Consider the following 141,463-nt stretch of genomic DNA (forward strand, 5'->3'; position numbering starts at 1 on the left):
TCCTACTTCTTTTTATTTCTTATTACGGTTCTCGCCTATATCTATATGCTGCTTTCAGTTTATACGATTCACATGATGTAACAACGTCGTCACAGTTCTCCTCATTTTATACCATCGATGAAGATCGTACGCCATAAAAGCTAAAATGGGACGTAGTTAATGTTATTAAAAAAAAAGTCTTTCATAAAAGAATAATAATTTTAATTATATTTTATAACAACAAATTTAATTAAAAACAACACGATAGTTACCATTAATCTAATATCAAGGTAATCAAGATAAGTATAATCAGCCAACATTTGTTAATTTAATAATACTATATATAGTACAAATATATTATATCAAAAGATAAAAGAAACAAATTGTACGATGGAATAGAAATGCTAATCAAAATAATGAAAAACAATGCAAGCTGCAATGCAATAAACGTGAGTATAATTCACTGTAATATGGTTACTTATAAGATTTTTTTTTCTAATCTAGCAGCATTATCATTCAGTGAAATAACGATATGCTCTGAAGCTATTAGCCTGAAAAAAGCTCGTTTGAATTAAGGTCTAGATAGGCGTAGTTAATTCAACTAATGGTCGAACTTTATCGTTTATACGCCCTGTCCTCTATATGCAAAACGCTCCCTAAAGGTTACTTGGGGTCATGAGGGCAGTTAGCTATTTCCTATCAGGTTTATTATACGCTCTTTTTCATGCCATTCTATATAATCGACTATTGCTAAAAATAAAAATTAGTATACAAATGAGAATGACTCGTACAAAATTATAAAAACAAAAAATAAAACATTAATTATTTGATGAGATAAAATTTGCTTTAGAAAGAATCGAACGTTCTTTTTCTTTATATATAAATTAAACTTCAGTATCGTTTTACGCCATGTTCAGAAAGTGTACTTGCAGTTGTACTGAAAAAGACTTGCATCGCATTTTACACAAAAGGTGTTCGTATAATAAGTGGCACGAAACTACTTTCTACGAAAGTAACGGATGATATACCGATATTCGTTTCGTCTCGAGATACCAATAATGCAAATTCGTGGTCATATACTTTATCTAAAAAGGTTTCCTACTACCCTAATCGCGTTTTACAATCCGGGAAAGTGTACTTCTAAATTTTGTAAATTGAACAAATAAAATAAATTATTATCTATTTGAATAAAGTCAAATATTCGATCAACCAATCCATTAACATTCGCGAAATAAAATCATATTGCATAATTTAAAGATGGCGCAGGTTTAAAATCATATAGAGTTCGCTTGTGTAGGACCATTGATTTTTGTCCGTGGAGAAGCGCATTGCGGACGTTTTGGCTATTTGCCTCGCGATCAATCGTAAAACGGCGCGACCGAAAAGTTTTTAATTAAAATTCGTCATTTGGCTCTATTGTTTCGATCAAATTTATATTAAACGTAATTGTAATGAAAGTAGAATTGATGGCGTTAATTTTATTTTTGCCTGAAATAGAATCTCAAACGTTTTATTAATAAAATATATACCACGCACGAATATTAACGTAACGTCATAGTAAATAATATTAACAGGAGACTAAATATGTTTAATATTAACAATAAATATTATTTAACAAGTATTCACGAGCTTAAAGCGAAACTAATGGGAGAACTGAACATAACTGGTACAGCAAAGAAAGGAGGATTAATTATTCAATCTCCAGACGGAATTAATTAAGCTATGCGCGTTTATACTAGTTGAACTTCATTAGGAAGTTTATAGGACAGATCGTACGTAAAGGCCAACATAAAAAGAGAGTAACAAAAGCTCGAAAAATGTTTCTCTTTTATTTTTGAAAGATCGTAACTTTTCTCCCTTGATATTTTTACAAGTATGAACGATGTTCTTCATAATCTGAGAACATAAAAACAGAGAGAATTTTCAAGCTGAAAAAATATCAAGAAAAATATAACTTTCGATTCACGTACGTTCGTAAATCTTTTCCTAGTCACGATTGAAGTGATCGTGAGTTTTATATTATGCGGAATAAAGGAATATCAGGCCACTTGGTAAAAATAATAAAAAAGAAAATATTGAACGTGTACGCAAAAATTAGTATGCGCTTATAATGCAGGAATGCACGAGTGCATGCGAACTAGCTCAGCGAACGTTAATTATTATAGAACATAAAGAAAAGCAACGCTCTTATAAATACAACATGTATTATATCCAGATATATAATATATTTATTATACATATCATATGTATAATGTAAACCATATTCCCATTATTTATAAGGTTTATTAAAATTATTGTATTGCTTTAAACTCACTGTTATTCATGCGATAAAAATAGCTACTAGTCGATCTATGCCTGCCCCGAGAGGAACTTCTTTATTAGCTCGTTGAATTCGTTGTACTCTTTCACTCTTTCTCTCTCTCTCTCTCTCTCTCTCTCTCTCTCTCTCTCTCTATCTCTTTTTCTTTTTAAGTGCAACCTCGTAAATGACATCGTCCAATGTTTTTTTACTGCAATAGAGAAATGTTGAGAGTATGTTAATAAAATTTAAATAAAGAACATTATATGCCCTATACTACATCATAGAATCTAGAAGCTACCAAACATAAATTTGATAACAGGATATGCAGGAAAGTCTATTATCTAAGAAATAAAATGCAAATTTATAAAAAGAACTATTTGTATATTCTTGGGCGGAACGAGTCAATTAAAAAAACTTGCATAAAAAGTAAAATAAATATTAATGTCCATACGGGATGTTACTTCTACGAAACGATAGGGACAAAAAAATCGATAACTTTATCTAGAATAAAATCGTAGATACGTTTACGTCAATAGATCGAGAATCTCGTTATGACGTATCGAGCAGTCAACAGTGTAGTGCATGATTGATATGCAGATTAGATGTTATATACTTGTTATGCTAGTGGCAAAGTAGTGAACGGATGTCAGATCTACGATCGTACGTGTTCGTTATCTAGTGCTCATATCATATCGTTTCCTTTTCCATTTAAACAACAAAAAGTTTATAGAATGCAAATCTAAAATAATATATGTAGAATGTAGGGCGACGATTGCACATAATAATTATGTTTGATATTATAATTAATTAAAGCTCGATAAAGCTCGTAAGTAAACGCCTTCATAAAAATCACCTTCATCAAATGACTCCATAGCCTTGGCATTACATAAGCGACACTTCCCGTACTTACGACAGCTTGTTACCGTAATAATAATCTTGTTAATCTTGTGATAGAAATAGAAAGTAATCTAGAACAATTAATTAAACGATTTAATCAATTATATGTCCTTTGACTTATCACGTTCATTACCTGTCACTTATAATAAAACTTCAAAATAATGAAATATTTGTGAAATTAAAAATAATATCGATCATCTGGCTATAGAAAAAAAATGCTGACAGACTTGTAAGAGAAATTCTTAATTATGGAGTATGGATCGATGGAAATTTGCTAAGACTGTTGTTCGTTCGAACATCTTAGAATAGAAAAGAGGGGAGCCATAGAAGAGGAGAAATTTAATACCGTGACACTTGATTTATGTTTTTTAAGAGGCACCACTCTAGGTACTTAGTCGGTTCGCCACGACCGGGCACGTCGATCGTATGACCTGGCACGGAGGACGTACGTGGGATAACCGGCATCAGAACCCAAGCAGAGAAAGGAGAATCGCGATACAGCGTGGGCAAAGGAAACGTTAAGCCTCTTTCGGCGAGCTACGACCAAAAACGATTTCGAGTTCTATACCATTCTTACTTGATGACGTTCAACGATCCGGTTATGATACTAGGTTCCTAAATAAGATAAATGTGTTTGACCTGCACACTCTTCGTAGGATAAAGATTTCAATTATATGTCTATGTAGAAGTAATATAGAATACGTACAAATATCGTAGAATTTGTCCTTATTAAAAAAATGACAAAATGAAAGATGTTTTTAATCTTCTATTAGGAACTTCGTTGTCAAGGCATTAAATTCCTCGTGATATCTTAAGTGTAAATTATGAGCTCCTTTTTCAAATATTATTACTCTGTAAAAAAAATTTTAAATATCTATTTTAAACTAATATAATTTATATAATTAAAGTAGAAAAAATATGCAAAATATATATACTTGGAATTTGGTATACGATCTTTTAAATAATCTGGATGTTCTGGCTTTACAATAATATCTTTAGCCCCATGTATAATTAAAGTAGGGCACTTTATTTTAGGCAAATCGTTTTTACATATATCACCCTTGTTTTTTTCGTATATTCTTTTCATGGTATCTACCCAACTGGACCAAGTATTTCTAAAATACTCTTCTCCATAAATTTCAATCAATGGTTGTTTCATTTTATCCGACCACGTATCGATGTTTCTAATACCTTTAAATAGAATAAAATATTTATAAGTCTTCGTTATTCATAAGATAATAATTTTAATGATATGTAAATATAAAGGCTTAGAATAAATAATTACTTTCGTAAATTTTTAGTTCTTCAGGAATAATGTAAGAATTCGCACCAAATACGACCATCTTACGAACGTTATCAGGATTCTTAGCAGCAAGTATGAGAGAAGTGATACCACCATCACTCCAACCAATTAAAGAAAATTTTTTATATCCTAAATTTTTCATTAAATTAAAAGCATAATCGGCATCACGTTGAAAAAAGTCATCAGAAAATATTCTGTTAGGTGGTCTCGATTTTCCATACCCAGGTGGATCCCACGCTACTATGGTTAATTTATTTTTATCGAGATTTTCCAGTTGTGGTTTAAAATCTGTCCAGGCAGTTCCTAAAAAATAAAACGAACTGTTAGTAATAATCAATGATCAAATGTTCAAAAAGTTTTTTTTACAAGTTACAAGTAAATATTACATAAATATAATAATATATTACTTAATAAAAAGAAATAAATATACGAATTATAATAATACAAAAAAAAATTATTATCATTATTGTATTATAATATAATATATTAATGTAATTATATTAATATTAATAATAAATATATCATACATAGGTATATTCGTTATTAGCGTTTCCTTTTTTACCGATAAACGTTAATGCTATAACCTATTGTGACAAACCTGTATATGTATTAAAAATGAAAAGATATAAGGAGTACGATAGCTTTTTCACATAGTTATTTCAATCAACTTACTTCAAAATTTATAAAATTTAATACATGCATGGGTATAAATATGTAATTTTTTAATTACCTAAGGCACCAGGTAATAAAAGAACCGTATGGTTACCAACACCAACTTTAACATAGTTGATATCGAAGCCATTAACCATGACTTTTCTGTCCTAGAAAAAGATAATATACACGTGAAAATAAAATATTATTTCATTAGTAAAATTAAATATCTTTTACCTCAAAATCTGGATTTGTTTTCATTGAAAATGCTCGTCCCATTGTTGTACGTGCTATTTGTATATCATGCTTATAAAAATTTAATGATTTTTTCTTGGTTAATGCACTTGTAACAGCAAGAAGTCTCGCACGTAACGTCGCCATATTCACGTCAATACTGAGATTTTAATATAATGTACGTGTGTACTCAAATATTATCAGAAATTATCTAAGATTAGATTTGATATATCTATTATAATAGTTTTCATATTAAAATTAAATTCACAAGATACATTGAAAAAAATAATCAATAATGATTTTCTTTATGATTTTAATATATTGTTTTTTGGCGGTTTTCGAAATGTTTATCTTACAGTTATTGTATTTTAAAGGAATGTTTTATTATCACAGTCTGTTACCTGACTTTAATTCCATAAATCACCGGGTACCTAGTACTTACTACGTGTCTTAAAACGGCTGACACCTAATTTTTACTGTAAAACGCGTTCTAAGCATCGCGAAATATATATTACTTCGTAACTGAAAAATCATTCAACATCGTTCCAAATAGTAATTCAAATAAATAAACTTTGGCATCAAATAAGTTTCTTTAGGTAATACAATCATTTTAAAATATTTATTTTAGAATTATACAATGATTATAAATGAAATGGAGATATATATTTATACCAAATGCACTTGTCAAATATGAGAAGTATATGATGTTGATATTCAAGATAATATTACTAAGTGTAAAATAAATAAATACTTTTCACAAAAAATCCGATTTAATTGCAAATGTCTAAAATGTTCTTACCTAATCTTAAAATCAGAGATTCTATGAAATTAAATTCGTAGTAAGAACTAAAATAATTTGTTTAAGAACAAATGCAATAAAGCGAAGCATGTAATGTTGTTCCCATATTACACTTTAGACTAATGAAAAATGAATCTAAAGATTTCATGTCAATGTAAATAAGTCTTAGAAGCATACAAGGTTCAACTTTTTACTTAGTTATAATCAAAACACTGATAGTAATAATAGTAATGAAGATTCAGAATGATTATAATTATGGACTTATCATGAATCTTGATTAAGTTTGTGATTTCTGTGATATTCTTCCGTTAAGTGCTTTTTATACTTTGTCTGATCGCTCCACAATTCGGCTGCCATTGGATTAAGTGGACTATCGTTGTTAGGTTCTGTTGTATAAAAAAATAATTATAAATATATAAAAAAGTAAAAGGATATTAAAGATTCAACTTCATATTATTTAAACATGATTAAAATTACTTACCACTAAGTAGAGATTGTATAGATAATAAAATAGTACGAACATCATATAGAGCACTCCACTTATCTTTTAATATATCCAAACAAATATTTCCAACCGAATCCACATTTGGATGAAAACAAGGGGTGGCAAATCGTACTATTGGTGCACTGTATGGATAACTATGTGGAAATTCCAAGGTCAATTTGTATACAAAGCCAGAATAAACCTGAAGCACATAAATTGAAATGTTTTATGGATATGCAAAAGTACATAACATAGATCAAAAATATGACAAATATAAATTATTTAATTAACAAATACTATTCTCCAAATAAACTCACTGTATCTTTAGGTCCCGTAATAGTTCCAATCCATTTGAATAAGTTTTCACTTTCTGGGAAAGCAGAGACTCCTTTATCTGTACTCGTCATCAAAACCATAAGTTCCTTTTGTAGTCTAAGACATATATTTTCTTAATAAGCATAAAATGTTTTAATGTTAATAGTAAAAATGTATGGATGAACTATCTAATCAAATAAACGCTTATAATTTCGTTAAGTGAATAAACAATCTTCGTAATAACTATGTACTCGAATAAATATATTAAGCCACATTTTTTGTACACACTAAATACGCACTTAAGTACAATGATAAGATATTATTTTGATTAAAATCAAAGGTTATGTCGTTCAATAACATATTCGTATAATCGAATAAATTTTTTCAACCAATGCACTATTTTAGAGTTACCAGTAAGAAAAAAGTCCAATTTAAGTTAAGTGACAAATATAAAACTATAATATTGATAGGAAAAGTAAAAGAAAATATTAGACGTATTAGTGGAAGACGTACCGTTTACTAACTGCATGATTATCTTTAGGTTTGCTCTGTTTCTCTTCTGTAGCTTTGCTTGGTGTGTTTTGAGAAGAATAAAATGGGTTAATGTTTTGGGCCATTTTAAATGCAAGTGCACGCAATAGTACTATCAATAAAGTTTCTTCTTTTAGCAAGATTATAATGACAAGGTTTTACTTCAAGGGACAACAGTCACTGAGAAAATTTGAATGCCTCACGTGCTATTATCAGGCTTGAAAACATCGAACAACGAACAGCTGTTGTTCTCCTCCCCCGTGTAAACGCGTCACTTCTTATGTCGCAAATATCGACAAATTAATCTTAATTAATACTTTTTAATTGCACAAAATAATGGATTAACTTAAAAGAATTAGAACTCGATTTGTCTGATGTAGTCAATATTGAACAGCTGTAAAAAACAATAAATATCAAGTGACATTTTCAATATTTTTTTACTGTTTTTTATTTCATTGTGGCGCCACGATTTAAAAAAGTTTTCGAATTTTTGTATTAAATTGACAATTTTGCATAACTTTGATTTTTTTAATAATAATTTATTCCAAATATTTTTATGTTTTAAACAATATTTCATTAAGATAATAAAAGTTTCATCGTAGGTATGTATTTGAAATGACGCGTACATGAATCCCAATACTGAGTTGCGGATAACTTAATAATGGCGGAAACGATGGAGTGTCAGTTTGAACAGTCAAAGATCAATACAATAATTTGATGGTGTTATTACTATGTCTTGAAAGATGATATGTTTTGATAAATGTTTCAAGTATATTAAATATATGTATATAGATTCACTATAGTGAGAAACTTGTAATTATTGCATGTTAAGTTAAAAACTTTTAATGTGAAATTTACAAACAAATTTTGTATTTTTGAATGGGAGAATTTGTGAAAAAGTAATTACTAAAGTTTTTACCGAGAGATATAAGAATCATGACAACTACACAAGGAACACCAGAATCAGATACTGGAAGTTTTGAATGTTTTCAAAATTATACAGCACCAGAGGTGTTCATACAAGGTCTGGCAGGAATTGTTGATCAACAAGATGTAGAATCTATGATACGAGCTCAAAAACAAATGTGAATATTAAATTTACATACAATTTGTAGTATGTATTTTATAACTATTTTCCATATAATAAGGATTGGATTTCTTCATATTTTAGGTTACAGAGATTTGAGAAAACCAATGAAATGTTAACCAATTGCAATCAGTTATCGATAAATAGGCTTAAATTGGCAGGAGCTGAATTTAAAAAGCATACTGCTTTATTGATTGAAATGAAGAAAGACTTGGATTTTATTTTCAAGAGAATACGTATAGTGAAAACTAAATTAAGTCAGCAATATCCACAGGCATTTAACGGTAAGTTAAATATGAAAAATATGATAGCGTATTTGAATATCAGCATTTAACTAATATCACAGAGGCTGTAAGAAGCAGTTTAGCGGAAGAGGTCATTGTTGAAGATATTGATTGTCCAGTAAAGCCATTGGAACCGGAAATAGTTCCCCTGCCAAGTGCTACAGTCAATGATACAGAGAGAGATCCAGATTCAGATGGTAACCATAATTGTACTTGAAATAATAATACAGTTATACAGTGAATTAACATTATCTCCGAATAATTGTTCGATTCTTCAATATATACATGTTTGGTAATGAATTTTTATTAAACGTTTCTGACTCATAGTGTTATAGATGTTTTCAACAAAGTATTCACTGTGTAGTTTACATGCTTTTAGTAATGCTTCCTATAATATATACAAAAACTGTAATGCCAAAGTATTGACTTTAACATTTTCCTTATTGTATCGTCATCTATAAAAAATAGTAAAAAATATAGTTAATTATTTATTGCTTACAGTATCTACAGTATATTTTGTATATCGCTATTAGGAAGCTTCTTGTCATCGTGCTATATACAAATGACAATTTGCATTTAAGAGTTCATTTACTCTTCATATTGAATTTTGCATAAAGTAATGCTATATATAATTATAAGTTTTAAGTTTTTTATATTATCAAACTAATTGCAGAAATGTTGTATATGCTCAATACTGTTCTCATACGATATTACATATTTATCATAAAAAAATCATAGTTTTCTATTCTAATAAAAATGACGTTTAAAGATAATGCCAATGACAAAAAACACAGAGTTATCTATCTAGCAGTGTTATTATAAACTTATAAATATTAAGAATCTCTTGCCTATTTACAATTAATATGTTATCTCTTATTGAAAATAGTTCAAAACTTTAGATAATTACATATGTTTAATAAGAGTATATTTAGACAAATATTCTTATAAAATACTAAACTAAAGTATTCTGCCATTCAATTCAATTAACACGTATCTTCTCGTTAAGAAGTTTTTAATCAAAAGTATATTAGTGCACACTTGTAAAGAGAAATTAGGAATTGTTGTTACTGGTGCTATACAGATTTTAAAACTGCGATTAGTTGAGATTTTATTCCATTGTAAAGAAAAAAAGAAGAAACAAAGAAAACAAACGTATTCATGAGCAAAGTTCGTCTGATGTAAAGTTCACTAAATTGATGACGGATAATATTTTTTAATATTAATGAACAAAGTGATGGTACCTTGTATCGACGATGAGTGATGAGTGTCATTGAATGTACATGTTACAGTCGAAGTAAATACTTATGTTACAAATACGAACAACGTGTAAAAAAGAATAGACAGTAAAAAAAGAAAAGAAATAAAAAGACGTACTTCTACTGTAACATACTTATGTTCCAAATGTTGTATAATGCGGTAAAATTTAGGAGATAGCGTGGTAAAAGAAAAATTAAATATACGAGGAGCCTTTATCGTCAACTTCGTTAAAAAATACTATTCATTTCATTTTTCCCGTTTTTTCGAGAATGAACAACCTCCGAGCCTGTTGGCTCCCCCCTCTTTCCTTTACGAAACCAAACTCTGAAAAGTAAGAATAAACAAAGCTAAGTTGATATCAATTATTCTTCGTGTACAGTTCCAGTCGAGGAGTTTCAGTTCGCGAAGCTGCGTAAAAGGCGAATTAAGAGCAACGACAGTTCATCAACAGAAAGCAACAACGATCAGAGTATCGCCGACACGTCATCCTGCACTTCCGACACCGGTTGAATTTTCCCGCGAGTTTGCCGACGAGCTGTTTGAAAGGAAGCGGGAAAACTACGTGAAGAGAAAGAAAGAAAGAGAGGGATAGAGAGAGAAAGAGAGAGAGAGAGACAGAGAGAAAGAGAGAGAGACAGACAGGCAGAGAAAGAGAAGGAAGAAAAAAGAAAGAAACAAAAAATGCATAGAAGGGAAAAACATTTGAAAAGAAAGAGAGCGAATGAGATAATTGTTTATATCGCACCATTCACGGCGACACTCGTTGCTATCCTTAGCTCGACAATAAACAAAACAAAAGAAAATAACTAATTACAAATATGCCTCTTTACTCATCGCACGATTGCAAGTTCTGTAATACGCGTATTAATATCAATGTCCAAATAAAAAGATTCAAATTCAATAAAAAGTTTTTTGTATGTATATAAAAAATTTGCGGTGTTGATCATTTTGTGAGAACAAAAAAAAAATAATTCATTTGGAGTAATTATTATATGTGAATAATATCTCGTAGTATTGCTAAAATATTTATTGAAATTGATCTTTGTGTGTTCTCTTTTCCATTGGGCTTGTATTATTGTTATAGCTAACGGTGCATCGTTGCTGCTAGATGTCTTGAGAGTTTGACGTTAAATATGTTTGCGATAAAATCGCGGTTCTCCTTCAATAAATGTTATTTTTTTCCACTTCTTGGTCAACGTTACGAATGAAAAGGACGGGAAAGAAATTTGAAGGCTTTTATATGAAAACGCACTTATCGTATATAATTTATAAATTATAGGTCTTTGTTTCCAGAATAAAATAAACGAAACCTAGTAATAAATTGATCTAAGTATTCATAATGAATTTAAATATTAAATAATGAGTAATATTGAATTTATAAAATAAACGACCCATTTAATGTTTTCATTTTGCTCGTTGTTAGTTGAGATTACACCGATAGATGGAGCCCGAGTGGTAATTGATTCGCAGTAAATTTAATTAATAATATATCCATATATATATACATATATATGTTTTTAATAATAATATATGGTGAGTTTATATCTATATACAGAGACCACGATATTCAATCATATGCGATGATGATCAAAATGTGTATAAAAAATAAAACCAAAGTATAAGTAATAAAAAAAAGTATAATTGCCAGTGACCACCTATATAAACCTTATCAATACATTTGAAAAACATACATTAATAATTCCGTCAAATTTTGCATGATGAGATATAATGCGATTTAAAAAAAAAAAGAAAAAAGAACAAAAAAATATATCTATATAAAAGAACAACGAGCCTATCGTGAATGTTAGATTATCTTTATTATTACATCCGTTTAAAAGGCATAACTTATTTATAAAAATATGGGATCAAGTAGTGTGGGAACGGGATAGGATATAATAATAGGATCGAACAAATTCTTAGTTCGCTTATAAAATAGTTAATACGAATAAATCTCAGTACTTTTTACAAGTTACAAGAAATAACAAGATCTATCGTAATTATAAGAACTTATTTATAAATGGATCTTAGACTATATCAGTATATCCTTAAATCTGTTCTTTTTTTTTTGTTCTTTAACACAGAAGTATGAGATTCGAAAGAAGAAAAAGAGAGCAGTTGGAAATGAATTATGAACACATAATAACTGCTTTCGATCGTACAACAATAAATTTATATATGTATATATTGTCCATGTATCGTTGAAAAACTTTCACGATTATTATTATTACTAATGAACAACGAAGATTTGTGATTTAATTTTTACACAGTATCTTCCTTTCTTTCTCTTTTTTCTCAAGTAACATTATATCCTCGTTATACGCGAAACAAGATAATTGTTTACTTTTTTGATAACAAACGCATTAAAGTTCGATTAATATAATTTTCTATCTCATATAAATCTTACAAAAATACATACACGTTTCTCTTCTTCATATTTTTATTGTCATGTATTTGGCAGTACCCGCATAAATTTCGGCAATATAAGGGCAAATCGCATAAAGATACTCTCTTATAAGATCAAGGTAAAAGCCATATATAAATATAGAATTTCTCATTTCTTTCGATGCATAAATTTACGATATAGGCACAAGTATTATGTAGATCCCTTAGATTTCATTTATAGGAAGAGAACTTTCTTTTATGCTAATGCATAATTCAGAACAGCACTAAAGATAGCTAGAATTAATTCTTAACACAACAAGAAATACATAGTTCGTTATTACGATGTTGAAAAGAGAATGATGTGGTTATGACATACGAATCATTTTATAATAAAAAACGGCTAACTTACATTTTATAAAAAAAAAAAACATGTAAAATAATGTACAAAATCGAGAGAAAAGGTAATTATATAAAAAAGTACTCGATAGGGGGTGCAAAGTGAGTTGCAGAAGGATATGGGGAAAAAGAAGAGGAGGAGATACTATTTACAAATTATTTGCTTTTTATAAAGTAGAGGTTGAGTTAGTAGTTCTACGTGAATCCCGATTCCAATATGTCCATGTTTACTTATCGAACGTGTCACTGGCGACATATTGCAAGCGCGCGAAGAACTATATTTTTTCGATTATTACTACTAGTAATAATTAATAATTATATAATAATAGTAATGAGATGGTGATAATAATCATGACGATAATAATAATAATAATAATAATAATAATAATAATATAATAATATTAATAATAATAAAAATAATAATAATAATCTCTTTTCTCTCACAACAATCTATAGTATTTAATTTGCGTACCGTTTAACTGCGCCGCAAATTCTTATTATTTAAACTCTCTTTCGGCTACTTCGGGTAGAAGAGAGGTCAGAGAAACGTATCAACACCCATCGATGCACTCTAAATGTAAAAATGATCCATATTTGTTGAAAGAAGTAAACATTAATAATTATACTACTTTTGTTAAGATGATGGATCGCACCTCTCGATAGGAATGACATCGAGGAAGTAAGAAAAAAACTATAAAAAGAATGCCATACGTATGGAATGTTTATGTATGGAACTGTACGTTCATAAGCGATCGTACAAGAAAAAAATACAAAATAAAAAAAGAATAAGAAAAAAAGAAAGAACTTTCTGACGCTCTCCTCAACCAGACACTCATACTTTATATATATCTTACAATTCGCACAAAATCAGTAAAAAACGTATTCATTAAAAGCCATTAGGAAACATTGTGCTTCTCGAAACACATAATTTAATACATTCTTCTAGATATACTTATCTAACACACTATATAGCACTCGAAGGCACAATTTATTGTTATGTAATGGCCTCTTCGTAGGCTCGTGTATGCTTTCATGCTAATGAAACAACTATTACTCTCGATCTCGACGAGCTTAATCACAGTATATACTTTTTCTTTCTTTCTTCGTATCTTCTTCTTTTTCTCACAGTAAAAAGCTACGATTTACTCGCGCGAGAAGGAGAGCGTTTGCTCGTTTCATATATAAATTGCCTCCGAGCCCTTGTTACTTTGATGAGCTCCACCCCCAGCACCGTAAGCGTTCGGCGACGCCATGCACTCGGACCAATCGCTGTTCGAGTGAGGTGAGCTCGAGGACCAATGTCCGGGGCTGTCCGGTGAAGGCGTCGGAAAACTTTCCGGTGCTTGCATTAGATGTTGCGGCGTTACGTCCGGCCCAGAATGATGAGATGGTGGCGTCAAGTACTGATAGTACTGTTGTGTCTGTTGCTGTTGCGTACTTTGTTGTTGTTGTTGTTGTTGCTGCTGCTGCTGTTGCTGTTGCTGTTGTTGTTGTTGTTGTTGTTGTTGCTGCTGCTGCTGTTGTTGTTGCTGCTGCTGTTGCTGCTGTTGTTGTTGTTGTTGCTGCTGCTGTTGCTGCTGTTGTTGTTGTTGTTGTTGCTGCTGTTGCTGCTGTTGCTGCTGTTGTTGCTGTTGCTGCTGCTGCTGTTGTTGACTGGAATAAGGTAAATTCTCAAAATCGAACCCCACTGGTGGCATGCCTCCGTGTTTTTGATGCGTCGCCTGTCTCATGGCGGCGATGTGCGTTGGTGATGTGGGAAGTGATGGCCGGCTCTTTGCTGGCGAGGGCGAGCCCATGTAGCTCGCTTGAGGAGAGAGCGTCATGTTTGACTGTACTGAATGTGGCGGTGACTGATTGCTGTACGGTGGCGATAACGTGTTCACCATACCCTGCGTTTGTCTCTGATGCGAGGCTAATAGTTGGTCGTGAAAATTTGGCAGCCCATAGTTACTCGTGAATGTGTCAAGGCCAAGCTGTTGCAAGCCTTGCATGGACTGTCCCTTTATACAATCCTCGTACGCTGGCGGTTGTTTCGCTGTCGCCGTATGACCCACTAAAGGCAAGGCGTTACTGTAAAGGCTCGCACTGTCGTACGGGCTTGGTAGGTTTCCCTCAGCTCCCTCTGCTCCCTGAGGGATTTCCTGGTTTGGGGGCTGAGCGCCACGCTTCGCTGGTGGCTTCTTTACCGATGGTTTTCGCCTCATGACCACCACTGCACCTTCGGATTCTGGACTGTTTGGGTTCCCCGTACCACCAGTTTTTGGCCGTTTCTTCGATTTCGCTTGTTTTGGTGCGGAACCGATAACAGTTGGATGTGTGATAAGTTGAGGATGATTTGGTGATCCTATAAGTACAAATATCGAATGTTACAATGATTGTTTCTTTTTAAATGTACAAATTACAATAGAGAAATATATGTAAATTAAATGCTTACCTATTAGAGGACCATTCGGCATGACAGTCACCATTTGAGGTGATCTAGGTACATGTTCGTCTAGTAATCTGACGATATCATGATGTAACCTTTCGCTAGCTACATCTCTTGGTAATCGATCCATGTGATCTGTTATTTCTCTGTTGGCGAATGTGTCGAGTAAAGCTTTGCAAGCTTCAAAGCTACCTTCTCTTGCAGCGAGGAATAGTGGAGTCTCGTCTTTGTCGTCCTGTGCGTCTCTGTTCGCACCATGGACAAGTAATATGTTAACAGCATCTACGTTGTTAACAGCTGCGGCCCAGTGAAGAGCAGTTTTACCGCTATTATCAGCAGCATTTATATCAGCATCAGCATTGATAAGATCCTCTACCATTCCTTCGGTTGCTAAACGTGCAGCCAGTATCAAAGGAGTTGTACCGTCATGCATGCGAGCGTTAAGATTCGTTGCCCTGTTTCTAAGAAGAATTTGGAATACTCCCATCGCATCCGCGGCGACGGCTGAATGGAGAGGTGTTCTACCGGTATTGTCTTGTGAGTTAGCATCAGCTCCAGCATCCAATAGACGCTTAGCTGCATCTGATCTGGCGTATCTAGCAGCGAGATGGAGCGAAGTTTCACCACTTTTATCGGTGGTAGCATTTAAATCAGCTCCTTGTGCTACGAGATCAGCGATCACAGCTGCAGTACCGTCACTTTCATCTTCCTCTTCTCCGGTGTCAAGACCACCACCACGTACAGCGGCAACCATTAACGGAGTCATTCCACATGGTCCTCTAGCATCTACATCTTGACCGAGCTCGAGACTCGGTGGAGTTAAAACTCCTGCATCTGGTCTAGTTCTTATTTCAGCTGCATCCAAATGTTGTTGAGTCCACATTCTTGGTTCTGTTTCTTCATAATCTGTAATAGCCGTGTGATCACTCGCATAGCCAGGTTCGATAGCTCTCATTCTTTTCGACGGTGGAAGATCCGATTCGTCGTCCGACCATTGTTGCGTTCGACCATTTCCTACGTCAAGATCCATGCAATTAATCGATGGTTGTTTATTGAGATTTCGCATTTCTTGACCATCGGGACCTCTTCGACGTGATCTACGTCTCTGTCCACTTCCACTATTTGTTCGTAGAAAACCCTCTGGAAACCATGTTACTCCAACCGCTCGTCTTCTTTGTGTTGTCACCAAAACTCCCACAAGCATTCCTCCGACTACCACAACAAGAGTACCGATGAAGACAAAATTAAAATTTGTTGTTGGTTCAGGTTTTTCGGGATTTTGAGGACCAACAACACCTCGAACTTGTTCGATAGGGAAATTCCTCGAAAGAGTATGTTTCGAGGCTGTAGCAGCTAAATATTCTGCTGCTTCGTTGGCTGATGGAAAGCATACGGCACCTTGTGTTACTGTACATTTTCTATTGTCGATTTCTAGATACGCTATCACACCATTTGGACTATTAGTATAGACCGTCGCTGGTTTGCCAAAGAAGTTTGTTTCTAAACTTGGTTCTCGTTCTCTTTTCCAAGGATATATCATGTCATTACCAAGCTCGTCTAGTTTTACACGTAATGTAGTTCTTAATTCGTGACCAATATCTCGTAGAAATGCTACTACATTCGAACGGAAAGTTTGCATGTCCATCCTGACTACAACGGAAATAACACCTTCAGCTAAGGAAGGTGGTTTTGTTTCACAATCCAAGCCGTCCCAATTACATTCCTCGTTGTTACATCCATAATCGCAATGGCCGTTGGCGTAATGTTTCCGACAATACGCGTCGTATATCGGACTAAACATTAACAAAAAACATAATTAATATCACTTTTTCATATAAATCATAAGCTTGTTGAAATTTGTTATACTTACTTGCAAGGATCTAGTTTTCTCTCACAGTCTCTTCCATCGAAGAGACACTGAGCGTTGTTGCATACTTCATCGCAAACATCATTCATGAAGACATCCCAACAGTTTATTGGTGCGGTACAGTTCCTCCAAGGATTAATACCGAGAGAACAATCGTTTCCATCAAAATTACATGCGTATTTATTGCATTCTTCGTCACAGTGATGATTACCAGACTTTTCTTCACAACGATTTTCGATACACTTTTGCTTTTCGCGTTTCAGATCGAGATCGTAAGCATTCATATTCTTTGGAATATTTGAATTCGTTCTACCGAATACACCACCTCTGTAATTTGGGTCGTAAACTTCACAATTTTTGCCAGTCCATTTTGGTGGACAATAACAGGTATAATCTCCAAGAAGATTTTCACAAATGGCGTCTGATTGTTGGCAAGGATTACTAGCACATTCATCTCTAGCATCTATTTCACAGTGAGTACCTGTAGTTCCTGGCGGACAATGACATCTATAACCTATTTCAGTTTCAGTTATTCGGCAGGTACCACCGTTCAAACAAGGTTCTGTATCACAGTAAGAGCCAGCAAATTCACAATTTTTTCCATGATAATCGTTAGGACAGATACAGGTATGACCGGCTTGTTTAGCAGCACATACTCCACCATTTTGACAAGGTGAACTATCGCAGAAATTAACTTTTACTTCGCAATGGCGACCCATATAACCTGGTTTGCAGTTACAATGATAGTTATTTACAAGTTGAACACAATCTTGAGTACCAGGTAAAGTACAGGGATTCGATAAACATTCGTTGATATCACCCTCGCATCTTGGCCCTACGAAACCTGGGGGACATTTACATTCGAATCCACCAACTTTATCTGTACATGTTCCATTATTGTGACATGCGCCAATTACGCAATCATCCACGTTGATTTCGCATAAAAATCCAAGTGTACCTGGTGGACAGGAGCAACTGAAGTTATTGATTAGATCGTGACATGTACCACCATTTTGACAAGGATTTGGCCTACAATCGTCAACATTGAGTTCACAATTTTGTCCTTGGAAACCTTTCGTGCATTGGCATTGATATGAGCCAACTAAATCTTTGCAGGTTGCTCCATTTTGGCAAGGGGCAGAGTCACATTCATCGATTTCTTCTTGACAATAAGAACCAGTGTAGCCTTCGATGCAATGACAGCGATGACTGTTTCCAATATCTTCGCAAGTACCATTATTACAAAGATTCTTTTCAAGTACGCCTTTTCTAATAGCAGCATCTTTACACGAGACCATTTCTACATCACAAACTTTGCCCGTCCAACCTGGCGAGCAATTACACTGATATTTGTTATTGTGTTGAACGCATGTTGCTCCGTTTTCACAGGGACTATCAGCACACCAGTCTACATATTCGCCGCATCTTGTGCCGGTATAGCCATAAGGACAATGACAGGTATAATATTGTACATGATCGTGACAAGTGGCTCCGTTTAGACAAGGCGAACTATCACATTCGTTTATACGATATTGACAATTTGAGCCAGTATAGCCAGGTTTGCAAACGCAAGTATAGTTGTTTATTCCGTCGATACACTTGCCACCATTCATGCAACTGCTATCAGTGCAATCTTCGTCGTTTGTTTGACAATTTATACCAGAGAAGCCAAGTTGACATTGACATGTATACGAATTAACATATTCCTTGCAAACTGCACCATTTTGACAAGGCTGCGATTGACATTCGTTGACATCCACTTCACAGTGTTTGCCGTTGAAACCATCAACACATAAACAAGTATAGTCACCGATTCCATCTAAGCAAGTTCCACCATTTTGACACGGATCTGCAAATTTATAATTCATAGTATTTTAGAACATCAAATAAAGAATGACAACAAAACAAATAGTGTAATTAATTAAGACATTGTAACTAGTTTAATATAATATTAAATTAGGCGATATCGATTTGTTATCTGATCAAAATTACAAAAATTGTAGCTGCGTTAGTGTTGGTGATCTTTTTGGCAAATAAATGCAAAAACCAGCAATATTTAATCTGTTATTGCGACATTGTTCTGTTGCTTTCTGATTTAAAAGACGGTTCTAAACTTATTATAGTGAATCGACACTTACATGATGCACAATCATCGGTGTTGATTATGCAATCCCGGCCTTCGTAGCCTTTAGCACAGACGCAATGATAAGATCCATTAGTGTTCCTACAAGTGGCACCATTTCGACACGGGGACGTCATGATGCACTCGTCGACATCTTCGTCACACAATCTGCCAGTGTAACCTACGGTGCAAGTACAGGCAAAGTCGAGAAAGTTTGACGAAGGTGAGCATTTTGCATCGTGTAAACACCTGTAAAAATAAAATTTTAATAATTAAATAAGTTCCAAATATATTAATTAAAACCAAGAAGTGGTTAAATTAATTTTTATTTGTTATTTATTTAACGTACTTGTTAGGTGAACAAGGATCGAGTTTGTCCTCGCAATTTCTACCGGTATGAGGTAGCTCGCAAACACATTTGTAATCGTTTACAAGATCGATGCAAGATCCACCATTTTGGCATGGATTATTAGCGCAATCGTCGACGTTAGTTTCACAATTTGTGCCAGCGTAACCGGGTAAACACTTGCAACTATAACCATTGAGATGATCGTTACAAGTGCCACCATGTTGGCAAGGATTGGAGCCACATTCATCGATGTCAGCTTCACATCTTTTGCCACCATAACCAGGTAAACAATGACAAATAAATTGATTAACTCCGTCTTCGCAGGTACCACCGTTTACGCAGGGGTTGCTAGCACATTCGTCGACATCACTGAGACATCTTGCATCGTAATAACCGCGAGGACATTCGCATCTAAAACTATTTATTAAATCGATGCATCGGCCACCGTTTGCACAAGGATTGCTTGCGCATTCATTTATATCTGTTTCGCAGTGTTGTCCGGTAAAACCAGGCTCGCATTCGCACGAGTATCTAAAATGATAATGGTTACAAATTAACATGGTGTATTTGATAATTATTGATAAATTCATTAGGTACTTTATTAAATACCATGTTTATATTATCTGTATAAAGTTGAATTAGAAATTTAACAGGTTCTAATACACTCGTGTGATTTAATTTAATAATAATTCACACTCCCAAATTTGAATTGATCGTTCCAAAAGACAATTATTTACCTGTTGATACCATCAATACATCTAGCTCCGTTTCTACATGGATTACTGTAGCATTCGTTGACGTTGACCTCGCAGTTGGTACCAGAGGTTCCAGGTCTGCATATACATTGATAACCATTGATCCTATCCTCGCAACGTCCACCAAATTGGCAAGGATTGCTCTCGCATTCGTCGATTTGTGTTTGACATAGTCTGCCAGTGAAACCTGGGAAACAACTGCAACTGAAGCTGTTCTCGCCATCGATGCAGTTGCCACTGTGACAAGGATTCGATTGACAATCGTTTATGTTTGTCTCGCAGGATGCACCAGTGAATCCTGGTGGACATTCGCACGTATACTTTGCTATCGAATCCTGACATGTTCCACCGTTCTTGCATGGCGATGAGGCGCAATCATCGATGTTGATTTGACAGTGGGAACCAGCAAAACCATCGGCGCAGGTACATTTGAATGAGTTTATGAGATCGGTGCATATTCCGTTGTTCAGGCAAGGCTTTGCAGCACATTCGTCGATATCTATCTCGCATTGGGTTCCCGTAAAGCCTGTAACACATTTCAAAAGGTAATATTTTAATACTTATTTTCAACATTATCTTCACTTTTTATTCTAGTTATGCTCTTAATATTCTTTTTATAAAATTTAAACAAATATGAAAATGATAAATGATACATGTTTGACTAAACTGAATTTACAACAAATTTCGTATTAATTCATAAATGTTGATACCTAAAATAAAAAGAAATAAAAAATGAATGGTGAAGAACAAAGAGACGACTAAGCCTATTTATTCTTATTATCTTTTCGAAAAAATTCCATAAACAGTATAATAAAAAATATTCAAAAAAAGAAGATAGAGTTTGTTTCGGGATACATATGATCACGAGTTTCTAAAAGTAGCTAATGAGTTGAAAAACAGGTTAGTTGATTATAGATTAAAGTAAAAATAATGAGGGAATAACGGCGAAGTGCTAGGAGATTAGAGAGCCAATTTCCTATCGTTCGAATGCATTGGAAGCATCATGGCGAGAAAGAGAAAGAAAGAAAGAGATAGAAAAAGAGGAGAAACGACTAGACACCTAACAGCCAATCTATGTGTCCGCGCGATCGTGCGTACTCCCACGTTCGAGCAGGCGTGTTCGGGTAATTGTAATCTATTGCCTCGGTACAGTGTTCTCAAAAGAACCTACGCGCGTTGATAAAGTACATGAACTCCGAGGAGAGCACGATGCTGGTCCGTCACTTCTGCCTCTCACCTGGCTACCCTCCTTTCCTCTTCACCACCTCTTTCTTCTTGATCATTCCTTTCTTTTATTTTTCTCGTACTGTTGTACCCCGCCTACCCAGCCACGCGTATACGTGCTTTGGACTCGAAAGAGAAGATAATACAAGAACGCTCCTTTAAATTGGTAAACCAATATCTCGTTAAATCCTTCACCGCTATGTGAATTTCGTATGTACACCTTTTATCCTAGGTACCACAATTTATTATTGCCATTTTATTCATTCTCTCTTTATCTTATTTGTAATTAGAAACGAAAAATTGTTAATAACGAATATTAATTTAAGGATCTTTTATTCGGTTAAAGCGATTTGTTTTTTTACTGGAAAATTGATATTTTATTTTTTATATGTTTATTGCCATGTGATCTGTGTGCGTTTTATTCTAGAAATCACAGTGAAATTGTTATTATTGAGATATTATATATAGTAAACGTTAATTTGTTTTTCTTTATACTGCTATCTAATTATTAGTTTTATATAACATTTTGTATTCGGTGGAATTAAGTAATTCATATTTCATCGGCTACTAGCATGGACGTCAACGTATCAAAACGATTTCGATTTAATTGCCAGGAATTCTTGTAATTGTAAGATTTACGTTCTGTTCAAATTATTTTCTTTCTCTTCTTCGTATTTTATTTTTTCTCATTATTTCTCTATTTATCTTGAATAATCGACAGTAGTAGATCTTTCAAAGCAGTAGTACAAGTATCGGACTACCGTGCGTTGAGCTTCCTATCAAAGTTTCTCGATCGCGGATTTGATACATCCTTTCGATACTATCATGCTAAGCGGATGATCGTTACCTATACAATGTTTGACTTATGTAGTGTTGAAACGATAAATTTAAAAAGGACTAAGATAAATATAAAGTTAACAAACAGTTCTAGAAAAAAAAACATCTCGCAAAGATTTTTATTTCACCGTGTATGGATACAGGCGAATTAAAACTAGATCATCTGAAAATAATGTTCTCTTTCCTCTGTACTCCTAATATACTATATACACATATCATACAGTTTTTTTCGGTTAAAATCATACCGAAGAGATAATTACTACAATTTTCGATATAGATTGTTATCGCAAAATGAGCGAACATTTCTTTATCTCTTTGTTTTTCTTTTCATTAGTTCTTTATTCTCCAGTATATAATAAGTTTCAGGTATCATTTTAAGCTATCATTCGTAGTGATCTATTGCACGTATCCTGTTCATTGAAGTGTGAATGGCAGTGAATAGCAATAGAAAAATTTGACGGAGGTAGCACCTGCAATAGGAGAAGATACCGACTGTTATAAAAGAGAAATACAAAAGTCGAAGAAGCCGTTCGCGGATGAATCTAACGGTAAAACGTACGAGTTATCTCGTATGTATCGTTCCGGCATCCGGACGAACGACGCCTCGAAGCAAAAGACATACTTACATTTCTCTATCTTTATCTTTCAGATTCAAGTGTATATAGGATGAGTTTGCTTATTGTACATCGATCAATTTGATCGATATTTGTGATAATCGATTGAACACGTGTTTAACTTAGCAATTTCTTTATATAATTTTTCTATATTTTCAAGATATTTTCAAACAAATCTTATATATATAATATGACAACTCATTATATATGTGTATTATATAACTATTCTGAAATATATTTAAATATATATTATTTCGTAACTGTAAGAGAGAGAATAAAATTTAAAATAAACAAGTATTAAGTGATTAATGATTGATGCAATTGCCTATACTCATTTCCGAGATGCCCGAGTATCAGCTCGTATAAAATCAAATGGAGATCCTGCCACTTTGATGAGTTTACTTTGATTGATAAACTATATACGTTCTCTTAAATATAATTAAACATAACTGTAAGCGTAAACGTTATAATATAAAAAAAAAAAGTATTAAATGATTAATGATCGGTCAAATGTGTATATACTCTTTTTCTGCATATGAAATCTAATTAAGATGCTGTCTTTTAAAGTTAATTTGATCGGTAAGCCAAAATTCATCTAGTCATTTTAGTATGAATCCAAGAAATTTAAATTATTATTTAATTACATTAATTAACACACATGCACGCGCATGTGTATACAGATAAATTTTTTCTTTCTTTGAAAATGTCGTAGAGACGCGTGCGATACTCTCTCCGTGGTGGATGCATACACACAAGCATATATATACACACACACACACTACGAGCGCGAGAGATATCACACGCCTTGTATCATAGCTCTACGATGGTGCTTGGAATCAAGAGATTCCACGCTTAACGATGATACATCGCACTTCTTCGAGGACGATCCAACGATTTGTGGTAATGATCGGAAGCGATGAGCCTTGCCTGTGGAATATCGCGTGCGTAATGTTCATTAAAATGTGGCGCTTCTTGCTGCGATGTCGATGAACTGGCTGAACGAAGAAAAATAGAGAGAGAGAGAGAGAGAGAGAGAGAGAGAGAGAGAGAGAGAGAGAAGGATAGAAACAAAATCTTTTTCATTATCTTTTCATAAAAAGATAGAAAGAATAACAAATATATGAAAACATTAAGATAAAATGTGATAAGTTTAGTATAACAATTAATAGAGAAAGATATGTATTTTTAATTAAACTTTTATTAAAGAATTTATCGAATATATTTTTAATAGTTGTCTGAATTGAAAAGATGAATAAATGAATAGATAGATAACAATTTGGTTGACATGAAATTTTAATAAAAAAAGAAAGAGAAAAGGATCTACAAAGTATATAATTAAAATATAATTAATATATGATGAGGTAAATTTTTTTTTGTTTAAAAATCGATTTAAACTAACACATAAATTAATAATATTATTAGGTAATATTAATTTTGTCTTAAAAGAGCCAAGAGAAAACTATGAAATTCTAACTTAAAGAGAAAGAGAAAGAGAAAGAGGAAAAGAGAGAAATGATGTATCAAGATATCTTTCAAAGAAACTGTTGTAACTTTCATTGCAAAAAAGAAGAGATTTTTAAGGAGACCGGTAAAGTTGTGTACGGAGTCGTAGTTTGAAGCTGGTGACCTGGGTGTGGCACACGATCCGTGGAGATCTCGCATATGTGTGCTGAGAGGACCTATTCGAGAACGGCCGTGGCATGCATTGACTACGTCCGGGACTGTGAAACGGCATAATGCTCCGATATCTAACTTCTAAGACTCTTAGTTGGTTCCCTCAAAAGCGACTGTGGAGGAGGATTACGTAAATTCTTACGATTCTTGTCTGCATGATACTCAGAGTTTCTCTTACATCGTTCCTAAGAACATGTCTCTGTCTTTCTACCTGTATATGTGTGTAATTAATTAAACTCCATTCATGTGATAGTGGGTTACATTAATGCAATTTACCAATATAAAGATTTATTTTCACGTATTATTGTAATTATTTAATATAATATATTATTTCGATTTAATGTAAAGTATTATTTGTTATATATATTATATGTATACTGCGATACTTGTTCTCGTTAGAAGTGTATATACTTTTAAATAATAAAAATATGAAATTGAAAGAAATATATTAAGATTTTAGATTAGGAATGTAAAAATGTATATAATATTATATAATTATTAATTAAAAAAAAAAAAAAAAGAATAGAGAGAAATATTTAAAATAAAATGTTTAAGTAACCTTTAAGCAAAATTACATAAAATAAATATTGAAGATAAACGAAAGGTATCTTGTACGAAGAGAAATCATTAATAACGATCGTGGTTTATCCGTTTGTTAGAGTTTGAATGTAGCTAAGGGAGCTTTTCAAATACTTTAACGTTGCCTTCCCTCTTCTGTTTCTTCTTGGCAGTACCTTGACCCTAGATTAGATCCTCGATATCCTGGGGGAATCGAGGATTGAGGATATATCCTGACATATCCGCGTACACACGCGAGCTTTCGCGGACGACGGTTTCACGGCTGATTTACCGCCTCGACTTCTTGGTAATTGTTCGGGGCGTGGCGGCCCATACGTTACCATACATATATATACACATACACACACACACATACACACACACACACACACACACACACACACACAGCAATGTTACTCCAGTCTCCCACGCGCGAAACGAACCCGGGATTTACCGTCAATTCGACGACGACATTGACGGCTCTCGTTTCTTCGTGCTCTTTCACATCGACAAAACTTCTAATCAAATCGTTCAATTATATCGAGTAACAATTCTTCCTATGGAAATACTTTCAAAAATAGAAATATATTTTTTTGTTTCATTATTTATATAGAGAAATATGTGTTTAATTTTCTCATCATCGATTAGTATTATTTATTTATATACGTATATGTATAAATTGTATCACGTGGGATAATGTTTTTAGTTTCATTAAGAGAAAGTATGTTTCAGGTGTTTTTATTTATTATTATGTTTATTGGGCCTTTTTATTCTCCCTTTTACGAGTTCGAATTACTTTTCTACTAATACCTTCTCAAACCAATTCGATACTAACCAAAGAGTTCGCGTCTTTTTATCGTCTCTCTGGAGTCAATTGTACACGGATTTTTTGTTTTTCCAAACAGGTCATCCATCCATTTTACTAACCGTACCCACGTTACTTGACTTTAGTGATCTGATGGGATTTGTAATCCAACGTGGCTCTAGGCTGTTGTGACTTATTATTATGTTTATTATACTTATTTGTTACATTGTACTTAATTCTTTAGATTTTGATTATATCTTCAATTTTCATAAATTAATTTTAAAAATAGATAAATTCATAGCGACCGACTAGCATCAATGAACAACTGACAAGATTGGAGTATTAAATAAAAAGAAACTCGAGCAGAATTAATGGAACGAGTATTTCTCTCTTTAATCAACATACTTTCCCCTTTATGAGTTCTCGACAATAAAGTGAAACCAATTCCCTGGACTTTCTTCGAAAGAGTTTAGTAATTGTATCCGTTATTTTTTAAAGAATTGAATGCTGGATATCTTTGTGCACTTTCCTTCGAGATGAGAAAAAAAAATAAATCAAAGAAAAAAGATATATTAAACGAAGTGGAACAAGCAAACGCCGGATGCAAATCAGGTACAATGCATTCTGAGAGATTCGGGAGATCGAGAACCGTTTCGTTTCTTTCTTCGAGAAAAGAGAAGAGAAGAAAAGAGAAGAGAAGAGGATGAGAGAAAGAAAGAAAGAAAAAGCATGCTGTCTTTTCGCTTGGCGATGAAAGAGAGCGAGAATGTGGGTGTGGTCGAAGATGTCGAGCGTGCGCCCGGTTGCTGCTGTTGCACAGCACAACATCCAATACACAGCATCCACAACTCACGACGGCACTTTTCTTCTCTGCTCTCCTGCGCTTCGTAACCTCTATACGAGAAGCCAGGGCCGTGCTTTACCATACTTACGGATCTTTTACTTGCCCCGTTCCTAGACTAACGGTCTTTTCTATCGTATATATATATATATATATATAGATACGTATTTTCTACTCTATACAACAATTCCTATGTTTCCTTTTACATTAGAAATCTCATTTATCGACTCTGCCCTCTTCGAAGTAGCTACGCGTAACGATGGACCATTTAGATACGAATTTAACTTAACATCGATATAACTGTGCAACTTTCTTCGAGAATAAATATCGAAAACTGACAAGAAAGTAGACGTTATTTTATTTTTAGATTTTCTTTTATATTGTGAATGTTTTTGCTCTCGACTATATGGTAAGATTTTAATTGATTAAACTTTGTGATGGCAAAAGAAAAAGAACAAAAAATACAAAGGAAGATTGAGAAAAAAAAGAAAGGTATAAAATAAATCTCGATGATGATACGAAGATTAGTTTTATTCCAGGGAGATAATCGGCTAGATGATAAAAGTAAAAAGATCAAAGGGTCGGGGAGATAGAAACGATGACGAATGGAAAATAGGAAACGTATCGGCAGCTTAATCCAATTAGATTGAAATCTTATGTTAGTATCGACACGACGACTGCCCAATGCTGACACGCTCAAGATTGTGTTCAAACTGCATCTCTGGCGTTTTGATATAATTGGTCGATCCCTTCTCGAAACGATATCGATCGATATATCAAACGCGATTAATTGCTTTTAGAAAGAACGATCATATACGTATACACATACTTTACATTGAATATGTTTATTGATAAATTCTTCTTCATCATGATAATTATATATAAACTAACTTTATTGATGCTGTGTAATTTAAATATTTGCCCTGTTTAATCTACCCAAATGAAGATACTTAAAATAAGAACAGTAATATTATACGAACTATATTCACTACGACGAAAACGATTTTAATTACCTCGATCATAAGACGGATTAAAAGAAAAGCAAATAGATAGAAGGAAGGAAGGAAGGAAGAAAGAGAAAAAGGGATGGGAAAGGTTCCTCCTTCGCCGAAGATTGTAATTTATATCACGCTGCGTCGACAGGGCGATAATTATTATTCAAAACTCATACGTGGACTTCGCTGGAAGAGAAGATCCATCAACTACTCTCATAACAACAAAAAAATAATAAAGATATGAAACAATTTGTATCTTACCCAAACGACAATAACGTTACATTATTTACAAAATATTAATGTCTAATTCGTAATTTAAAAAAATGAATATTATCTATTTAAGTATATATACTTTAGATTTAAAGAAAAGATCAATTTAAAAACATAATTGAATTTTAATTTGCAATAATTAAACGTTAAGATAAGATCTATTTGATAGATTCGAAATTTTGATAAAAAAAAGAAAAAAAAGAAAAGAACACTTTTATTTGGATATATTTAATAAAAATAATTAAAGTAGATAAATAAAAGAAGAAATCGATTGATACGTTCGATAGAAGAGAATAATCAAAGGATAGTTTACAGTTTGGTATGTAGGGTAACGATGTTATTTTATTTTATCAAGTAAGAAAAGTGGCAGCAGCTGAGAAGAACTTAGGATAGCGGTACGATTCGGTCGAAGAAGTATCCGCAGCCTTCTTTAGATCTTACGGAAAAGAGAAAGAGAGAAAGAGAGGGCGAAGGTCGCTCATCGGACATGAACACGCCCGAGTACGACCTACCTTACCTGGATTTGCTGCCATGCAACAAACACGTATCTTTCTGCCCTTTTCTATCCCGCTGCTTGCTACTCGAGGCCTCGCCTATCTCCTTTCAACCGATCTTATGTTCGAGCATCGACTTCGTTGGAGATTCCGTTCGTTGATTTGATTTAACTTAACTTAACTTAACTCAACTTAACTTAACGTTGACGGTCACAATTAATTAAACTAACTGTCTTGAAATAGAGATACATATAAAGATAAATGTTCTATATTTATACCGATAACGGATAATTCAATTTTATCGTCGATCTTTTCGATTCTTTTACGATCACGACAACACAAACAGGGAATTCATTTATATATATATATATATATATATATATATATATGTATGTCTGCGTGTGCGCACCTATGTCCTGATAGAAAGTATTTCCTTTTACAGTTTTCGTATTACTTACGAGATCGGTACTCTTCTCTCAATCTTCTATTTTCTGTCATTAAATTCATCGAACGGGACTGCGTTGAAACGCGGACAGCCTTTACTGTAAGTGGATATATCAGGAAGCAATCGGATAGCCGTTAGATCATTCCGTGACTGATTGAAGGAACGATTATCTATACTTCCTATGATGCCCAGTTTTACGTATCTGGATACGCCCACGATGCTATTTATTTCCGAACTTTTAAGAGTTTATTCTGTTAATTATTATCATCGGACCGTAAAATAGAAATTTTCTATCTGATCGTTTTGCGGTACGTTGAAACTTGAATGAAGTTTTGACTTGGTAGAAAATTACGCAGGTATCTTTTAATTACTGTAATTCAATTATTAGTTACCTAAACTTTCATTTTTTCGTTATTTCGTAATAGGTCTCTAATAAAATACTATAGAAAAATAATAGGTAGGTATGTCAGGTAATATAACGTTAGAGTTTCACTGAACGAGCACAGTTATTTTGATTGATTCTTTTAAAGGGAAGACAACATTTAGAAAGAGCGATCTCGTTCTTTTATAGCAATACGACAATATCGATGCGGTTATCTAACGAATACGAAACGACATCGCGTTAGAGTGAATCGAAATGGTCGTTTAAAAGGAAAAATTGCGTAGAAATCGAATGACCTGACTCGACCTCCGGACTTCACCAAAACCAATCAAGTGCACGGTTTGGAATGCCGCTTTGCTCGAGGTCTTCGACTTCCATTTGTGGAATGAACTCGAAGACCATCTCTCTTTTTCTTTATTTCATTCTCCCTTCTTCTATATAGGGTGTATATATATATGTATATTTCTTTTTGTATTTTCTTTGGCTCTCGCGAAACTACTACATAGTGCCAGTTCTCCTCTTCACTTGGTATGCAGGCCTGTTCACACTCTATTTTCTTCCCCACATAGGCCAATTTAGCTTTAATTGAGATTTTACCTAATCGCGTCCTTGATGAGTTCATCTAGGACTTCTCTTTTCCATTCAATTTCCATTCATTCCAAGATTGAATTATAACTATTAGTAAATGGCTACTAATGATTTATTCGTTATTTTGAAATTAGGATGATGCAAATAAAAATAAGGAACTTTTAATTTCATTCGATTCTGCGATGCAATTTATGAAGTGATTCGTGTTGAAAGGAGAACGATGTTCCTTACAAAGAAGACAAAAAAACAAAATAAACTAAAGGAAAGATAGAAAAAGAAAGAGAGCTCGTGATTTATGATCATACTGGCTAATTACCATGAGGCTTGATTCGGATACACAAGGAGATATAACGGATATTGATTCAATTATCGAGATTAATAGCGGCGAGTTTGCGAGGACGACGAAGATGATAATTTATTACAAAAGTATGTGAGAAAGAAAGAAAGAAAGAAAGGGTGAACAAAATGAGAAATATTTACAAATATGTTCGCACTAAAAATAATATTTTTCGTACAAACGCGTGTAAATTTATTGAACAAGTTAACCGATCACGATCGATCTCCTTTGGTAGGAGTAAACTTCTGGTCGGTAGAAAATCACTTTGATCTTTCGCGAGTCGACTGTGAGGGGACATGGCTGATAAGTTGTCACGTGACCCGTCACTGGCGGGTCCACTGTCCTCGTTACAAATTCGTCTCGCGACAGTTTCTTCGGATGGCTTGTCTTTGTTCGTTTCGCGTGTCGAGATCATCGTTGGATCGAGGAAGATAACTTCATGGTAAGACACACTTAGCCGATATCTCTTGCTTTTGGCTTCATCCGTCTCCTTGAAGCTTTGAGCGTAGGCTGAATCAGTCGTAGAGGGTATTAAGAGGAGTGAAAAGACGAAGACGATCGCGATAGTACGATCCTTTCCTGCTCTACTCTCTCTTTTTCATTCCTTCATCTCCTGTCCCTCCTCCTTTTTTTTTTTCTTCATCCTTAACTTCTTCAGGGTACTTGGACCGACAAGAAAAAAGGAGCGGATCTCCTTTGCGAGAAACGCTCAATAATTTTAACGAGCCATCGAGTGAGTCGGTGCGTGCCTGCCACCCTTTTACACTCACTCCTCCTATCCTCCCCCTGACTACCCTCCTCCTTCTTCTTCTTATTCTTCTTCTTCTCTGACTCTTTCTCCATGTCCTCGGCTTACCGCCGTTACACGACATTCGACAACGACTTCGTAATTTTAATTGGTATCCCAATATTCGCATACCTCGATGTGTCGCTTGATAGACAGTTTTTATCTTTTTATTATATGGCTCTCTCTCTCTCTCTCTCTTCCTGTTTGTCGCACTCCACTTTCGATTCACGTCATCTTGATAATACTCTTATATGCTTGTCTTTCTCTCGTAGCGATATCGATCGTATTTCGTGTACGTTTGGGGGTTACTTTTTGAAGATTCGTAAGACAGAAGTAAAGACTTTGATTTAATAATTATCATTTCGTTGCAATGTTTTTCTTTTTGGTCTATAAAAAGAATGTTGAAATCGTACCATGTAAATATAATAACCTTAATTATATTCTTTAAGCACCGTATTTTTAACAGGTATACACATTTTGAGATTTTCATTAACCCTATAAATTTTAGTTAAAACGTAATATTTATTTTGTATAGAATAATATATAACAGAGAGAATTATATGAATAATCTTTAATATTTCACTTTAATACAAAATTGAATGAATACAATTTTGCAAACGAAACGTATAGAAGATTGCGATACTAATTAGAAATATAAAACAAACAAATTTCAAAACCTTGTTTTACCGTCTTCTTATAAATCTTAAATGTTTCCAAATCGAATCTCAAAGGTGTTCTCTCTCTCTCTCTCTCGAGATAAGAGTAAGAAAATCGACATACGTTACGAATGGATAGAATTTAAGAGAAACATTTTCTATATGCAGAAAAGATCTGCTCCCGGTATTCGAGAGCTAATTTTCTCGTAGTCGAAGAACAGGGGAGTAAATAAATTCAGGGAATAATTTAGCCCAAGCGAAGGCTCAGTTCGCGGCGGTAAGCGAGTATGGGCGTGCTGGGATCGAGGATCGAAGCGAGGATATCGAAGCCTGAACCCGTCGGTAGCCTCGGGACATCACGAGAAGAAAAGCACGTTCTCTCTATATTCTTTTTTTTTCTTTTTCTCTCTCTCTCTCTCTCTCTCTTGCTTTTGCTCTTTCTTTCTTTCTTTTTTTCTTTCTTTCTTTCTTTTTCTTCGAGGCTCTTTCTCTCCTGGTCCAGCCTTCTATTCTACCTCTTCCACTTTATTCGACCCCTTTAAATGCCTTCTCTTCCTCGTAGTTTCGCGCACGTTTCTCGCCGATTCGCGCAGAACCCGTCCCTCTCTCTCTCTCTCCCCCTCTCTTTCCCTCTTTCTCTTTTTCCTTCTCTTTCTATCTCACTGACTTTTTTCGCAGGTGTATCGTAAATTTATTCTCCTTAGTAGAGTCCCTCGTAGATGTAGCCGATGCGATTATATCGAAGGACTCGATGGATAATATATTGCAATATTATTTGATCATAACTGTGAGCAATATGGGAGGAGGCTAACACCTCTTTTGAATTCATCTTGCATCCTCATTCTATTGTAAGAGACAAATATTCTTTCAAATCTGAACAAATGGATAAACGTTTAAGAATTAAATATTACGTGTATGTTTTTTAGAATATTTCAGATTTTAATAATGTAAGATATTACTCTAATACATTAATTAAAAAAAGAAATAATAGTAGAATGTCGAATTCTCGTGTATGTTCGTATAAAAATTTAATGACAATCAAAGTTATCCGATATAAAATTCTTGAAATAACATATAAGAAAGCTTGTTAGCGGCATCGACAAAGGAACTTAAGTATTCGGATTTGGTTCTACCGATGAAGACGTTCCACTCGAGAGAGAAAGAGAGAAGAAAAAAAAAGATACAAATTTGTAAATAACATACGAAAGGAGACAAAACAACTGTTTATAATCTTTTCTCCGTCTTCATGGCCAAACTTCTTCTTCTCCTTCTTCTTCTTCTTCTTCTTCGTCTCCTAACTCGCAACAATGTTCAAGGATTTTGCTTCGTGTGCGCTTGCGATGCTATCGAGAACGTGTATCCTTTACACACCGTATACGACCGGTTACCGTGGTAGCTCATTAAAAGTCTTCGCTCGTGGACCGAAAGAGAAGAGGCTGGAGAAGGTGTAAGAGAAGATGAAAGAAAATGAGAGAAAGAGAGAAAGAGAGAGAGAGAGAGAAAGATATATACTACAGAGTTACCCTCCACTGCATCCGTTATTATTATCTATCGTGCTTTGCTCGTGTCAGAATGTCAGAACGAAATCACGACGTGTCGTCGACGTGTACGTTCACTCATTCTTCCTGTGTCATACGTTGTGAGTGTTCGATTAACCTCGACTATGTAGGCGACATAAAGAAAAAAAAATAAATAAGAAAGACAGACAATCGAAAGATACACTTTTAAAGTGTCAATACTAAATTTGTCATTTTTAATTATCATCTGTACCCGTATCATTTTGAATATATTTTTCGCTATTTTATATTCCTTTTGTTTTTTTTTTCTTTTCATATACAATAAAAATGATAATATTTGTACCATATTATGTGATACAGTAAATATACTGTGTCATTGTGTACTGTGTCTTATGATAATACTTCGTAGTAAAAATATTTGAGACGATTTTTTTTTGTACAAGGGATGAACAAAAATTCTGAATTTCTTTGATGATCTCTTTCGAAATGTATAAAGATAAGATTTGACATTTTAAGCTTTTGCACGAGCACGTAAAGTTGATATCGGTGAGGAAGAGGTGGAAAACGAAAAGTTGAGATCGGATGAAAGTTGTAGTTGCGGATAACAATGTGCCGAGTTTGCGAGAAACAATGGTGGTCTGCGTCTCTTTCTCGTCCGTTTCTATGAAGTTCTATCTATATCTGTACCAAGAAGAAGAGATGGGCATGGAATGTCTGCACGTAGCATACCCGATCCTGTCCCTATCGACCTGTGGTGTTGTTCTTTTCAAAGTTGCTCTCGTTAAGTCCTTTAAAGGCAACGGATATACGACGATGCTGTCTACCAAGAAAGGTAGAGTACGTCAGAATGTTTCCAAGAATCTTGGAATTTTCTAAATTTGAACGATCTACCTTGTATATTTATCGTTATCGAATAAAATTATTTGTTTCTCTTTTTTTTAGCGTTAGACAGCAGGTAATTTTCTTCTGTTTATCAATCCTTCATAAATCAATTTATTTACCTATATATAATAACATTAGCTATAGTATATTTTATATCAATATATATATAATTATATTATAGTAATAATTTATTTTTTCTAATGATAATATTAAAATAAAATTTGAAAAATCTAGATGAGTCAGTATGTTATTTTAAATGAACAAAATATTATCGATAATAAATAGACATAATAAATGATATTATATGAAAAACATAGCGTTTATCAATCAAATCAATCTCGAAATAAAAATAATTTCGATTGGTAAATTTATGGCAAGGCTCGAATTAGTATAAATATTCGATACTTGAGAGAGAGGTATTGATCGGGCGAGGTCAAAACGATCGATTCGCGGAAACTCTAAGAAGATGGAACAGAATGGATTCTCTCGAACGAGAGAAAGAAAGAAAAAGAGAGGGGAGAGGTCGTAGTACCGGGGGCACGAGATTATCGCCCACGAAATCTGCATAAGCAAAAGTCGTGAACCATTAGAGTGGTCGGTTTAAAGGCGATTTTATAGCGTCCATAAACCACTGTGCCCTCTCTATAGCTTTTGTATTACGCAAGAATCAAGATCGTTAATGTGTATGTGTGCGGACCGTCGATCGGCAGGTGTTTCATCTCACTCTAATCTTCTCTCATCGATAATACCAAATTAAGTGAGAGAGAGAAAAAGAGAATGAATTTTAATCTTTTATACTTTTATGTAATTTTTAAGTATCGAGTCACAACTGTGTGTGTGTTAAGTAATGTCGAAATTTTCAATAAAAGTTATTGAATATTGAGATGTTTTTTCTATTTACAATAGATATAAATTATGAAAAATTGTATACATTACTTATTAGCTAATTCAGTATAAATTATACTTAGCATGGTATACTTTTATTATAAATTTCACATAAAGTAACGTATTTAGACAGCAGAAAAATTGGATTATAAAGGTTTAAGGAGAAGACATAAAAAAAAAAAAGAATAAAAATAAAAAAATATAAAGCGAAGCGATCGAATACAGAAGCAACGCGTTCAAAAAGATCCTTACGGATTTATATTTCGAGTCACAACGGGGTACTAAAGAAATTTAATGGAAGAACTTTCCGTCCATCTTCCTTGCTGTCGTAATAATTTACATTCGTCGTTCAAACGTATTTCCCTTTTCCTCTAACAAGTACTATCTAACTTTGTGTCCCGTAGAGAAAGACAGAGAGACGGAACGAAACCATCAACATTTTTAAGATCTAAAACTTCCAACTTTACGATTTCTCGTGGACCGTAAATTCGAATCAATGGTAAGACCTGAATAAATAATAATCTTGATGCAAGATGTTCTTGTGAGAAGGGATAATCTTGATTTCTCGGAGGTTCAACCATCAAATAAAATCGATCGTAAAACGTATCGCTCGAAAAAAAAAATATGCACGATATTCAAGAACTATGTAAAATGTAATGATGATATATAAAATAAAAAGGTTTTCTTGCGCGTGGTCATTTAACGTTTTCGTAGTAGTAGAATTGCTACCGGAAATAACGATGATCTCCAAAGTGAATCGTTCGCCGCTAAGTAGGATAAAACCAAAGAGGACGTCGTAATTTAATTGAAAAAGGAAACGAGAGAGAGAGAAAAAGAAAAAGAAGAAGAAGAAGAAGAGACGAGAGATATAGCATAAGTGTGGTTCTTCTCGATCGAAGTTTTGCCGAAGAAGCAAGCCGCAGGACGAGTCCGAGAGCGAGTTCGGTCGCGAGAGCACTCATCGAGAAAATCGTTCTGCCGCAGATAAAGTCGTGAAAGAGGAAGAAATCCGATAAAAAGAAGGAGAGGGAGAGGCGAAGAAGCAAAAGTGGAAGATACAAAAAAAAACAAGAAAAAGAAGTAGTAGTGGTAGTAGTAAGAGGAAATAGGGTAGCACCGCACGCGAGGAGCCAAGGTGAGAACGATCGAAAAAAAGATCGAGAAAACAACATCGGATATTATTATTATTATTATTATTATTATTTGGATCTCTTCTTCTTTTTATATTTACAAGATTTCCATATTAAATGATCAAGACAGTATTATTATACGATTCGACAAATATAATTTATACTTTTGTATCGAAACTTTATCGATTAATGGCATTTGTATGATGTTACTTCGAATCAATTTAATCGAGAATACAAATTATATATTTAAATATTTTTTTATGTATTCAAAAATTGATTACATTTAAAGAAAAATTTATTTTCTATTATTACATCGTAATATATTATTTGATCATTAAAATAAATATTATATAGTCAAGCTAGTATTACATTTATTTTTATTCAACCTTCATTTTCCACGACGATAAAATAAATTCTGTTAATTCGTTTTGGGAAAGCTACCACCAATACGTATAGTAGACGCCGAAATTTATTCATTATTTAAATTTTAAATTCATGAAAATAAATACGTATATATATATATAAACATACACATATATATGAAAGAAACGTTTAAAAACGTGCTCGTGAAGCAGGAGAACCAAAAGTTTGCTTTTTCTGTAGCTGATCCACCTTTTTCTCTTTCTCTTTCTCTCTTTCTCTTTCTCTCTCTCTCTTTCTTACTCTTTCTTTCTCCATATTCTTACTCCTTTTACATACTCGACCACCGAGTACGTATCGCGTTTAAACGATTCGGGCGACATTCCTGGTCGCGCCAGAAACGTCTCCTCCGTTTCTCTTTAATAAGATGCTTCGAGGCGAAGTGCACTTAAGCCGAACAAGTCGAATATGCGAGAGTCGGGTGGTTTTCGCGTAGCCTTTTTCTCTCTTTCTTTCTTTCTTTCTGCAGTTCATGTTCGGATTCGAAGGGAGAAAATGAGAAGAATCGTGGAGGCGAACAGCTATTAGCATTTTAAATACGAACAACATTTCGGCCCACGAGTAAATTCTTCCTTCTTTCTTTATACTCCCACTCTTTGCTCTCTTTCCATTTCTTTTCGTTTTATTTTCTTCTCGTAATTTCATTAGAAATCTGTATAAAATTGTTTTTGTCTATTAGATTTACTATACGTTGTCAGAAGTCTATGATAACGAGCCAATAAAATAATTCTTCCTTGGAATAACTTTTCTCATAACAGCATTAAAGATCGAACGTTTGGAAAGAGAGAAATTCGTAGTAATATAAATTTTTTTTATCCTCCTCTGCACCTTTGAGTACTCGCTCGTTACGATAAACTGCACGGAACGCGGTGATTCGCCTTGCGGCTTTTCGAGAGAATTGAATCGTCAAAAGTGATTTGTTAGATAATCGATCGCAGTTGATGAGCCGGATCGTGAGAAATAGAATTTAGTTTAGAAGACAAGTTCAACGGGTCTAGTTTGTATTTTCTTGGGCAAATGAGTTACATGAATAAAAAAAGAAAGAAACCAAAGGAAAAACGATAATAAGATCTATCCAACAATTCGTTCTCATTGATTTTTAAAGATTCGTTATACACGATAAGATCAATTTTTATCTTTTATCTTCGTTTATAACGTTAGTTGCACTAACATTCAGGAATTAATTAAAAAAAAAGACATTCCTTATGTTGACGTTTGTTAAAAGAAAACATTCAACGATATAGTTCAGGAATCTGGTTCCTGTCGTTCTAGTTCTCTCTTTCAAGATTGAAATTTTTCATCGCCAGATGAAAGGATGATAGAAGGGAAGAGGAAGAAGGATAAAAGATAGATGAATGACAAAGACGGTCAACGTGAAACGATCGCCGTGCCGAGCTTATCTTCATCTGACCGGTAGCAGAAGAAGCTTCCTTCACTGATATGTACGTAAGTACACAAGTACGCGTATAAAACGTGTCTAAGCCGGCTTGTCTATTCGTCAAATGCTCTCCTTCACCGAACCACGACTCGTCATTCTTCTTATCGTTCGATCTCAGATTGTAGTTTCTATCTCTTCTTCTTTCTCTGTTTCTTCTTCAACTATCATCGTCATACGTGATCATACTATGAGTGTAACGGTATACGTCGATACTTAAAACGATGAGAGTAAATATTGATGATATTCGAAGTTTGATCGATCTTATTCTCGACAATCTTGACAAAACTAAAAACATATTCGTTAACATCGGCAACTGTGAAACTTCAAATGCATTGTCCAATAGATACACATTTTTTTCAGTTTTTCGATAATCAATAAAATTTTATTTCTTTTATATTCTTTTATATTTTTTATCATCCAATGATTTATATATATATATATATATATAAAATATTATTTTCGAATGGTGTACATTGCTATAATAAAAATAAAAATAAAATGAAAGAGGAAATAGAAGAAGGATAAGAATACTCGGAGGAGAAGGAACATGCTATCTAAGAGGCGTAGTATGTCCATCTCCGTCTCGATAAACATACATCACATCTTCCGTGGCTAGAAGATAACTCAAGAGAAGACGTCTAGCAAGTATGTACCGAGTATGCTTCTGAAAAAAGCGACCCACGCATGCAAACCAGATCTCTCGTAAGAACGTCTGGAAGTCTTAAAGGTTTCAAGAGTGACCGATGTCAGATCATTCAAGAATAAGACAAGAAATGTGTCTTGTTATGCGAGGAAGAAAATACACGCTTCTACTTATTCATCAAATTAAACGATCACGCATTAATCCTATTATATTTATTCATTAATTTCATTGCAAAAACAAATAACATGATTACTTTGATTCCTAACACGTAAAAAAAGGAAATTAAATAAGAACCGAAGTTTCATCGGGTTGGGAAACAGTTGAAATCTATTTGCAAGGATGTGATTTAATATAAAAAAGAATAATGGACGAATCTCGATCGGAATTTCGTCTTATTTATTGGCTAGAATCTCATTTGTGGCGCTCGATGATCCGAACCAATTTAGATGGCAACTTTCAAAGAGTCGGCCTCGTTTAGTCCTGTCTTCACATGAAACGAAGAGGAACGAGAGATAGACTTGGATAAGACTTGGAAAGTTAGAAAAAAAAAGAGAGAGAGAGAGAGAACGCTGATCGGTCGGATAAAGTCTACGAGTTGGAGGACCATGGCACAGGATCTAGCAGGAGTGTTGCTAAGGAAAAGATAGAATCTCTCACTGGACTTTGCGTTCTTATTTTGTTACATACGCGCGGACTCGCGTTTATACGGCTGTCCGTGGCCTTTTGACATCCTACGAATAACGAGAAACTTTGTTCTTTGCAAAACGATATCGGTATGCGATATCGATCGAATCCAGAGTTTATTTTTTTTAATTTTCTATATTGCTTTCTTTCAAGTTACGTTTAAGTACGATTATCAATAATTATTGGGTAGTATCGTAAATATAATTATTGTTGTAACTAATATAAGAAGTTTATTACAATATCATTTTATCATTTTACATAATTATTAAATTCTTTAACTATCACACACATTATGAATAAGTAATTATACAATATTTTGTAATTATAGTCTTTAAAAATTTACGATAGTTATTAAATTAATTAATAATTAAATGTCATTTCATTGCAATAAACTTTTTCACTTACAACGATACTTACATAGTTATGAATCGATTTAATATTTATCGACGCAATAATATATATTATAGATAAACAAATAATATTTCTAAAATAGCATTGTACAATAATACGATCATTCGATTAATTCTATGTTTTTCTTTCTGCTGTACTGCATGAATTCATAAGAAAAAAGTAGAGAAAAAATAAGACTAATCGACGATGAAAAAGAGAAGTCCGGCAACTAAAGAAGAACTGGTCGATTAAGTCGCATTATCGGCCGGATCGATTAAAAGATCGATTGACTCGACGTATCAAACGATTATCCCCTGGAGATCGTGCGTTTAACGTTCATAATATACTCTTGTAGAAGAAGAAAAGGAGTGCAAAGAGACGCAAAGAGAATAAGAGAAAAATAGAGAAAGAGAGATGCAATGAACGAAGAGAAAGAAATAGAGAAAGAGAGGAGAGAGAGAAAGAGAGAGAGAAATAGAGCTCAAATAAGAGCTGAGAGATAACAGAACGTGGCAGCCATTGTCCAACGTGGACAATGCAAGGCTGCTGGGATTGTGCTAGGAGCAATCTACATCTTCAATAATATATCATGCTCTTTTCTTTCTTTCTTTCTCTTTCTCGAAGTAGCAGAACCGCTTCTTTGGATCGCATAACTGCATCAACCATACATACATACGTATATTCGGCTTCTTATGTCGGTGATACAAGCATAAAGGTCTTCTTCGCAAGAGCGAACGTACGGAGATTTACTCGCTTACACATACATATACATACATAAATATATATATATATATACATATGAATGTTACGAAGAGATCTACTGTGCCAAGAAAGAGAGAGTATTGAGATATCTCTTATCCGGACTCGGAAGAGTACGACTCCTGAATGTGTCGTTTCATAAAAGCTGGACCCTAAAAAAGGACGAAGTTAACCACGATATACATATATACATTCATACATAGATACGAATAAGTATATACGTGCACACGTCTTAAACCGCAAGTCGACCAAGTTGCATTCTGCGATTACGCTTCTTTATTATTTCTTTATTTTCCTCTCTTTCCTTCTCTATCTCTTTCTAGGTGTTTTTACGAAGAGAACTGAGCTCGCAAAAGTACTCGCATACATGTGTTCTTGCTCGCGCGAGGACAGGCCTCTGACTGCTACTAGCGAACCGGAGAAACGTGAACTCGCGTTCCGTGTGAACACCTGGAAGTGTAACTCGCGAGATCGCGATGCGGATAACATTGTTTCGTCGTATATAAAGGAATCGTTTTATATATTTCTTTCTCTTATGTTTTTATATATGTCTATCTATATATGTTTCTTTCTTTTTTATATTTTTATATTTAATCACTAAGCGAGAGATGATGTCAACTTTTTCTATCATATCTTTATATCTATCGAAATTAATTCATGAAATTTGAAGTTTGATGTATCCTACGAAATGTGTCTCAATTCTAGATTATTCTTTCTTGAAAATTTCTTTCATAAAAAGAAAAAAAAACATTCGAGATGTGGATGAAGATTAATAAGAAAAATAATCGACTAATTGGCAATTTAATATCATAGAATCGTTTGTAGAATATTTTCTAATGAATACTTGCGTTAACGTTTTGAATAGTAATCAGTAATCATTCAATCGATAACGAGGATTGGCATGGAATGAATGAAGAAATTCAAAGACCACCAGTGTGGTCATTTTAAAATAAAATATTAATATTATCGTAGAGAATTTAATGGTTGAATTAAGATCTCTGATGAAGTAGAAAAGAAAATCAATATATAAGTAATAATATCTAATTGTAAATTTAATTCCTCTCCTTCACATACGCACGATTTGAGATTTTATTGTTTAAAAAAATATAATTATTTGTTTGTATCTCAAAAAGGAATGCCCGTTAAATTTTCATAATAGATAATTATAATTGAAAAACTATAAAGATTGTTCATCAAAACTTTAATTATCAAATCTTCGTGAACGTACCGAACAAATTCGTGTCAATAAAAAAGAATTCTTTTTCATTGAACTTGGTAATGGTATGTATGTTCAAAAGAGGAACGGTCCGATTCGTCGAGCAAGTATGTTTTTAGATCGTGCAAAAGAAAAAGAAGCGACAGACAGGGAGAAAGAGAGAAAGAGAGAGAGAGAGAGGAAATCCTTTCTCATTACGAAAATGCAAGTCGAGACGAAGAAGGAGAGCCATAAGGGATTACAAAGGGCTTCCATAGAGATTCTCTCTCTCTTCTCTTGCAGGTCCGTCGTGCAAAATCTTGAATGCCCAAAGATCCTCTTTCCTCGAAGCTCTTAGCGCTATTTAGCGGATCCTTTTACGGGACAGCACGTCCCAACAAGAAAGGCGAACGGTCCGATGAAGGAACGAAAGGAGAGGACGAAAAAGGGAGGAGAGGTCAGCGGTGAAAGGGACGACAACGAAGAAAACGAAGAAAACGAAGGAGAAGAAGTAGCCTAAGAAGAAGAGGAAGAAGAAGAAGAAGAAGATGATGAAGCCGAAGGTGGAGGTGGAGTACCAAAATGGCGATGGAACGAGTCGAGGGACAAGATAAGCCTTTGTACCCAGAGACGGGAGGCCACAAGAGAGCCCGGAGCACCACCGGATCCTGTCTCATCTCGGTCTCATATTTCGCGAGTCCTGCTATCATATTTTACTCGGCCCTTCCCCTTTTCCGCCACCCTGATGGCCCATGTGTGCACCACCAAGCTCTTCGCCTGCTGTCTTTCTTTCTTTCTCTTCTTCTTATTTTTCTTCTCCTTTTTCTTCTTCATTTTGTTCTTTTTTTTCCCCTTTTCTTTTTCTTTTCTTTTTTACTCTCTCGCTTTACAGATCGTCGAACGTCTCTGTTGGGATCCTTCTTTTATTCGAGAAAGAGAAAGAGGAATGGAAAGTTTGACAAAGGATGCGAAAGTTGAATTAAGCAAAGTTAAGAAAAATTTGATTTATTCTTTCAATGGATCTGTGAAATATATTTTTCTTCGTCGAAGTAATAATTAAATAATGTGTTACGAATGATGGAATAAATTTCTATTTGAAAATATTTGAAAATGAAAACGAACTTTAATCTTTGATAGCATTATGTTTATCTAACAATGCAGTTAATTTCTGTTTTTTTTCTTACGAATTAAAGTTATTTAATATTTTAAACTTACGAACTCTCTCGTCGTTCATCCGATTATCATGAGATTTCCGTTCGTTTGTATACAAAGATCTGTGCTTCAAAAGAGGATGGTCCCTCCTCGGTAACACGAAACGAGATTAAATTTTGATACGAACGGACGCGAATTAATCGGTCACGCTCGAATGACCGAATAAAGTGGTTCCGGTTAAATAATAACCCTTGTTTTGATATGCTAATGAACGCATATCGATCTTCATTTCTTTCGAAAAATCTTTATCGATGAAAAAAAAAAAACAAAAAATAAAAAAAGGAAACACGAAATAAAAATGTAACTACGATCGAATGAAATTAAAATTTCAGAATTGAAAGTATAAAAAAAAGAAAAACGGGATATAATAATTTGTAATTAATTTGCGAAAACTTTTTTTGAGAAAAAGAAAAAGAAAAGGGGAAATTTAAACGTTACGATGCTGATCGTCATCGATCGATAATATCGATTAATCGTTTAAAAGAGGAATTTTTTAAAAGAGGAAGTAAAGAAGAATCGATCGGTCGGACCCTTAAATTAAGGGTCGCCGAGAACGTGTTAAACAATTAAGCCTGACTTACACTTGGCTTGCGAGGTTAAAAGATCGAGTGAATCTACCTCAGACTGCATATTCTCTCGTAACACTGACTGCACTGTGTGGCGCTATAGCTCTCTCTCTCTCTCTCTCTCCCCCTCTTTTTTTTTCTTTGTATCATCAGATAATTCACGAGTCGGTGGGGCTGTCATCTCGGAAGAATTTACCGACGACAACGTACGAACGCGCGCGTGCGTCCGTAATAATTAATTTTTCTTTCCAAAAATAAAACAAATAAGAAAATATATTTTCCGTCATCTCATAAGGTAATATCTTTAAATTATTTCATACTATACATACCTATATGAAATTTGAATTCAAAGAAATCTATAATAATTAATATAAATATTTAACAATATAACTACTGTATAATTAAATAACTTAAGTAATGTTATAATAATGAACATCTTTTTCAACACTAAACGTACCATGACCAGTTTTAAAATTTTTTGGCAGAATTTCTTATTAGTTATAATGCTATTTAAATGAGTCAAGAATTCTTTTGCATAAACAGTATATATTTTATACTGTACATATGTCTTTTTGAGGACGAGCCATTTCATCCGCAGTGGTAAAAATAGTTATACATAAAGCTCGGTACGTTTAGTGTTAAAAAAAACTGATGAAAAATTCAATTTGACTTTAAAATAATTATTAACATTATCCCACACACACACACACACACACAACTACTTTGTATTACTGTCGTGTACGTAAAGGTTGAACACACCGTAGCATATAAAATGCTATGTTCGAAGATAGAAATATATTAAGACGTTTTGTCCACGCGAGGAAATATGTGGAAAGCGAAATTTACGACTATGCAAAAGAGAAGAGAGAGAGAGAGAGAAAGTAGAATCGTCGAACGTGTTTGTCGTATAGAAAAGAAACTTACCGGGCATACAGACGCAACGAAATGTTCCAGGATCGTCCAAGCAGGAACCGTCGTTTTGACAAGGGTGGGACTCGCACTCATTCACGTTCGTTTCGCATCTCGGTCCTGTGAATCCTTGCGTGCAGTTGCAAGCAAAGGATCCGGGCGTATTCACGCAAATACCGTCGTGCTCGCAAGGAGAACCTACAACAAGAAAAATCAACAAAATTTATGAAGACAAATTTATGTCAAATGTGTCCAAATTCTTTCGAAAGTATCCAACCATTTTTTGGAAATACATTTAAATTTATTCAACGTGCCTTTTTTCTCTCCAACAATTCCTTGAATTTTAAGATCATATAATATAGTATAATAATTATTAAATATATTTATATATTTCGAAAATAATAAGAATTTCCATTAATATTTATTTATTATCATAATTTGTGCTCTTTTTATTTAGATCTAATTATTTTTTGGTTTTTTTATATCAATGCTAGCATATCACTTTGAAAGCAATTTACAGTCGACACTGGTTCCATTGATTTATTTTATTATTTAAATATAACTTCACACCAAGTGATGACCTTATAGTGCACAGGAGTAATAAAACAATATTTGTCTAATAAAAAAAAAATCATATAATTATACGAAAAAGAAATATTCTTAAAATGTAATGAGTGAAAGAAATATTCAATCTATAAAAAACATCTTCCTTGGGATCCTTTATTCGATTGAATTGGAACGTGTCCAAAAAATTCCCGTGTGGAGGTTGCCGTACGATAAGGTTTGTTACGTTTGTATCCATAGCGGAAAGTCGAAGTAAAGTGAAAGTTGAGAATCGTCCAGCTAAGCGACGTCTCTCGGGAAAGTTTTTTTCCCACGAATAGCAAAGATCGAAGGTGCTCCTTTCGAAGGAAGGAAGGAATGAACGAATAAACGAATAAATAACGATAAAGAAAAAGAAGAAGGAGAATTGATAGGAAAGAAATAAGATAAGAAACGTAAGAGATTGAAGATCGTCCTCGAAAGGGAAGACCCGAGAGTTCTGATCGTATTCCGTCTCTTTCCTTTCTTCTTCAAGAAACGAGAGATTGCTAATTAAAACTGTCGCGGAGGTACGGACGCGAGTCGCATAATAATTAATAGCGAAGGAGCGGCTCGTGGTAAGGTCCGTGTAAGGTCTTAAGGTCCGTGTAAAGTTGCAGGTGCGCAGCTCCTGTAGAACGGCTCGCGATAGCACAGTTCTCTCCCCTTTAATTGGCCAACTCGATGAAATTTTTCGAACGGGTAGAGCTAGTTCGTTTTTTAACGAGAAATAAAAAGAAAGAAAGAAAGAAAGAGAGTTCCATTTCGCCAATGAAACCTCTTTTTCCGCTCACTTACATGCTCGTGCTAATTGCTATAGGATAATTACTACGCTCTACCACTATCTTGCTCTACCACCTGTCCAAGACTTCAAAGATTCTTTCCTTCTTAAAAAGCATAACGAGAGTTAGGCCTTCTCATAAGGTTTATCTTAGAGCACTAATACACATATGTACATTGATATGTATATACACTTATACGGATCAGAGGTTTCTCCATTGCGTTCCTTTAACCGCATTTCAAAGTAACGAGTAAAATGTAGTGCGTTATAAAATCTTTCCTCCCCGTCTCGTCGATGGCCTCGTATGGAAGAGAGCAACAAAACAACAACAGCTTGAACTCTACCGATACTTACCGATAGGAGTATAAAAAAAGAAAGAGACGAACGGTATGCTCTTGTTTAAGAGGATAAAGTGATTAATGTTGGAGAGTTTAAGTTAGGGGAAAAAGTGAGGATTTATTGGGAAAGATCGTGTAAGGTTGATAATGCTATAAATGTATTTTCTTGTTTTTATGCTTCGAAGGGCACGCCATATCGATTGCTTGAATTCGAAAGTGGTAGAAGATAAAGAAAGAAAGAAAGAAAGAATTAAATAAAGAGAGAACGGTCGAACGAATAAATAAATGAGATATTTTGTAAAAGGTCAGAAATGGAGAGAAGTGGATCGATTTCTTTCCAAAGAGGCACCGCCGCGAGCCTCCAGTAATTCGCCGATGGTTTTTCCGGACTAATGTAATTGCCGTGGCTGACGTGCGAGTGCATCTCTCGAGAGTTTGTTAAGAAAGGGAAGAATGAGAAGGAAAGAAAGGATGAAAGAAAGAGAGAGGTAGAAGTAGAAGAAAAGTCTTGCAACTTGGTCGAGTCTTGAAGACTCTCTACAAGAAACGCATTGCTTCGTCGTGTTTGCAATCGAGCTACCTGGACTTGAGAGATGAACGAATCGTCCTCGCTGGAAGGTCGACTTTAGCTGGAGTTGACCTGACCGTCTTTGGAAAAACTTTCAAACGTGCACGATAGGAAACTCGAAACGAAACTATACGTTTATATAAGATATGTATTTACAAAGGTATGTGTATATATTTATTTTATAAATCCGACTTCGTTTGAAAGAAACGTCTCCCCTAGAATATTTCTGTTTTTTATTATATATTGTATAAAGTATTAAAATAGATAAATAATTCGTTACTTCTTAAGAGAATAATTAAAAAATTATTCCAACGAGCGAAAATAATTGGTGAACATTTATGTAACGTCAAACAAATTATTAATTAATAATAACATACATTTGCGACTATTATAACATAAAAATGACTGAAATCATATTAATTTGTGTTAACTGGAAACACTTGTATAACAAAGACCTAATCGTAAATTAATTCGATATTAACTTTTATTCTTTCAGATTAAAAATAATCCAAGAGAGACATCCGAGGTTATTAACTAATGTGAAAGAAGGAAGGAATCAATTTAAGAGAATACAGGAGCAAAAGATTAGACGTTTTTCGTGAGTGCTTTCCATCAGAGACACAGGAATGTTTTTTTTTTTAAAAGGAAGCAGGTAAAACCTTAGGGTCCTATGGCTCTTATACGGAGTAACGTCGCCACCCAGTCAGGTATTCGTCGACACTGCCTTCTTCTCTTTGGTGTCGGCTTACCACTGTCGAGGCGGCAGTGTTGCCGAATTTCGCTTGCCAAATAACAATGGCTCTTTGTTTAGTCGGCGGGTAAAGTATGCTGGAGATCGAAAATCGACTTTGGTTGAGGTTACCATGAAAAAGGATTTCGTTACGTGTCCTTTACAGCTAAGCGACGTCGACCTGCTGTATAATATTATATTATATTATGTGGTCCCAAAATAATGTGTCTCGTTTTTTCTTCCTTGTTAGTAAGTTTTACCCCTACACAATATTTATTATTTTATATTATTTATTTCACTGAATTATGTAAAATGTATTCAGCTTTATCATATTATTCTTTATATCGTAAATAACTCAGTAAAATAACATGAAATACAAAATATTATGTATGTTAAATTAATTAAGAAACTTTTAAGTTAATTTAATAATTTAGATCTATTCTCGATATCGTGTAATTCTGTATCCATTACATGTATATGTTACGGTCAATCTAACTCTTTATCTTATCTTTATTATTTTCGAAGTGTATCTAATATCTTTCAAGATTTTACCGATTAATCCAACGAATGTTAACAAAATATCTTTTTCTTATCATCTGAATCAACATAATTACATTCAAGTACATCCAATGAACCAATACTTGATATCAAGTACTTTGGTACTCGAACCTAAGACTTTGATTAACAGCCGCTGATGATAGTATCATGGACCTTTTGATTTCAGTAATAATGACAATAATAAAAGAAAGAAGAAATGAGAAAATTAGATATCTCAAAAGACGGCATGCCCACTGGGCCAAATGTTTTTCAAAAAAATCCAAAGCGAGACCGAACATCTAATAGTTATGCCCGGTGGCCATTAATAAACTAATCCTTGAGGAATTCTTGCTTGATGATTGAGAGCAGCAAGGAGTCCACGGTCGCTTTATCGAAGCCCAGAATCTTCCAGTGCCAGAGGCAATGTTGGAAGACGAAGGATAGAGGGCAGAAGAAAGAAGAGGGCTATAATTTAATATTTGTATATATGTATGTTAAGTAAGAAAGTAAAATAAATAAAAAGACTAATTTTACGATTTAAAGAGCATATACATTAAATATGATACAATTTAAAAGTAACAATGTAAAATAAGATAACGTAATCAATGATTAATAATATTGTGAATGGATTCATGAAAGAGATAAATAAATCGGTAATAATAGCCTTACGTGATAATAACAAAAGCTTATCTGTCGAATGTTTGTTCGCTATCGTGTCAAATAATAAACTAAATGATTAAGATAAATGTAATAATAATTGTAAGATATCAAATAATTTCAAAAAACAAAAATTTCATTTATCTTATTTGCGTTTTTGGATAAATTTGTTCTTATTCAAATTTAAATAGAAGCGTCTCTGTGTATATAAAAATAAAAACAATAATTAATGATTCTTGATGTCGGACGACTACGAGAAAAACTAAGGACAAGAATAAATGAGAAGATGTGAAAGGGCGTCGGCCAAACTAATTGCCGATGGTATTAAACGTCATAGTTTTGCAAGGGGATGTTAATTCAACTGAAGATTAAATTCAAAGAGCCTGAAAAGAAAGAACGAAAGAAAGATATTCGATCAGCAGGTAAAGGCTTAATAAAAAAGTTTCAGACTTTTTATCCCATTTCTGATCATTATAAGAGAGAGGTTTCTAAAGTACAATTAATTGAAATTCTAAAGTTTGATTCTAAATTATACTAATGATGCTTATGTGTCACGACATCCTGACAAAGATTGCTTTTTCTTTATTCTCTTTTTTAACACTCCAATCTTTTTTTCTTTATTGTTCTTTCTTACTTACGGAACTACTTCCCATACTCTCACGTATATTTCGAAAACGTTCGATTTCTATCCATGTCCAGTCTAAACTCGAACGACAAAGGAAAAACTAAATATTTCGGAGCGTTTGTTTGTCTTATACCTGAGTGGGCCTGATTTCATCACGACCGTGCAATTCGAAACGTCCCCTTTATTCTCTTATTGCTCATACACATGCACGCAATAATTACTATAGACGCATACCATTCTGTAAAATTTTACAATACAGAAAATAAAAAACAATCGATCTTAAAGTTTTACAAAAATATATTGATAATTAACATATGCAATAAGTAATTTGTATAAATACAATAATAAAATAAGTTCATTGAACTTATGGTTAGTTCCTATCAATCTAAATTAAGTTCAGAGCCTTGAGGATAGCTCCAGAAGACGTACAATTAAAGAAAAAGAAAAAATGATATGCATTTCATATAATTCAACATGTTACGGGCATCGATAATCGGTTGATTTACGATTTGCCTTAAAACATTGAAATGATAAATCTTAGCATAAGAAAAGCGACGTTTCGAAAAGCCAAGAAGATGTATAATGATAGGAAGATGAAGAAAGAAAAAAATATGATAAGGGTGTAAAAGAAGAACGTGTCGTGTCGGTCAAGCCCGAGGGGTAGGTTTCTCAACCCTTTCAGCTTTTTATCAACGTCAAGGAAGCTGCATTAGTCGAGACGTTAGAAGCATAATCTTCGGATAATTTGTTCCATGATGCGTCCTTATCAAGGTGTATATAATGGTACTCCCCCGAAGCATAAGAAAATACCGTGGGCGACGAGAACGGTACGTCTTTGAAATAAGAGGAACGGAGAGAGAAAGAGAGAGAGAGAGAAAGAGAAAGAGAGAAGAGATCCAGGAGTGAAGAGAGGAAAAGGGCTGGCCTCTCTTTGAGCGATGCCCATCTAATTACAAACCTTTTGCTCGAAGCACGACACACGGTATAGGTAATGTTCTTTCATGGTGCGAGAAACAACTTTTCGTATGCGTGCACGAGAAAGAAAACAGGATAAAAAGAGAAAGAAAACAAAGAAAGAGTAAGTAAAAAAGATATGTCGAGCCTCTTCACCGATCTCTTGAATCTTTGCTTCTTTCATAACTGAATGTTAAAAAAAAAAAATGGACTCTCTCAATGGTTTCGATATACAGAAAAGCAAGCACGAAGGTTTTCTTTCAGATCACCAGATGTTGCGTTCGTTTCGTGATGCTGTTGTCAGCTACTGCTGAACATTCTCGAACGCAAACGCAATTTCTTCGATGACTGTCACCATCATTATATGCACACATATACACTCGCGTATATATGTGTATAGAAAAGATAAAATATTCGAAAAGAGAGAGAGAGAGAGAGAGAGAAAGAAAGATCTCGTTTAAATCCCTTACGTAAAGACCATATTGTATATAATCTAGCATCAAGTTGTGTGGCCCGATGGTGTACCGATTCTCCTTGGAACTATTAATTAACTTGCGACTACTGCCTGTCCGATGCTTAATTACGAAGCTATTACTTTCATACGTTACGCATATACACGTTAATAGAAAACTATGTATATAAACATTTAATTTTTATCTTTTTTTCCTCGATCAATTTTCGATCTTTTCTACTATTAAATTATCCTATAAATTGTGATATCTCAACTTTTAATGTCATAATATAGAAATATCAAGTAAAACAACATAAATGTAATGTGGAATTAGGATAATTATGTGGAACATAGTCATTATTATTTATAAAAATTTGTAATAAGATTTTCTTTTATCAAGATCAAACAATTTCCTAAATGTTATGAAGATAAAAAAAGAATCTAAGATGAACCGAACATGGCGATGAAAAGAGATCGGCACGAAGGGAAATTAATCGAACGTAATCGACCGATCCCCGTCCGCCAATCTGCCCCGTGCGGATTTTCAATTTGCTCGGTCCATGGGGGCCTCCTTCTCTTCTCTCTTTCTCTTTCTCTTTCTCTCTTTTTCTCTCTTTCCACACTCACAAACACGAACATTAATCCAACGCTTTGCTATACTGTTCTCGCTCCCTTACATTTTGATACACCTCACCCCCCTTCGACTTTGAAACGAACTTCCTCGATTCTGTAAAGTACTTTCAAGCTTATCAAATTTTCATAATTTTGTTTCTTTCTCTTTGGTTTATTTTTTTCTTATAAAACAATATTTTTTGTATCAAAAGAAAAAAAACAAATTATTTTATGCAAAACTATGTGATCGAATGAAAAAAAAAAGATAAAAATATCTACACATTGAGTTTAAAATTATAATATTTTATATTCTCACTTTGGTTTTAGAAATAAGTCTAAAAATATAATTGAAGGATTTAATGGATTAATTTTATGCACATCCTTTCTCTTTTCCTTTTTTTTGATCAAACAATACGAATAAATTTGTATAACCATATTTTTTTTCTATTTTCTTTTGATCGCGTATGTTAATAATAAGTTTTGAATACGATTATATTATTAGAATACGGATCTAATGAAAGTACGATTTCTTCATCAAAGGAAAAATGTGGAATCGAGATGAAGGACTCTCGTTGCTTCTTCGAGTTTCTTTGATTGTACGGATTAATCATCACTGTATTCCGCCCACGTGGTCAAAATGAAGTTAACGCGCGCAAATTGCAACGAACGTATATAGACGAACACGCGTATTAGTGTCGAGAGAAACAATGAACGAGGTCGACGACCTCGTGGTTGATGTTAAAAAGGTAGAAGTTGCATGGTGGTAATCGCATTGGCATTCGATTAAAAATATCTTGAACTTAACGAAACTATTTAGTGTTTTATTAAAGATATCGATTTTGATCGTTCATTTAGACATAACAATTTAATTTACAGATCGAATTGATGATTTTTGATAAATGTTACAAATATGGATTGTTTTTTTTCGGAATAGAAAGTTGATTTAAATGAGTGCTGTATCAAATTTTTCTTAATAATTTGTATAGGAAATTAATTGATTATTCAACAAATGAATAATTACGTTCGATCTGAATGTGTCATTCATCAAAAATAACTTCATTTGTACAAAACTTACTTAATACAAATTACTTCCAAAAAAATTGCAAAAGTTATTACTTAGGTTATCAATAGTATGCAAGGTGTTTGTTCAACACGTAATATTATTTCGTACAATAAATTTAAAGTGTAAAACGTTTGAATGTACGAAACGTTATATACAAAAATTTCAACGTAAAATATTGTTTTACAAAGAAAAATTGAAAAAGAAATATCTATTCGACGACTAGTCCATTTAATAAAGGTTGAAGTAACGAAACGAATCCTTACGTAATCACTTTTTAAAGAAGGAAAGTTCTTCTTCAAGAGAAGTAGACAGTTAATGAAGGCCCCCTAGAAATCGTTTACTAACGAGATCAATTGCATTCTGTCTTCGTGACGTTTCACGGCACGGAAGTAGGGACCGAATGAGATTTCTTAAATCGCGCCAATCATTAATATCTATCCTTTGTGAGTCACGTCGCGTCGTAGAGAGACATCCATCATTACCTTCAGACCGGAATAGAAACTGATTATCTCTGGTAAGCGGCACTGAACATTCATATATCAAACACAAATCTCAAAGCTGTCGAAAGTAAGAACGTTCCTCCGACAGAGTACAAAGTATGATTTGGAAAGGATATCCTTCGTTTATTCTTACGACGGCGTAATTATTATACGAATACGAAATTGTAATTCCAATCAATTGGGTTTTTTAATTAAAAGATAACAATAATGTGAATTCTTTACTCGTGAAAATTAATCTATCTTTTAACGCGTTAAACTTTTGTTTGATTCTTCATAGTAGATCATTTTACGCGTAATAAACTGATGACGATTAAATATTTTACAAATAAACAAGTTCGTATTTTGAGGGAATCGAATCATGAAACATGATTTTTCTTACCTTGTTTGCACTCATCGATATCTTCGGAACAGTCGACACCCTTATAACCAGTAGCACAGGAACAAGCGAAGGAGCCATTGATGGGACTAGTGTCGCAATTTGCTCCTTCGTGACAAGGATTCGACGTACAGGCATCGTCGAGATGACATAGAAGACCTGTCAATGAAAATCAAATATTTTATAAACATTTCATTTTTATTTCAAACCTTCTATACGTATATAAAGTAAAAAGTAAAGAAATATAAAAATGAACAAATATACATATATATATGAAACTATACCTATTACTATGGTATATAAAAGAATATTATAAAAACGACTAGACATTTAGAGAAGGGAAGGCAACTAATGTAAGACTTGGCACGTTTCTAGGGCAGTTGGCGTTCGAGCAGGACACCAAAGACGGTGGTAACTGCCAAAGATGGACATCATTAAGACCTGAAATGCGCTTTGCACGGAACGCAACCGGCGAATACGTACCTGGTTGTATATATACATATATATATATATGTATGCTATGGGACGGGAAAACACGAAGTATAGTAAGTAGCAGTAACAACCAACAACGAGGATCCTAGAAGAATCGCGATCAAATCCCAAAGAGCCACGATGGAACTTCGCGAAATCGTTGCATTCGTATTCAGTGAATTACTTCGGGAAAAATGTTTGCGAGCTTCTATTACGATAAAACTCGGCCTAATTACGACTCACGGAATCGATGGAATTCCAATCATTACCTTCTCTAGACTGTTGTTTATGATCACATTTTTTTCTTTCAAATAATATTCACACATACAATTAAGTTTAAATTTTCAATGATATTACCGAGTTTGATTGAACATTTGAAAACATTTAATCAGTGTTTTTTTTTTTTAAAACGCGCGCGCGCGCGTCCGAATGAAAATAGGATATTTTTCTAATCTTTTATAGTACCGTATGAAGCAATAGGATAAGGAAATAACAAAAAGAATATAATAAAACAGTTTCGATGATAGTTTCCGATCGAGACGAAGAAAAAAAGATATATCTTTATCTGGACATCGATGTCTCTAGAAAATCGATTTGAAAACCGTTTCGATTAACCTCGAGAAAAGTTGGCGAGTAATAAGGACGAGAACTCGTTTGCAGTCGTCAAGGTCGATAACGACTCCGTAAGGCCGATTCTAGCCTCCGGAATCTTTAGATTCTACAAGATCCCTTCTGGGTTTGTCTCTCTGTTTGTTGTTTCTTACTTTGTCTTAAGGGAGGTGGTGCATTATCATCATCATCATCATCATCATTATCATCATCATCATCATCAACAACAACCATGGTGTTCCATGTACGTGCAGCTGATGCACCTGCCGATTCTTTAGAGATGCGTAATGCTTGTTCGTTGCTGCTGACACCATTTGCAAGAGCCTTTTCTTCTTGTCTTTACCGTAAGCGGTGCAAAACTAATCGTTTACATTGTCAAAGAAAAAATCAGATAACTCGAACTAAGAAACCTACGTTGATCTTATCCTACAACATTTGTTTCACTCTAACTATTGCGTGTATAAATTAAACGTTTAACGTTTAGTTAAACGTTCAATAAATTGCAGATCTTCTTTAGATTACTGAATTAATTTAATACAATTGTGTACTATTTATATAAAATGATAATATTTTTTCTTTTTTTATCGTGCCAAGTCACTACAATTTTTATATCAAATATGTATCTCTAATCGTTTTACGTTATGATTGCAACATAAATATTATAAATGTTGCGTCTTTTTACTTTCCCTTTTACAGGTCCAAGTCACTTCCCTTCGAACACTTTCTCGTATATATCCAATATTACCAAAGAGGTCGCGTCATTTTATCACCTCTCTGAAGCCAACAGAACGCGGTATTTGTTTTTTCGAAAGAGTCACACATGTATTTTATTAACCGTGTTCACGTTACTTGACTTTAGTGATCTAACGGTAACTAGTAATTCAACGTGACTAGATCGTTGATTTACTATATAAATAAATGTTACATTTTGTTCTAATTAAATAAAAATACAAATAAATTGCCGAATAGTTTCAAATGTAAAAAATGTTTAAATATTAGTTACTATTGTTTATACCTAATTAAAGACGACAGTATAGATAACTGTTACTCATTTTCCACATTACCCTTTATGAAATTAAATTATAAATAAATATTTACCCGTCTTTCCATAGGTGCACTGACAATAGAAGCTTCCGACACGATCGATGCAAGTCGCACCATTGAAACAAGCAGCACCAGCACAATCATCGATATTGATGCTACAATCAGGTCCAGTCCAACCATTGACACATATGCAAGAATAACTGCCATGTGAATTCGTGCAAGTTGCTCCGTTGTGACACACGGAAGGCCGCGTCGAACATTCGTCGACGTCTAACTCGCATTGCGTGCCCGTAAATGTTGGTGGACAGAGACAGGAGTATTCGTTTACCCTATCTACACAGGTCGCGCCGTTCTGACAGAGATTTCCTGGACAATCGTCGATGTTCTCCTCGCAGTGTTTACCTCGAAAACCTACAAAAAAAATAAACAATATTAATATATTATTATCCGTTTTTTTTTGTATACAACTTATCAACCACATGTCGTATTCGGTTCCGACTACGTTTTGTATAGAAATGTAGATATATAGGTATATATACCTATATATATATATATATATAAATTTGTACTTGTTACATTATATATATTTCGCACATTTATTTATGAAATGATAGTAGTAATATAATATACTTATTAATAATAATTATTAATAGTTAAATAACGTATATACATATTTACACGTTTCTATTCCCTCTCTTCTATAACGGAATATAATCAATTGAATATACATATTCATCGTAATTCTCCAAGAATCCTACTACCTCGAAACCAAAGTACCAACTGTACCCTTCGAGTAATTTTATTTTACTTACATTCATAAGAACGTAAATATATAGGTATCTAAACAATCGTGTAGCGAATTGTCGCTCGTTTAGATAGGCACGCGTTTACGTTCTTCAAATGACTCTTTGATCACTCGACCGTTTTTGCAAGAATTTAACGTTTAATATTCTAGGGAGATGAGAAAATGTAATTCGTTCTTCTATACTTTGTCGGCACAACGACGCGATTAGTTGAAGAACTTTAAAAGAAAATAGTTGGATGGTAGGTAGATCTCTCAGTGGAAACCTGTTTGCAATTTTATATAGATCGTATGCCAATAATCAGGAGGATGAGGAGGCCATTACTAGTTTCATACATCTTCTATCTTCTAACGCCTAAAGCATATTTTCTTACGCAGGTTGATACGCCTCTAGAACTTTAGTTACACTCGAGTTGTTAGACGCGGAAACGAATCGCAAACTATCACTATTATTACTATACTTTCTATAGCATCACCAACACCAACTAAGCTGCTCCCTCTAATCCAAGATTGATACACGCTTTGATGAATGCAAAAACGAAATGGTTAACCGAAGAGACTGGTACCTACGATGCCTTTGCAGATAAAGCGATTGCCTTCGATAACCGTGAAATCGGTCGATCGATGTAGCAACGAGTTTCTTCCGCTTCCGAATGAGCTCGTAGGAAATAGGAACTTATTGTTAGACGAATTCTAATCCGTCTCCGTGGTGTGTAATAAAATCAATCGAATGATTGATTGTTTAATATATTAGTTTGTAATTCATTTACTTCAGTACAAATGTAATTTATTTTTTAGAAACGTTCGATTAAATAGAATTGTCGTTGTTCTGTTTGAATAAAATTGAATTTTATTATAATAGTTTTAGACCATTGAATATTATTATATTTGTCTTTTCGAATAATAATAAATATAATAAGATACTTGGTTGCACATTCTAAAAGCATCGTAGACAAAATTTAATATATATCAACCGATCATCTATCTTTCTCTTTCTTACTATTCTATTCTTTTTTTCTTTTTCTTATCTTCTGGACAAAGCTAAATCAAATATTTAATCGTGGGAGATAATGGATTAGAAACGGAGTCGCGTGACCTTCCTCCTCTTTATGTTACGAGTCGCATGCCTATTGTTACGCTTCCGTAGTTTTAACTCTTTAAAGCATGAAGGCGGTTCGATGAACTTGAAAAAGCGACGAAGTAAGGACTCGTCACTTCGAGTCTTTGATATTTTGCTTCTTTATACGACGTACGAACGTATTTCGTTCCGCTATGTTCATTTTTCTTTTTGATTTGTAGATTAAACAAAAAACTTGAATGAACATCGATTAACATTTTTATTTGATGCATTTATGTTAATATTAAAATCATCCGAAACATTTTATTTTTCCTTTAAAAACTACGATTATTCGAAAAATTATTGTAAAAGCTATTTTGATTATGCATTCTTTTGAATTTTTATGGTCTCAAGGAACCTAATTAAGCATAAAAGAAATGAAAGGTTTCTCAGCTTCATTCTTATCCGTATTATTAGACATACATTTTTTTGTTGTATATTTACGATGGAATTTAGTCTTTTAAAAAACGAGGGAACTATTTTTTCTTTTATTCTCAAGAAATGTTAGAAAGCAGATACGTTAGACGTCGAACGGCTTCGAATCAGAATTTTGAACCGGAATTTTAAGCAGGTTTCTTTTCTCAAATTTCAAGGGAATCGCGGATTTCTTCCACGCTATCGCACGCGACCGCAACGTCAGCTGTGTTAACTCTTTACGGAAGCATTCACTTGATTTTTATTTTTATACAAACAACGATTTAAAAATAAAAATCTGATAGAAATTATGCTAAGGTTTCATAAGCTCGAAAGGGAGTTTAATGTTTTTCTTTCCTCTTATAATCATAAAAACTGAAAATGATTTTCTAATCTCTGGCAAGAGATTAGAAAGGTAAAATACTTGACTTTTTGTTAATCTTCGAACAATTTAGGATACATCGGAAAGAAAAACTGAAATTACGTGTCGATGATATTAAGAAATTAAAAAGTATAAAATGAACCTCTCTGATGACGAGAGAGCGAGAGAGAAAGAGAGCTTGGTTCTTCATGCGAGACTAATCGATTCCTGTTAATATCGATACCATCAGCCGACACACAAAAGAGTTTCTCCTTTCTTCTTAAGAATCAAGTTCTCGCACATATTTACACGACGATTCGTGACGCACTCGTATTCGTCTTCTTTTATCGCTTCATCCTGGTCTACGCCTCACCCTCCTCCTTTTTTCTTTTTTCTTTTTTTTAAAAGTTCCCATCCACCTCCGCAAGCGAATTACCGTATCTCGCTTATAACGAGTTCATTTTTGAACTGACGCTGCTATCTTCGTATTATTTTCTTTTATTATCTTTTTTTCTCTCACCTTTTCTCTCTCTCTCTCTCTCTCTCTCTCTCTCTCTCTCTCTCTTTCGTTTTCTCTTTCTCTATCTCCCTCTTTCATAAAAGACATATCATCAAACTTCATCTCCCACCCTTCCATCTCTTTGAAGGAACATCGAAATTATCGAAAAAAATCATCAGCATATTTAACGAGATATTTCACACGAATCTCTACATCTTACCAAGATTCTACGGGAAATTGTCTTGGGAACAAACGATAGGCTAGAATTTGCGGATTCACATGCAAACTATGTTTCGTGAACAGTGTTAAAAAGGGATAAGTTTCGAATAGACGGAGTCGAGAAATACACGCCTTTGCGTGCTCGTGCATGATTGTGCATGTAGGAAGAAATAAATGTATTGCGAGGAGGACGTCCCTTCTTCACGGGGATATATAAGTATTACATATGTGCATGTATACATGTGTGTGTATTTGCCGAGGGATAAGCGTTGCCTTCTTCTAAATGACTCTACGTTTTATTTTCACAAGGGGTCGAACTTCTCTTCTTTCTGAAATAACCAACTCTGATGGCAACCCTCCGAAGCAACTTTTTGTATTTGTACTTATTCGTGAAAAGAAAATCAATTTTTTTTGTTATCGGAAATGTGGAAGAAAAAAGTATACGAAAGAAACATAAAAATAACTCTATTCGACACGAGAGAGAAGAAAAATGTTGACGTTGATCGTTGGAAAGTGTGTTGAAAAACGGCGGAAGAGTTAAGCCACTTACAAATCGACCTAAATGAACTACCATAATTGCAATTGTCCTCACCCTAGATAGCAACGATCGGAGGCTGCAACTACACTCAACCGCGTTTTCATCTCTCTTCGTTCTTTCTCTCTCTCTCTCTCTCTCTCTCTCTCTCTNTCTCTCTCTCTCTCTCTTTCTCTCTCTCTCTCTCTCTCTCTCTCTCTCTCTCTCTCTCTCTCTCTCTCTCTCTCTCGCGTACTTTCTGCGCATGTGTATGCGTATGCTTGTTGCGTGTGGACCCTATTTTAAAAGAAGGATACGTATCCGTTACTTCGTTACAAATCCAGGGCCGTGACGAGACATGACGTGCCTTGGTTTTTTACTCAAAGTAATAAGATCTGTTTTAAGTATTACGATTATTTTTTACAATCTTACGAAATTACGAATTTTTATAGTAAAACAGAAAGGGAGAAAAGTGAACGGATCCTTTCAAGAATATGATAACGTTTGTTCAATAACAAGCTAATAAACACTCGTACTTTATTATTCATTCGAAGATTGAGTTAAAGAGATACCCTTCTTTTCTCGTTTAAACTTTAAGCAAGTAATATTATCCTATAACTTTGTTAAATTTTATATAATGAAGTACATACATATAATGTATAATATATAGAGCGGTGTGATACCGGAGAACGAAGTTTCACGATTCCAAATAGCAGTAAGACAGGATTCTCCAAAGAGGAATTTGAAGAATCTCGCAAAGTCGTTGCAATTAGTCCGAGAAAACAACTCGATCCAAATGATCTTATTTATCTTTTAAAAGTTTTAAGAAAATCTCAGAAGACCGATTCTTTCTGTCTTTTTTATTTCGTTGTTCTTTATCTATCCCTCTCTCTCTTTCTCTCTTTTTACAATCAAAAAGAAAGAAACGAAAGGATAAGCCGTTTATCGGAACACCAAACCCCGAAGAAGACTAGTTACGAACCTGTCCAAATATTTCCTCGAGGGTCCTGTTCCTTCCCCCTTACTCTTCCTACCTCACTATATACTAAACCAGACTCTCTAGATCCCACTTGAAGAACAAGATTGAATCGACATCGATGCACGGAAAAGTAACACGAGTGAGATAGAAACCCTTTATTCTCTTCCGCAACACCATTGCGGCTTCCCTTTACCACGAGGATATCATTTTATTTGACTCTACATATACATGTGACTAGGAAGTAGTAGGTTCCTATCTCTTCCGATTATCCACCGGAAGAGTAGATATTTTATTTTTGAGATATCATATATATACATAGATTGTCACCGATGTATTAAATATTCCCATTTTTCTTTTCCTCGAAGAAAAAAATATAATAAGAATTTTTTTCTAAGAAATATATTATTTAAATAAAACAATATATATCTATTAACAATATGTATATCTTTTATTGTTAACCGAGCAAATTGTTATATGAAAAATTTGTTCAATTAACATGACCACATGTTACTATATAAAATAGAAGGAATACATGAATAGTATATATATATATATTTATAGTCATGTCATTGTGTGTGTAGAATGTTACCGTATGGTACACCCTGTTGTACCGTGTCTGTTCATAGAGTTCACGACAGTAGCGTAACTGTTCTATCTCTTCCTCTTTCTCTCTCTTCCTCTTTACCATAGTATTATACGTATCCTTTCCTAAAAAATCATTGCTCCGTAGGGAACTTCACCCTAGGATAGTCTTACTCTCTCTCTCTCAACCTTTCTCTCTTTCTCTCTTTTTCTGTTTGTCTGTCTGTCTCTCTCTCTCTCTCTGTTGGTTGGATTCGAAGTGGCTCTATCCGGACGTCTCCCTTTCTCTCGATCTCTCTCTTTCTCTCTCTTACTCGAGAGCAGAGGGGCCGCTCTTTTCCCGCTGGACCGAAGCTCCAAAGAGAGAGGAGAGAAAGAGAAAGAGAGAGAATGAGAGAGAGAGAAAGAGAGAGACGCAGTGCCTCTCAGTCGGTCAGAGGTGTGGCAACGTCGCGAGAGCGGGTGTGCGTCTCACAGAGCCACGTGGTTCTGTGGTGGGGACTGTGGGAAAATTCTCATGCCGCCGACTACGCTTCGTTTGCGGTGCTCAACCAGCGGCTCCGTCGCGTACCACCGCGCACAGACTTCCTGCTTTCACGCTCGAAGAACGTCTCACCGTGTCTTCGTTCAAAGAAAAACGCTATGATTAAAGCGTTGTGGCCGAATCGCTTACGGCGACCAACACGCGCATCCTCATTTCTTCGTTATTTAGACTAACTTCTTTTTTCTTTTCTTTTTTTTTATTCATTTAATATTCAAATATATATTTTTCTCATTGACTAATATAATTATCGATTTTTATGATTAATTAATTTTTGTAAATGTGTGATTATATAAACAAATAATAATAATAATTAGATGTGTTTTGGAAAATAAAATAAAAGAGAAGGTTGAGAGACACTGTATGCCGGACCCACCAAACGAAAAGGAAGGTTAACTACGGCCCGTGCCTCCCCACCAAAAACTGTAGAATGGTACCGGGTGGTCACGAGCACGCTACAGGGGTCTCCGCCCCCTCCCCCTACCATAGAAAAATTGTTTGTCCGCTGCCATAACTGTTCATATCGAAGAGAACGTTGTAATTATTCCTACCACGTGGTTACTTGTAACGCGGACGAATGCGTCCATGCACCTGCCGATGATAACGCTTCAAGGGTACATGTATGTATATCTGCAATCTAAGTACACGCGTATATTCGTACCGGACAATGCTCGTTAAATGAAGCTAGATAGAGAGATCTTTTGTATTTGAGATAAGAACGAAAGCTTCCTTTTCTGGACTTTTTCGTATGAAGTTTCAACGTATAATAAAAATATTTTTTAATGTTTATCAGATTACATATAATAATATACATATATACGTATCACGTTACACAATAAGTAGACAAAAATAAATCGTAAGTTATACATTAACTCATTCTGCTTATCCTTACTTAAAAAGTAATCGTATAAAACATTAGCAAACGAGTTAGCTTTAATTAACACGTAGCTCTTACCTGTGATGACAGTGTGTAGAGTAATAAGACAAGTATTACGCAATAAATGGTTGAGAAGCTTAATGAGTTAATCGTAATACAATTTCGACTTCATTAGTATCAAACTCAAGAGATAGTTTCACTTAACGAATATATCCCGATGAGAAGAGACATTCATCAGTGGTCAGTTTAAAAACAAGACAGTCAGACCATATACATCGTGTCTCCTCTCCTTCTAAGGAGTAATTATTGCAATTCGATTTAACCTCGTTACAAGACGTTTAATGAGCACGCACGCGTGCACACACACACACACACACACATACACATATTGAACGTGACGTTTTAAAGTCATTATATTCTCTCTGTGATCGGTTTTTCAAACTGATCGTGACGTTATCAAGCAGAAAGAGAATTTTCTATAGTTAGTTGTATGTACGAATGTACAAAAAAATATAATGAGAGAGAGAGAGAGAGAGAGTTAATGAAGTATATTTAGCATCATCTCACTTGTCACGTCATTCTCAGAATTAAAGAAAAGATTATTCTTCGTGAAGAATAAGAGGCTTTAATCCCGTCGAAGAAAAATAAAAGGATAGAAGTTTTGTGTGTTAATGGGGTTAAAGCGTCGGCTTAAAGCACCGACGCGACGGTTTCACTTTGGTGGGCGATGATATCGGTGCAGCATCGGGAGGAGCACGCGAACGTGGCATAATTCTTGGACCGAATGGAAAGGACAGCCGGATGGACGGTTGCCATACGCGATTGGGAGTGGTCGTGAGTGCTATGAAGAAGCAGAGAAACTTGAGAGAGTGTGCCTACTCCCTTCACTCACATATATTTTATACATATATATGCATATATATGTATATATAGTTCTATGTATATATTTATTTATTTATGTACGTATGCTTTCGTGTATCTGTGTATGTACATATAGATCGTCCTGCTAACTACCTTCGCTTATACATATTATATATACCACCTACATTTACACGTATGCACTTGCGTATGCATGCAATATGTATATTATTCACGTGCATCTGTGTATATATATGTAGATCGTCATTTGAGAGATCACACAAGAGACTCATGCGACTCGTTCTCTCTTCGGTCCTACACAACATAGAAGAGCAAAAAGAGACCGATAATGTGCTTCTCTCTTACTCTTTTTTTCCCTTTCTTTCACTCTCCATGTACATGAAGATTTATCTCGTCTCAGTCTTCTAAACGCCTCGTGTCTTCCTGTCTCTTTCTCTCTTGACGTCCATTTTCAGAAGCGCTTTAAAAGGTGCACGTAGTACTTGAAGAGGGAGCGAGCGATAAGCGTAATTTGAATGGGTAATGGCTTCACCGAGAGGTGGGTCCACTCTAATGATGGGTCCAACAAGAAAGAGAGAGAGAGAGAGAGAAAGTGAGAGAGATGATGCGAGCATGGAACTTTGGAACTTTAATGCATATACTCTTTTTTCTTTTTCTATTTTTGAAGACACTTTAAACTCTGATGAGACAAAATAAACCGTTCATACTTAATCATTCAAACTAAAAAATATTTTTGGAAAGAGAGAGAAAGAGAGAGAAAAAAAAAGCAAAGATTCATTGTATTGGAAGGAATTCGGACGATAGACGATCTCGCACGAAGCTTTAATTCATGCGGTATGGATTTCGTGCGTCCCTTCTTCTTCCTTCGAGCATGAATAATGCATACGGTTATTTCTTTCGGAGTACCCAATTTAAAGATATGCCTGGAAACGAACGCACTTCATGGCCACAAAGCATCGTATCTCTCTGTCTCTTACCTTTTTCCCTCTTGTTTTTCTTGTTTCATTTTATTCTTATTCTCAAGTCAATTCCGGAAGAGAGGATGTGAATCGAAGGACGCACCAGGACGATCCAAAAGAGAAACGATCGTAAGCACTTAAGAGCTTCAAAAAGAAGCACTCGAGGGAGTCATGGACTCGATGACCGAAAGCGAAACGAGTCTTCTACAAATAAGCAAGACGACGTTCCTCTTTCAACGTCGGTGCAACTCTTCAGATTTTCAATTGCCTCATTAACATTTTTCTCTCTTGTAAATTCTCAACCCTCCCAGTTCCTAGCTATCTATCTCTCTCTCTTTCATTTCCTCTCTTCCTTTTCCTCTTCCTCTCTCTCTGTTCGATAAACAACAATATTTATTTTAGTTTGAAAATAAGTCCCTCTTGTGGTTATCTCGACAAAACGATTTATTTTGTTCTTTCATCCTTTTTTTTGTTCTCGTTGAAAAGAAGAAAAAAAACAACATTGAAAAGAAGATTTATGATCAACAAGTTGTTGTTGATTTCTACGATAGAACAAAATATTATATTAACAATAATTATGTTAAATAAATTGTATGTTAAAAAAGCATTAGATAAGTGATACACTGTAATGAAGAATATATAAGAAAATAAGACTAATTCCTTTTAACGCGATTAATTTAGCGTGGACAAAACAATTTATTTCTTTTTTGATTTCGTTAAAAAAAAAAAACATTGAAAAGAGGATTTATGATCAACAAGTGGATTGCGATCAACAAGTGGATTACGTTCAACAAGTGGTTGATATTCTCACGAAAGAATGAAATATTATATTTATAATTATAATGTTAAATAAATTTTACGTAAAAGAATACTTAACAGTTGGATCCTTTGTAAAAAGGAATACACAAGACGATTATAAGCTTCATAAAAAAGTCGACAAAATCGAGACGAAGGTACGAGCGAGCCTGTGCTAAAAGCAACAGGTTCGTATTGATCAACAGGTGTTTCTTTCTTCCGAGAAAGAGAAAGAAGAAAAGAGAATACGATCAAGGGACTATTGTAAGCAAAGAAAGATGTTGATTATTTCGGGGAGAAAAAAAAACAGAGAAAAAAGAATAACACACTTTTTTATTCTCCTTCATCTTCTTCTTCTTCTTTTTCTTTTCCTTGTGAAGTTAATTCAAATTTTGTTTAACATTTCCAGAAAAAAAACATTCGGTCACATGCGTGACGCAAGTATTACGAGAGGAAGTATATTTACAAATATTTTATACAGACATATGGCCTGGCGAAAGTTTATTTTATCTTACCAAAGGAAAATAAAAAAAGAAAGAAAAACTGTTTCAATCATCTGTCAATGATGATCAGGAAACGAATAAGAAACTCAACGAGATCTTTTTACTTATTCCTTCGATCCTTTCTACTTCATCACAGAGATGAAAGAATTGAACAATAAAGGATAATCTTTCCTATCGATCGGATAGAGCTAGCTTAAAGTTTCACAAACCAAGGGATCGTGGCATCGAGTAGAAGGTATGCAAAAGAGATAGACAGGATACATAAAAGGAATACACGTTAACGTTAACTATCGTTATTTTCTTGGCTGCGAGAAGGCACAAAATGGCTACCGATGGACCAGTGGGGTGTATCTTCATACATATATCTATATATGCATATATATATATACATATACCAGTATAACTGAGGGAAAGAAAAAAAGAAAGAAAGAAAGAGGAAGAGAAAGAGAGAGAGAGTGAGCGGCGTATGCTCGACAATGGAGCCGTCATGCGGCTACCATTCTTTACGGACAATCAGTGGGGTCCCCTTTCTCGGTGTACCCACCCGAGTCGCCCATGATGCCTCATGCCGCTTAAAAAAGGACAGTCGACTCCTTATTTACGATTTAGACGCCTCTCTCTCTTTCTCTTTCCCTTTTTCTTCCTTTCTTTTTTGTGTATATATATCTGTTCTCTCTATACTGCCGCTTGGTTCTTTCGAGAGCACATACAAGAAAAGGAAGCAAGATAGTAGTCCTTATACTCGAGAGTACTTATATACATAGGTGTCCCTTCGAAAATTCAAGGGAGATCAACGTCTATACGTATAGGTATATTTCTTCTCTATTTTTAGAGATCCTTCTTCTTCTTCTTCTCCTTCTTCTTCCTCTTCTTCTTCCAAAGACTACGTACCCAACACTACTGTCGCATTATTCATAGAATATTTCCTGGTCCGTCTATAAATCTTTGGACACGTTAATGTTACGGTTTCTTACTTACAAAACGATGAATTTTATTATAACCGAGACTTACTTTTAATCTCTCTTTTCTATTCTGATATTTTTCTGTAATTAAAGTCACATTGTTCGAGGAATAAACTCTAGTTTGTATTATCTAAACATAGTAAACGATAAATTAGTTAGATTTTATTCCCATGGCGTTCATGAGATTAGGTTTGTTTATGTATTTTAAGAGAGATTTATCTATCTTATAGTTCGAAGCGATTAAGAAGGATTGCACTTGTGAAATTATTTTAGGTTTTTTAAACTAATATAAATTATATTTAAACCGATCAGAGAGAATTATTTTCCATTGAAGATAATATCGAACTTTACATGATCCACTCAGTTCTCCACAATTAAATATATTAAATAATATTTTCAAATAATAAAGTTATATTTATATTTTAATGCATGCTCGAACTCTGACACAGTGTAAATAGAATATAATTTATTGTTATTTTAAAAGAGTTCAATTTTAAAACAGAACATCGTTCTATCTTATGGTAAGAGATGCAAAATTGAAAATCGGATAGTCTACATGATGGTATTGTCCCTTTCGATGACGGCATATCACATGGTTACGAGCGTATCGATAAAAGCTGTAATATCGTGAAGAGGAATCTCTCGAAATCCTTCGATGAATCCAGTGACCTTAGAAGAGAGTCTAACGCATAAGAAGAAGGAAAAGAAGAAAAAGAAAGAGGAGGGTAGCATATAACGCAGGTAAGAAGAAGAAGAAGAAGAAGAAGAATAAGACGATGAGGAGGAGGAGGAGGAGGAGGAGGAGGAGGAGGAGGAGGAGAAATAGAGAAAGAAAAAGATGAAGGGAGGTGGATGGAGGAGAAGAGTGCAGTATCACGGTTGCTTTATCTCGGCACTGAGAAGGCTTTAAAGGAGTTGAAGAGCACTTCGCGTACACGAATACGAGTAGAGGGTATTATGTGTGGAACAGAGCCACCTCCATCTACGCACCTCCCTTCTCCCACTTCTCCTCCTCCTCCACCTCCTCCTCCTTCTTTTCTTCATCCTTCTTTAACCGTCGGCTTTCTTTCCAAAGGAGTATATGAAAAGAGAAAGAAAGATATAGCTTGGTACATAAGACGGTGAGAGATCGCATGTGGTAAGAGAAAACCAGAAAAAGAGAAAGAAAGAAAGAAAGAAAGAAATAAATAAAGAAAGAGAGAGAGAGAGAGAGAGAGAGAGAGAGAGAGAGAGAAAGAGAGTTACTCGTCGAGTAAGAGGGCGTGGGTGCGCCCTTCGTGATTTACATATGCGTATTCTATACTTTATTTACTGCGTCCATCATTCTCCATTTATCTGCTCGCGTGTGGGTCGTACCAAGAGAAGATACGAAGAAGAGTGGAAGGGAAAGCTGAGAGAAAGAGAAAGAGAAAGAGGAAAAGAAGAACGAAAAGCTCGAGAGTCTATCAGCCTCGGGCCGTTGAGTTTGTAAGACTGATCTCTTAACTTGAGCCTTATGATCCTTGAGAAAGAGAGATAGACTAAATAAATAAATAAACGTACGTACGAACGAAGGAAAAAAATGAGTTTTACTCTTTAGAAATGATTATTTTTTTTTCTTCTTTTTTTGTTTTTTTTTTTTTTTTTTTCTAAACTAAATAAGAACATTCATGATTTCGCACGAGTCTGCTTTCTTCTATGAGACGTAACATCGGAAGAGGGCAAAGTTGCGAGAGTAATCGATAGGATCGGGAAAGAAACTTGGACGATGGTGTACGAGCGTTCTTCGAGCAAATCATGGGAAGGAGTATTCGTGAGAGCAACGCCGGACGTGAACGTTGGAAGAGTAAAGAGGTACTCGCGGATGATCTGTGCTGCAGGGAGATCGGAGAAAGAGGTACGAAGAAGAAGGGAAGGAAAGGAGAGGAAAAAATAAGAAAGAAAGAAAGAAAGAAAGAGATAGATAGATAGATCGAGAAAGAGAGAGAGAGAGAGAAGGGGTGAGAGTAGGGGGATAGGGAGTTGCTAGAGAAACCAAGGAGGATGGATGAGAGAGAAACGCAGAGTTTCGGTTCGACATATCAGCCTGAGGTGGTCACGAGCCTTGGACGTCGAGTGAATGGCCACTAGTGGGTGGAACCCTTCCCTTCGTTTCGTTTCATGTCTTGTCTTCCCCCACCCCTTTTTCCTCTCCTCTATACCAAACGGATTCCATCTACACATACTATCTCTTTCTACAAATTTATAGACAAATTTATGTATATATCCTTTAGCAAAGTGGTATGAAACGTTAACGCCTAATGTTTTATTCAGTTGATTGAAAATTCTTCACTTTAATATGTCATTCATTTAATGTATCGATTATTTATTTATAAAGATTCTTTTTCTAGATAAATAATATTATTTATAAGGAATTAAATGAATATATTCTAGCGGAAATAACGGGAAATATTATATTATCATATTATATGACTAATAAATTTATATTATATACGACAAACACAAATATTGTAATATTGTGTAATTACATGTAGATAATTTTTTTGAAATAATTTATGTTTCCGTGACGATAAGTTAAGAATTATGATTACTCTTAAGTATATCTTCTTAGGAAATAAAAAAAAGAAGTCGTATTGTCGATGATAAATCTTGCAATTAGTAAATAAGTTTCGGTATATCACGAGAGAACATTGAGCGAATACATAGAAGGAAAGAACGTTCTTATCTAGAGGATAATCGAGATTCAACGATGCCTCTCCTCGATTCTCGTAACGAAAAGATCCTACGATCTGCTTTCTTGCCGATTTGCGCGTCTCTCCGAGTCCTCTGTGTTCATTAAAAGGAAAGTACAAGAAACGGAATAAAGTAAAGGCCTCGGAGGTAAGCAGCGACTTGCACGAAGATTTGAGAGGACAGATAATCGACCGAGACGAGTTCCAACGAGAAGAGAACTGCTATACTACAACTACAACTACTATTATTACTACTTCTACTAATACTACTACTACTATATTATTATTACTATTTCTACTCGCACTACTACTATTACTACTTGCGACTATTACAACGAATAAGAATGAGAAGGATAAAGAAAGATGGAATTTAAGATGAGATGAAACATACACCGATTTTTACGATATATGGAAACATCGTTCGCGATCTTGCTTAGCTAGTGGACTAAGTCGAATCCACCCACGCAGGTTCGAAGGTCATGTAGGATATGCAAAAGGAAGGTTAAGAGGAGAGTAAGTTGAAAAGACGAGGGGGCGGGGAGGTGGTGGAAAGAGTTATAAAGATTCTTCTCTAACGCGTACGGCTCCACTATACTCCCTTCCCCACCCTCTCTCTTTTTTATTTTCTCGTCAACGAAATCGCCGTGACTTGCAGGAACTCGCTCTGGAGATCGAACAAAAACTACTTTGTTCTAAGGTAAACCAAGGTGAGGGCACACATATGCGTTTCTTCGTGCCTGAAAGAGGTGTATCGAGAGGGCGGAATAAGAAAGAGAGAGATAGAGGGAGAGAATGTTCTCCTCTTTTTCTCTTTCTTCCTCGACGTAGCAAAGAAAAAGCGCATCGAATCGGCCGCAAATTGTCTTCGACGTGGCCGCCTCCTTTCCTTTATGGCGCACCCTTTAATCCCCATTCGTTTCTGCGCGACGCCGAAGCGTTGAATTTATTTGCACAAAGCGAACGAGTCAGCCCATAACTACGTATGTATATACATGCATACAACAACACACATACACAGATACACGAGCGATGAAGAAACATAGAAACTTATTGGATGCGACGACGAATTCCAGAATTAATGACCCCGATTTTACGATATCCGATGGTTCCGTTTTTAAATAAATTTACATATCTCGATTTAACACGATTTACGTCATAAATGAGACAAGAATGATATTTCGCGAAAGAAATGTCTGTTTTGTGTAGAAAATAATTTTAAATAAAATGATATATATATATAAATTGATAATTTTTAAGCAACGATATACTTAAGTAGATATTTTTAAATATATTTTTTAGAACACGTTTGAATATTTAACGAACATTATTCTACATATTTACATTTCAAGAATGGATCCCAAGGAGAAGAAGCCTTTGGAGTTCCAGTTTCGGAGTGCAGTGTTTTAGCATACAAGATTTATGGTAACGGAGCGAACGCAGGAGGACGCAGGAGGACACAGGAGGACGTTCGTGTATCCGATAACCCAATAGCTGAGCGGACTGTCGCCGCCTGCGGATTTTCCAAGGGGAGACACCGGGAGTCTCGGAATCGCATAAATTTGCATACATAGTCGCTCTCGCTGCACCCTTTCGCCAGCCTATGCACGAGACATACATACATATATATACCTTTGTACATGTGTGTTTACCGAAACGAGATGAGCGATCGTGACATCGTTTTGTCGCCATGTACAACACGCGTAGGTGGACTTTTAAATTTCAACAGTTCTAGAATCAGCTCTCATATAAAACTTAGTTAAATAGTTTGAACAATTTTTATGCAAAATAATAAAACAATATATTAATACTTATATAATTGTATTTTTATATTTTAGATTCGCAAAATTATTTATTGTAAATACTACTTGTTAAATTAATTGTAATTAATGATAATAAAAAAAGTTGGTATTCATATTATAATAATTATATTACGTGCATAATAATAATATAATCGAACTATTAATCATTCCTTTTTATATATTATTTTTCAGATAAATAGAATAACGTGAGAATATAGTATTTTATATTATTATTGAAATGATTCTATTTTGTAAAGTTCAACTACAGGTGATCATAGAAATGGAAGAAAATAATTATCGATGATTCGACAGAAACGAGATGGAAACTTATGCGATCTCACGAGTAAGATTAGATAGTAATAGATTAGAAGGGTGGAGTAAGTTGGCCTGGAGGGTGGATTGCATGCTAAGCAATACCGGACACGAGCATTGCTACGGTGACTTACGCGCTCGCACACGACAAATAAATCTATGCAACGCATTATACGCCATGCTTCCCCCTGTCATGGTGGAATGATTAATGCTGCTCGCGTACACAACGCTTCACGTTCATCTTTCTCTCTTTCTTTCCATGCCGCAAGTTCGCCGCTAGAAAATAACCATTCTACCTTTTCTTTCTTTCTTTTTTCCTTCCTTTCTTTCTTCTTCTTTACAGCCTTCACTGTCGTACTTATTCCCTAGAAAACATTTAAACGTTTCCGGGAAGGAAGAAAACAGGAAAGTTTCTATTTTTCAGTCACGATCCTGCAGATTTTTTTGAAAATAAAATTCCGTTCTTCTATTTAAAGAATAATAAGAATGAACGTATAAACATGTCCTGTTCAATAAATAATTGAATTGTCAAAATGTTTATACTTTTTTATCTTTTATGTAAAATGTAGTAAAAAGAGAAATATAAGAATAGAAGTTTTTAAAATAAAAAAAAAAAATAGTAAAGAATAAAGTATCTTGAAACGATTTATGCTTCGTTTTGATACTCATTCAAGAGGATGCAGACAAAGCTCAAGGTGCATATACTGTTTACAATTCTAAATGCGTAATTTTCAATCGAACACACTTCATTCAGACAAATCGAAAAAGGTTTCCTTTTGGAATGTCGCGTCGGACATGTTAATGTTCCGTACGCAAGAAGATTGCAAGATGTGAAAGGCAAGTAGAGTCAGTGTATATGTGTTTACGTGTATTGGCTAAGAATCAATTTGCAGACACAGTAATCTTTAACCTTATTCTAATTTCAACTTTGTATAACGACAAAAATAGAATAATTTGAAGTATGTATATTTTTCTAACATTCATTAAATATTTAAAGATCATTTAATTTGTACTATTATCATTCGTTTATATTTTATTCAAATCAGAATGGAAACTTATAGGTAGTAATGTAAAATAATAATAGAGGATACTATTTTTTTTTTGACAAAATTATAATATTTCCATAAAAGGAAAAATGAAAGAAATATATAAGTAAGTATATGTATATATTTATAAAAATAAGAGAGAGAGAGAGAGAGAGAGAGAGAGAGAGGTTGGCATTCTTGGAGAGGCTCAAGTAAAAGGCAAATACAAGAAGGTTAGTCTTTATTTCTTTTCCTATTCTCTTTCTTTCTTTCTTTCTCTTTCTTTCTCTCTTTCTGATCACTTTTATACCGGTTGAAACATTTCTCTCTGTTGCTCCCTCTCGCCGTTGTATTTTCTCGAGACTCTAAGAGGCTGGATCGTCCTCGTCATCGTCAATATTTAAAGATGGATCCACTCAATATGAGCGAGCAAAACCGATACAAGTCCGCCGAGTAAACTGAGGGTATAGAAGAGGATAAAAAAAAAAAAGGGGGATGATAAAATACAATTTTCTTTTTTGCCCCTACGGAAAAAGAAATTTCCAATCTAATATCGTATCAAGAAATCTAATTATGGTAAAGTATAGTAGAAAGGATATATTGAAAGTTGATTAAGAAAACAGAAGAGAGAGAGAGAGAGAGAGAGAGAGAGAGAGAGAGAGAGAGAGAGAGAAAAAGATAAGGAAAGGAGGAATAAAGAAAAGAAGAAAAAGAAAAGACATGATCGTGTATGGTAGTAGGTATAGTATACGATTTTGTCTTCTCGATCGACACGCTCGTTACAAGCTCGTTTTACATATGCGTTCAAAGAAGGGACCGGCCAAAAGGAGAAACGTAAAGAAGAGAGAACCAAAGGAAAAAGAATAGCATACACGACACAAGTTACGCGGTTAATCTTTCGATCTAACGATCGGTACCTCCCTCTTCAACTCGGCTCTTCTTTGCTTACGGTAAGGCACTACTATACTGAGATTACGGTAGGACCGCGAAAAAGGGCTTACGAAAAGGTAATTAAGGGAGATAGGAATCGCGGCTTAAATCGTTCTTAGCTTGCCGGTTACAAGAGGTGAACACGGTCCACCTTCGCGTCGTGGCCAAGCTTCGATGCTCTCGCGTGTACTTACCTTCCTTCTTCTTGCGGTCTCCTCCTATTCTCTCCTCTCCTCTCCTCTCCTCTTCACTCTCTCTCTTTCTCTTTCTTTTCTTTTCTACGGTGTTGTGAACGCCGCACCAAGAGATATCTGCATCTTCGAGTAGCCACCGATGGCTTTGCACCATCCACTGAACGTAAAAAAATCTTTTCCTTCTTTTTTTTTTTTTTTTCGTTTTTTCGATCTGTTTTATTAAGCGAAATAAATCGCGAAATTCGTCCGAATTATTTTCCACGAGAGAAAAGCACGCGACTATTATCTTTCCTTCTATACTCTCGTTCAACTTCACCTCGCATTCCATCGTTTCTACAACGACTCGTATCTCTCCGATGCACCGTTAACTCGGTGAAAATAACTAAGGCGTGTTTTCCTTGCGTTAGACTAAGCGATCGGATTTTATTTAGATTCAATGTTTAGAGCTGGTAGATATAGATTTGGTATTTTTTTTCCTCTTTCTTCTTGGGAGAGACCTACAATTGTTATTGTAATTGTTCATTTTTAAATTACATATACATAATGCAAATTACACTTTGACGATAGGATCTAGATATTAAATATTGTACTCGTTGGAATTATTACAAATAATACGAAAGTAAAAACAATTCTTTCATTTATTTTTTTTTTATCTGATTCCTTTACTTCGAGAAGACAAAGAGCTTTGAACGGAACTCCTTTAATAATTTGTTAAATGTAATTGATTTATCACCTTAGTAAGTAACATATAATATATAAGACAACACCACGGTGATGTGTTATAACAATCTTCGTTTTATAGAAGTTTGGTTTGAAGTGTTTTTCGTTTGCTTAAGAAATACTTTAATGAAAGTTAATTCAACAAAATCTAGTCCCTTTTTTTTTATGTATTACTTGTTTCTTTTTTTATATCCATCCATTTCACTTTCCTAAATAAACCGAGAGAAAGGAATGCCGAAAGTTTTCAAATACCATATAACTCTCTCTTTCTTCTAAAAAGCTTCGGCCAAGGAACGATATCTCGATTGGAATCGATAAGACGTTCTCTCTCTCTCTCTCTCTCTCTCTCTCTCTTTCTCTCGTATCTTTCGCGCAGACTTTCTCGCAAGTGTTCACGCCAGGACGAAGGTGCTAACGAGGTCGTTCTATCTCTACTCCAACCTTCGTACCGACCTACGTGCCGATCTACCTGCACCTACCTGCCTGCTTGGCTTGGCATGGCTTGGCTTTGCTTTGCTTGACTTAGCTTAGCTTAGCTTACCTGCTCGTTCGCCTGTTTGTTTGTTTGTTTACCTTCCTACGTGCCTACGTTCCATAGTCTCGTCTTCTCGCGCCCGCATCCGTTTTCCTCTTGCGATCTTAACGCAAAGCTTCGAATGATCGAACACCGCCATACGAAATTGCTCGGTGCACGCGATACTAACCGATCGACTACCCTTTAGACGAGCTAATTAGCGTCTATCTATTCTCGCGTTAACGTTAACCGATTATATTTAATTATTATATATAATTCAATTGTTTTGTTTTTTTTTTCTTTTCATTTGCGAAAATCTCTTTTCTAATGGTAATTACTTAGACTGATTTTAAGTTTCTTGTGTTATATATTTTTCATATTTTGTGTTTTATAATTTAGTTAAATAATATCAAAAAAGAATTAAATTATTTAAATGTAGGTATATATATAATTATAAAATTATAATTAAGAGCTATCTTTATTTGTACACAGATGCTATGTTTAATTATTATTGTAATATAAAGTTATTCTTTAAGTGTTACTTTACGAAATATTAATTTAATAATTACAACAATATTTATTGATTTTTATCTAAAACTATCAAACGTGTAACCCTTGAAATTAATATTACACATATGTACCTTGAGACATAACAGAACTTATATAAACCTATCCATATGCGCTAACACCAACACATAAAACGTATAAAAGTAAAGATTTTATACAAGTCGGCAACTGTATAGAAAAGGCCATTGCTCTCTTCCGCATCAGATTCAGAAAGGAGAACCGCGATCGGAGAATAGCAGGCGCGATCCCGAAGGCGGCTTTTCGAAAGGATCGAAGGAAAGGTTCGCGCGAGCGAAAGGACTCTGAAAGATTCCGCATTGGATAAAGTCTCGCGTTCGTTCCAAGGACTTTCGGAAAGAAAGAGAGAGAGGAGGGAGAAGGAAAAAGGGCTGAAGGTACTGGACACCTACACGAGGTGACGCATCAATTACTGGAGTAGCAATGGATTCCCTATATCAGCATCGCGTTTAGATTCTCTCTCATTCTCTTTTATTCTTTCTATCTCTTGAAGAAAAATAAGAAGAAGCATATTTTACGCGCGTTAACCTACGAGATATCCCTTAACGAGATTCGAAAGAGAAAGACGAAACACAGCAGCCCTAGCAGCCCTTTTTTCCTTTATTTCCTCTATTTTTCAATCCCGAGAGAAGAGAAACGAGTTCCGAACGAAACACACGCTGGAATATTCTCCTATCTTGCCTTTCAGGGTCAGAATCGTGTTCCAATTAGATCGCCACGGTGAGACTCTTCGAATTTTTTTCTATCTTCTCTCTCTCTCTCTCTCTCTCTTTTTCTTTTTCTAATCTTCTACTTGTAGATGCAGAAGAGTGGGGATTACCCTCTGAATCCGACTAGGGTCTTCTAATAAGAGCCACGTATCCTAGAGACTCCTGTTGGTTGTTGGCTTACGGGTTGGCGCGCGAGCACCTTCAATTATGTAATGCGACGCGCTCGGATGCATTTTAGCAGTAGCACGGCCATTCGAGGTCATAGGTCGAGAGCGTGGGGCAGGGAAAGGCTCGACCCTATCTTCTCTCTTGGTGAGGACCGAAGATCGACTGATCGAAGCACTTCAGCCGTTTGTTCAAGAGAGAGAGAGAGAGAGAGAGAGAGAGAGAGAGAGAGTGAGTCTCTACACGTGCATGCGTGTGTATGTTATATATGCGAATAGAGAAAAATACTAATCTTTCCTTTTACGCCACTTTCCCGTCGTGGGAACGCTACGACACGTAAGTGTCTACGTATATACGTGAGCTTTACGAGAGATCGACGTAATACGGTTATTGCATTATCTCAGTTTAAGTCCAAATTTACGAGTTCACCTTCTCGTTACAGTATCTGTAAGTATATTACCTATACCGGTGGATTAAACAACAAAAGTCAATGATAAGCGACGATATCAATTAAACTCGTAATCTCGATTCTTACTGTTCATTAATGTTCGCTTATTTCGTAGTTTTTCTTCTTTTAATTGGTCCGTTCGATTCATTAATTGCTAACTTATAGCGTTAATTTCTTCTTTATTGCGATATCGTGCTCGTAATATCAATTCGATCGAGACATATTAACAAATTTAACGTATTTTTTATTTTCTTTGATTGACGTACACTTTGGCGGTACGTTTATTTTTTGACTTTCTTTTATTTTTATTATTAAATTATATGAGAGGTGAGATAAATATAATTAAATTATGAGAGAGGGTAATATATTTAGTTTTAAGAATTCATCCCGAAATTTTCATTACGGTGGAAAAATACGGTATAGCTTTTAACGACTCGCTTATTATTTATTTTAATTAAGAAGTCTTGTATTATATTCTCATTGAATCGAGGACGCTCTACCTAATTAATATTTCACGGTATTGTGTTACTATTATTATTATTATTATTATTATTATTATTATTACTGTTAATGCTATATGTTATTCCTGTTATTTATCCTAGTTTACGGATAAGCTCATTTTTTATTACCACCAAGTACTATTGTTTAGTGTCGAACTCGGTAGTTCGTCTTCCTTCGAATTAGTTACGATCGTTTCGACTCGATTTTGTGTCTCTAATTACCGTGAGTAGTTCTTACGATTCCCGATCAGGCAATTAAAGTTACCGTCCGAACATTTTCTCGCACGCCAACGCGTTCGCCAATTATACGGGATCTCTCTTCCCACAACTTTCGAGAGAGAGAGAAAGAGAGAAAGAGAGAAAGAGAAAAAGAGTCGAATACTTTGTGCGATCCCACACGTTGACTCGCACGCGAGTTTTTCTCTCTCTTTCTCGCGAATTAAGTTTTAAGTTAAAAAAAAAGAGAGAAAGAGAGAGAGAGAGAGAGAGAAAGAGAAGAAGCTATCGACGATCATTAGATAAGGTTAATAAAAAAATGTATTCTACGTATGATCTAATTGTAAAAGGAAACAAATCAAAAAATAAATAAATAAATAAATAAATAATAGACACAAGAGAGATTTTTTACCGTGGAAAAAACTGAACGTTTCATTAGAATGAAAATCATACAAAAGATCTTGGAGAAAAGAATTGTAATTAACAAAGATATCACGATACACATTTCTCAGTAGAGTAGCTTTCTCTCTCCCGTAGAAGTATTTTATACAAAAGATAATTTCTATATTTCCAACCGGATGTTCAGTTACTCCTACTACGAATAATTGTACTTAAAAAAAAAAAGAAAGGACATGAAGCTGCTACAATAATTATTATTAAGAAATCAAATGAAACGTATAAAGATCCGAAGCATATGTTACTATAAAATTAAGAAAAAATCAAAAGAAATAGAAAATTTAAATGAGAAGCGAGAGAGAGAGAGAGAGAGAAAAAAAATACATCAGAAAGGAAGAAATAACAAGACCAAATGATAAGGAGAAATAAAAAAGAAAAAGATAAAAGCTTTTAGCAAGGAGTGAACTTTATCGGCAACCCTTTCATGGGTTGGCACGTTGATGAAAAATCTTCTTCTGAGAGTCAATCGATCTTTTCTCTTCTCTCTCTTTCTCTCTCTTTCTTTCTATTCGTACGAAAGGCGGCATACGATGAGTAAAAGACGAGATATTCCGGACGAGCTGTATATTGTCGCAATTAAAGAGAGTTACGATTCCTTTCGTCGCTACGCCGGACGCCAGGCTGAATTAATCGCTCTTCGCTACCAGAACGATTTGTTAAACCTCTCTTGGATCTCATCTTCCTCATCTTCCTTTCTCCTCTTACTTCTCTTCTTCATCAATTCCATGCTTATGAAGGGAACGATTAAGCGCGGCACGAACCTAACGCGTCTTATTTTCCTTCACTTGCATTCTACGAGCTCCAACGAACAGCTGCAGGTTATTCTTTAATAGTGAGTTTTCACGAAATGAGAGCGATTAACACGTTGAAAGGTAATTAATCGATAATAACTAATTTTTACGATCAATTATCTATGGTTGCTATGTAAAATAGAAGAATAAAGTATTCTCATCTTGACTTTTTACATATCAAATATTTCTCTCAGAATTCTAATAAATTTTTCTATGTTATCACACTTTTTCTAGCTCGTGTCAATAGAGCGCGAAATCATCGTAAGTATCAGCCTGGTTTGATAAGAATTTAAAATTTGGAATTTTTTCGTTTACTAAAGATATAAGTAAACATGATATATATATGTATGTAATAGAAAAAAAAAAAGAAAGAAAAGAAAATGAAAGAGAGAAAGAACATAGATCGAATATATAAAGAAAAAGAAAAAAAATATTCGCGAGGGAGAGGGTAGTCACGTTTGCAAGACGATATCGAATCGGCTGCCGGTTCGTTCGAGATGCACACTCGTGCCCATGTTCTTCCTCTCTAATCTTGGCGACTCGCGACTTCCTCTTTCCTTCTCGTATATGCACACACTGTCCCATGAGTAAGTTAGGGTCGCCATACTCTTCTTCTTCTTCCTCCTCTTCCTCCTTTTCTTCCTCCTTTTCTTCTTCTCCTTACTCCTACACGACTTTAACGACGCGGCTACTATATCTTGTGGATCGCGAAATAATGAAATTACGCGAAAAAGAGACTCCCGGTAGATAATCTTGGACGCAAAAACGCTACGAACCTAAGCAACCTAAGCAGACGATCCTTTTAATCGCTTCCAGTATCACGATAATATATTCGTAATTAACCCCAAGAATTTTAATAGATATAGATAATTAACCAATTTTTAGAGATTCTTTTCCTTTCATGAATATTTTCATAAATTGGATAATGAACGAACGTTAATAAAAAGAACAAAAATATTATTTTTATATTAATATGTGGTTTATATTAATAAACAAATTATATATTGAAATAAATTGATAATTATTAGTAAATCAACGATATGAAATTATTTATGCTTAGCAAATGCATTAATTAAGACATTCGCGTTAAAAATTTGTTGGAATGATATATGAACGATAAAAGATTCACTTTTCTTAAGACAATGGAAATCAAAGTGAAAACAATTTGATCCTCGGGAAAGAAACGTGCGGAACGAAAAGGTAAAAGACGAAGCTTTTTGTCATTACGACAACTTTGCCATGCCACTTGAAGAAGTTTACGACCACAGGTGTACTGAGAATGTCCCTCTACTATGTAATTCCTCTCATCCCACCCTCACCTAGTCAGGAGGAATTTTCTCTCTCTTTCTCTCTCTCTCTCTCTCTGGTGCAAGTTGGAACGTCACCATGTCGTTAGGAAGTTAGTCGCTTTTGTTGAATTCCTACGACGATCGATCGACGTACTCGTCGAGGTAGTTCTTAAGTTACACGTAGGTAGACACAGCTTTATGGGAACACGGAGGCGCCTCAGTCAAAGGTCAAGTGACTTCTACCATGATGACCTCCGGGAAAACAATGCTTTCAGTAACAGAGAACGTAGCAAAAAGACCTTGCAAAGATTATTTGCACGCACGGTTTATCTTTTTTCTATAACAAATTGGACTGTTTCGAATCGTTCAGAAATTACCAGTAATTTTGATATACCCATGTATTATGTAATATAAGATTTATGCTAATGAAATTTTATATTTTCTTTATAATTCATTTGATTTTATTTAATCGTTGCTCCATTCTTTAACTTTACTCGTAATTTCAACATTCGCAAGATCATTCCTTTAAAATTGTATGCTCTTTTTTTAAAACTTCCTTTATAACTTGACTCTATGTTTATTTAAAAATGTTCACAATTTTTCAATATTAAATCACGATTGATATTCCATGAATTAAATGAGATAAGGAAAGGATAAATAACGAAGTAACAACTTTCTACCATCATACGACCTTCTCTCTCTCTCTTTCTTTCTCTCTCGAGAAATTCCGCGCCGTTGAAATCACGTGTTCTAGTTCGACAGGAAGAAGTACGCTTGCAATCGCATCGGTAAACCAAATAAGTAGTAGTCTGGATAAGCGCTCGTTGGTATTTCTGAACAAAACTGGTTTTTCACTGACGACGGATGTCGTCGACCTTCTACTTATATTCGAAAAAGTCAATGATTTCTCGAAGGGTGAGACAGGATTGATACGAGACAAAATAGAATTTGCACGGAGAGAATTAGACGGATAGGTGGTACGTATACAACAGTATACATACCACTATATCCATAACGATCCGAATCCCGAGTTAACGATGTCTAACGACTGACCATCACGATGAAAATCATCATTGAATTTCGATGCGAGCATGGATATCTCAGATGATCGAAGATGCTCACGTACCTACATCTCTCTTTCTCTTTCTCTCTCTTTCTATGCGCGAGAGTGTATTTAATAAAAGGCCGGATAAACCCAAAGAGAAAAGAAGAGAGAGAGAGAGAGAGAGAGAGATTCGAGGGAGAACCTGATATGGTAATGGTAAAATATGAAGACTACGAAGAGGTTTGTCGAGTTCGAAGATGGTATCGAAAGCAGGGAATAAGAACCAATGGAAAAAGAGGAGAGACAAGAAAAGAGAAAGAAGAAGTAGAAGAAGAAGAAGAAGAAAAATAAGAAAAAGGTAAAAGAAATAAAGACTGAGAGAGACAGCAATAGAAGGAGCAGCAACAGCAGCAGCGGCACACCGCAGTGCGGCTTTACGAGCGAGTCAATGACTCTCGACGGTCTCCATCCTTTCTCTCTCTCTTTCTCTCTCTTGATTCTATATCTTACTGTTTGTCTCTCTCTCTCTCTTTTCTTTCTATATCTTACTTCTCTCTCTCTGTCTCTCCCTCTCCCGTACTCATCGTGGACCCGTAGAGCAACTTCCACTGCGGTGCAAACGCGCCGGTGCAAATGCGAACGCGGATCTCCTTCTACGGGGTGTGGTCCCCTTTCTATGGAGATGATCTCCCCGCCACACCCCCATTGTATCGATCGGACCCATTGTTTCGAATCTCATACGTACGGTTTCGCGGTCGAATCTTTCGTCACTGACAATGAGAATAAAAGGGGCCGCGTGTGCGTGCAACCCGCTTGCTTCTCCGGGTTAGAGTCGGATAATAATATTGGATTTATTCTCTTTCTTTCTTTATTTTTGACACTTCTCTGACATTTCTTTTCCTTTTCTTTTTTTTTTTCCAATTCCCTTTTAATAAATCGTATATACGTAATTGACTATAGATACGGTATAAATTCTATGATAATTTTTCATTTGATCTAACTAAGAATTCATAATGATGGTACTAACAATATGATTAAAACAAAAAAATACGTAAAGATAAAAATAAATTAAATGTAAAATATTCCAAATCTATTATGAGATAAATCATTTTGAAAACTCCTTATTTGTATTTCAACAAAATTTTACCTATGTCCGTAATTATTATTGCAGATTCGCCAAATACAAATCTTTTTAATTTACGATTCATTTTCAACCGATCAGCATACACGTTTTATTTAGTATAACAGATGTATGTAAGTAAGTGTATAACAACGTATGCAAGTCGATTGAAAATCAAAATTATTCGTGAGTCGATCGAACGTACGTTGTCGTTGTTGGGCGCGGCTTGCTACCAGCAACAACGAACCAAGGCTCCTGTACCAGCTCGGTTTACATCGCGTGGGTGTGGATTTATCGTGCTCTTACTCTCTCTCTCTCTCTTTCTTTCACTTTTATTACAGAAGGACAAAGAGAGCAAGAGATGCGTCCTGACACCCTCTCGGTCTTCCCTCTTCGTTCCTCGACGGCGGATAAATACGAGTAGTCTCGGGATACTTCGGAGATATTACTTGCTGGAAGAGAGTAAGTGTCTATCTTTCTCTTTCTTTTTTCCAGATTTTTTCATTGCTCTCAAAGCTTCCACCATCTCTCTCACGGCTATCTCCCGCACTCTTTTCAACCATCCCGAAGACTCACCTTCCTCGACATAATGAAGCCGCTTATGCTTTATGACGAGGCTCGGTCTGCATTATGCATCCCGCATAACACTCTCCCTATCCCTCTCCCACCCCTTCTCTTTCCTCCTACTAACACTCGACGTGCTTGCTCTCGCTTCGCCGAATTCCCCGGAGAACCGTTCCACGCCTCGTAACTTTCGTTAAGTTGCCTCTACAGAGAAAGAAATAAATAAATAGATAGAGAGAGAGAGAGAGAGAGAAAGAGAGAGAATCAGAGAGACAGTTCCGCGGGTGGAGACAAAAAAAAGAGAAGGGTTCTTTGTCGCATCTGCGTGGATTTTATCGAGTATTACTCTCGATGACTACTCGTGGGAAAGTATCGTTGTTGTAAACGACTTGTCACGAACGAATTTTGTTTCTATTTATGCCGACAATAACCTATGCAATCGACATCTGTGCTTTATGTTTCAGTTTACGAACACTCTGGTTTAATCGTTTCTTTTTTTCAATTAGAAAAAATGTCAAATCTATGGGAACAAAAGTATAAGAAATTTCAAAGTTCATTTAGTCGATTGATCAGATTTACTTTCTATCTTTTTCCTTTATAAATTGATTTTAAACTGGAACCATTATAAAATTTATAAAGTATGTAATTTATAGATTTAAAAAAAATTGTTTGAATAATAAATGATTATAAAAATCAATAATCAAAAACAAGAGAAGGAAACAGATATAAAATCATGTAGCAAGGATAATAAAGTTAAGAGTTTTAAATTAAAAGTCACGTTTTATAAAAATTTTTTTTTTTTGTTGAAATAACAATAAGAAAGAAAGTATTTTAAAGCTTTATAAGTCGTGCCACGTAAGCTATAACTGGGCCTCGAGCTCATTTGTCCTACCCACGGCGTGCATTTACGAGAACAAAATGCCACACCAGGGACACCGATACCCACTCACGCGGGCGCACGAACAACGACCGGTATTCGTCACTGTCTCTATCTCGAAACTATCCTGGTTAGTTGCGAGTATGTAGTTGTGAGTGAGTAGCTCGAGCTTGCTAGAGTCGAGATTAAATGTCCTGCTCGGTTGGAACGTCCTGTCTCGGAAGCTCGTGCGAGTGCTTTTTCTTCGACATGGACGTCTTCTACGTTTTAAAAGAGAACAACTGGAAGAAAACGAGCAAACGAATGAAAAAGAAAGAGATAGAGAGAAAAGACTGGACACCGGGAAATATCTCGAAGGAACGCTAATCGCGACAGTGCGTTTCTTTTCTTGTCTACGATTTATCGATCGATCATGCAGATCCTTCGAATATCGAATCTCGATGAACGTTAAAAGAACGTAACAGGACCTGTGAATCCTGATCTTACTTATAAATAAATTGCATCGTTCGTTTAGATAAACGAAGGCTTTTCAGTAGACATTCTATTCGTACGATATCTAATCAGTTGTCAAAGCTACAATTTATGTATTCTTGACAGATTCATTAAAATTGTATAATTTATTAGATAAAATTAATCGAAATAGGTGGATTATTAAATTTCATAAATTTATAAACATTTGTATTGAATGGGTACAATACAAACGTATGTAATGATTTTATAAAATCGTTAAAGTTCCTTTTCGATAAAGGTTTGTATTTTGTCGACATTTCGATCAAGAGATCGACGTCAAAGATTAAGAGAAAGAAAGAGGTTGGGGTTCTCGTGTCTCTTCTCCTACCACAACAACAACAACATCACCACCACCACCACCACCACCAGTTACGAATGTGAGGAGCGAGGTGTCATGACGATGGGACACGCACGACGAGAACCTTGACAATGCGCGAGAACGCTTGCTGGACACGTCATCGCTGGCGCTTCCTTCTTCTCCAAGATCCTTCCTGGCTATTAATCTCACGTGACGCTGAGTGTGCAAGGAAACTCTAGAAACTAACTCATTCTTAGAAACTCCTTTTTCAAAAAATATTCATTTCAACGATCAAAAAGATACCTTCTTTCATCGTGTTCTTTAGAAATAGTAAATTAAGAACGATTCCATATAACATTGACATTCAAAAGAAATTCATTCGTAATATCAAAATTGACGTAATATTTTCAGAAACATTTCGCAATGTGTTAAATCAAACCACGAAGGAGTTTATTTCATAAGAGCTACTTTGATACTTCTAAAAAGTAATTAATTTTTAGAAATCTCCTTTTTTTAAAAACATGTATTATGTATCAACGACCACACAATTGTATAAATATTAAACACCAATATATTTATACTAAAAAGAAACTAATTGGTTAGATATTTTAATAAACATTTTGCAATATATCATAACCACGGAGGAGTTGATTTGATAAAAGCTACCTTGGGTAATCTGGTCTCTATCTGATAAAGTCGACTATGTAAACTTATTCAACAATCTACGAGAAAAGTATAAAAAGAAAAAGGATTGGAAAATAAGTTTGAAAATAGATTAGTTAGAAGGTGAACTCTTCTCTCTCTCACTCACTCAATCGGTCAAGCGATTAATCTATGGACGCACAGGGTAATCGTTTAACCGTCGTTCGATAGAGCGGTTTCTAATTAGCGAAGCGGAATGGAGGAGGCGTGATTCGATCGCGAGACGAGGGAAATCTCGTCTGGAGCGACGATAGGAGCGTGCACGCGAACCTGCATATATGTGTACGAGAAAGAAAGAGAGAGCGATATAGAACGAGGAGGAAGAATGCCAAGGAAAAGCAACACAATCGTAAAGAGAGTACTCGTGTACTTCGTTTGAAAGAGTTAAATCCTGTAAATTGAACCATTAAGGGACAACTATGCGACCAAATCGAATCTACCTCTTATGTCCTTCCACCACTAACTATGTTCTTCATCATCCTGTTCTTTTAAGATTCCTTATAATTTCTTATAATTTAAACCGGATCTCAAAGTAATTAGGTATTTTTTTATTTTCGTTACAACGTATTCTAATTGATTTCAAAATTAAAGATAAATTTGATATTATATATTTATTTTTTTATTTTATTAATAATTATCTCTTTCTTAATAGTTAATTGAAAAATGTTCCTTCGAGAACAGTTCCAATAAATCTAAAAATGTAAAATTTAACCAAGACGTTAAACATATTTTAACTAGAAAAACGGGATATTATTGATACTAGGTTTTTATATTAAGCAATTAATAAAACGTATTCTCAAAGGTAGAATATTTTCAATGGAATGTTCTTGCGAATATTTCCTTTTAACGATGCCATTTAAATCGATGCGTTCGAAATTTGTCGTCGAATGTTATATGACTTTTATAACGTGCGATTTTATTTACCGCGTGAAAGGAAAAGCTATAAACGTTTAAATATACGCAGGTATGTAAGTATACACGTATAAACGTTCGGATTAAATGTTCATCGGATGCTGCTGTGAAGGAACTTCGACTCGTGAAAGTTGACTATAACCGTTCGCACCTTGTTATGTCATACCGTTAGAATCGCTCGAAAGAGTATAAAGTCGATAATAAAATTGATGGAAAAATCAGCGAGAATTATCGACGACCTAATAATAACAATTTTTATATACGATTTTAAACGAAATATGATGTACAGAAAAAGCTTAAAAACTATTGTCATAATTATTCGTGTATCGAAATAAAACAAACTTAAAAACAAAAAGGAATAAAATATCTATGATATATAAATAATATTCTATGAAATTTCAATAATAATAATCATTTTTTCTTACGTCGAAATTTAATAGAACAAGATAAAAATAGATTAAACTTTCTAATTATATTGTAAATTTATTATATTTAAAAAAGAGAAAAATATCATGCAAAATTGTGTTAGATTCGCGGAAATTGTAATAGACTTAAGTACAGGACGTTGTTTGTAATTATTCGTAGAGATAGTATGAGATAGATGGATGGAAAGAGAGGAAAAGGAAGAGAGAGAGAGAGAGAAAAGGGAATGGAATGGAAATGCAAGATCGAGGCGAAAAAAGAAAGACAAAAAGGATCGTTCTTAAAGAAGCGTGCCTGAAAAGAGAGGTGTTTCTTCTTCCGCTATACTATCGTCAGAATAATGATAGAATACAGGACGAGCCTAAGCTATACTTCTCGTTAAAAGGAAAACAGCCGGGAAGAATACCAAAATAAAATACACTTCGCGTATAGTTATACGAGCGTTTCTTGAGTTATGGTTTTCTGAGGTGTGCTTCTTAAACGAACATTTTCCAACCTAAAAGAAAATAACGTGGCATTTTCGTGTTTAATGCAATGCCGTAAACGAAAGATGCTTCTTATTCTTGCGAGGACGTCGAACGGAAAAGAGAAAGAGAAAGATAGACCATTCAGTTTTCTACAAAACTCCCATACAACTCAATATGGTTGTACAAGATGAATGAAAGTATATATATATTGCTAATTTACATTTTACAATTATTCTTTTAACAATTAAAGAATTTATTAATAATAATTTAATGAATTTAATTAAATAGATTCGTTAACAAACTAGTATAAATCGTTTAAAAGAATTCTAATAGAACACAGTTGAATGTAAATTTATATATAGCTCAATATAATGTCTTCCTTATTTAATGAGATTACGAAGTAATCATCAATTTTATTGTTTCACAATGAAAAAATTAAATAATAATAAACCAAAAAAAAAAAGAGTTCATAAAGAAGACCAAAATGGAGTAAAGATAAATTCGTCGGTTCGAGAAAAGGTTTACGCACGCATGTATGCGTTCGAAGGGTTCGTTGCGTAGGTAAGAAAAGAAATGAGAATAAGAATAAGAATAAGAATAAGGAGGAGGAGGAGGAGGAGGAGGAGGAGAAGAAGGAGTAGAAAAAGAAACGTGGTGGGGTCGCCATGGTCGTGGTCAGCCTGGGAAAGAGAGGACAACGCATTGTGATCCAAGGAGCGAGGAGGCCACGCTAGGCTGACCCTAGGCTTTACATTAACCATCCAGCATGTACACACGCACGTAAATGGCCGCGGTGTCGGCGAGCCACCCCTGCTTGGCCCTTCGAGATGGCCCTCGGTGGCCCCTCGGTGGCCCTCGCAAGCCCTACCTGTTGTACCGGGTAATCGCTGCCCTGCCTACGAGCCTCCTTCTTTGTCTCTCTTTCTTCCTTTTTCTTTCTTTCTTTATTTCTTTCTTTCTCTCTCCTTCAAAAGAACGAACTTGCGCAACAGGCCCTCCAACGGGGAACTCTCTTACCCGACGTAAACAGAGTGGAACGCGGAACGTTTCTTTCCAAAAGATACAACATTCTTTCTCTTGTGAAAATTACCTACCAAGCAAGACACAAGATTGCTTTAGGCTACTTTTCAAATTCTTTCTTCTGGAAGAATATCTTGAAGAATATCTGCCAGGGATTATGAAAGTTTAAAATTTGAAAGAAAAAAAGAAAAGAACAAAAAAAAAATAAAAGACAAAAGAAAGAATATTATAATAATGTAGAACCATATATTATGACTTAGGTCACTTTCATAATCTTTAACTCATGAATAGAACGTTCTCAAAAGGTACTTTGTATAACAAATGTGATGATAATATACTTTTTGTGAGATTATTAAGCAAACTCGCGAAGATTGCTTTTGGATTGTTTCTCAAAATCTTTCTCGTGAAAGAACATATATCTATATATTATAACTTTAAGAATTTTCATTATCACTGGCTCATACATAAATTGGACCTAAATAATGTTCGATATTAAGAAGAATATGTGATCGATTTAATGTATTCTCGATGAATATTCTCATTGATTAACACGTTCTACTTCATTTCTCATCATTAAGAGGATAATGTGTTTAATTTGTTAGTCCCATGAAAATGCAAGGGGACCAAAGATTAATTCGAGCAGGTTAAATAATAAAAAAAAAAAAGGAGAAAAATAAAGGAAAGGTAAGTTACTAGAAAGATTCTTTCGAGCAACGGACTATCGAGTCACGGACACGCTCGAGGTTAAAAGAGGAGATGGTGAAATACGCGAAAAGATCGTGCGCTCAGATAAGAAATCTTTCGTCTTTCATGAAATTGGGTAGATCGTCGTGGTGATCGTGCGTTAAGATAAGCTAGAAAAAATATCCTCGAGGAACCACACACTCACCTTCGGGACACAAGCACTGGTAGTCGAGTTCGTCGATCGACCGACACGAGCCTCCGTTTAGACACGGCGATGGATCGCAGGGAATGTATTCGTTTTCGCAGTTCTGTCCTGTGTAACCGCTGGTACACATGCATCTGAATAAAAACAGAAAAGAAAAAGAAAATGAAACAAATTATTAACGATGTATTATTTATTACGATTGTAAAAAGTAAGTTTGTGAATAAAGTCACATCAGTTCCTTGACTTTTCAATCTTTCGTAAATATTAATTACATAAATAAATTAATACAAAAAATATGAAACAAAGATAATGATTAAGGAAAAAGATTTAAATTCGTAAAATGACATTATAAACAGTTTATCATTATCTAATTAATTCGAATTCCTTTTCTGTAGAAACATATTAATTATATAAAAATAAAAAAATACAAATGTAAAAGAAATGATAAGTAAATTAATTTACGGAAAAAGGATTATACTCGGTAAGATGATTTTACAAAAAAAGAAATGAGACGTCTAATTCGTTTAGAAATTTTCTAATTTTTTTAAATCCTTCTATATAATTATAAGATATATTAATTAATTAAAGAGTCGTAGAATTCAATTGGAGTTTCTTTCTTTTGTGTCTCGGTTGAACTGTCGTTACCGTTATACGATCGTCATAAATCCCGAATGGTCCGCAATTGGTACGAACGAGACTCGTCAGAAAATTACGTAGTTCCGGAACACATGTGCTGCATATGCCCGGATCTTTCGGCGTATCCTTTTATTTCTCTAATTATCAACGCCACCCACGGTCTCATGATTTCATCGAAAAGAAACATAAAAAGTCATATAAATGGACACATGCTTACATACGTACATACATACATATAGACATACACACGAATTAAATAAATTAATATTCGTTTGCAGGAATCAATTCAATCGTGGATAATTTGAGATTAAAAATATTATTGTAATTTATCATTTTATTCTTATTGATGAAAAAAAGAATGACACAAATATTTCTTTCTCTCTCACCTTTTTTTTTTTTGATTTGATAAACGTCGAAAATGAGTATTCATGCGAATCATGATGAAAAAACGTATCGAAACGGGACAGTATGAATTTCGATAAAGAGTGCATAAATATTTTCAAATGATCTCTCTTCCTCTCTCTCTCTCTCTCTCTCTCTCTCTCGTAATAGTAGTAATGGTTCTCCCTCTCGTGATAACTTGACACTTGGAATACAAGTCGACGACCGTGGCGATCAATATTTATAATACCGGTTAAAGGAACGATCCACGCGTGAAAGCACGTCGCGAAGCAAGCGCAAAAAGCAAATTACGCAGCGTACTTCTTAATGCGATCTATCTCTATCCATGTTTTATGCGTATTAATAAATCTAAGTGGATGGTCCTACAAGAAGGATGAAAAAGTCAGCGGGTAACTAGATACGCTACGACTATTTTATCTTATCGATTTTACTCAATATGCATACATATATATATATATATGTATTTCTTTTTTATATATTCGTTATCCTGATTGATCCTTCTGATGATGAACGATAATCAGTATCTTGAATTAATCTAAAGATCATTTCTACGTTTTCTGTAGAGTGATAAGTTTTCAATACTTTTATTATTATTCCTTGACATCTAACTAAAAATTACTTCACGATTGTTAATGAAGTAATAACATAAGTAAATATATTGTGCATACAGAGATATTCCAAAAGTCCCTTTGCCAAATTTCTAAATTTTAATTTGTTTTTGGAAGATATTTGAAGTGACAGCATTGTTATCTTGAAATTAAAAGGAAAATATCGTGATTCTATTAATAAACTGATTATTGATTGTTTGTTTATTTTTCATTTCTCGATAAAGCGACATTTATATTTCATGTTAAATATATGTGTAATTAATTCTTATGAAAAATTAAATCATGTGCTTTAAAAGTTAACTGAAAGATTATAGATAACTTACGAATTAAACACGTAATATTATCCATGACAGAAAATGATGATTAAATAAATCGTGTTATTAACAAAAAAAAACGTATATATAAAATATAAAATATAAGCTAACAGTAAACTGATTGTGTGAGATTGTTATAAAGAAAAAAAAAAACAATCGACATAAAACGCACCTCACGTGTAGCACCAGTAGAAGCACCAAAAAGACCTGCGTGATATCCATTTTCACTGGTAATCGGTGTCCTCGAGACGCAGGAAGACGTACTCCTCATATTTCGACGACACCTTTTCGAATGTTTACGGCATTCATTGATGACAATTCACAATCTCCTTCTCTTATCCTTAATCTATCCTTTTGACAATATAAACACCAACGATCACAGCCAAACGAAATAATACACGGATCACTAACCGACACACGACAATGATAATAATAATAATAATAATAATAAGTGATTATCGAGCATTCACCTTTGTTCACACATTATCTAAACACCTTAGTAATATGTAACACGTTAACGATAGAGAACAATAAAAATAACTAAAATATAATCTGTTAATAATTTACATTGATAGTGAGTGTCGATTTAAAAGTAAAATGTCAGCAGTGTCAAATCGTCGTCACCTACGTAACGTCAAACCACGACGTATCGTTATAATCCCTCTACGCTTCATAATCGCAAATTTATCATTTACTTAGCAAAAAAAGAAAAAAAAGACAAACAAAAAAAAACAGAGTAAAAAAAGGTCCCCTTTTGCTTCGTTACACTGAATTTTCCGTCGCGAGCATGCGCACACGCGAACGAGCCGCGTCGCTCGCCGACGGTCACGCGAGGCGTTACTTGTGAATCTTTCACGACTTCAAGATTAAAACAATAAACTTTTATCGAATATAAAGTTTCTTTAAATTGTCTTCTCTCTTGACTTCTCTTTATACTTACTATCCCATTTAAGTAGGTATACGCGTAACTGTTGACAAACACTTGTGTCAGAATCGAAACGGGATTTGTTCTTTTCTAAACTTTAAAAGAGACACCACACGTGGACGATATTTTTATATTTTGATTTTGTTTTGTCACGTAACTGAATGGTAAACAAAGTAACGAGAGAAGTATTGTTTCGGTGAATTGTTAGAAAAAAAATAAAACGTGCACTTATCCTCCAGGTATTTGACAGTAAAAGTTATCACGAGAATAATCTCAGTCACTTTAAATTTGACGCGAAAATTGACTAATGTTGTTTATTAGATCAATGAAATTATTCTCTTCGATATTAGGAATGGAATGTGCACGAAAAGACACTTGTTAAGATTGTTACCACGAAAAGGACTGGACAAACAAATATTCGAATTATGTATCACCTAAGGAGTCTTTCGAACGCGTTAAACCACCCGCAAATAAACACAAATGTAACGTCGTACACTTTATCGCGCGTAAATTCACGAATTTAATCTTCTAGTATTCACTGTTAAATAGTTAAACTCAATGAGTTCAACAGAGAAACACACAAACACACGTCCTTCTCGGGCGACCAGCGATGAACTAAGCTTATCTTCCGGATAGAGCCGCACAGAGGGCGCCACAATCGTGGTTACCCTTCCCCTTTGGTGTATGGGCCCAGCTCTCCCCGATCGACTCGTTCTACGGTCTCTACACGACTATCTCTTTCCCTTTCTTTCTTTCTTTTTCTACTTTATCGTTCCTTCTTCGTCATTCAGTCCTCTTATCCCACTGCTGGGACCATACAGTCGATTCTCTTTCTCTCTCGTGAACGTTCACCGAACTACCTTCGGTTCTTTACGTCACCCTTCGTTCGACTTCGTCATGAGTATATTCTGTTTGTCTTTCTCCCTCTCTCTCTCTTTTTCACTTGTTCTATCAAGTAAGTCCCCCGTTTGCAGAAGCAATATGGTCCTCGTTGCTCCTGGGTCTCCGCCACGAGTTGTTACTTTTTCGTAGATGTCGCGTGTCCACTCTCTCCCTCTCTCTCTCGCTCCTTTTACTTACGATCATCATGCCGATGATATGTGTATTATTTGAGGGATTATTTTTGCAGATCAAAATGTCGTCGTTCAAACGCATAGCTCGTTTTTTATCGATACTAACTCGATATCTCTGATGATGCAACGATACGAACTCGAGCAATTTTGTTTATTATTAAAAAAAAAAGATTTCGTTATTTTTTCTATTAGGGATTAGAAAGTTGGAAAACGTTTTTATGGGATTTATCATTGTGTAACATTCCCAGGCTTTATTTGCATATATTGAATACTTGGTAGAATTAACGCTGTGGTTACAAAAGGGAGGGTGAGAAGTAAACGAGAGAGAGCGAGAGAGTGTAAATAAATTAATTATGTACTACGATAAAATAGACGTGAGATAATTAAAATGATAGAATAAAGAGTGGCGCAAAAGTTGATGCGAAATGCGGAACATGAAATTAATTTTGAGCACAACATTAATTTTAACAATGAGATTCATTTTGAGCATGAGAATTTGATTATTAATGAATCTTGTTAATTAGATTAAAATATAATACAAACGTGTACAAATTTAACTATGCATGAAAAATACGAATGAGAATAAATATCTACCGATTAAAGGATCGACTTTTTTTATCGCACTGGTCGATCAATCGATTGAAAATTTTTATCTTTACTTATTTGTTCGTATTCTGTAATGGTCGGTCACGAGAATCATTCTTTTCGATGGTAATATCTCGTGTTGTGTTTCGAAGCGTTAAGGGGGATGATCCGGATTTCCCTTCTCGACGGGGTGTTATTGCCTGTAGGTACCGACCCTAAGGGCATTCGGATTTGAGAGTGTCACTTGGCCGTATGCCTCTCCCACCCTCTTTTCTTATAATCCATTATTTCGAGTGACCGACTATCAACGATTTCGGATCGGTTCAATTCTTCAAAATTGTCTACATATGCAGTAAGTGTACATTTACATATACATAAATGTATATGTGTGCTTCCAAGTTTAATTTTCTTCACTAGATCGATCATGAGGGTATATTGATTTTCAAAATAAGTATTTGAGGGTGAGTTAAAGGACAGAAATTGGGATGTCGAAGGGTGTAAAAGCCTGGAGACATTTCAATTCATTCACGTTAAGATTATATCGAAAATAATCTTACGATTAAGAAAGCGAAGTTTTTCTAAAAAAAAAAAATATTAGAGTTAAATTTTGGTTAGAAACCCTGAAACACGTTTATATGTATTAGAACGCTGAAAAAGAAACATGGAACTTAATTCGTCAAAAGTGATTTAGAAACGAGTCCCCCTCGAGAGATCTGGTTTTCTACTTTGAGACGTGCAACGTTTTTAAAAACGTTCGTATCTTCCTTTGATCTCCACTGGTCGCTTATTTGAAATGCCTAACAATAAGAAGGAACTAGCGAATGAATAATAAATATTTCAATCGCGGAAGGACTCGACATACATAAATACCATATACATGTTATATACATATAATATGTACATTTATATTAATGATTTTTGAAAGTATAATCCATAGAATAGATCTGGCGAGCATTTCTTCGTGACTAGTTGGAATTTTTTATCTCGATAGACGAGAACTCGTGAGGGTCTCCGTGGCTAGCATAATTTCGTCATTCGATTCGATGTCCTATCATTTTGTTTCCTTTGTCGAAAAAACATTAGAGGGACAGAGGGAAAGAGAAAGAGAAAGAGAGAGAGAGAAAGAAAGATAGATAGAGGGAAGTGGTCGGAACGGAATAAAGAAGGTTTTGAAATGGTGGTGCTGGACGGGTAGACCAATTCGCGGTCATTTTTCAAGAGAGGATGGCGGAATGAAAGGGAGGAGTTAAGAGGAAGGAAGTATCGCGACAAAAAAGTCGCTTTTTCGGACGGCTCAGACCTTAATGCGTCTTCTGGGCTGTCGGTGAAAAAGAGTAGGATGTTTCGAGAGGAGACGAAGGACGACGAGAAAAGAGAAAACGAGCGAAATAAGAAACCAGTCAAAGAGGGGGAGGGAGAAAGAGAGAGAGAGAAATTAATCGAAAAGTCAGTAGAGGGTAGAGAATATATCCAAGATCAGAGTAGTTTTGTCATTAGCGGTTCCGAAAATTGCCGTTATGGAGTGAATTCGTTTGGTGGGATTTAATTGACGTTAAATTGGAGCACGGAAGGACGAAGATTGGATCGATGATCGCGATCGCGAGATGCCCATCCACTTCATCTTAGCTTCTCTCGGCGCGTTTCTGTCCTTTTCTTCATCCTTACATCTCGATCGTCTCTTTACGAGCCCATCAAATTACGCGATGAAAACGTTCTTGTAAGGAATATTAAACGACCCTTCGCTTAATAACCTTCCTCTCCCTACTTTGTCTCTCCGTCTCGCTTGATCTTACCTCGAACGCACGATCTCGATCCTTCATTAAGTACGTCCTTAGAGGAAGTAAGCAAGCGACGCTTGATCCACGGTGTTGTTACACACGCGTAGGGTCATTTTTTAATTTCTTTTTTGTTATCCTTTTACCAAGGATTCGGACGGTAAAAAGTAATTTTGGTGAAAAAAGCCAAGCGAATGTATCTGTATACGTTGAGAGTTCACGTGAATCGGAATTTTAATGGGATACGAAAAGGGGATATGTTCTACTCGGTGTTCTTAATATGTGTATGAAGGATAATATTAAACGCGAGGACGATGACGTTACGTAAAACAAGGTTTAATTATCTAGCCTCGATGGAAATCGTTGGAAAAATATATTCCTAGGTTACACGAGAAAAATAACGGAAGTTACTTCTATGTATTTATGGATATATGCTTTTGTATACTCGTGGCAGGATACAGAGAATCTTTAGCGATCTCTCTCGAATATGTTTTTTTTATATTCATAATTGTCATTATTATTTAATGACACGCAAGTAGATGTACTATTTATACATTTGGATTATTTCAATATCTCGAAAGAGATGCAATCTTAAAAATTGTGCAAGAATTTCTATTGTAGTTCTAATTCTCCGAGTATTCTACATTCTCTTCCTAAATTATTAGATTTCATTTATTACAAAATTTATGAATTAAGTCGAATCGTAAAATAAAAAAAAAAACATTAATTAACTCAAAAAAAGTCGAATGCACTTTTAAAAAATTTTTTATTATATATAATTTCTATTTATTTGCTTTCGTGTTAACTACCGTTAGCTTTGTAAGAAATAAAATTATAAATTCAAAAACATCTCATACAGTTTAAATATCTTAAATTATAGACTATATTATAACACTTTATGATACGTGATTAGGAACAATGTATCACATATTAGAATGATAATAATCGCATAAATACTATAAATCGTATAATACAACAACTAGTCGTTCTTTCCACGTATATACACGCAAGAATCCTCAATTATGTCTGATTAATCGCGCCCTCGTCGAGGCCACGATTAATTCCGCGTTGAGCATTGTGTGTCCGCTGTTCGTCTATGACGTAAACGGATGCATCGTGCGTAAAGTAAGGAGCATATCGCCGGATTAACGCGACTAATGGAGAACGCACCACCGACCGGCCGCTTTCCCACCGACGTAATTGCCTGAATTGGTTCGACTCGATAATCGTTACGTCAGTTCGCGTCGAGTCTTCCTCGCGCATGCGCCACCTGATAACCTTTAATCTTGCATTTATCTATCGACAAATTTTTACCTTTTTTCGTCTTAAAAAAATATACCTTGTCTATTTATGAGATCTATAAAATACAAAATTCGAAGGTCCTTTACTAATGTTAAATATTTTGTAATTTGGTATATATGTATAGAAAATTTGATAAATAAAGTGACAATGCTCATATGATTTGAAATAATCATAAAAATATTTCCTAATATTATGAAATTTATGAGAACAAAAAGTAAATTATTTGTATTATTGATCTGTGGTTTAAAGAAGTAATAAATAATAATACAATTAAAAATATATGAGACATATTTAAATTAAACTATCGAATGTTTTTAATGTAATTTTTTAAGTCCTACAATTGTAATTCTTATCAATGTCTAAACTAATTACACGTTGTTGTTACGAACCTAAATAGAAATTTATCGAAGAATCTGATTATGCTTTTCATTTTTTTGAAGAAAGAATAGAAAGATCAAAGATCATCGATCTAAACTACTTATTGAATTAGATTGTGCACACGTGCGCAATAGGTCTGATAATTACTAGCAGTATCGTTGGGACAGGAATTATTACGTCACCTAGAGCGCTAATTTCATTCTTGCGGTGATACTGAATCGTTCTACGAGGTCGGGCTCGATTATCCGGCATCGATAATCGCCTCCAATAATCGCAGCACTTGCATGCCCTTCTAGAAAGCTATTTGAACTCGGTCATGTTGATTTATGAGGTAAGGAAAGCTGTCGTTACGAAAATATCTTTCCATGGTGTGAATATTAATAGAAACATATAAAAAAGAAATGAATAATCGTTTTATCATGCAAATAGATGAAATTTGTCTTATACTTATTGGTAAAATAATTTACAGACAATTTAAAAAAAGAATTCTCAAGCTTACTAAAAGATAAAAAGATAAATATCTTTCTCAGTTACATTCTTATTGTAATTTAAAATTGAACATTAATTAAAAACCTACAATTTTTAAAATTTAATCGAATTATAACAAGATACTGGATATTTATTTCGAATTGTCTTATTCAATTTAAGCATAACTTCGCATAGAAAACCGGTAGAAATATAAAACAAGAACAATAAGAAAACACGTTGGAGTTCTAACAAAATATCAAGTGTTCTCATTGAGAAAGTTAGTTCATGATGTAACGGATAACCCGTAGAGATTCCTCGAATGTTGTAGTTAAATCGTCGAACTTGGTAAGAAAGAAAGGAAACTACATAAGCGATGTAGACTTTGAAAGGTTTGCTATTCGAAGAACAAGAATAAAATAGTTGGAACTATCTACGAGAAAAAAGAGAAAAAAAGGAGAGAAAAAGAGAGAGAGAGAGAGAAAAAAGAAAGAAAGAAAGAGGAAAAAAAGATTTGTAAGGGTATTCGAGCACGCGTGCCGAGAAGAAAGAGATGGAAGAAAAGAGTGGTATTTTTCTACGTTGGCAGAGTACAAAGAAGAAGAAGAAGAAGAAGCAGCAGAAGAAGAAGAAGAAGAAGAGAGGCAACGTCGTCTAATGGTGCTCAAGCTTAACGACGTCGTCGTCGGCTACGTTATTCGGAGGAAATTCGAAAATGGTGCGCTCGGTATGCCGAGCACGTAGTTATCGGTTGCTCTCCACCAGGGAAACAGGTTCCTCGGATTGCTCGAGATCCTTATTTTTTCTTTCCGTCAGCAAAAGCAGCAACGCCAGCGGTGAAGAGTCCTTCTTCCTTCCTTCCTTCCTTCCAACGAACGAATGAACGAACGAACGAACGAAGGTTTCATGGACGCTCGTCGACCTGTCTGACCTCTTGCTGAGAGCTCTAGGCTTTCTTTATAGTGCTTCGAAACTACGAGAAACCTAAACTCGAGTAAATTCGACCTTGCTACACGGATTTCTTTACCACTGGCTGATTCCTCTTTTCTTTTTTGTTTTCACACACTTATTAATCTACCTTTTTATTTTACATTAAAATCGGTGAACGAATCGTAAAACCTTTTTTAGCGATCTTTGAAGATTGTAAACGTATATCTATCTTATTTCATTTTTTTTTCGGCTATTATCAAACGAAACACATTATTAATTTTTTTCATTTTATATTCGAAGATTAATGTTGGTTAGCTAAAAATAAAGATAAATTATACTGTATATGTTTCATATATAATTTTCTGTGTTTACATAAGAAAAATAAATTGAATTATAAGAAGAGTTTATTGTTTTATTTTAATATACATATTTTGTATATGTATATACAATATATGTGTGTGTGCTAATAAACGAAGAAATAATTCAAGGTGGTCGAGATAATTGTAGCGCCACACCCAGTGTCTATGATTGACATAGAAAAAAACGTTTCTATATGTTAATAAGATAAAAAATGATAGCTCGACGTGAACGATGATACCATCGTTTTGAGTTTTCCGAGTATACATAAGCACTTAGGTATGTATTAATTTACAAGCATTTTATTCGAATGATTCAATTAGAATTCAATATTATTCTATATAACATCGAGTTTATGATCGAGAATCGATGAAGGCGATAACATAATGAAATTCTAAAAATCTTCATGGCGGACACCATGGTCATTGTAAAATATTCCTTATAATCAATGAACATTCTAAAATGTTTGAATATTTTTTATAAAATTTCGAAAATTTAAATAACAATCAGAAGATATTTACAAAATGATAAAAAATTACAAAATTATAATCCTTTATGAACATTTATCAACATTTATTGTGGACCCATCGAAGAAGGCTAAGAAATACCATTTACTTTTCCTTTTGGCTCGCCTCTGCTCAATTAAATTCCACTTCGGGCAGATTATTTCATAAATCACATCCTGCCCCTAACGCGGGCGCGCGCGCGTGCTGTCTTTCTTTCTTTCTTTCTTTTTCCTTTTTCTCCTTTTTACCTTTTTTTTTTTTTTTCTATCTCTTTCATGTTCACTCATCCACCATGCCAGTTTATAGCCCTGAATCCATATCGATATGTACCTACTCCTTCAAGCGGACAAGATGAATGAAGAAATGAAACGCGAAAAGTTAATATCCCACGACGAAGTGTAAACAAGTATTTATGCGTGCAACTTCCCACCCGAGATGCGGTTAACAACTTCACATTGCTTTTAATATTTTCTTACATTCCAATAAATGTACGTTCCGTAAGGTCGACTTGTTACTCGCATACACAGCATAGATAAACGTGAGCTAAATGTAAAAGGAATATTATTATTATTATTTTTGATAAAAATAATTTCTAATAAAAAATCTAGATTGGTTGAATGTTTGAATAAATAATATGTATATAAGAAAAATCCAACAATTTCTTTCTTAAAACCTGTTGCAACGATTCTTAATGAATCTATAAAATGTAAGAACCATTATAATTAACTGTTCGAAAATAAAATAATTAGTCGGAATGATATTAAATGATCCCCATTAAATGTAAGAAATGTAATTAACAATTAAAATAATCCAACCGGTGGGAAGAATTTTATTATAATTCAAAAAAGATGTCATTTCTTTCAAAAATCAAAATTGAATTTTCGAATGAAGCTCAAGATTCCAGGCACCGAAAGCTTATAGTAAACATTAAACGAATCGTTATCTCGTGCCAAGACACGAGCTCGCGTAAATTTTCTCGCTATAAGGCATTTGTCCTCGGCAAGCTACACGATCCGCCCTCGTCCCTCGATCGACCATAACTATTTAATAATATAGTAGCTCCTACCTGTACCACCTGGCGGTCAGACTCAGCGGTCAGCCGTGGCACATCAAAGTCTTTATTAGCCTCGATCGAGCGTTATTGCTCCTCCGTGCACGCTTGCAAGAATCTACGGCTATTCGAGGACGCGATCGGTATCGCGATGAGGGAACTCTTGGTGCTTTTAACTCGCCTAATCACGTCACGCCTACATTCTTTGTGTTTCTCTCGACTCCCTGATTTCTTTCAATATATTTATCTATTTACTACACATAGATCGATACAGTTACATTCCAGCAGAAAATTGTCTTATTCTCATCGATTTTTCAATCATATCCATCTTTTTTTTCCATATTATTTATCTTCAAATAAATATTAAGTTAGAATAAATGTTTAAAATTACAAGTAAAGATTTTATAGATTTATACGATTAGTTCGATATTATCTACAATATTACATTTCATTACACGAGTTAATACATTCGCATTAATTAACGGTTAACATTATTTTACTAGGTACAACAGTTACAACATTTGCAAAAATAAATAATGGAAATCAATTCTCAGACGTTTATCTTCACGACAAAATAATATAAATGTTTATAAAATATTTGAATCTTATTAGCTTCATCCAAATAGTCACATTTTGCTATTAGTATTGTTACATGCTCTTGGTATTCTAAATAACAACTCCTGCAATTTTGTCAAAGTAATATATTCTCATAAATAATCAATAAGTCAACTTTCTATTATTTTCGAAGACGATCAAATAATTTTGATCGGTAGTATATATCTTTCGATACAGAGAAGCGACACAAATTTTCCGAACAACCCAATAAAATGAACAGAAATGGTTATCCATCGAGTTGCATTTTTTTGTGATGCAATTAATACATATGTACTATGTATGAAGTAAATAGTTTTTATACAATCCTATTAAAAAAAAAATAATAAATAAATTTGCACGTTTCATGATTTAGTTATACATCGTTTACGTCTGTGTTATACATTGGAATAAAAACATTGTCAATAAAAATAAAAGGATAAGCATAGATCGAAAGACAGAGAGTTTCTGGGCGAACGGCATCGAAGCCGATATAATTCAATATAATGTAGAGCCCAAGGGACATTATCTGGCCTCGTGCAGTCAGCTCGACTCGGTCCTCGATTAATCTCGACTCGATCTCAACAAAGCGCGGATTTATGTTCTCCTCGCCACCCGGCATCGAGAGTCCCCGGGTGAAACCAGTTTTTGTCGAGCTCGTTTCTTTTCCGCGATGCACTTTCTTCCTTCCTTTTCTTTCTTCAACCCTATTTTCCTTTCCTTCCCTTTCCTTTTTTCCTTCCTTCCTTCCTTCCTTTTTTTACTTTATCCTTTTCGATCATGCAATCCGACCTTCTCTTTAACTTTGACCCCCCCGATCTCATCGAAAATTAAAATAAAAATAAAGAAAAAGAAAAAACAAAAAAGGTAAAACTGATCGCAATCGTATTTTCAACATAATCCACTTTATTGCTAATATTTATCATTTTTGTTTGGTTCGAAAGTATTATTGGCTCGTTAAACGCGTACATATATTATGTATATGAGTTGATCTTCTACAAAGGGTTACAAAAAGAAAAAAAAAAAGAACTACGACAAATTAACGCAATAAATAAAAGAATACAAGTTATCATTAACAATAAGTGGCACGTGTGGTCTACTTCAAATGATTTCAAAGTATAATCAAGCGGAAAGATTTGCATTTAAATAAAGAATTTGGTATTTTAATTGAAAAATTGTCTCAGAGGCCTATAGTTAACTTTATTACACCGATGTCTTTCGAAAGCTCAAAGGAAGAGAACGTACATAGGTATATCGGAGGATCGTTCCGCTCTTTTTCGGATTACGAGATAGGAGATGAGAATTCGAGGGCGGAGACGAAAGACGCTTTCGTCCGAAAGACGACGCAACGTTGAATTACGAATAAATCCATAATGAGCCGTGGGATCGAGTCGATGAGTCCTCGTTGTTCCACGTTGTTGTTCCGCGTCGTTATGCGTTCCGCATTCCGCGTTCCGCGCTCCACCGTCCGTATACAATCGGTAATTGCGCGGCAAAATACGAACGACACTTGCTGCAAGTCCTCTCCCTCCCTCCCACCCTCCATCCCCCTTCTTCTTCTTCTTCTTCTTGCCCCCTTTATCCTAAGCATTATCATAGCCAATCTCTATCGTATCTCGATCCACTTCACTCGATCTATTATTTTTTCTTCTTCTTCTTATTCTTTTTCTTTTTCTTTTTCTTGTTCTTTTTCTATTTCTTTTTCGTTTCCTTCTCTTATTTTCCCTCCTTTCTTTTTATCGCGTTAACAACGAGATCTTAACTGCGTAAATTCTATATCTACTAGCATAATCGATTAACCACATGCCGAGATCGTGACCGTGCACATCCGCTCCAGCTTTTTATCCTACGTCGATCCGACAATAGGACCTTTATCGTTCTTTGTATTATCAAAGCTCGGTTCGCTGTTCGATGTAGGCACCGTTACGTAAAGAGGAAGAAGAAGAAGAAGAAGAAGAAGAATTTGTAAGTAGTATTTGACCATGTGAGAAAATGTCAATAAATTTTCTAGCTCTTTTTAAAAAATATTAGGGACAATTTTTTGATCATTTTTAAATACGTTTTTATATTGTATTATCGACATTCGAAAATCTTAGACAATCCTATCATTTGTTATTACGATAATTTATCAATAAATGAAGCTTATATCCTGCCATATATTGAATAAAATATTTCTTCATAAATTATTTAACAACTCTAGAGACCTCTCTCACGTTACCAATCATTATTTCACACGTATTGAATACAATGATCGGCTGAATAGTAATTCTCCCTCGTGGATGCTCGTTAAATATTAAATGAGGACTGAGGGTTTTGATGAAATCGATTTGTTTAAATTAATTAAATTATACATAACAATAATATAAATATATTCAAACGAGAGATATATGTATACTTATTTATTATTTATTTTAATAATGATGATCAATAAAATCTTATCTTTCGATCGGAGGATTGTTATTTTAAATAATCTAACGCTTAGGATAATATGAATTAACGAATATCATTAAAATAAATGAGAAATTCATTATACTAAGGACTTACTTGTAAGATCCATGAATATTTTTGCAGGCACCGTGCTTGCACGGATTTCTCTCGCATTCATCGATGTCATCGGCACAATTCCGTCCTGCGAAACCCGACGAACACGTGCACTTGTAATTGTCCTCTAACGAACGACACTCGGCACCGTTTCGACAGGGTGACGGAGCACAAAAATCTTCACGTTCGCAATGATCACCTGTGAACAAAAAAATATGATTTTAAAACATGCATTACCGTCAGAATTGGATAAGTTTGATCAATTATTATCTTAAGTAGTAAATAATAAAATAGAGTTAATGTAAAAAAAAAAATAAGAAATTTATTACAATAAAATAGCATTATGTTTATAAAACATGGAATTAAACTCATTAAATATTGTCCTTATGATAATAAACTTCTAATTAATTAAATCAATCAGGTAAAAAATTCGAAATAATTTTACGATTAAATTTTTTCATTGTTTTCAATTAGTTTGTATCTTTTTTGTATCGTCAAACATTTGAAATTAATTTGAAATTAAATACATCATTAAAGTTTCTATTTGTAATGGATGACTGCGTAAAACGATGTTTTAAAGAGTGCAGGATAAAATTATAAGGTTATCAAATCGCAGCGAGAGAATAAATTAACTTTATATCTGGCAAAGGCTTATACACTCCCTCGGCTAAGTAAAGATATCTTTGCACATGCCAGTTAACGTTGATAGGGCGATCATGTATGGCAGAAAAGGTACTATCTCATCCCTTCTCTTGGTTTACCGATTAGTGGAACTAATTACTAAGGTTGCTACTTGTTCTCTTTCTCTTTAAAATATCTTTTCTTCTACATCTTTAACAGCCTTGTACTTGAATGTTTGCTAGTGGTTCTCTTTCCTTTTTTTTCACGATATTTACAAACATTTCAAAAACTTTACTCTTAAATTATATTATATACTCATATCAAAATAAATTATTAAAGCCTGTTATATTAACAAATTTGTATTATTAAAAATTATTATTATAAATTTGGAAATTCTTTTATATTAATTAAGTTTACTTTTTATTACAAAATTTAATATGGAAAACACATAGAAATTAAAAAAAAAGAGAGTTCTTTCTTTATTCGTTATGAATTTAAAGATTAAAATATTTCTCGAATCTATGAGATATCACATCTTATCTAAAGATAGTTGAGAAAAATTCGATTGATTGGTATATCGAAGGGCGTTAGAAAAGGAGAACCACTGATTCAAAAGAGTACCGCCACAGTGAAACGTTGCCTTGCACTTGGCCAATTATCCGGCAAACGCAGTCTCTTCTCTCTCTCTCTCTCTTTCTCCTTTTATTGAATTCTCCCTTCCTCGGATTTATTTTTCGAACGAACGTGCACATCCCTATAAAGATAAGAAACTATCCACGGTATTGCCTCCCATTTCCGCGATTCGTACGGATTGACGAGCGTCGTTGGCGAGTGCCTTCTACGAGCGGTCATCATCGTTAAAATTTTCACTTTATTTCCCGCAATATATTATAAAGCCGCCGACATTCTTAGACGATCGTAACGCAATCGCTGTCTTCCGTACTCGTTGCTTGCTCTTACCTTCCTGCCCACTCTATTTATGACGAATAACGATAATAATAATATGGTAAAACGTCGACGTTTTCATTGCAACCTTCGCTTCCATAATCACAAATATATCACCGAGCATCGCTACTCGAAATACGACTGTTCCTATGCTACTGATTAACGTGTGAATGTAAAAAAAAATTCTTATATCATATATATATATATATTTATGCGTGGATACTTATATCAATTTCTGAAGTTTTTTTTTTTAGCGTGGGACGATCATTGTCGTTAATCATCCGATATTTTCTTCCTACTTCTTAATCGATCTTAAATTTATCCCTATCTTATTTATATTTCTTAAATGATATTTAAGATCAACTTACCCGTATAGCCTGTCGCGCACGTGCACATGTACTCGCGCAGAGATTTAAGATTACAGGTGGCACCGTTGAGACAGGGCGAAGAATCGCAGGCATTGTCGATTGGAATTTCACAGAGACTCGCAGTGAATCCAACAGGACAAGAACATGTGAACGATGGTGTCCCACCTCCGATGATCTCTCTTACTCTACAGGAACCACCATTTTGACAACGAGGTCCGGTATGACAAGGGTTCAAATGTTGACAGTACTCCCCCACATATTTCGACGTACAGCTGAAATAATAAAGATAAGAAATTAGAATAGAGTTATGGGTTTAATATATTTTTTATTTTATAATTTCATAAATATAAAAACTAAATGTAATATTATAAATAATTTTATAATGTCAATAATTATTTTTTTTATAAATATAAAATAAACTTGAAGATAAACACAAAAGGTGCATTGATATAAAACTTGATCTAGATCGGGAAGTATTAAATAAATCGATAAATCTAAAAATGTAATCTCTCGCGAAAAGTAAATGAAATATTTCTCTACGCTCACGATAAGATTAGAAATACTTCGACATAAATTTTCTCTGCAGAAACTTACATTGACTTTTCGAAAGAGAGAGAAAGAGAAAGAGAAAGAGAAAGAATCTTGGTTGCATATTTCGATACTATTCCAGATAAATGGTTTTCAAGATAATTTTTATCGTTTCTTGTGAAAAGGGCTCGACTATGGTGTTAAGACTTCCACGAAGAATCGAGAACATAAAACGTACAGTGCCCTTTGAGTTCGGTCACTATCACTTATTTATTATATCAGTTGTCGAGTTGCATGTAGTTTGATCCTTACAATTTGATTGATTTTTTTTCCTTCCTTCAATTGAATATCTATAATCTGCTTTATCATCGATTATAATTATTATTTGCAATTATCTATCTTCGGATAAGCAGAGAAATTCTATCGGGCAGATGATTTTTTCTACGTTCGCGTACGATAAATCTCAGGCGTTAATTAAGTTTATCGATAATGGCTAATCTTGGCTCTCGTCGAGTTAGTTCGCGCTCGATGGTAATTACCATGCGCGTAAAGCCACGTGGAAAATGCGTTTAACAGTTTATCTTACAAACCTAATAAAGTATACTTTAGTTTTTTTTTTTTATACTCGTATAATATGTAAATGTTACGTTAACTACATCATCCTAATAAAGATTTGATTACAAATATCATTTTAGTTAGTTGATCATCCATTTCCAACGACTAATTTATATGATAAAATTATTTTTTATTCCAATCACTGTATATTTATTTTCGATATTTGATCTTTATTATTTGATTTATATTAGAAGGGTTTATTTATTTCAACGAAAAATCAAACGATGTTTTACTTATTAAATTATCGAATTTAAAAATGTGAACTTCGGTGAACCGTTTTAACAAACAGGTTAATACTTGGGTTTGTTCGAAAAAAGAATCGCAACTAAGCGTCCCATCGAGTCTGTATAAAAGAGAAGAAGTTTCATTCTAACGGCTTCTAATGATCGGAAGTCGAGACCTGTATTGTATTCTCGACCGATCTCCGGAATCTCTTTTTCTTTCTATCTCTTCCTCTCGTTCTCTTTCGCTTTTACTAGACAAGCCATGGCAAAGAAGAAACTAGGGACGAGTCCTCCCTTTAATAATAACCTATGTGTACCTTTTCTTGGATCGACTTGTTTCTAAAGACTTTCCTAAGACTCTCATGCATATGCTTCAATAGAGTTTACTCAAAATTCTTTCCTTACAAAAACCTGATCGAAAGCTAGCACAATTTGCTTTTTATCATAGATTCCCCCCCAAAATATATGTAAATATAAATTATCTATACAGCAAATTATCGACTCGATAGAATATATAAATAAAAATTAATATAAATAAGAAAAAAAGAAATATAAATAATTTGTTTCTTCTAATTTATATGAAGAAAAACAAACAAACAAACAAACAAATAGAAATAGAAACGAACGTTCATNATATATATATATATATATATATATACGAATAACCATGATGCGCAGACAAATGAATTATGGACTACGAGTAGGCATATGTATAAATACATATGTAAATAAAAAAATAGCGGTACCATAAAAGTAGGTATGCTTGAATGAAAGGAACCGAAACTCCAACCAAATAAAGAGAAAAGAAAAAGTTGAGAAAACATTGTTGCATCGAAAGATAATTAAAGAAAGAGTAACTTGGATCTTTCCCCTCCACCCTCGTCTCGACCATCCCCCTGTTCATCTCTTCTTCAAGAGAATCGAGTCGCGGATGTCCGCTTAAGGTTCTAACGCATCGATACTCCTTCGGGAATAAAAAGAGACAAGGTAACCGAGAGAAGATAGCTCGCGTGTGGTAGTCGAGAAGGGCACGCGAGGGGTGCAGTGGAGGGGACTGGGAGGGGATTGCGGAGAGGGTATAAAGAGAGGGAGGAGGCGTGGAACGTGCACGTACGAAGGGAAAAGAAGGAAGAGACAGGAACGTATCGACGTGCTTATTGTCCACGCTGCAGCTGCCAGTTCACTCGTATGTTTTCTCCCCCATCCTTCGACCTTTTTAAACCCCCCACTCTTTCAACTTATACCCTCCACTCAACGCTTCTTTACTCCGCGCCAACCTTCTTCTTTACATTTTCTCCGTGTTTGTATTGTATGCGGCAGAATGGTAAACGCACAAAGTGCATACAGGGTGTCTCGTTTTAATTAATCTAGGTAGGCGTAAGTTGGAATCGTTAAATAAGAACGAATGTTTGATATATTTATTTGATATATAGAAATCAAACGTTTATTGATTGTTTTATCAATTTGATAGAATACATCATATACTTGGAAATGATTTATGTAAATGTAAATTGTACTGCTTGATGGAAGAATATAAATGAAAAATAAAATGTGATTTAGAAAAATATATCAACCGTAGAGTTTAGACTCGTATCAAAGAGTTAATTTGGTCATTTGAAAATTTGTTTATACGTAGGATTTCTATACACCCTATATATATAAGTGTAAGTGCGCTAGTCTCTCGCGCGCACGTTTAGAAAGAAAGCTGCAGCCGGTATCTCTATAAACGGAAGCGACGATTCCACGGCCATTACTCGCCGGCAGCAAGTTTCTTCTTGACTACCGGTCAGGGCCGGAGAGCACGCACGACTCCGAGAGTGACTCTCTCACAAGGGAGACTAGAAAACTATAAGAGCTAGAGAGATGGAAAAGGGGTAGGGATAAAGGTAATTTATCGATCTCTACTAGTAAATATTTCCCTTATACGTTAACCAAGTTTAGTGATGCTTTAAAGACTTACAACAGTGTTATTCTCATATAATCACTTCTTATTCGATTATTTTTTCATTGTTACAAATACAACAAACACTCAAATAAAGATATTCCAGAAATGAATATAAAAAAACATAATATTCGTCTCGACCGGGTCACATCAATCGATCGGAATACATAAAAGATCTCGATCTGAGGAATTGACTGTTGAATTGGAAAGAGAGAGAAAGAGATAGATTCGATCATCATCGATGCTTATGTACGTGAGTGTTTGTAAAAGGAGAATGAGACCGAGTCTCGTATCAATTCGCATTTCGATGCAAATTGCCTGCAACTAATTCCACTTGGAGATAGCTCTGCGCCGCGGCCCTTTCGATTCTGAGACGAAGGAACTTTAGAGAGAAAAAGAGAGAGAGAGAGAGAAATAGAAAGACTGCTGCTGCTGTTTGCTACTCGTGCTCATCTCGCCGGTCATTTCACATTTTTTTCGCGGAATTAGATTCACCCTTCGATGCGAAACTCTTCGTTCGTTCGTTCGTACGCAAGTCGTCGGTACGCTTTGCACTCCGCGAACGAACGTAAGAAACATTTATAGTAGTATACGTGCTTCCAGAGGATTGAAGTTATTGTTCGACTTAATCGTCCTGTGAATTTCTCCTCTACCTTGATTGGATGATAATTTCTAAAATAGGGATTATCAAAACAAACGATAGAAACGTTACCCGATTATTATACTATATCGTTTTATTAAAGGTTTTAATGAAATCCCAGACAGACTGTTGGTAATCATTCAAAATAAGAAAAATGTCTGTTGGTACAAGAAAAGGTGCGAAGAATCCTAAATAATAAGGCAAACATATGTCGAACATTTTACTTTTCTGTTAATCGTACATCTACCAGCTGATTCTACAAAAGAATTGACTTTAACAATATTTACAAAAAAAAAAAACACGAATTTAAGATCGAACAACGAACATCCTATAGGCAAATTAACGCTGTGTTAAGTAATCTAACCACTATGTTAAATAAATTCTTTAAATAGAGAAATAAATCTATTTGGACTTATTTTACATGTTTAGTTCATAAAAAAGGTTAGATCGAACATAAGATAGTGAATCCACGATTTTTTCGTCGCTTCGATTATTTTGATCGTCGTTATTTAAATGATTTTACTTTTAATTTACGATTATATTTCATTTAACAAAAATTTATTCCAAATGGTGAGAATAAAAAAGAAGAGGATGATAGAAAAGAAAGAAAGAAAACAAAAAGCGTCGCCTTTCGTGGCAAATTAATAAGACTCGATCGGATGGTATTCGGTAAGAATCGCGAGGGAGATCGATAATCGAGATTTCCGCGAATTTATCGCGCCTCCTATCAGCCGGAAATTAACGGATCGACCGCCGAAATTGCCTCGTAAATTCGAGACGCGCGAGATCTTCTCTTTCCTTTTATTTTTCTTTTTCTTTTTCTTTTTTTCTTTCATTCTCTCTACTGTGCGAGACATGACGAACGACCCTGCGATTTCGCTGGTCTGCTATCTAAACGAGCATCTAAAATTGCAATTCGCGCGGTATGTCGACGACGCGAATTACCGATCTTTGCCCACTTAATTGGCCGACAGAGACGACGTGACTGCGTATTCGTAAAAAAAAAGAAGAAAAAAAAACAGAGACCAAAAAAATGTCTTAATATATTCCTTATAATATTGTCTTTCTTGTTAGAATAGTCATAGTAATATAACTCGTAGCTGATTATTATCAAGTATACTTCAATTAGAACATTACAATCAAACCTATCGAAAATAAATGAAAATTAAAAGATCACGATTATATCTTAACAATTTTTTCAAGAAAAATATGATCGTAAATCTAGATATATATGTAATAAATACGATGAATTTGGTGGCAATTTTTATTCGCTTACAGTGAATTCCATTGTACATCCTCTCTCGATTATTTGCACCGTAGTCAAGTAAGGTAAGAAACTTGAAATAAAATAAAAAGAAAGGGGAAAAGAGAAAAAGTGGGGAAGAAGGGAAAGATAGAGAAAGACATAAAAGAAGGTAGGCATTATTGGTGGCATTTCAGTTCGCTCTCGCATTAACGTTTCCACCTTCTCCACCTCCATCACCAAAAACGGAAATGACTTTTTGCGACTCTGTAGAAACACAGATGCTTTTTCCGAGGCACCTTAAGAGTATGTGTATCTTACGTATTCGTCTCTTTTCTTTCGAAGCGCCGCACCTCCTTCCTCCTCATCACCCTTTCTCTGTACCATTAAGAGTCAACTCTCCAACGGTTAAGTAGGTGAGCATGAGTTTTCGGCGTCGATCGATCGTTCGATCGATCAACGTTCTTTGCCGCGCGTTATCGTCGCCGACGAAGGTGCTTAAAAAAAAGTTATGCAAGGAGGCCGGCTGATCACGTTTACTTCAGACGTACCCCGACTCGAATATATGCTTTATATCACAAATTAATCTCCATGCCACTCCCCAAAATCGAAATCGAGCTCCTGTAATTTCTTTGATAATCTGCTTTTAAAGTGACGGGAAAAAAAGAGTGAAAGAACGAGAGAGAAGTAGAATAATTAAGCAGTCCGTAACGAATATATATATATATATATATATATATACGTGTGTCTCTATGTAACAGAACATATACACGAATATAAAATTTCGTCAAACCTTCGAAAATTGTTCTCTCTTCTTTCTGTGATGAAAAGTTTTTCGTAAACTCGCGTCGAACTTTATTATGTAGAATTTCTCTTCAAAAGTAGTCCCACAAGATTCCATTCTCGCAATTTTCGCGACGGTTGGTCTCGGTCACCGACCAGACGACGTTCACCAATAAAAAGAATAAGAGAAGATGAAGAAGAAAAGAGAGAAAGGGAAATAAAAAGAGAGAGAGAGAGAGAGAGAGAGAGAGAGAAAGATATAGAGACAATGACAATGAAGGGACTCGAATCTCCGGTCCTCCTTGACTTGTCTTTAACGACAAGAGGAGCGAGAGAGCAATTGTGGGGACTGAAAGGAGAGAAAATGTTAGAGATTAGGAGTTGGTGTCGCGAAAGGAAAGAAGACTCGGTTTGCCGCATTGTCGGGAAAGAACCGTGCCTGGTGTTTATCGCGAAGCTTCTCTTTCTCTATCTCTCTTTCGTCATCTTTCAAGAAGACGAAGTAAAAGGAGGAAGAAAAGAAGAAGAAGAAGAAGCAGACGACGAAGAAGAAGAAGAAGAAGATGAGGTGGTGGGATGAGGAAGATGACGGTAACACCACCACCCACCATCAATGGCCGGTGGACCGAGAAGGCAGCCACCCGTGCTGGTTCCATTAGTGTCTCGGCTTGTAATTTGCCGCGCCGAATGTTAATGGACTCCTCTCTCTCTCTCTTTCTCTTTCTTTCTTACTTTCTGAAGATCTTCCTTTCCTCCCTCGAAAAGCCCATCTTCACTCAAGGCACATCGTTTCTTCCCCCATAACGAAATTCTTCCAGCATAGTGTCTCTTCCCTTTTTCGTTATTTCTGTCACTGTTTTACTTGTAATGTCCTTTGTCTATCTGTCTTCGTCTAACTCATTACGATAAAAATACTCGGATAATCGTGTTTTCTGTGAAACGAAAACGTCGTGGTTACATGTATAGGTTAAAAGAAGCTCAGTGATCGAATTGGCCATGTTGTTTTCTTGATCTGGCGAGCGAGTAATTAGCCCCGAGAAATCGATCGTAGCCCCTGGCTACGGTACTCGTGAAGAGACGAGCAGCTAATTAAGAAACAGCACCGTAATACTGCCGTCGAATTAGCATCCATTAAGAGAGCGACGGAAAACGGTGCCGTCTTTACTCTCGAAAGGTGTGGGAGGAGGAGTCCTACCAGAGGTTGAGAAAGAGAGACAGAAGAAGAGAGGGGAGAAGGGTCAACAGATCGTCGAATAATTAAGGGTCAATGGACGGGATCAATTAAGGAAGGAGATAAGAATCCGAGAGAAAGAGAGAAAAAGAAAAAGAAAAAGAGAAAGAGGATGCTGCGATTCGATCTTTAATGTTCTTCGACTCTCAGATAAAGTCGCTTGCTTCGGTAATATCGAAAAATCGAAAGAGCTGAAAAGAGGAGATTTCGATTTAAAGAAATAATTTCTATCCACGGTGAAATATAAATGATCCTTTGATAATAAATTGCTGATAAATTTGGTGTATTATTGATAAGGATGAATTTATACGTTGTGTTCAAATTTGTGGAATTAACGATACGACGGCGCTTGTCTACAAATGTCGAACATTTTAATCGTAACACAATGTTCATAGTTTTTGATATTTGTCATAATTAATCAATCGTATTGTCTTGCAATAAGAAAACGGAAGAGGAATCGAAATCTGTCTGTACGTAGGAGATTGAAGAGAAAAGGTATTCTCTTTAATGGAGAGAGTATGGAAGGTGGTAAGAACGAACAAAACTTCCCACGTGGATAATGTGACTGCGGGTAAAGGGAGCTGCTTGCTGCTCTTGCTACTGCTCTCTTCAACGAGGGAGATTGTGGTCCACGATCGAGGGAGGAAGCTGGAGGAAAAGCCTTGTTTATTGAACTATCGAATTACCCTACCAACGACCTAACCTATCCCCCATTAGCTTTTAATTAGGTATACCTGCTAGTCGAATCCTTAATTACTAATCTATTTTTATTGTATGTAAGAGCGAGTAGTATTCAATAAATTCATTCAAACTTATCAAATTTCTCTTCATGAAAATATACTAACGATAAACTATTTTGTATATCATCTGTTCGAGGTATAAGACTTATGAAGTATACTGATATCTTTTAGAAATTATTTTCAAAGGAATATAAGAGATAAAAGAAAAGACTAAGACAACGTTCTCATGGATGAACGTCGTCATATCTTGCGGCTTTGGAAACATAACACTCGGCCAGTCAATCCACCAAGAAGGAGAACACCATTCTCAATCGTAAGGCTGAGTAGTCTTTGCTTCGCGACAATACGGTTGGTCTTTCAAGAGAGTTGATGTACAGTCGAGTGTGACGATTTTCTTCGAGTTTCAAAGAGATTTGTTAAACAATTGTTTCTATTTTATCGATGGCAATTGATTATTTCCGAGAATATCGTAAACAGTAAATACAGGATAACTATAATATTATGATTAGATTCTCATTTAAAAATGGTTTATGAATATATCAAAAAACGGTTTGAAAAAATATGAAAAATTATCTCAACAATTCAAAATTTCTTCCTAAAATATTCTTCATTATAATATATAGAAATATTGATCGTGATCAATAGTATAAAGTTTTTTTTGTTAACATGACAAAATAAAATTGCAAAGACAATATTTTTAGGATCTTTATAAAATATTAGTCACAAATTTTACGTGACTCTTCTAACAATATAATTAAAAAATAAAGATATGAAACATTTTTAATGTATAATACACAACTACTTTATTATTTAAAATTTATTCAATGAAAAAAGAAGTGAGAAAAAATTGTCATCAATTTAAATCAAGAAAAATATCAATGGCTCACTCAATATATATCCATGTCATTAAATAATAAAAAGAAATTTTATGCAAATACAATTTGAAAATCGTTGCTTCCGACTGTACTTATGCAGGTACGTATGTTGGGCTCAAAGTTATCGAGCTTTTTAACGCGCCACTTGCGGTAACACGTCGCGGCCGATCGCGGTTTCAGCGAGTTTCTTTCGTCTTTCCTCTCAAATCCCTCTATATCGTGTCTCTTCTCGTATTCTTGACAACAACGACGACGACAACGACGATGACGATGACGATGACGATGACGACGATGACGACGAGGACCGATTAATATAAGATGACGAGGCAGCTGCATTCGCACGCGCGTGCACGAAAGCAGAAAAGTACCGATGAAAACCTAGCCGGTTGCGGTTTCTCGATAAGATCAAATTTTTGATCGAATTTATCGAACGGCTCTCTCGTTGTGAAAAACCGATCAGATCGTTATGCTATTTTTATCCTAACCGATCTTAAATTACTTCCAGTATCCAATAATTCGATTCAATTTACATAACTTACTGTAACACGATCCAGATGTTTCGATAAAATAATTTTATCGATTTGCGAAACGTTATATTTTATGAATTTTCATTTTGTATCATTACAAATAAACGTAGAACGATCAAAAAATACAAAACTGACAAGTTTATCACATTAAGTAAAATTAACAATTAATCAACAATAAACGGATTGACAAAAAACAAAAAACAAAAAACGGAGATGAAGTAAAGGATCGAGAAAATTCTCACGGAGAATTTTATATCAGTTGTGAGAAAGTAAACATTTTTCTATAGATTAATAATAAACTTTTGAACGTAATCAAGAAAAAGAGTTTGTTATAAGTGACTCTTTCTCTCTCTCTCTTTTCAAAGAGTTTATTACGAAAACGTACTTCTCGAGAACGTTTTTGTCAGTGTGTTCTTGAGATTAATATACAAATAAAGCGAGCGAGAGAGAGAGAGAGAGAGAGAGAGAGAGAGAGAGAGAACAAGACACCGATCGGTACCACGTGTCGTTCTACTCCGAAAAAGTTTGTCTTTAACGAAGCTACTAGCGGCAAGTGTTGAAAGAAAAAGAAGAGTACAGAGAAAGAAAGTGCCTGAGTTCTCACGGGGTTCAGTGCTTTATTTTCGTACTCCCTCGTGCTCAAGGGGTTGCCCATTGATAAGCTAATGGCCGTATGATAGTCGTTCGAGTTTAACGTCCTGAGAACGTATTACGTGCCTACGTGGAGAGGAAAGCGTTATTGAGTGCCTTCTGACGAAAGAACGAACAAACGAAAGTGCTTGTAAAAGTATCAGAGAAACCTTTCTCCTTTTTTTCAATTGATAAGCTTGTAAAAAATGTGAAATGTTTATACGAACATCGACAACTTTCCAATATTTCGATCTGAAAGTATGCATACATTCTTCGTTGGGAGATCATTTTATTAGCAATGTATATGGAAATTAAATTGATCTTCGTTAATAAAATTATCTCATATGTTGGATTTAATTTTATTCGGTTTATTTGATTTTATAATTATATGAAATAGTAAATCATAAGGTGTATTCTAATCGTTAATATATTGTGGGATCGAGTACCTTCATGACAAATAAAATAAGCATTCGCGAGGAGATTGACCGGAGGGGTCCCCTTGGATAACTCAATTGTTAGAACAATCGTCTGGAAAAAGGAAGATCCTGATTTGTGCCTTGATTCAGTTAATTCGGCGATTCAATTTTATCACGAATCCTACTTTATTCGTTAAAAATGTTAAATCACAAAAGAAGAAAACAATAAATGAATTCACAGTTACCGCTTACGATTAATTCGATATAAAAAAAAATCAAATCAATAATAGAGAAACAAAAAAGATAATAATGGATCTAACGATGCTGAACTCTAATCATTTCAAACTAAACACCTGACCAATCTATCAAAATATTTGTTCTCGATAACATCAAATAACAATTGATCCTAGATATTTTATTTTGAACATTTAACGAGAAACGATTAATTCTCGTTATAGGATTTGTCAAATAAACTTTCTACATAAATCCTTTTTAAATGTATTACACAGTAAAGAATCGCGAGAATTCGCTATATTGTATTTGCCGTAGAGCTAAAAGAAAAGGAGGACGAGGATAATTATCAAAAAATCGTGCTGGAATTCGGGTCGATCGGAAGCGATGCTCTTGAAAAAGAAAGAAAGAGAAATTAAGAGAAAGAGAGGACAGGTTCAATTAGGAGGACGATTGCTCGTTCGATCGATCGTATTCTCGATCTTATTCTGGATCGTTCTCTCGACGACAAGATCGCGCCGATGTTCATCGTTCGCGCGATGTCATTCCTGAACGGCTAACGAGTGTCTTTCAAAGATCCTCACGTGTCTTCAAATTGAAAAGTGCGTCTTCTTTTTCTTCTACGATATATTTATGTTACTTCAAAGTAATTACTTTTCGAGATCTATACGCATTACGTGCATTTACTCCTTTCATTCGCGCAAGGTAGATCAAAAGTTCCTAAGTTCTTTTCAAAATTAATTATCCTTTTTTTTTTCGAGATATTTTTCATTGATTTCCTTTTTCTTTTAGATTTAAAACAAAAAAAAGATTCTTAAGTTCTTGCAAAAAAAAAAAAGAATAATTGATTTTTTGAAATCATCCAATGCATAAATACATTTGCATGGATCATAATAAATATTAATAATTATTAGATATATTTATTTAATCTAACAATTTTCAATATGTCTTTTTAATAATGCGATATTTTTTATTTGCAATTAGCAAAGATTTTCTCTAGTAATTAAATTTGTGATAACATACTAAAGATATTATAAAAATATGCGTGTGTGGTTTTAAAGTTATATGACATTATATTATGGTTAATATACTGATTAATTTTAAACAAAAGTAATGAATATGATATTAATTATGGTATCGATTTAAACAAAACTTAAGCATATACTCGAACGATAAAGATACTGAAGACGATAGGTTCGAAGAAATCTTGAAAATGATTAGACGAGCTGCATGTTCGCGCATCCTTCCTCATAAAAAGATATCCGCTTGATGGGCGTTCTAAGAACGCCCGACGTGATCCTCGGTTACACGACGCACCAATGGCATTAAGAGGCCACCGAACACGCTCCATGCTTTGATATCTTACGATTTCCCGTTTCTCGTTAATGGGCCTATCGCGTGAAGTTTAATGTATAATGTATGTATGTGTGAAACTATCCGCGCTTCGATTAAAATCGCAAATCACGTTTTGAAATTTCTATAACGAACGTAAATTCATTTTACGATATCAGAGAATACATGTTTCAATAATATTTTTTCATATTTTGTTAAATAACACATTATAAAATAAACATTATAAATAATGGTTTTTATAATTATTTTGTAATAAATATAAGTAATTATAAAATTAAAAAAAAATTAAACATTTGATTGATGCCTTTTTATTCTAATTGGTAATCCCAATAATATAGAAATAAAATCAAAATATAAAACTATTATACCTAACATTTTTTTTTCATATCAAAAGTATCAAAGGATTATAAAGAGTTGTTAAAATGAAATGTCACTTTACGTATTACGTTTTACGTAGGATATAATAAAAAAAAAAGGGGGAATGAGAAAAAGTAGAAGGATGGAAGAAAGCAATGTTACGAGAGGCGAAGATGTGTTGTTTGTTATCCAGATGTTGCCTTCTTTCTCTGACAAAAGGGTTTATCGTTCGAAAGAGATAAAGAAAAAGGGAGAGAGAGAGAGAGAAAGATAGAGAACAGGTCTGAGAATAAGAAGAAAGAAGGATGAAAAACAAAAAAAAGAAGAAGAAGATTCTCGCAGGACAGAGGGCATATCGCTAACACTTTACGGCAGTGGCGTTTGTATAGTGCCATGTGTCTTTTCGTTTTGCCTTTTTTCCTTTTACTTTTTTTTTTTCATTTTTTTTTTTTCCGTTCTTAATCTTCTCCTCCCACCAGCAATCTTGAAAGGTCCAAGTAAGGAAACTAAAAAGCAGGCTGGCGTCGTTTCAGTTTTTGTTGGAACGTGGCAATGACATTTCCGTCTGCTTCGAAGAAGTCAACAGGTCGGTTGGTCGGTCGGTCCAAATAGTTTTTATCAGACACCACTTCTTCTACACTTCTATTTTCTCATTACCATTTGTGTGTCATGAAAACCGTGCAAGATCTACGACTTTATACTCGACCCCTTCACGAGAAGCTACGACTTTTTTCTCGATCGCATAAGCGTAGAAAAATATACAGAATTCCATTTGGAACGAGTTAAAAAGACCGAACCTTTCTGTCACTTAAAGTGCTGTATCGTATGGTGTTTTTGAGATTTAAAGAGAGAAAGAAAAAAGAAAAGCAAAAGCACGTGCACGTTTCGACGACAGCTGGATCTCATCGACGTGATAAATGATCATCGATGGATCTTTTCGACTGAATGTTAGATTTTCTATCATACGTTTAAATGATTTCAATACTAAGAACTCATCTATTACATCGATTTGATGAAATCGTACATATAGAATAAATAAATCTTTCTTACGACATGAGCGTAGAGATAAAGTAAAATAAAAATCAATCCTACCAGTCTTATAATTAATTTCGCATGGAAATAAGCTGCACGACTGGACAGACCATGCCACTAGCTGACAACCAGTGGAAGAGATCGCTGGGAATTAAACTCCGATTGCTTGACCTCGCAAGTGCTGTGTCAACGAGTTTAACTTTTGCCATTGCTGATTCTCCTCGTCGTCTTCGATATATCTAACTCGCCGATGATAATAATATGATCGTATTTCGTAAGATAGTTACAATCTTTCAGAAATTGACGTTTAACGAAAGACAAATTATTAATAAATAAATGTACTTTTCGGAGAAATGGAGAAAGAGATAGATAAAAAGGGAAAGGATATAATTGTACACGAATAAAATGCAAAAAGAAAAAAAGTAAAAGAAAAAAGGTATAAGAAAAATGCACATTTGGTTTTAGTGTCCTCGAGCCGTCCCATCGTTGAAGAGAATCCTTGCTACTGCAATGCTGTCGTGGAAAAGAGAGAAGAGAAGAAACGAGGTAACTAAAGAAAGAAAAAGATCCTCGTCGAAAATTGGTGAGGAACAAACAAAGGGTTGCGGGGGACCGAAGAAAATAAAGGATTGCGAATTCTATTAGCGAGCCTCTTTCTCCTCCTACCGAAGAAGAAACAAGATGACGATGCCGAAGAAGAAGGATGCTCGGAAAAAGATAGATGGATAGATAGAGAGAGAGAGAGAGAGAGAGAGAGAGAGAGAGAGAGAAGGAAGAGATGACAACGCTCAGAATTGTCCGCTAATCTTCTTTCGTCTCCTTCTCTTATTCGCAGAGAAGAATCGCAGACGAATCGCAGGCGGATCACTCGCGCTTTGTCTTTGCGGTTTTCTCCGAGCAACTCAGCTTCTCGCCGAAAGATTCAGCCCTACCACCTTTCCCTTCCCCTTCCCCTTACCCTTCTCTCCTTTTTCGCGATCCTTACCTCCTCCTCCTCCTCCTCCAATGCTACGACAAACTCGTGGACCAACTAAGTAATCACTACGATTGTGGTTTTTACTCGCGAGTCCTCCGATTTAGCTCCGAGTAGCTCAAAAGCGCAATGACCGTGTAACCTCCTTCGAATGATTTTCCAATTTTACTAACGTTCTTTAAGTGCCCTCTCAGAATATATTATAATATGATACGCGAACTCTGTCATTGAATTTTTTATTTGATTTTTGATTTAAAAAAAAAATCATTCGTTTGAAATAATATTTAATTCTAAATAATTTCATTTGGATATACATATAAAAGAATTACTGAGTTTGTTTATAAATTGCTTTTTACGACTAATATTTTTCTCGAATATATTTAAAAAAAGAAAAAACAAAGAGAAATTCGTATTTGATCTTTTATTATATTATAACGCTTCTAATAAACGTAAATTTTGAATATAATTAAACAAAATTAATTTGTGATATAAAAATGAAAGAAGAAATAAATAATATCTAAAAATAAATGAACGGTGTTATAGAAGATGAAGATTATTAACTTTTTGAATTGAAAATCAGGCTTCGTCATTATTAAATTTGTTGAACTCGTTCGTCGAATGCAATTCGTTGAGAAAATCCGGAAGTAGAGTTTCGAGAAAGGGAGAAAATCGCTCGAAAAGGACCAACGCCATTCGTGGTCTATCTTGAGAATACGAGAGAAGAGGATGCGTAAGAGAAATGCAATTTAGTTAATATCATTAGAGCGAGAAAAATGTGCGATTGGATTGCACGAATGCGTCGACCAGCAGTCTTCTTGCCTTCTCTAACGTAATGGCAGAAGCGGATTCTACGTTCGTGGAATCCGGCCAGGCATGCGGTAGAACCGCGAACGTAGAACACCACACCATGAACCGTGCCTCTTAATGCTTTCGAACGGTTCTTTGCTCGCTATCCATCCCTCCGACTAAACCTAACTTCTCAACAATTTCAAATTTGATTTTTGCAAAAAAAGGAAAAAAAAAACTAAACAAATAATAAAAACAATATAGATAAGAAAGATCGTCAAAGATACAACGGTAGTTTGACAAGCAGAAGAGGGTTCTTTGAAATTAACTAAATTACTATTCGAATTCTACCCATGATATTCGCCTAGTAGTAGCGAATAAGTATTATTATCTTTCGAGGTATAATGTTGTACCTTGCTACATTCGCGAAGGTGTCATAAACGTTCGATTCGCGTTGAAAATATTAATGCCAAGCACGAAAACACTTCGAGATTCGACTAACAATTTTAGAATACAATCAACCGTGCCAGTCATTCTATACTACGCGAATTATTTTACCTTTCAAATAGTAGATATATTATCTTATTGTTTTCAAATGTACAGCTTTGGTAATTTCGATGAAAATATTCGCATATCTTTGGTGCCCGAAGAAAAATTTTCTACAATTTTATTAACCTCTTCATATATTTCAACAGTAGATGAATTCAGTGTTTTACACATTATACTATTATAATATATTTTACTAATAAAAGGATTTAATTTTATATATAAAAAAAAACACACTACTATTATTATATATATAGATATTACAGTAGAGAGGAATTACATTATAAAATATTTTACTCTCTGAATATATTATATATACGCGGTACTAAGAAATCATAAATTAAAATTGATTCGAAATACACATTTACATATACGTTAAATAAAACCAAAGAAACACACATAGAAAATCGTCAATCATGAAATAAATGAAAAATTTGATGACGTTTGGTAGGTTCTTCGTCTACTTTGTTAGATATTCCTGCCAATATATCGATATCCATTAAATCACGCCAATCTCGATCGTAAAATCTTCTTCCCTTATAAACGAACATACCGCTTGAACGTTAGGTGTCGAAGCGTATCGCGATGCTTGCAAAAGAATCGTAAGGAAAAAGGCGAATCAGCCAGAAGGGAGATGTATCCAAGGGACGACATAAATCGAAGGTGGGAGATGGTAAAAGGCGCGAATACTCGGGATTGGTTAGGTAGTTAGGTAGCGATGCAAAGCCACGTTAAATCGTCCAAGACTGCGTTGTTCTACCCTTTCTAACGATCTCGTACGTGGATGCGCATAAAGCTTCTCTTTCTCTCACTCTTTCCTTTTCTCTCTTACTCTGTAGCGTATTTTATTCTTCGAGTATCTATACTGCATACGATATGTACGGGGTGTAACAAAAATAATGATCATTAAATATATAAAATAAAATAAAGAAAATATTCTCCATCAACGTATTTTCAAAGTAAATTATGTTATTAACGATTAATTATAATATAATGTTTTTATTATAAATTGTTATTAATTAATTATTTAAATATATGCAAATATAAGTATCTCTCTCTTTCTTTCTATCCCTTATGAGCATAGAATAGTTATTGACTTTAATAATCATACCACGTAGATCTTTATGTCGACGACACGATGCTCATCTAAACGTCTTACTGTAAACAAAGTTGAAGAGCGACTGAGGCTGCTTCGAGTCGGTAAACGAACAGTACATATAAATAATGTAAACAAATAACAAGCTTTACGTTTCAACTGAAATATGTTTTTCTATTCTAGATTAATATATGCGTTGATTAAACGAAAAAAAAGAGCCTGTTTTATAATTATTCGTACGATTGATTAAAAATAACAAGCCCGTTATTATTTCATTTTTCTATATTTCTTTTCAATGAATAAATGTTTATGTACTGAGAAAATAAAAAAGAAAGAAAAAGAAAAAGAAAAAGAGAGAGAGAGAACGTAGTTCCTTCTTGTTGCAGCCTGTAGAAGAAGAAGAGATCGAGCTAAGAGAACGTGTAGTCTGGTCTTTGCGATGATTACGACTGCGATTGCGATGTAAATCGCGGGCCCACGTTCAATCACGTACGCGTACACACGGGTGTGAGCCATCGGCAAGAGTCATCGGCCAGTACCGTGTGTCTAGCCGACGTGCTTTCTTCTCTCCTCTCCGCAACCCCTCCTCACTCTTTTACTCAACAATTTATCTCTCATCGTGTAGTATAACGTGGCTCGTCGATCTCGATCGATCGACCATACTCTCTCTCTCTCTCTCTCTCTCTCTCTCTCTCTCTCTCTATCGAATCTTTTCAAATGCGAACGATGAATAAAAGAAACGATTATGACTAAGATCTTACTTTACTCTCGTGTCTGATTGCAAAATTACGATACAAATATTATTTTCTCTATTTTATTAGAATACATTATTTTATTTCATCTATGATAAGTATCATTTGCAAATTTTTGTTCTCGATTAGAAAAAAAAAAAAATAATATTTGATAACATTTTGTTTTATATTTGATTAAAAATTTTACAACGAAAAATTTATTTCTAATTATTAGAAGATAATTTATTATTGTTTTATTTCATTTATAGTTAATATTATTTGAACATTATTATTGATTGAATATAATGAAAAACTAGTTTGTCTATATAAGAAAAATATGTATAAAGATTTTCATTGTATTTCTTGTAATTTAATTGAATAAGAAATGCCTTTGCCAGTCTATTACAAGCAAGATACTTTAATACAAAAATAGAGAAAGAAAATGAGAGAGATAAAAAGTAATAGAAGAAATACCGAAGATTTTTGTCGTTGCTTCTTAGGAAGCTTGTTTACACGATACTACAGAAAGAGAGAGACAGAGAGAGAGAGAGAGAGAGAGAGAGAGAGAGTTCCTTCGTTTATGGATGTTACACGCATGAGTTAAAGAAAAAGAAGAAATGGTGGAAGTAAAAAAGAAAAATAAGAAAGAAAAGAGAATAGAAAAAAAAAGAGAAGAAAAATGTATTATAGATAGACATCGACAAAGCGTAGTGTACTACTCTCGTTCTCGAAGTAAGCCGAATTTATGAACTCGCAAGAAGGCATCTCTCTGGTCCAGAGAAGTGCAAGAAAGCTTGGCGCAATGGCCCTGTTCGCTGAATTCTACCTACTCTATCGGGATCTAGTATCTTTGAATAAAGATCGCGTCGTAAAGCTTTCCTCTCGGCACATCGATTCTTCCTCTCTCTCTCTCTCTCTCTTTTTCTATCATTCCCCGTCTCTCTTCGACGTTTAAGAGCAACGAGCATCCAATGCTAGTCTCTATAAAAACATTAACGAGCGATTCGACATGCTCCGATCGCAATAACTTTAACTTTGCTTTCTTCGATTTTCTAACTAAACGACATTCGGCTTCCGTTCCAATTTTACCTTTCCCTATTTTTCAAAATACTTTTTTCTATTAAATTTTACAATTAAATTAATCGTTTATTTGTTTCATCGGTAGTTCATTGATATTATATTGTTTGCCAATTTTATATACTACAATTCGATTTGTTTTTTTTTTCTATTTTGTTAATTTATTATTATGTCGTATTATTGAATGTATTTTTAATATAGTATTGATTGTTTTCTTTAATTACATTTTATGAAACATATTTAAGTACGATAAAATATGAAAATAATGATAGAAAAATGTTTACATCGCTAGAATATTATTTTAAATACTCGTATTACAACTTTTTATCTTTTCCTAAGTAAAAATATACACTGACAAATTAATTTCTATTAATTTTTTTTTTTTTTAAGTATTTGAAATTCTATTTAATCTATTTTCTGTTCTATATAATTAGTATTAATTTTCACTATCTAAACGAATCTTCCTTTGTTTGAGAGCAAAGTGCACGACATACGCAAGCGAACGAACGCATCGTTGGCACGCTGTCGATGCTTTTTGCGAGTTCTGCTTTCCAGGTACCATCCTGGGTCAAGCTACCTACATAAGGGTACTCTTACTAGCTCCGTCTCGGGAGAATTCCACTTTTTCCGTGACTTCTCCCCCGCTGGCGACGATACCGACCGAGTCGCACGCGCGATTACGATCTTCTTTTGACCCTTTCGACGACCTCTACTTCGATGATCTGTTCCTATTTTCTATCAGGAAAATTGGCGACACTTAAATGATTCTCGCGACCATTAGACAATAACATTTATTACGATTAAATTCATACAAAAATATCATTTATAAACTTGTTCATATTCAATGAGTTTGATTAACCTTTAATGTTACTTATATAAATGTATAAATTAGAGTAAAAAAAATAGTTTTATGCGAAATTATATATATAATATTATATTTTAAAATTGAAATAATATAAACCTAATTTCTCATATAAATATGTAACACGAATACAAACAATTATAAAAAAAAAAAGAAAGAAAATTATCACACACATAAAATATAACAAAATGTAATATTACTTTTAAGAGTAAAGCTTTAGAAGATGATATTCTAGCCACTAATGGTTTGTTCGTTGATGGACGAAGAGTTAGGGTGCACACATCTTTTCCTTCACGAGAATGAGCAAAAAAAACGCAACCGAGGCAAGATTACTTGGCAAATAAGAAGACGAAACACATACGAGTCCGAAAACGCATACTTACAGTCTACCTCAAACGTATTAATCGTGAACTCCCTCGAGGGACGTACGTTTCTTTCAAAAAGTTTCTTCGCCTACAATAGATTTTCAAAATTTTGCGAAGAAAAAATTAAAAATTGTACAATAACAATTTCCAACATTTAACTGAATTATAATTAAAACTATTGAATCTTATATAATATGAATACGAATGAAAAACTTTAATTAAAGAAATCAAATTCACAAAAGTATGAGTCAAACAATTAATTATCAAGAATACGAGTAGGAATATTTTATAAATGAAAAAAGTGACTTGTCAAGAAGTAAAACCAGTTGAAAGATATGAACTGAAGAAGATTCTTGAAATGAGAAACACGATAAGAGATTAGAGTTTATTTTTCTTGGAGGTAAGTTTTCCAAGTAATCGTAAATAGCGAAGAAGAGAGAGAGACTAGGAGACTTTCCTCGAGAACGGCGATGCGTCTTCGAACCGGACCAGACGGCAAGACGCTGTTGAGGGGTCAAATAAGTATAAAAACACTGCTAAGAGAGTCGGAGCACGCGTGGGAAAGTCGGTGGTGGGAGAGACGAAGCGCGCGTGGAAACGACATCGATAACAGGAACATCTCTTAGAATGCTTGTGCGCTTCGTCCACGAGAAGAAATGACTTTCCAGTGAACGCGAGACTCGTCTTTTCTTCTTCCCTCTTTCCGTATTGCTTCTATACTTCTCAACGTGTATTTACTCGTAATAGGAACTATAACAATTTATCGAAAGTGTATCGAAAATAATACTTTCATGATTTTCCTAGAAGAAGAAGAAGAAGAAGAAGAAACAAACAAAAAATAAATAATTGATAAAAAATACTGAAAGAAAATAATAAAATATATAATAATTTGGAAAAAAATCTAATTGTAAGATGTTATTTTAAACATGTATAAACACAACTGCAAAAAAGCATTACTGTAGATTAAAATGTTTCTTTAAATTAAATTCTTAAAAAGTTACCTAGATAACGAATGCTCACGTTAGAATACACCTTTAATAAATAACTGAAGAAAATTAATAAGTATTATTATTATTATAGAATAGAATTTACGAGCAAACGACACCTGTACGAGTATGATAATTAAATGACAGTAGAGTAAACGTGACTCGATCGAAAATTGGAGAAGAGAGGATAAGTAATGAGTATTAAGTACCTTCCGAGAAAATTAGCATGAACGGTATTGCGAAATAATCGTATAATGATATAGAACCGGCCACATACTTTTTCGTATAATAAGTAAAAAAAAAAAAAAAAAAAAAAAAAAAAAAAAAGAAAAAGAAAGAAATAAACTTCTCGAATGCGTGTATCGTAGTTGGCCTCCAACTTCGCGGGACGAATCGACATGCGCAAAAAAGTATGAAAGAGTAGTCCTCTTAACCTCTTATGCGTTGTGGCAGGCTATGTAACTCTAATTAATAGCCGGTTAAAAGGCAAACCACCGTTCGAGAGGGCCGATGAACGCCCGTTTAATTAATTATGTATTGCCCTCACTCGTAGGGGGCTACCTTACGTGTACCTTTTTTACAGACAACGTAGTCCCGTCAGGAAGGCGTCGCAAACGGAACGATCTGCGACAAAGGAGAAAGACAATGGCTCGTTACGAATTCCGTATTTCTCTTTTTCCTTTACGTCGTACGTGCTTCTTTTTATCTTATCATCCTTAAATCATTTCTTTTCTGATTTTTTCATAATTACGATAAAACGAATAACAATAAACTATTCGTCGCTTTTAAACAAACTTATTGATTTCAGTCCTAATCGCGCTAAATTTTGTTTTATGATAGGTAATATAAAGCAATTTTTATTCGTCACTTCGAAGAATAATCAATTAATTGCACTTTGTAGAGACCTATAAAAAAAATTGTTCTTTTGTTTAATAATAATATTAAATTAAATCTTCTTTTAAATCAAAACAATGACTCTCTGATGAATCACGCATAATATAATACAACACACCTATCGCATAATGTTTACATTTTTATAGCACAGATAATAATACGAATTAATAGTTAGCAGACAGAGATCGTTACTAATTTTACTTTAAAATTATACAATGTATTATAATTATTGCAATTACTAGAATTTCTTTTCCTATAATAATTAATTTCTCTTATTAATTCACGTAATGACGGATGATGTATATATTTAAATTTCATTATTACACGATCTCACGCGCACACGCGCACACACACACACACTTAAGTATACAAGTACTTTATTTACAAACGGTCTCTATTGGTTCACGAGAAAATTATTCGTAAGGAAGCCGAAGAAAGAGAAGAAAAGAGGACATTAAATCGTCGGTAGCTGGTTGGTATCGCCATTACAATGTTTGTTCTCCTTCGTGGGGAATGTAAGTATGCGGGTTGGACTTTCCTTCCCTGAGGCCGCTCGTACCAGTCTTCAAATATATCGATGATGATGAACAGTACTCCGATATCATCAAATATGGACATTGCACTCGAAAGACGACGAATTTTAAGTTGGACCAATCTAGTGTCCACCATCCCTGTGCTTGCACCAAAGCTGCGAATTCGATGGTGTAAGTGTCATTTTCACTCCTCATTAGAGATAAAAGTTAAAAGCTGTTACACACCATTCTGCAGTTGATATTTGTGTATATTCTATGTTTTAAAAACATTACATGAAAATGGTATTAATTTGTTTTATTTAAGTGAAAAATATAATAATGTAGAGCACAAAATTCTAAACCATGACTTGCCATTGTCATCGAAAAAAGATTTGTTTTCGATTTATTGAATGACCAAACTCCCGCGAGATTCACGAAAAAACGCCCGCAACACGCGTAAGTACGCGGCAAAGTATGCACGCATGCCAAGTGTTAAAAAAAAAAACAAGTAAAGTAACTGTTAACTCGTTAATACATTCATTCCATAAAGCTGCAAGTTTTCTAATACGAGATACACGTAACAATAGTGTAAATAAAAAACAAGAGGAACGCGTGTTAGGACAAAAGAAAAGAGAGAGAACACGAGGGAGAAAAGTGACGCTATTCGAAAAAGACAAGTACGTATGTAGGAGTAGATATTTTTCCCTAGGACGAAAGGTTCTCTGCTGGTAGGACAAGCGGTAAAGTGTCCCTTTTAAATGCACCACCCTCCTCATGCATTGATTCATAGAACGGCAGCATAGCTTGACTGCACGCTACCCTTACTCGCGTTCTTTTCAACAAGACGACAAAATAGAAAAAGAGTAAACCTTCTCTTTACTTTCTTGGTACCGACTATGGACTATCGTTTAAATCGATCGAATATGTCCTCTTGTATATACTCAAGTTCTCGATCGACCCACGATCGGCTTCCCGTCAAACGGACTACGTAAACTAAGACGAACGCATTCGCTTTCGTAGACTTTACTTTCCACGATCGCTTGTCGACACACGAAGAAACGTGCATGACAAGAATAATCGAAAAGAAGAGGAAATCTCGTTACCTATTCTATTGCCAAGAGAATGTGCTATTTTTGTTTTTATTCTATAATACATTTTCTATTATGTTAAACGATAAATAACATCAAAATATTCAATATTTTTATATGGACATAAATAATACTAATATTTTTTAATTAAAAATGTTTATATTAATTATTAATCATGTCAATAGTATTATATCAAATATTAATATTGAAAATCTCAATAGCAGAAAAAGAAAACTTGTTATTATCAGTATACCGTCGGAAAACGGTACATTTTTCTTGATTAAAGAGGAAAACGTTAAATTTGATGGAAAAAAAAGGGCAACAAAGTCAACGACATATTCGCGAACGAAAGTGTACGTAGAATGAAAGAGAAGAAAAGTTGGTAAGATCTTTCCGGGTCGGAGGAGAGGTACGAGAATGGTTAGAGGTCGTCAGCATCGCAACACCATCATGCGTGTCTCTGACCTTGTTGACTGCGCACGCTAGATGACTCGGTAAAGAGGAGAACTTGGCGGTCGGTGTAAAGCGCGTCGGCAAACTTCCAACAAGATTGAAAGTCCCCGTACATGTAACTTCGCGCCAGGATTGAACCTTGGAAGGTCATGCTCTCTCCGTTCTTCCTCTCTAATTTCTTCCCTTTCGATTCGCATTCTCTTTCTTTTACTCTCGAGAGAATCAACATTGTCACAATTTCGTAGATAAGATTTTTCAATCAAAATATGTTATTACAGTATATTATTTTTTTCTATTTTATTAAAATTCTATGAAACAAGTTGGCATCGAACGAATAAAATAAAAACAAATGAATGGGTTAAATTTTGTAAAAACAACGCAAACATTTAAAACATATTTTAATATCGTATCCACCAATTTTGGTATTTTGTTAAGTTTAAATAAAAAATCAATAATATATATATATATGTTCTAAAAAAAAAGTAAAGTCTAATATAAAAAAGTATATTGAAAAAGAATCATAATATAAATATTAATTTGTCCAAAATCGGTTTGGCACTCAAATTATAATAATCACCATAATTTTCATGGTTATATTATTTATATACTTCCGTAATTATTGTTCGAAGTTAATAAGAAAAGAGAAAAGAAAAGGATTAAAAATTGATTGAGTTGTCAATCATTATGCAAAGCTGCAAAATCAAGAATAAAACAATGAAAGGATACGTTCGTGAAATATATTTAAGCGAAAAATGCAGTCAAAGAAATCTGCAGGATGATACAAAGGGTAGCCTGTAAAAGCACAAGACGATGATTTAATGAAAAAAAGGAAGAAAAAAAAAAAGGAAAAAGAAAATAGGGAAGGAAAGGGAAGAGGGGAAGAAAAGAAAAAAATTTTTTCGACGCATCAGAGTAAACCACGAGTCATCGAGTTCGCCTCCGCTTCTGTGTGATCGTTAGTTACGTTTAAAGTGACTTTCCTCTCTCCCTTCCTCTCCACCCCTCGTTCTCCTTCTTTTCTCCTTATAATTTTTTTTTTCTTATTTTAACATAATTACATATAATAATACCTTTATTCACGGGTGCGAACGTAATAACGCTTTAATGGAAGCACGTAGCTTTCTACTTTGAGCCATTCAAAAAGACGCTTTAACGATCTTCAGATTTCTCATGAGTGTTACGTTATTCGATGGACCCCGCCGGGGTCCATATTTAACGTTGTTTTCAAACCTTAAAGAGAAATGTCTTTATATGTGTTCTCGTAATGAGAAAACGAGATCGATTTTATGCTTTAATTGTCTCACAAATACTTTCAATCGATATTCACACGTGTATATAAACTATCATCTTGAAGTTTTCTGAACATTGTAGAATAAAAAAGGATAAAACGTTCCTTCCATTAGGTACCAATTAGAAAATCGATCTAAAGTCCAACATGAAACACGGAAAAAGCGTTTTAACCGATCTCCCTCGATTCGAATTTTTATTTTATATAGAAATAGATCACCGGCTAATTGGATGGATCTTGGTAAGAAGACTTCGACTTCGTTCAAAGAGTATTTTCACGGTAAAAGATGCCGAGCCGAGATGGACGTCCAAAGATCGAATCGAAATGTTCAGCGTCCGCTGATTCCGGAAGGTCGACGACGCCAACTCGTTCGTTTCATGGGAGAAAGATCGGACCTATCCAATGGATTACCTAAGTTGTTTCTCTTAATAAAATGAAAAATCTTCTATCTTTGTATCATACGTCGCTCAAAGTTACCTACCCTATGTGTACATACGTATGATTAAAATAAGATTATTTGTTTATCATATTATATATATATAACAGATTGTATGTAAGCTTTTTTTTGGATCAGCTGAATAATCTGAATAGAATTTCACAATAAATCATTTATATACTTTACTTATATAATATTTTATAAACTATTAGTAGTATAATTATTTGTAGTAAACAATGGATCCTGTATTAACTATTTATTAATCAAATTATGTAAGATACAATTTATATAATTATATAGTATATACTTGATAATAAATGATTAAACAAAAATGATTGATTTAAATTCTAAAATTGACGAGAAGATCGTAAATTTTGATTGAAAAGACATGAAATAGAAAGAAATTCTCGTAAGATTCTTCAAAGACACGTATATATCCGATAAGATAGAAAAGATATACCGATCAAGCGTAATTGGACTGGTCCACCGGTATAAGAGTAAAGGGATGAAATCGAGTTAATCTATCGGATCGAAAGGTCGACGTTAAACACACCGCATCTAACGACAAAGCGCATTTGCATCCGGCATGAAGTTCGAGTTCTCGTTACAACACTTTTTTTTGCGAGACCGTTTGAGTTCACCCTTTTGTATACTAGATACACGAATTAATGGTTATGTGAAAGAGGAAGAAAAAAAAAAAGAAATAAAAAAATAAATAAAGAAACAAACAAACAAACAAACAACGAAAGAGAAAGATAATGTCCGGTAAAGTTTCTCAAACTTTCACCGCCTCGCCCAAGTAAAGTCTTGCAGAGACTATCATCGATAAGAACACGCAACTAAGAAAATCGTGACTACAGTAAAGAGAACAGATATTGAGGTTGTAGTTACGGTTTTGCGAACGCAACCATGCGCGAAGTGACATCGTACGTTTTGCGCGCGGAAATCCCTCCGTTCAACACCGCTTTAGGTCCTCTCACTCCGTTCCTTTCTCCACCCTCCCTTACGTTCGCTAACCAATACTGATGTGAGTGAGAAATAAAGAGATGTAAATTACTTCCTACGAGACGGTGTTACATCGACCGCTTTTACCAGCACTTTATCATCTTTCATCTCTCTTTTCCTTTTTCTTCGGGCACATGATCACGCGTGCTCAACTATATTCTATGTACTTTCCGTTTATTCGTTAGGCTTAAATTTCTGAGATATAATTAATTTGGACATTGATTTATAACATTTTATAATACTATATCAATGTTGAATATGATAGAAAATTATCATTTAAAATGTTACATTTATTTACGAAAACATTTGGTTTCTTTTCTTTTTGTTTTTCTTTTTTTCAACAAATGATAATACTTCTTATGTTAGATGATTTTGTATGCATGCGTCGTTTATTCGCGTTCGACTTGTATTACAAGAATTTCATAAATTAGGACATTGATTTATAACATTTTACAATATTGTTTCAATGTTGATATACAATTTTTCCTATTGAAATATAATTCGAAAATTATAATTTAAAACGTTCATTAAGGACAATTTTGATATTCTCGAGTAGGTGATTATACTTGTTAGACGATATTTTGTATGCATATTACGTTTATTCATTCGAATCGAATAACGAGAATCTAATAAATAAGAGGACATTGACTTATAACATAAAAATGTTAATACTAAGATCAGATTTAGAAATAGATTTAAAAAGAAATAACAATACCTCTGATAATGTACCACAAATAATAGTAATTTAAAATATCAAAAATATGTTTTATTTAACTAAATATTAAATAAGAAATATTTTAATGAGAGAGAGGAAGTAAGGATGTAGAAGAAAATCGAGCACAGATGGGGGCTTCTAATCGGCGAAGGGACTAATGACGCAGTAGACGCACATTTTTTCGTGGACTTCGTGCGACGAACATTACAAAAGCGTGAGAAGGGTGAGTGTGACTCTTGGGTATATATACAGGTAGCCCTATGGGACGGGCATGGGCTCGCTCGCGCTAATTACGTCATTATGCGGAACAGGGTGGATAGCTCTAACGAACCTGCTGCCTCGAACGTGCTCGTCCTATGAATAGTGATGAGTATATAAGCAACGACCAATTACGTTGTATTATTATAGTATAGGGAGAATGGTCTACGAGACTTGCGAGATTCTTCTTTGCATAATAATTAAAAATTCTGTTCGAATCCTAACAAAGGAAAAGACTTGGTTCATTTTTCATCCCTATTTACTATTAACTCATTTTGCACTATATATAATCGATATTTATTTTTATTTAAAACAAAACAAAAAATACGTTCAAAATACTTAGTGAGTTTTATCTCATTACATGGTCCTTTCGAACTGATTTTAACGACTTGGAATATAGAATCTGATCGATGCACATATACAGAACGTATATATTAAGTATCTATGTATAGTGTTATTCCGATCCACCATTATCTTTACTAAGGCTCAAAAGGGAGAATAAAAAAGACAAAAAATAAATCGAAGTAAAGAGATAGCGAAGCCAATACAAGTTTCGTTATTTCTCTTTGAATACTCTCAACTCAATAGAGAGAAAGAGAGAGAGGGAGATAGAATGAGGAGGGGAGAAAAAGATAGAGAGTTAGTATCTGTATCATTGTTACTAGCTATGATACGCGCAAACGTATCATTACCATAATCGAGCACGGCACGACGGCGGCATATGGGAGATGGTAAAAGCAAGGAGAATGTTCGTTCTCTATGGGAGGAGACGAGAGTGGGTGAGGGCCGTCCCTCCGAACTCGAACCGAGGGAGCACCGGGGGCCTAATCGCGATAATGGTCCGGAATCGACTCGTGACCACAGAAACGGAAAACGTCCCGATTCGAGAGGATCTAATCGGATGCCGATCGTTCGCCTACACTTTTCTACCATGCCACCAATCGGTCCATCATCGAATACCTTATTCGACCTACCTCTTTCTTCCATTTTATAATCTTTTTATTCCTAATGGCCAATAAACTCTGACGTATTAAAGTTATTCGACTGCCGAGAAGAGAAAATATAATTTTAATGTTTCTTTTTATCTCTTCTTTCATTTATGATTGTCAGAAAAAAAAAAAAAAACATTATGTGCTTTTAGTAGTATGTTTTTTATTTATGGTTACAACTCATTTTATCTTATATGTATCCTTACTTTTTCTTATTAAAATATTGAATTGAGGAAAAAGTTTCTTCGTATTTTAATGCAACAAAATTAAATAAGTTTTGTTTTTTTTTCATATTTTAAATATAGTTTATTAAATCCAATATGTGCCTTTTTTTTGTTCGAACCTCCTTAGTCATTTTTTGAGATAAGACCATAATCCCGTAATAATATATGATTAGATCGATTTTCCCAATGATTGGTCGACCAAAGCGACCTGTTTCTTGGACATCAAAATTCCCAGATTGAAAAGCGTATTGAAATTAGACACGATATCTCTCGTTAGTAACAATTTTCTCTTCGAAATTTATTATTTGTTATTTATTGTTTAAAATAATGATATAGGGATTGATTTATTATTCAAGGAATTACACTGTCGTAGATTAAATATTCTAAATATACTTAGAGTAATTACGTAGTGATCAATAACTGTACGATGTATTTTGATATCTATCGAAGTAGAGAAAGGATTGTACCTACGTTCGAAGTAATGATAAAATAACTGTAACATATATACATACAAAAACACTTTTAGTATATATTCTTCCGGGATGCTTTCTCGAATCGAGTAGATATAACGAGAATTGTAATATGCCAATATGGGAATAGTTAGAGTGGTTGAGTAACGATAGAAGAACAGGTGTGCCTTGTGGCCAAACATATTACATACATGTGTATAAATATATATGTATATGTACACATACCTGCATACATAAATACATACATACTAAACATTTGTATTCTGTGGCCAGCTATAATAAAATGGGGAAAGTCTGTACTTGTACATGACACTCGGCAATTATTTCTGATGCAATCAAATCGATCGGTTTGCGCGCGAACTTGCCGCGATAATCACTTTTGCATCTTTATTTTCTCGACACGAGATACACACTTCCGATGGGAATGAAAGTACACCATTCGACTAGATTATTGATCGCGAAACTTTCGTAATCGGTTAGACACGAAACAAAGATCAAGGATGATGAACAAAAGAGTTTAATTTAACATTAACAGATAGAATAAATATAATCCCGCGTAAATAAATTTTTATACGAAGACATAGAAAAAAAAGAAATAACGGATCGAACCAAATACGTAGTAGTAGTAGTATAAATTTAATGGACACGATATTTTATTATGAAAACAAAAAATAGACTAGCCAGAGAGTAAAAAGAGACTAAAGAGAGAAGAGTAGAATGAAGGGAGGAAAGAAAAAACGGGGAAAAAGAAGAAAGAAGAAGAACGGGATCAAAACAACGAGAACAAAAGGAGGAAGGCTAAAAAAGAGAGAGAGAGAAAGAAAAGAGAAAGAGAGGAGGAGGAGGAGGAGGAGGAGGAGGAGGAGGGGGAAAAGGAGAGGCAAGCGACTCTTTAATAACACGGTAGAACCGTTTCTTCAGGTATGCGAGTTGGACGTTCGGGTACAAGCGCACAACGCACCGAATTTTCTAAACGTCGTCCTTCCACGAAGTTCTCTCTATCTATGCTCTTTCGTCTAAGTAAGATCTAATCTTTCTCTCTGTCTCTTTTCTAATATATTTATAAAAATTAACATATCCTTTTCGTTGACAGTAAGATAAAAATAAAAAACGTGACAAAATGTTGAGAAAAAAAGAAAACTGATCTCTCCTACAAAAAAAACAAAAAAAAATAATAAATAATAATGATGTCATATATATATATATATCAAACGGTAAGAATTAATTATTATATAAACATTATATGTAAAGTAATTAGTTTAACATTAAGTGATACGTTTTGCGTGGTAGATTTTTATGCGTCAGTAAAGAATCGGTTTGCATTATGCTAATTGGAAACGTATACGTTACATATATACGTGCAACGTAAGAAATTCGTTAATAAAATTTATACTATTCTTATTGAATTTCACATAACAATTATTATAATGTAGGAAAATGGAAAAAAGATGGAGAAAGAAAAATAAAAAGAAAACGAGGGAAAAGTAAGAGGAAAAAACATATGGATTAGCGGCATCCTGAAATATTCTGTTGTATGTTAGCGGCATTCTCCCTGAAGGAAGCCAAAGGGGTCCTGCCAAGGGCCAAGGCATAACAAATGGACTACGAGGCCCGCCCAGCCACCCACCCGCTTACGAGGCGTTCTTCTCTGAGTGAGTCGAAGAAAAAGGAGGAGGAAAAGGAAAGTAACGTTCAGGCTTGGTTCGGTCGAGGCATACTAATCATTTTACGAAGGACGAAAAAACAAGAGGGACGAAGATCTCGCAGCATCCAAGAATACGCCATCTACAGGGTGAACACCGTTAATGGAGAGTCGAAATCATCCCATTCTTACGTGAGTCGCATAAAAATCGCTCCTAAGAGTGTGAATTTACTGACGATGACTTGTGTATATTTTAAAAGATAAAAATAATGGAAACGTCAGAATAGGATACTCGAGAAGATAATTTAAAAAAAATGTATCTATTGAATATTGTATACAATACTAAAATCAATTTTTATTAAAAATATTCAAATTAATCTAGAATTTTTATCTTTTAACAGTTGTGCTCGACCAAATACATAGTTTCGCGTCATTTGTAAATATTCTACAGATGTGAGTGGAATTTTAAGCAACAAATGATTATAAGAATGATATGATAAAGCAATGAAACACCGCGGTATTCAGTTAAGAATCTATCGTCAAAAATGTCCCTTATGAAAGTATTAACAAGCTCTGCATAACAAAAAGTAAAAATGATCTTAAGCTACAAAGTAAAATGAAAAGATTAATATTGGGATTATTAGAGGTATATTAAGAATTTGTTTTAAATTTGATAACTACGATTATTCGATTTCACCTACTACAGAGAACAATACTTTACGTAGATAATGGAATTCATTGATCCATTTCGTAGTTTATAAGGCACTTGGTTTTTACCATTTGATGGCTCCTGCAGCCGAAATTGTTCAAAGATCTTCAAACTGCTCAACTAAGACCTTACTCAAAAAGGATTGGGCACGCGATGGCCTCTAATTTAACTAGTGTTCATTATAGCTTCTAACATGTAGCACGATATTCGAAAGAACAAATGTAGACAAAATTGTAAAAGCAACAAATCTTTAATGCGCACGTCTCGAAACTTTGAAGAAAGAAAGAAAAAAGAAAGATACGAAGAGAAAGAGAGACTCGTTCGCATTCCTTTACGCTGATTCGAAGAACGTCTTCCAGAGTCTTTCTCTCTTTCTTTCTTACACTCACGCAACGCTCAACCTTTCGACCCTGTCAAAAGCACGCTCGCGGCCTTAGAATTCTTCAAACTCTTCCCATTTTCTGACAAGCCGCGAGTCTTCCGTGAGACTTTTCTATCGTCATGCTTGGTGAACGTGAACTCTGCAAAATCGTTCATTAATCTACTTATATTCATTTGATAAATATGTATGTATGTGTGTAAATTATATCTAACAATCAGATATCGAAACACATTTTATAAAAAAAAATTGTAAAGAAACGAAAAATAAACGAATAAATGTTAATGAACGAAAAGAGAAGGAAAGGTTCGAAGGGCAGCTATGTCTCTAAGGGATAAGAAAGAGAAAAAGAGAAAGAGAGAGAGAAGAATAGGGTACTAGCTCGGAGACCGGCACGGTTCTCTAATCATGAGAGAGGGAAAGGTAAAGACGCTTAACATGCAGACCGTGGCCTGGGGCGGCAGTGGCGTATAATCAGCGTTCCTTCGCGCTTAAATACCTTCGTTCCAGAGAAGCATAGTCTTCCTATCGTTCACCATCGAGTCGACCCGAATGGTTCATCCGAATAATCATAATTTTATTATTGTGACTTAAACAGAGAGAATGATTTCTTTTTTAGACAACTTTTGTCACTTAAACTAATGTTTAACCACAACCTATCAACACAGTTTATATATATTTATTATACCGTAGTCGATCATATGACCAGTCTTTAACAAAAATTATATACTTTACAATCGAATAGAAGATTTTAATTGAATATTTATAACCGTTGTTTGACCAATCATAATACCAACGTTTAATGTTAAATTAAAATTACAAACATAAAAATTTGATATTAAAAATTGATTAATTCGTAATAACCGACTAGTAATTCAAATTATTCGTAATATTTAATTAACATAATAAATACACTTTTGAAAAGTTAAAAAAATAATTTAATAAAGGATAACAAATATCTCTTAATCTGAACAAAAAAACAAAAAAGAAAGAAAGAAATAAATACAAATTTCTCTTGACAATAAAATGTTGATAAAAATGCTCTCGAGGAAAAAAAATTGTGACGATAAAAAGAAAGTTAGAAAAATGTTGCATAAAAAGGCCGTTGGTGGTATACACACAGCAGCTGCTGTTCTTAGAGGGGTACCTTTCTACTCTCCCTAATGTCAGGACACTGCTGACGAAGAAAAGGAGGGAAAGAAGAAAGAAATAGAGAAAGAAAGAGAGAGAGAGAAAGAGAGAAAGAGAGGAATGCCTTGGAGGGGCTGCAATTACGCTGCAGGTGGCTGATCACGGGGACTTTGGCTACCTTGCTACCTAACTGGAGCATCATGGAGAGAAGAACACGTGGTGATTAGCTCAGAGTCGACAGGAGCATACCAACTATCTTGCGCGAAGAAAAGAAGGTGCCGAAGAAGCTCGATAGCCTTTATCGAGGAAGGATAATTATTACCCATCGGTTAACTTCCATGCACCTTTCTTCTCTTCTTCTCTTCTATCTTCTTCTTTTTACATCTTGCACACATGGATTTCGTTCGAAGGTTACGATACAAACTAGTGTTATTAAATGTAAACGAAGGAAGATATATTTCTATATTGAAACCCCAAGATAGATTTGAATTTTACATATCCCATATATTTATATAAATAATATATTCTAACTTATTTTACTAGATACAAGTCAAAAGAAAAAAAAGATAACAATGTGATTTTATTTTACTTATTTTTTACTGTATTATATGAATATACTCTTACAAAAAAATATATATATATCCGAAAAAATACGAAAGAAGATTTACAAAATGGAAGAAATAGATAAAAAAAAGAAAGATAAGAAAAGACATAGAGTAAAGGTCGAATTCATGCGTGGGTGGGTCCAAGTTCGATAGGAAAATTATCATTTGAAAGGACAGGCTATTTCTTCCGAAACTTTATATTTCTTTCGATTAGCATCATTTTACGAGTCAACGTTTGTAATAATAAAGGAACAACGAATATTATTGACGGAATTATCAAAGGATAGTCACGTCGAAATTCGCGATCGATATTGCTTTTTATTTCCCATACGGTAGAAATAAGATGGTCACGTTAAAAATATTTCCTCGTAAAGGTTAAATATTTATATAAATAAAATTTTGATTTCTATTTCTTTTTAGCTTGTACTTTACGAGAAATGCAAGATAATAATAATAATAATAATAAGAATGATAAACGATTTAAAAAGAATGGTATGCACAAACGAAGGACAATAAGAATGTAATAAATGTTTCAAAGACATTTCTCACGTGGACAAAAGGCATATTTCTCTTCGAGAACATATCCAGTTCGTTATCGTTTAACTATCAATACTTACAATTAGATTTTCTTAGGTGACATTGGAAAACGCGTTACCGTTCGACTTCATCGCGTTACTCAACGATCTACTTTCTTCATTCCACTTTTTTTTCCTTTTCCAATTGCTATCTTCATAATATATCGATCCATCAATTCGATAGAGTGTGCATCGAAGCATGTAGAGATAAAAAAAAAAAAGAGAGCAATCGTTCGAAGGATATTGCAATTCTAATAGCATGTAAATGTGCCGAGTAAAAGGATCGTTTGCTTATAGATACGATATCACCTTGTAATTATTAACGGGAATGTGTTTGTATGATAGATAGAAAAAAAAAAAACAAAAAAGAGTTTAATGATTCGTGCGTGATCAAACGAGAGACAAAAAGTTTACGGTGATTTGTAATAATATTAAAAGAATAAGAAAAAGAAAAGAAAACAAAAAAAACCGTTTCTCAAAGGGATAACTTGAAAATTGCAAAAGGAAAAGAAAAAAAAACAATTGAACTATATTTTAGCAACAATGTGTAATTAATAAGAAAAAGAAAATTAAAAAAAAAAAACCCTCGTTGAAAATTGTACAGCATTGACAATAAAAAGAGTATGTGTACGCAGGAAGTTAAAAACATAATCTAGCCGAGCCGCATGGATCGAGTTTTTCATCTTAGATAATCGCATCAAACCACTGCAATTAATTCTCGTGTCTCTTCGTACGGTTACAGGCATGCAACAGTCTACAGATCAACACATGATTTTTCTGATCATTCTCTGAATCATAAAAAGTCTCATACCACATAATGCAAATGTATCTTGATCTGACATCGAACCTATGATCTTTAAGAGAACAAGAATTTTGTTATTTATATTCACGCTTAAATCCAATCAAACGATAAAAAAAAAGAAATGAGAGAGGAAGGGAGAAAGACACAGATAGAGAGAAATAACTATCGATAAAAGTTTCCGCAATTGGCGATTATAAAGCAGATTAATATCGATGGAGAGAAATTTTTATTACCTATAAAATGTGACGATTTATTACATTAAAAAAGAAATAAAAAGTAAGGCAAATATAAAATATAATTCTATGTAATTATGTATATCCGTGTGTATGAGAAAAAAAAAATAAAAATGCGAATAAAAATATTCGTTATCTCCAAGAATTGAAGGAAACTTAGACTCTCTTTCTTTCTCTCTCTCACTCTCTCTCTCTCTCTCTTAGGAGAGATTCAGTAAATCGCCTATCTATGAAGGCGGCGGCATTAACAGCGCTTATATGCGCCCAGCGACAGGAATAAAATTCGCAAGACTCGCTGTAAAGGAGAGGCACTACTCATTTTTCACGTTCAGCTCGGTTGCACACACGCCGATTGCAATTAAGCTTCGACTTTACTTTTTTTCTTTATCTCTTTCCTTCGCTCACTTATTTGTGTATGTGTTTGTGTGTGTATGTGAATAGAAATCATGTAAAACTTGATAAATACACAGAGAGGGTTGAAAGATCGTAGAAATATTTACTAACCGCGCCTACGAATAACGGATATGTCTTTCGTAGATGTAGAACGTAAGGATTCTATAAAATGTTCTTGAAATAAAGAAAAAAGAGAAAGAGAGAAAGAGAGAGAGAGAGAGAGAGAGAGAGAGAGAGAGAGAGAGAGAGAGAGAGAGAGAGAGAGATGAGAAAGCAAAAGAAAAAGAAAAATTCTTGCTAACCCAATAAACATCGTAGGTACATGAGAACGCACGAGTTCGGTATAATCGAATGTATAATTCGATCTTGTTGGAAAACGAAAAGTGGAATAAACGGGAAAGTTCAGCTCTTACACGATCCTATACGTAAGTAAATATTATATGTACGTATTTACGTATCAGCCTGAAGTAAATTCTCTTTTGCATTTTGAATAAGTAGCTTAAAATAGCTAATCGAGCAACTAGTTTGCTGTCTCTTCCCTCATACATATTATACTTATATATATAGACGCATATAAATACGTAACGCACTTGAACACATTAACTTAATTAGCCGCGTAAAGTACAAGAATCCTTTTTCATTAAGCTAACAGCTGGACACTACGGGATATATCTTTATGTAAATTATATATATATATAACATGGACACGTTGAACTCCGTTTCAAAGAAATTACGCGGCTCATCGAGAAAGACGAAGATAACGAACGAGTTGCCATATTCGTTCATACGTGTAAAAAGAAAATAACGAAAGACAGAGAGAAAGAGAGAGAGAGAGAGAGAGAGAGAGA

General features: G+C 34.5%; 4 protein-coding genes and 1 long non-coding RNA gene across 6 annotated transcripts; 2 read left to right on the top strand and 3 right to left on the bottom strand.

Moving 5' to 3' along the window:
- Window positions 1-3,134: 3,134 nt before the first annotated feature.
- Window positions 3,135-5,541, bottom strand: LOC106789308 (valacyclovir hydrolase). 2 transcript variants are annotated; one of them, XM_014753407.1, is made up of 6 exons: window positions 5,370-5,541; window positions 5,212-5,302; window positions 4,464-4,784; window positions 4,114-4,369; window positions 3,885-4,030; window positions 3,135-3,249 (listed from the first exon to the last, which is right to left on the bottom strand). In XM_014753407.1, the coding sequence occupies exons 1-5, from the start codon at window positions 5,511-5,513 to the stop codon at window positions 3,937-3,939; spliced, it is 906 nt and encodes a 301-aa protein (XP_014608893.1). In that variant the 5' UTR covers window positions 5,514-5,541; the 3' UTR covers window positions 3,135-3,249; window positions 3,885-3,936. The 2 variants fall into 2 exon arrangements, with proteins under 2 accessions (XP_014608893.1, XP_014608892.1); XM_014753406.1 differs by having other exon boundaries at window positions 3,135-3,793.
- Window positions 5,542-6,294: 753 nt separating this feature from the next.
- LOC106789310 (ubiquitin-conjugating enzyme E2 C) lies at window positions 6,295-7,902 on the bottom strand. The gene is made up of 4 exons (XM_014753409.1): window positions 7,478-7,902; window positions 6,967-7,081; window positions 6,647-6,851; window positions 6,295-6,551 (listed from the first exon to the last, which is right to left on the bottom strand). The coding sequence occupies exons 1-4, from the start codon at window positions 7,579-7,581 to the stop codon at window positions 6,430-6,432; spliced, it is 546 nt and encodes a 181-aa protein (XP_014608895.1). The 5' UTR covers window positions 7,582-7,902; the 3' UTR covers window positions 6,295-6,429.
- A 166-nt stretch (window positions 7,903-8,068) lies between these two features.
- Window positions 8,069-11,005, top strand: LOC106789309 (kxDL motif-containing protein CG10681). Its single transcript, XM_014753408.1, has 4 exons — window positions 8,069-8,580; window positions 8,667-8,866; window positions 8,929-9,063; window positions 10,503-11,005. The coding sequence occupies exons 1-4, from the start codon at window positions 8,432-8,434 to the stop codon at window positions 10,631-10,633; spliced, it is 615 nt and encodes a 204-aa protein (XP_014608894.1). The 5' UTR covers window positions 8,069-8,431; the 3' UTR covers window positions 10,634-11,005.
- Window positions 11,006-13,294: 2,289 nt separating this feature from the next.
- On the bottom strand, window positions 13,295-117,759 carry LOC106789311 (neurogenic locus Notch protein). The gene is made up of 13 exons (XM_014753410.1): window positions 117,724-117,759; window positions 105,026-105,297; window positions 103,095-103,290; window positions 88,653-88,786; window positions 55,512-55,868; window positions 53,337-53,492; window positions 44,575-44,757; window positions 20,405-20,948; window positions 19,668-20,198; window positions 19,335-19,567; window positions 17,200-19,045; window positions 15,336-17,122; window positions 13,295-15,245 (listed from the first exon to the last, which is right to left on the bottom strand). Exons 1-13 carry the CDS (start codon window positions 117,753-117,755, stop codon window positions 14,077-14,079), a joined length of 7,440 nt encoding a protein of 2,479 aa, XP_014608896.1. The 5' UTR covers window positions 117,756-117,759; the 3' UTR covers window positions 13,295-14,076.
- Window positions 20,883-23,286, top strand: LOC106789312. The gene is made up of 3 exons (XR_001381982.1): window positions 20,883-20,967; window positions 22,844-23,052; window positions 23,133-23,286. It is a non-coding gene; the product is annotated as an uncharacterized LOC106789312 (long non-coding RNA).
- Window positions 117,760-141,463: the final 23,704 nt, after the last annotated feature.

The sequence above is a fragment of the Polistes canadensis genome, unplaced genomic scaffold, assembly GCF_001313835.1.
Source record: "Polistes canadensis isolate GaletaPanama2010 unplaced genomic scaffold, ASM131383v1 scaffold_176, whole genome shotgun sequence".
In the NCBI taxonomy this organism is placed as follows: Eukaryota; Metazoa; Arthropoda; class Insecta; order Hymenoptera; family Vespidae; genus Polistes; species Polistes canadensis.

Bases quoted from the DNA above. Each gene is read 5' to 3' on its own strand.
- LOC106789309 (XM_014753408.1), top strand. From the start codon at position 8,432: ATGACAACTACACAAGGAACACCAGAATCAGATACTGGAAGTTTTGAA. The intron at 8,581-8,666 runs GTGAATATTAAA...TTCATATTTTAG, and splicing joins ATACGAGCTCAAAAACAAAT to GTTACAGAGATTTGAGAAAA. The intron at 8,867-8,928 runs GTAAGTTAAATA...CTAATATCACAG, and splicing joins ATATCCACAGGCATTTAACG to AGGCTGTAAGAAGCAGTTTA.
- LOC106789310 (XM_014753409.1), bottom strand. From the start codon at position 7,581: ATGGCCCAAAACATTAACCCATTTTATTCTTCTCAAAACACACCAAGC. The intron at 7,082-7,477 runs GTACGTCTTCCA...TATATGTCTTAG, and splicing joins AATCATGCAGTTAGTAAACG to ACTACAAAAGGAACTTATGG. The intron at 6,852-6,966 runs GTGAGTTTATTT...TATGTGCTTCAG, and splicing joins TTACGGGACCTAAAGATACA to GTTTATTCTGGCTTTGTATA.
- LOC106789311 (XM_014753410.1), bottom strand. From the start codon at position 117,755: ATGGCACTATACAAACGCCACTGCCGTAAAGT. The intron at 105,298-117,723 runs GTTAGCGATATG...TTATTATTTCAG, and splicing joins AAACGCCACTGCCGTAAAGT to CTGTACGTCGAAATATGTGG. The intron at 44,758-53,336 runs GTAAGAAAAATC...TTCTTGTTGTAG, and splicing joins TATCGATGAGTGCAAACAAG to GTTCTCCTTGCGAGCACGAC.
- LOC106789308 (XM_014753407.1), bottom strand. From the start codon at position 5,513: ATGGCGACGTTACGTGCGAGACTTCTTGCTGTTACAAGTGCATTAACC. The intron at 5,303-5,369 runs GTAAAAGATATT...ATCTTTTTCTAG, and splicing joins AAACAAATCCAGATTTTGAG to GACAGAAAAGTCATGGTTAA. The intron at 4,031-4,113 runs GTATATATATTT...TTTTTTTTACAG, and splicing joins GATCGTATACCAAATTCCAA to AGTAATAATATTTGAAAAAG.